Source organism: Schistocerca nitens, chromosome 9, assembly GCF_023898315.1.
Source record: "Schistocerca nitens isolate TAMUIC-IGC-003100 chromosome 9, iqSchNite1.1, whole genome shotgun sequence".
Taxonomy (NCBI): Eukaryota; Metazoa; Arthropoda; class Insecta; order Orthoptera; family Acrididae; genus Schistocerca; species Schistocerca nitens.
The window spans coordinates 430932694-431076872 of record NC_064622.1 but is presented as its reverse complement, the minus strand read 5'-3'; the positions used below and the strand labels follow the sequence as shown (position 1 = coordinate 431076872).

General features: G+C 42.8%; 1 protein-coding gene across 1 annotated transcript; it reads right to left on the bottom strand.

The window, feature by feature from the left end:
• Nucleotides 1-42145: 42145 nt before the first annotated feature.
• Nucleotides 42146-116988, bottom strand: LOC126203761 (uncharacterized). Its single transcript, XM_049938130.1, has 5 exons — nucleotides 116950-116988; nucleotides 92818-92988; nucleotides 67650-67839; nucleotides 50314-50452; nucleotides 42146-42790 (listed from the first exon to the last, which is right to left on the bottom strand). The coding sequence occupies exons 1-5, from the start codon at nucleotides 116986-116988 to the stop codon at nucleotides 42658-42660; spliced, it is 672 nt and encodes a 223-aa protein (XP_049794087.1). The 3' UTR covers nucleotides 42146-42657.
• Between the last annotated feature and the right edge of the window lie 27191 nt (nucleotides 116989-144179).

The window sequence follows — 144179 nt, the reverse complement described above, 5'->3', positions numbered from 1 at the left end:
ATGTCAAAATACATGGAAAGTAATGTGTGCTGTAGTATAGTCTAGTCTCGTGGGCGGACAATTGAAATTTCGATAGGGCCCTGAACTTGGAACCAGACGTCTCTCTTTGAACAGTGGAATTAAGCCCTGAAATCATTCCAAACGAAATATTGTGCCAAGGTGCGCTTGCATAGCCACAGCGTCACAATAATTGGAAATAAAAACAAACAGCGTCCTCGAGTCATCCAAGAAAAGCTTGAACATCGCGCAACACCACAATCACAAGGAAAGAACAGAATGCCAGTTCAAAAAAGCATACTTTCATTTAACTCTGCCATGCTGACCCGTTTTTAGTCTATCATCTACACTTGAAGATATACCAGACTGTATTATGCTTAGCACTCGAGAACGGGGGTACAGAATGAATAATTCACAAATGCGCCTTTTACCGAACGGCTGTGAAAAGTATCTCGTTTCCAGTAACTTGTAACTAGAAAACTGTTTCGTTGATATGGTCTCGTACTGCAATGTCTTCCACATGTCTTCGTCACTTTCACACATTTCAAGACATAACGTTTCGTAGTCTCTGCTTGTACAGGTGGGATTACTGGTTAAAACATCAAGTTCCACGATATGTAATACTGAGTATACAGTGGTGTCTAGTTATCTGGATGTGAAAATGAAACTGACTGCATATTTCCGCCAAAGATGCTCTTACCTTTGGTTTTCTCATTAGCTGGTGACGACCAACGAGTATCACTAGAATGCCAATGAAAATGCTTTCAATTCTGCGTCCATATGCACAACTGGACAAGACACGTAATTCAGTGACATGCAGAAATAAACATAAAAACGTATTACATAAATAAAGAAATTTCTTTATGACTGTTGGCCAATGACATGCTGTCAAAATGGTAAAAAGTCATAACAAGAAGCCATTTTCATAAATAAAATTCAGGTGAGCAATGGAAACACATTAAATAAAATGCACCCGTTGTAGTCTTTAGGTCTACAATACAAAAAAAGAACTATGAACTTTGTATGATATTTTACAGTAACAAATCGAGACCGACAAGAAAGATACGTAGGTGTCGAAACATGCATGGGGGAATACCAAAGTAAATATATTATGTTATTCATCAGGCGGAGTTTAAAAACCCACATTTAATTCGCAGACACGGAATGAAAAGTCAACAGGATCTTCCAAACCGAGCAATACGATTCGCGAATATACATTTTAATGTGGTCAGGGGCACAGAGAATACATCACCGCAAGGAAATATACGGCACGGCTGTACAGTAAACGGAAGCCGTAGTTCTTATGTGATGGCTTTCTGACCGCGGGAGGCACATGTATCAGGGACTGAGTGATATTACGCCCTTGAACTAATGTTTTCTGGCAGCAACGCTACTTGGACTCTTACCAGAGCAATTCTCAAGTCCACAGTTAGAATGCGCTGTTTTGTAGCTGTTTCGCGATGCTTCTCAGAACCCGTTAAAAGCATCTAATGGAACCGCTGCATGGAAGCATAGCAGCTTACGTATTTCAAAGACTACATTCACTGGCTTCCGAGAAGCATTACACTGAGGTCGGAGTAGAGCGTAATGTTGTACACACAGTAAATCACCACTTCATAATGGACCATGTTGTTTCTGGGGAATAGAAACAACGACTGCGGTAATTGCAGCACATTTCTCATTCCATCTGAAGATGGCTTTGTTTCACGTGACAGCTGACTGCAAAACCCATGCGGTTGTGAGAAACAAAAAGTGGGTAGAGGGGGTCAGATGATATCTGCTGTGATCATTTCGTGTACATAACTCACAATGCTGACTGAAATCGGTAATTAAAATACATATTTTCTGCGATAGCATAGAACGTTAACGTAATTTTCATTCAGTTCTTCTCTACATTATGAACACTTAAATCTCCGTCTGTATCTATAATGTACGAATTACTGTGAAATGCGTGGTGGAGGGTATATTTTATTTTTCTATGTACTATGCCTCTTTTCCGTTCCATTCAGTGATGGAGAATAGCGCGACTGTCTAAATCTACTTGCGTGATATCTACGAGGTAGATGCGACTATGGATTTGGAATATAGGTAGTTTCCACAAGAAAAGAGCTATTTTTCATTTTTTTATTTGTAGGCTCTGTAAGGAAACTCTTACAGTCAGCTCCGTTTATTCTTTTTTTTATTGGGTCCACAGCTGCTATAAATGTCTTAAACGTAGTAATTTTCCTGCGTATTAAAAAAAAAAAAAGCCCTAAAAGTAAATTCCGTCCACAGACTCTGATGAAACCCGTCCTTACCGACCGACCGCCGTGTCATCCTCTGTCAGTGGTGTTATTGGATGTGGTATGGAGAGGCGTAGGGTCATTATACAGCTCTGCCGGCCGTCATCAGCTGTCGTGACATACAGGGTGTTTCCGTAAAAGCGTGCAAAAATGTAACAGGACACGGAAAATGTTCCACTGAACGATTGTTATTTACAACTAACACGTGTACAAGTTTACATGTACTGTGCTGTTTATTTACTTGTACTTTATTTCCTACGAGGAAACAAGGAGGACGAGCCTGATTACTAGTAAGCATTTCCTGGTCGCTGGACTGGAAGCGGATGTTCTGTTCCACGGCCTGCAAGGTCACCTGACCTGAATCCCGTTGATTATTTCCTACGGAGATGTCTAAAGTCACTTGTGCATAGGACCCCAGTGGATACAGACATGCAATTAGTTGCCAGAATTGTAGTTGAACATGATGTGATTCAAAACACACCGGGGATATTTGTCAGGGTGCGTCAGAATCTTGTCCGCCAATGTCATGCTTGCATTGATGTTGATGGTTGTTAGTTTCAGCACGCTTTGTAAGATACAGTACAAATTGTACGTTTATTGTGTCAGTGACGGTACTTGCGCTTAAGTGGAACTAATGTAAATAAAAAAAGCACTCAGTAATGTGATTTTATTCCTATTATCTCCTTAAGCTGGCTTCTCCGACCCCAGGTTCACTACCTCAAATTGGTAGTCTCGATAGCTGAGTGGTCAACGCAGTGGTCTGTCACGCTAATAGGCCCGGGTTCGATTCCCGGCTGGGTCGGAGATTTGTCCTCATTATAATTTCATCATCATCAGTGGAAGGCAACGGGAAACCACCACTGGAATCAATTCCCTAGACGCTCATACGGTTGACCTCTCTGCTGTAACTCCTGTTAAATTTTGCCCGCTCTTACGGAAAGACCCTGTAGATCCGCTACTGCACGGCGAAGTAGCTCCTCTGCTGGTATCACGAGACTGAGTGCGCCCTTTTCCAGTACTCTCACCAAAGAAAAATCCCTCAGACTGTCGGGAATAGAACCTAGGTCCCTTGCATGGCAATCAGTAACACTGACTGGTCAACTCAGGAGGCAGTGGCTGTTATTTTGGAAAAAACACTTAATCAATTAGGAATTAGGTAACGTCCTCGGGCATTATCAAGCACGTCACTATAAAACTTGTAATACGAACAGCATATTATCCTCCACACATCGATATGTAGGAGACAAGACATGATTGTGTTCCTAATAAGATTTTCGCACAACTGTCTCTCACATGAAGTCCAAATGCAAAATGAAACAAGTGCAATCCTTATTTATTCAAATTGAAATGGCTCTGAGCATTATGGGACTTAACATCTGAGGTCATCAGTCTCCTAGACTTAGAACTACTTAAACCTTACTAACCTAAGGACATCACACACATCCATGCCCGAGGCAGGATTCGAACCTGCGACCGTAGCAGCAGCGCGGTTTGGGACTGAAGTGCCTAGAACCGCTGGGCCACCACAGCCGGCAATCCTTATTTATTGCATTACAATATTACAATATTCCGTACTGTGGATTTCATACAAGGGCCCCTCCCCCCCCCCCTCTCTCTCTCTCTCTCTCTCTCTCTCTCTCTCTCTCACACACACACACACACACACACACATACACACACACACATACACACAAACACACACACACACACACACACACACACACACACGAGCGCGCATGTGCGTGCGCGTTAGAAAACTTATTACTTGTGGACTGTAGACTCTCTTGAAACAAAGTATTTCTTTAAAATTGTCGGAATTCAGTCCCCAAATCTCTTTGCATCCAATGATTTGGGAACAGTTCGTGAACGCGTGTTGTAGTATTTCGTGCACTATGGGCTGGACAAACGTCATGTTGGTACCACAGGTTCTTCCCAGTCCCCAGAGGAACGTGTCCTAGCATCCGTGGGAAGGAGGTCTGTTAGGAGGCTACGATATTTGTACGCGTTCAGTGTTCTGTTTTTGAAAAGCGGGTTCACTATCCCACACCACACTTTTATTCTCCATGGACGCTGACGTTCCACCTGAGGAAGCCAACAGGGATTGTCAACAGACCAATAGTGCATGTTTCCGCTGCTTACGTGGCCATGCTTGGAAAATTTAGTTGCATCAATAAACAAGATATATGATACATCTGAAGTATCCTGTCTGAATGCCCATGTACAAAAGTTAACACGATTATCATAATCTTTCCCATGCATCTCTTGATGGAGAGAGGTAGGACAGGGATGGAACCTTTAACAATGGATAATACATCCGTGACTCATGCCACTTCCTCTTGCGATTGCGTGGGAGCTAACGTGCAGATCATCTGCAGCAGCAGCAAGAAAGATAATTTTTCCCTCTTCTGTCGTCACTCGTTTCCTTCTGTTACGTTTCCTACGTGTTACGCGACCACTATCACGTAAACAGTTGAAGAAGTTGATAAATAACGTAGGCGTAGGCTTCCGCGGCCGTTGTCTTCTTCAATAAAATTCTTCAGGGTATCAGACCGCATCGTCATAATTTAAAATGCGCCAACGTTTCGGCCAGCGTTGCAGCTAGCCTTCATCAGGGCCTTACGTAAGGCCCTGATGAAGGCTAGCTGCAACGCTGGCCGAAACATTGGCGCATTTTAAATTATGACGATGCGGTCTGATACCCTGAAGAATTTTATTGAAGTTGATAAATAACGTCTATTGGGATATCTTGGCGCATACACCGTACAAGAACGGACTGCAAACGTCCTACACTCTCCATAGACCATGAGAATTTCGGCTTTTTCTGCGTTGATAATGCCGTCGCCCACTTAAAACCTACTGCCTAGAATGTCACACACTAACTGACCATCAACTCCCAATGCACTCAGGGACCAGAAAAGCACACTGTAAGCAAGCATAAAAATAGCTATGCAGGGTGAACGGCGCGAATAAGCGTCGGTGTGGAAATTTTTCAAAATACGATCTCTCGTTAATGACTCGCTCTAGAAACCTGCTACAAACACAACTGACATTCTGATTTACAATACTTTTAGTTCGTTAAACATATACTTTCTATGCATTGTTAAAATATGTTTATTAGCTAACAATATGAGCCCCTGGCTACCAATCCATTCTGTGGAAACAGTACATCCATAGCATTTTCCATTTCCGCAATATTTTCGGTGCAAATGTTTAGATGATTCATCCTATGTATTTCACAAGTTACTCTGTAACTGTAACAAATGATCTAAAGGTGGGAAGCTGGCCCGAAACCGGTCATGTGACAATAAAGAAAAGCGATCTGGAGACTGAATTTGTGCTGATTTGTTTAAATGATGATTGTAAACAATGGTTGTTAACGAATACGTCTAGTTTTGACGTGCTATTTGTTGTTTAGGATTCATCTTAATTTGTGGGGGTATACAATACCTTCTAACGAGACTATCAGATAACATAATCATCGTTTCCCTACTCCAGTTTCCTGGGTGTGGTGTACAAGCGCTTGCGATCACCTTCTCACATCTTCTGTTCCAGGACAGACTCCCATTTGCGTCCTTTCTCTTACACATCTGATTTTACAGTCTGTATCCAGCTTTTTCTTGGTATTCCCAGTGGTCTTTTTTCTACGAGGTTCCGGTTGAAATACCTTCAGGCAGGTCTTTGGCTGTACATTCGCATTATGCGCCCATACCACTGCCAAGGGGAAGGTTACCATGAGAAAAAGACTGAATCATCAATGAAATAATAACATTCTACGAGTCGGGGCGTGGAACGTCAGAAGCTAGAACGTGCTATGGAAACTAGACAATCTGAAAAGGGAAACGCAGAAGCTGAATCTAGATATAGTAGGAATCAGTGAAGCGGAAAGAAGACAAGGATTTCTGGTCAGATGACTACAGGGTAATATCAACAACGGCAGAAAAGGTTATAACGGGAATAAGATTCGTTATGAATATGAAGGTAGGGTAGAGAGTGTGTTACTGTGAACAGTTCAGTGATAGTGTTGTTGTTCTCAGAATCGACAGCAGACCAACACCGACAACGATAGTTCAGGTATGTATGCCGACGTCGCAAGTTGAATATGAAGAGACGGAGAAAGTGTATGAGGATGTTGAAAGGGTAACACAGTATGTAAAGGGATATGAAAATCTAATAGTCATGGGAGACTGAAATTCAGTTGTAGGAGTAGGAGAATATGGGCTTGGGACAAGGAATGAGAGAGTAGAAAGACCAATTGAGATCATTAACAAGTTTCAGCTGGTAATAGCGAATCCTGCGTTCAAGCATCACAAAAGGGGGCGGTTTACTTGGAAAAGGCCGGATGAGACGGCAAGAATTCAATTAAACTACACCATGGTCAGACAGAAGTCCCGAAATCAGATATTGGATTGTAAGGCGTACCCAGGAGCAGATATAGACTCAGATCACAATATAGTAGTGATGAAGAGTAGGCTGAAGTTTAAGGCATTAGTCAGGAAGAATCAATACGCAAAGAATGGGGATACGGAAGTACTTAGGAATGACGAGATACAGTTGAAGAGGAATGGACATCTCTAAAAAGGACCATCACAGAAGTTGGGGAGGAAAGCATAGCTACAAACAAGGTAACTGCGAAGAAACCATGGGTAACAGAAAAAAATACTTCAACTGAACGATGTAAGGAAGAAGTACAAAAATGTCCCGGGACTCTGGAATAGAGAAATACTAGTCGCTGAGGAATGAAATAGCCGGCGCGGTGACCGTGCGGTTCTAGGCGCTTCAATCCGGAACTTCGGGACTGCTACCGTGGCAGGTTCGAATCCTGCCTCGGGCATGGATGTGTGTGATGCCCTTAGATTAGTTAGGTTTAAGTAGTTCTAAGTTCTAGGGGACTGATGACCTAAGACGTTAAGTCCCATAGTGCTCAGAGCCATTTGAACCATTTGAATGAAATAAATAGGAACTGCAGGGAAGCTAAGGCGAAATGACTGCAGGAAAAAATGTGAAGATATAGAAAAAGAAATGATTGTCGGAAGACAGACTGAGCATACAGGAAAGTCAAAACAACCTACGGTAACATTAAAAACAAGGGCGATATCATTAAGAGTGCAACGGGAGTTCCACTGTTGGTGCAGAGGAGAAGGCGGATAGTTGGAAAGAATACATTGAAAGGCTCCATGAGGGGGAAGATTTGTCTGATGTGACAGAAGAAGAAACAGGAGTCTATCTAGAAGAGATAATAATAGCACGACTAAGAACGAAGTGCTCGTATTAAAAAGGACGTAAGGCAAGGACGTAACCTTTCGCCCCTATCGTTAAATCTGTACATCGCGGAAGCAGTGATGGAAATAAAAGAAAGTTTCAGTAGTGGATTTAAAATTCAAGGTGACAGGATATCAATGATATGATTCGCTGATGACATTGCTATCCTGGGTGAAAGTGAAGAAAAATTACGTGATCTGCTGAAGGGAATGAACAGTGTAATGAGTACACAGTATGGATCGAGAGTAAATCGAAGAAAGACCAAGGTATTGAGAAGTAGTAGAGATGAGAACTGCGAGAAACTTACCAGAATTGATGGTCACGAATTAGAACAAGTTAAGGAATTCTGCTACCTAGGCAGTAAAATAACCAATGACGGACGGAGCAAGAGGACATCAAAAGCAGAATAGCAGTGGCAAAAAGGGTATTCCTGGCCAAGAGGTCTTCTAGTACTAAAGAAAGTCCTTAACCTGCGGAAGAAATTCCTGAGAATGTACGTCTTTAGTACAGCATTGTATGATAGTGAAACATGGACTGTGGGAAAACCGGAACAGAAATAAATCGAAGCATTTGAGATATGGTGCTACAGACGAATGTTGAAAATTAGGTGGGCTGATAAGGTATGGAATGAGGAGAGTCTGCGTTGAATCGGAGAGGAAAGGAATATGTGGGAAACACTGATAATGAGAAGGGACAGGATGATAGGAAATCTGTTAAGACATGAGGGAATGACTTCCATGGTACTAGAGGGAGCTGTAGAGGGGTAAAGCTGTAGAGGAAGACAGAGATTGGAGTACATCAAGCAATTAATTGAGGACGTAGGTGGCAAGTGGTACTCTGAGATGAAGAGGTTAGCACAGGAGAGGAATTCTTTGCGGGCTGCATCAAACCAGTGAGAAGACTGATGACAAAGCGAAAAGTTACTGAAACCTGAGTTTCTTAATGCTACTGGTAACAGGAACCTCAATACCCACTAATTTTCTATTTACTCCATTCCTGATTTTGTCCTTTGTAGAGTCGTTTGGTTCATTGTTGTAAGGAATCTCATTTATGTTGCCTGAATTCTCCTGAGTTATTAGTTTAGTATGGTACATGTTTCTAAACTATACGTAAGGGTTGGTACGAAATAAGTTTGGTATATGATCGCTTTTGCTTTTCGTTGCATTTTATCATCCCAAAGAAGATTTCTGATTTGACTGTAAAAATTGGACGCTGTTTCCTGATGTGTATTTCCGCTTACTGGTGCTGTCTTTCGAGATCATGCTTCCTACTAACCTGAAATGTGAAACAGATTCTGCTTTGACTCCTTCTAGAATCATATTTGAGACTGTTCCTTGCCTGTTGATGGTCATTTCTGTTGTCTTTGTTTTACTTATTTTTAATCCAAAATTTTTGATTGTGTTGTTCCAGTCATTAAGTGTTTCAACTTCTATCTCACCCCATACCATGAAAAGCATTTGGATCACTGTATATTTTCTTGATGGATTATATGATATTGCCTATTACTATTACAAACAGGTGTGGTGATAGGGCACTTCCTTGTTGGACACCTCTCTTTGTTTCAAACCATTTTGATCGTCCGTTGCCTATCTAGACACAGCTGCAACACTTTTGATTCAGCATTGACTTTATCAGTTAGGTACTTCGGTACCTTTAGGTCTTCCAGACATTCCCGTATCTTGTTTCGAGGAACATTGTCATACGCTTTTTCAGTGTCTCACAAATTCATTCACAAGATTTTTTGCATAGTCCCAGCACTTTCCTGTCAGCGTTCTTACGGCAAAAATAAGATACATAGTACCTCGGTCTTCCCTAGATCCAAGTTGTTCTTCCTCATGCAAAGGTTCTACTATCTTTCTAATTCTCATTTCTATGATCTTTTCTAAATGATTCAGGGCGTTTGTCAGCAGCGTGATGCCTCTCTAATATCCACATCTTCGTCGATTGGCCTTTTTGAACAGAGGGATGATGACTCCCTTACTCCAATATTCTGGAATTTTGTTTTTTCCCAAACTACTGATAACACTCAAAATAGCATATTTATGCCTAATGTTCCAGCTGTCTTTATCAAAACCTGTCGAATTTCCATTAAACATGTTCTAAATGTCGTTGCTACTTCACGCCATGTGAATGCGTGTCCGATGCTTTGGACTTCATTAATGACTCTACAGTCGTTGCTGGTTGTGTTGTCCCCATCGCCATTTAGCAGAATGTTGAAGTACTTTCTCATTTCAGCCATGATTTCTTCCTCTGTTCGTATTAATTTACCGTCATTTGTTTCCAGGGCAAGGATATATATAAATTCATTTCGTTTACTCTTCAATTATCTTTATAGTTATTTCCTACTTCCCTGACAGTCTTGCTATGTACTTGAAGTACATTCTTCCCAGCACTTTTCCTTTTATTGGTGGATCAGTCTTCTTACAACTAGTTTCTTTATCCAGTATTCCTGAGCTAGATGTTCAATTACTAATTTATCTCGTCTATCACTTGTTTTTAATGGTCCCATTTTATTTTCAGTACGTTCCTGTCATTTACTGCTGTCTTTAACCGCTCATTCCACCAAAGTATTTCCTTCTCTTACGTTGTGACACTCGTTTTCCGGCAGATGTCCGTGGCTTATCTAACAAGGGTTTCTTTGAATGACACCCACTCTTCTTCTACTCCCCCTAGGTTGAGGCATCATACATAACCATTAACCCGGTTCAAAGGAGACAGGACAGCTTCTCTATCAATCACTTGAGTAATTTTTGCCCGCCTCATCCAGGCTGCGCGGATGGGCATCGTTCACATCAGTAGGCCGGTGTGAAAGGATGGCTAAGTTCAGGCAGGGACCCAGCTTCACTGGGTATAACGAGGAACCTATGTCCAAGTTTACCGGCTCATCCAGGCTGCGCGGGTGGGCATCGTTCACATCAGTAGGCCGGTGTGAAAGGATGGCTAAGTTCAGGCAGGGACCCAGCTTCACTGGGTATAACGAGGAACTTATGTCCAGGTCTACCGGCTCATCCAGGCTGCGCGGGTGGGCTTCGTTCACATCAGTAGGCCGGTGTGAAAGGATGGCTAAGTTCAGGCAGGGACCCAGCTTCACTGGGTATAACAAGGAACATACGTCCAGGATTACCGGCTCATCCAGGCTGTGCGGGTGGGCATAGTTCACATCAGTAGGCCGGTGTGAAAGGATGGCCAAGTTCAGGCAGGGACCCAGCTTCACTGGGTATAACGAGGAACTTATGTCCAGGTTTACCGGCTCACCCAGGCTGTGCGAGTGGGCATCGTTCACAACAGTAGGCCGGTGTGAAAGGATGGCTAAGTTCAGGCAGGGACCCAGCTTCACTGGGTATAACGAGGAGCTTATGTCCAGGTTTACCAGCTCATCCAGGCTGCGCGGGTGGGCTTCGTTCACATCAGTAGGGTGGTGTGAAAGGATGGCTAAGTTCAGGCAGGGACCCAGCTTCACTGGGTATAACAAGGAACTTATGTCCAGCTTTACCGGCTCATCCAGGCTGCGTGGGAGGGCATCGTTCACATCAGTAGGCCGGTGTGAAAGGATGGCTAAGTTCAGGCAAGGACCCAGCTTCACTGGGTATAACGAGGAACTTATGTCCAGTTTTACCGGCTCATCCAGGCTGCGCGGGTGGCATCGTTCACATCAGTAGGCCGGTGTGAAAGGATGGCTAAGTTCAGGCAGGGACCCAGCTTCACTGGGTCTAACGAGGAACTTATGTCCAGGCTTACCGACTCATCCAGGCTGCGCGGGTGGGCATCGTTCACATCAGTAGGCCGGTGTGAAAGGATGGCTAAGTTCAGGCAGGGACCCAGCTTCACTGGGTATAACGAGGAGCTTATGTCCAGGTTTACCGGCTCATCCAGGCTGCACGTGTGGGCTTCGTTCACATCAGTAGGCCGGTGTGAAAGGATGGCTAAGTTCAGGCAGGGACCCATCTTCACTGGGTATAACAAGGAACTTACGTCCAGGTTTACCGGCTCATCCAGGCTGCGCGGATGGGCATCGTTCACATCAGTAGGCCGGTGTGAAAGGATGGCTAAGTTCAGGCAGGGACCCAGCTTCACTGGGTATAACAAGGAACTTATGTCCAGGTTTACCGGCTCATCCTGGCTGCGTGGGTGGGCACCGTTCACATCAGTAGGCCGGTGTGAAAGGATGGCTAAGTTCAGGCAGGGACCCAGCTTCACTGGGTATAACAAGGAACTTATGTCCAGGTTTACTGGCTCATCCAGGCTGCGCGGGTGGGCATAGTTCACATCAGTAGGCCGGTGTGAAAGGATGGCTAAGTTCAGGCAGGGACCCAGCTTCACTGGGTATAACAAGGAACTTATGTCCAGGTTTACCGGCTCTTCCAGGCTGCGCGGGTGGGCACCGTTCACATCAGGAGGCCGGTGTGAAAGGATGGCTAAGTTCAGGCAGGGACCCAGCTTCACTGGGTATAACAAGGAACTTATGTCCAGGTTTACCGGCTCATCCAGGCTGCGCGGGTGGGCACCGTTCACATCAGTAGGCCGGTGTGAAAGAATGGCTAAGTTCAGGCAGGGACCCAGCTTCACTGGGTGTAACGAGGAACCGGCTCATCCAGGTTGCGCGGGTGGGTATCGTTCACATTGTAAGTAGGCTGTTTGTTTTCTTATTGGTAACGCCACGTAGTGCTCTATATGAACAATCACTGACTGTGCTGTGTGCAGTCTGTGGGTAGTTTGCGTTGTTGTCTGCCATTGTAGTGTTGGGCAGCGGCAGCTGGATGTGAACAGCGCGTAGCGTTGCGCAGTTGGAGGTGAGCCGCCAGCAGTGGTGGATGTGGGGAGAGAGATGGCGGAGTTTGGAAATTTGTAAGATATACAATGATCTGTTATGTATTTTATGAGTTTTCAACATTATTAAGGTAAATACATTGTTTGTTCTCTATTAATATATTTCATTTGCTAACTATCCCTATCAGTAGTTAGTGCCTTCCGTAGTTTGAATCTTTTCTTTAGCTGGCAGTAGTGGCGCACGATGTATTGCAGTAGTTCGAGTAATGAAGATTTTTGTGAGGTAAGTGATTTGTGAAAGGTATAGTTTAATGTTACTCAGGGCCATTCTTTTGCAGGGATCTTTGATAGATTGCGTTGCGCTAAAAATATTGTGTGTCAGTTTTAGCACAGTCATGTGTAATTGTTCTAAGGGGACGTTTCATATGTCGACCCTTAGCCGAGGATACCTCACTGGAATCTTCTGTTTTTTTCTTGTAGTTTGTGTAATTAGTGTAGATTTTGTTTATTGCTGGCGCGTAATTGTAGAGAGAATCTCCTTTGTAGTTGCAGTCTTTCATTGTTGTACAGTAAAACAGGTGTGGCATGCATGTAGATTTGCACCAAGTATTTCGCAGCTGCGCTTGCAATTAAGTAGACATTATATCCATTGCTATGTTATTTTATTTTGCTCTTCAAATTGTGCTTTTCTGTGTTATCGTGTGAAATATTTTGTCAATTATGGCGTGTGAAGAACGTAATACTAGGCTCCAAAGTAAACTGAGAAATGACAGTGAAGACGAAAGCAGTGTGTTAGCGCCACCGAGTAATGAATTAACTGATGTTCAAAGTAGTAATTTGGTGATTGTGCATAGGGAAATGGAGCGGGCTGCAAACAATGGTGTAGACAGTGAAACAGGTAGTGAACAGGGAAGCATTATCGATCGATCGGTCGGCAACAGCTCGCCTCAGGAATTCGAAATGACAGGACACAATTTCGCAAATGCTGTAGATTCAGGTTTTGGGTCATCACCGTTTTCTCAAATAAGTCAAGACACATTTTCTTCTTGTCAAAATGTGAATGTTGCCGGTGCAAATGCACTGCCGAAAATCGTAGAGAAACAGATTCCAGACAGTAATACATTATTATTGCAATTAATGCAACAAATGGAACAAAATCAGAGACAAATGGGACAAAATCTTAAAAAGTTAGACACAGTGGAACAAAATCTTAAAAAGTTAGACACAATGGAACAACACCAGAGACAAACACAGCAACAGTTAGACGCAATGGAACAAAATGTTCACACCACGCTTGAGCAAACACGTGAAGATTTAACTACTGAGTTACATAACATTGAATCGAAATGTCAAAAAGTCTGTAATGACGTAAAAACACAATTTTGTGAGCATTTTCAACCTATTTTTTCGCGGCATGAAAATGCATTACAGAATCACGAAGCAGCCATAAAAGAACTGCAAACTATTGTTCATGAAAGTCATGAGACCTTGCAAGCTAAATTTGACTCAGTTGCATCTACCGATTCGGTTACGCAACTTGCAAAAACTCAGGAAAACTTAAAGGACACAGTAGATACTCTGAAACTTGGTTCAGAAAAACACACTGAGGAAATAAGTACACTATCGGAGAAAGTAGCCGAACTTTCGGATCAGTTCACTAATTTATCTACGAAGGTAGATAATAATCTGAATGACACAAAACCGGTAGTCTTTAATGACACAGAGTGCGAACAAATTAGGAAATTCAATCAAAATCAAATCAATATACAGTACAAAAGAGAAATTCGAGAAGTACAAGATCAGTTGGCACAAGTAATACAAAAATTACAAATTTCAAAGGACGCGCTCCAACACGGGAAGAGGGACTTAGAAATACGGAAAAGCCGCAAAATAATAACACAGGGCATTTCGGAAGCTATGAAAGAAATTGGCAATGTGCACCGAATTTTGAGATGGAACGGTTGACACGACCTAACAATGACCGATATGCGACTCGCCGACATGATGATTTTGACTATAAGCTGTTCATTACTACACGTAAATTCAAAACATTTAAGACTTCTGGCAACGACATTCAGCCACAAGCATGGCTCCATCAATTCTCTCATTGTTTTCCTCCCAACTGGTCGCTAGAACACAGATTAGAATTTATGTGTGGCTACTTGGAGAATGAACCAGCTGTAAGAATGCGATCGGTCATTCACGATTGCCACAGTGAAGGAGAATTTTATCATGCCTTCCTCTCAGCGTATTGGTCTCAAGCTACACAAGACCGAGTAAAACATAGCATCATAATGATGAAACGTTTCGAACAATCTGAATTTTCCAGTCTTATGAAATATTTTGAAGACATGTTGCGTAAGATTCAGTATCTTTCAAACCCATACAGCCCCTCAGAACTCATCCGCATTTGCTTAATCAAATTACCTGAACATTTACGGCGTATTATTTTAGCAGGACGTTGCAAAGACGACATTGAAGCTTTTCAGGGACTGTTACAAGAACTAGAAATTGACACTGATAATCGCGGAACGCGAAAACAAGAACACAACAATTACAGGTCACATCCGTCGCAATTCCACGATGAAAGAAATAATAACTGGACACGACAAGGCTATTCTCACAACACAAATCGTGACCAAAACAGACACCACCCGTATGACAACCGTTGGCAGAGTAGTAATAATTACAGGGAAAGATCACCTCTCCGCGGTAATGAATATCACAGAGACAATCAGAGAAACAGACAATATGGGAACCAAAATAATTATTATCAAGGGAGACAGAATAACTTTAGACGCAACGGTCCAGCGCCCAGTTACGACTCAGGGAGAAATTCTCCACCACGTGACCGACAAGAAAGAAACTGGAATCTACCGACATGACGACAGACGGTATGATCGTAACGACAAACCTGAACTGCATCAGAAGTGGCGGGATTTAAACAGGGCAGGGCCCTCTCGTCACGGTGAATTTGTAGAAGTTAGGTCTCCAAATCCCAATAATGACGCGCGCCAATAAAAGAGACGATAGGCAATGACTCACACCGCTGGCAGCCTTAAAACGTACTTATGAAACTGACGACGCAGCTGCCGTAGCTAGTAATTACGTAAAAATGGAAGACATTAGGGACATCTTACTCCAGGAACACGACGTAAAACATAACAACATTGCATATACTGTGATTCACATTACTGTAAATGACGTAAAATTTACGGCAGTACTTGACTCTGGCAGTCCCATTTCAGTAATTAGTGAAACAGCTTTTAGCAAGGAACTTATCGAACTTATCGAACGATTGCCCCACACTCTTTGGAAAAAGTGTAGATGTACGCCAACAAACCAATTTAGAATTCTTTTGCCAAAGCCACAGCTTCTCTATGAACTTTCTTTTTATATCTCATTATTGTCGACGGAAATTATATTGGGAGTAGACTTTTTGAATGAATACAAAGCAATCTTAAACTTTCACGATGCTGAAATAAGTTTAGAGAAGGAAGGTAAGTCAATAGCTTTGAAATTTGAAGATTGGCTCTCAAACCATGACGAAGAAATTAATCGGTTTTACCTTCTGTTGGACAACAGTTCGGAATTTTCTACGGAACTAGACACTAACAATCACTCCGCAAGTACAGACAGGGATGTTATCGACGGCATATTTGAAATTAATGAGTTAATTCAGAATAAAATTCAAACAATTGAGAATTGTAATGACACTGATAGGCAGGACCTTTTTGAGATTTTACAAGAACATTCCACAGTTTTTACTCACAAAACAGGAACAATCAAGGGATTTCAATACCAATTTCGTGTTCGTGAGCATACTAAATTTTGTGTTATATCATACGTAATTCCAGCACATTATAGGGACCGTGTTAGAACAGAAATACAATCTATGCTTGACGAGGGCATTATTGAGCCTGCAGTAAGCTCATACAACAATCCATTACATGTTGTTGAGAAGAAAAATGGATCGATCAGGCTTGTCTTAGATTCGAGACAAATCAATACTATCATTATTCCTGAAACAGGCCGCAAACGTTGGAAGAACTTCTTCAAAATTTTAATGGTGTAAAAGTGTTGTCTTCCATTGATCTCAGATCCAGCTTTTATCAGATCGAACTTCATCCAGAATGTAGAAAATACACAGCTTTCCTTTGTTTCGGCGTTTGTTATCAGTTTCGGAAACTTCCTTTTGGTTTGAACATTTCTTCGGCAGCATTCATTCGTGGGCTAAATTCCATATTACCTGAGTTCTTAAAACGTCACATCACCTTATATGTGGACGATATTCTAATAGCGGAAGCTTCATGGGAACAACATAATCGCTTCCTCAACAGTTTGTTACGTATTTTTGCAGAATCTGGAATTACAGTTAACTTGGAAAAGTCTGAATTCGGTAGGTCAAACGTGAGGTTTTTGGGACATATTATTTCTTCTGAAGGCATTCAGCCGGATCCTGAAAAGTTAGAAGCAATCAGAGCCATTCCAGTTCCATCCACAAAAAAACAAGTCCGCAGTTTTCTAGGTCGCGTAAAATTTTACCGTCGTTTTCTGAATATGCAAATTCTTGTTACACCAAAACTTTGTTCGCTCACTGGAAAAAATACTATTTGGAACTGGGACGAACAATCACAGTTGGAATTCAATTCTTTGAAAGAAGCGTTACTTAACGCGCCAATACTAGCTCATCCAGATCTGTCACAAGATTTCTGCCTTAGCACGGATTCTTCTAAAGTCGGTCTTGGTGCTCATTTATTTCAAGAAGCCATAGAAAATGACACTACTGTTCAGAAAACCATTGCTTTTGCTAGCCGAGTGCTAACCAAATCTGAAAAAAATTATTCCGTTACTGAATTAGAAGCTTTAGCTATCGTTTGGGCATTTAACAAATTCCGTTTCTTTCTTTCTAGTAAGCACGTAAAAGTATACAGTGATCATCGTGTATTACAATTTCTTATGTCTTCAAAATTAAATCATGACAGGTTAAAACGTTGGGCATTGTTTCTGCAAGATTTCCGCTTCACAAGAGTCTACATTCCCGGCAAGGAGAACATTGTTGCGGACGCACTGTCACGCGCACCGGCTGGGCTTGAGAAAAGTAACACAGAAGGCAACCTCGAGAAAAATTTCAGTATTCTTTACATTCAGAAAGTCGTCTTTGAAAACTTCATCACCACATCTTTAAAGGACATTGCTCATGAACAAGATAAAGATCCGATTTGGAAAGACATCAAGAGCAAATGGCATGAAAGACACACACACAGATTCGGCATTATTACCTGGTTAGAAACAACATACTGTTCAAACGCTGCACTGTTGATGACAAGCTGTGGGTACTTTGCATTCCAGACGATTTTGTTAATAAGCTCATTTGGTACATTCATTTCAGATACGCACATTTTGGTCCACGAAAATGTTATCATACTCTTCGAACGACTTGTTATTTTAACAATATGGAAAAAAGAATTCGAAGAGTCTTGTCTATTTGTAAACTTTGTGAAAAGGCGAAACCATCTACTGTCTCAGATCGTGCTCCGTTGTTTCCTATTATTCCTTCTAAATTAAAAGAATTTGCTGCTGTTGATCTCTTGGGACCGCTTGTCAGAACATCTAATGGATTTTCGTACGTTCTAGTCGCTGTTGAACTTACTTCAAAATTTGTTTCTTTAACTCCGTTACGTAAAGCCACTGGACGGTCTGTATCCAATGCCTTTGTTAAAAATTTCTTATGTGAAGTTGGACACGTTAGTAAAGTCATTTCAGATAACGGACCGCAATTCAGATCTGCTGTTTGGTCACGGACGCCTCGGAATCATAAAATCAAACCTGTTTTTATTTCATTGTACTCACCACATTGTAACCCGTCTGAACGGATTATGAAAGAAATCAATAAGCTTTGCAGACTTTATTGTCACAGAAAGCATCAGCATTGGGACAGATATTTACTCTTACTTCAAAACGTGCTGAACGAAATGCCTCACGACTCCACTGCTTTACCACCTACTCTTGTACTAAAGAATGAAGAACCACCGAACAGAATCAGAGAGCTTGTACCTTTCCCGATTACACGTAAACTTCGACACAAAGACATAATTGATTTGGCTATTAAAAATATAAAATCTGCAGCAGACAAAAGGAGAAAACTACACGGTAAAGCAAATGCAAAGAAATTATACATTGGTCAGAAAGTTCTCATTAAAGCTCATTCATTGTCACATAAGAAGAAACACTTGAGTCACAAATTCTTTCTAGTTTACAATGGACCATACAGAATCCGACGTATACCACATGATAATTGCGTTGAAGTTGAAACTTTGCGTACTAGGAAGAGTAAAGGTTTACACCACACTTCACATGTAAAACCATTTATTGAGAGATAATCTGCTTTTTAACTTTGTCTTTGCCATAAAAATTTCACTTCACATTTCTAGTATGCCTTGTCAGACTTAAGAAACTGTTAACATGCAACAATGTTTGAAGTTAAATATCCAGTCTAGAACCTAGGGAACATTTTTAAACAGAAATTACGATTGCATTGTTATAGTGAACAGACGACACAGTGTTGTATTTGTACATTCTTAGTTGTTAGTTGCACGATTACGTAACAACTATCAGGCTCACATACTCAGAACACATACCGGCACTGCTAATGAGATTTTCATGTAACATTTTGGTTTACTTGAAAAGACATTCTTTATTTGAAGTACTTTCTGTGGGATTAAAGATGACTTAGCACTTGGTTTCTTTGACAGCTACACAATTATATCACGACGCTACTAATGTGTGACACAATATACATTGAAACTTCCTGGCAGATTAAAACTGTGTGCCCGACCGAGACTCGAACTCGGGACCAAGGTCCCGAGTTCGAGTCTCGGTCGGGCACACAGTTTTAATCTGCCAGGAAGTTTCATATCAGCGCACACTCCGCTGCAGAGTGAAAATCTCATTCTGGAAACAATTTACATTTTTGCTTTTGTGCTGTGTCTGCTTTATATCTGCACAGTTTTTTTGAATTCTTCTGGAAAGTAAAATATGTTTTAGTAGTAACTTTTGTGGTATAGCTACAATGAGACTGCCTTTTCCGTAGCACAACAATACGTTACAGCACAGTACTTTCTTCATCATGGCAATAAGCGTAATAGCTAAGATATCTATACGCAAAGCATTTCACTTTTGTTTATCATGAGGTAAGTACATTGACTTCTGCAGAACTTAGCTTTCGGAGGACGACAACTACGACACTTCCACAGAGATTATCTTACAACAAGACGCACAGTTTAGCGCTACAGTACATGTATTTGAGTGATTAATTTTATACTTAAAACATTTATTTTTAAAGGTTTTTGAATCACAAAGAAAGTTTTCCGTGATACATTTTATTCCATTGCAATAATCTGTAACACCTGAGGGTATAATTACATTAATCCTCAGGGGGGTACACGCTTACTTTGTGTACCATGTGTTTGGCAAGCACAAGGAGCCCTAGCTAATATGGTATTTGCTTATACAACTTTACACATCGGTACCATATTTCTCTAACACACAAATTACACAGCTATCTGATCATGTAACTGAGAGATAAACATTTTTTTTACTACATCAGTAACAGATGTTTATGTAATTACGCAATGGATAACTTCACACTTATGAAATTGTATTTTGTCTGTACTTTGTGAAATGCTCATATTTTTTCGGAACCATTGTGATACTATGAGAGCTTTGAATGATGTATTTGGTAAGGGAGCATGATCTTTAAAGTACGTTTCAGGTAGATGACACTTTTGAAATGAGCAGAGAATTTTTTTTAGGTTTTGAAACTATTGGAGGAAGCTACGACGATTTTGAGATTTGGCTGAGGTTTTATGATGTTATTATTATGATGATGATGTGTATTATGCTGTTGTGGTATGTTTATGATCAATAAGCTGATGCTATATGAGTTATTTGATTATGCTACGTATGTCATGATGAAATATTGAAGAAGTGTCGACGAATAAGGTAAGGAATAATGAGTAGTGGTTAGGGACTCTGGTTTGTGAAAAAGGTTGTTGGAAACCAAGAATCATACTTTGAGTTATGAAATGTGTGTAAATGTGTGAATGTATGACAATGCCGGCGAAAACTTTTTGGACACTATTATATTCATAAGATTTTGTTTCTACACATTTGTAACGCAAATTCTCGACCTGTGATATTTTTATATGAGACTGTCACTGTAACGGAAGTTGCTGTCATAAATATTTCAGAAAGAAAGGTAAGTGACCTTGACGTAATGCGTTTTGGGCGCCCAGCTGGGAGGTAGTCGTCTGACAAAAGAAAGCCATTAGGTGGAGAGAAAAAAAAGAAGTGAGGCCATTATCCTCGCTATTGACATTCCTTTGTAGAAAGCATCGCAAAAACGACATGGTCGAACTTGAAAACATATGATTACACTGTGGAGCTCTTAATTTATGATATTTACTGAAATGCATAATGAAATGACGAGAAATATTTTTATGTCTATACACCTGATTATGACTACTGTCTCTCTAGTTGAGAGATTTTTCTACTAACTTATGAAATGCCTCATGACTACTGAATGATGTTCTTATGCTTTCCTTTGTACATAGTTGCTTATTTCATTTGATATCTGGTTTCCAGCTGTGTTGCAGCATTAGTTTTATAAAATAAACGTAGATGCATTTGCTAATGTGAACACTTTCTGTCAATAGATCTATTAAATAATTATTTTATGATCCACATTCTTCGAAAAAGGAGCTCTTGGAATGGAAAGAACAATAAGAAGGGACTGATAACAATAATTGCATATATAATTTTCTTTTCAAGTACTTGGTAATTTTTTGTAGAATTAGTTTTTGTGGTGCACCACTTTAATGATATAGATATTACGATGCGAATAAACATTTCCCTTGTCTGCATTGTTATCTTTAGTGTACTATTTTTTCTGCTTGAGCTTTGTCATGCTTACGTATACGTTATAGCATTTACTGCTGCTGTTTGCCAGGCATAGTGCTACTGAATTTTAATTTGTGTTACTCTGCTAAGCCAGATTTATTTTTCTTGTTTGCTGCGCATTGCCTCATATTAGTTGTAATGTTGAATTGCTTGGTAATTTAGATTTACCGTAGCTTGCTTTGCAAATTTCCATTTTTTTATTGCTGTTTGTGTTAATTGTTCTGTGCTGCTGCAATGCCTCGTCCCTTAGTTTAGCATCTGAGCTCAGTAGATTTAAGTTATCTTAAGAGGGGGTAGACTATAGAAGAGAATGAGTTGCGATGAATTGGAAGAAATGCATTGAGAAGTTATACAAAAAACGTAAAGAAAGCAGGTATAGGTATGATTTTCTTGAAAATAAATAATGAGGTAAGAAATATGTGAACATATAAATACAGAAAGCATGCTTGGATAGGATTTTTTGGGTGGAAACAAATGTTGAAATAAGACGAAAGATCTATGGAATGAAGTTTTGGGTTGGACTGCAGTACCAAATGTTACACTGAAAACAAACCCTGTCCTTTCCTCTTGTGTTATTCTGGTATGTGTTTATGTACCCCTGTGTATTTGTGGTTTCCTGTCTTTATGTGTTTAGCTAATAAGATTTATGTTGTAGAATTCTTCTGAGAATATGTTGTTTACTTTGTAAAGATGTTTAGACATTATTTATTATGTTTTGTCTTAATGCTCATGTGTGAAGTTGATATTCCGAAAGTTATTCTGATCTTTTATCTATGTACTCATGTCATAATTCCTGTAACACTGATGTATATGTTTATTTCTATTATTTTGTAAAGCCTGTATTACTACAAATGTTATCTGTATTATTATGTTTTTAATTATGTATTTTGTACCTTTATTATTGTATTCTTATGTTATAAAATTGTAATTGACAGCAGTTCATCAAATTAAGTAACTTGTAAGTTCCATTTCACTGCACACGTTTCTGTTGGTCATACTATATGGACAATATGTGAGAAGTAGGGACTGTTAGTGTTTGCACGTGTGTTAATAATTCAGCAAGGGACTGGATAACAGCATTGCTGGTTCTAAGGACAATTAAAAAACTTTGTGAGTGCACAAGTGGTAGTTTATGGACTTGCTATATTGTCCGCAAGACTCTTTGATGGTGATTGTGCACCTGCACATTTGCAACAGATGGCTGCTGGCCGTCTCTACAAGGACTGCAGTGGGTCTGCACCTTTGATGACCCACCAATAGCATTATTTCTACAAGGACTGCAGTGGGTCTGCGCCTCTGGTGGCCCACCAATACCGTAATCTCTACTAGGACAACAGTGGGTCTGCGCCTCTGGTGGCCCACCTATACCGTAATCTCTACCAGGACAACAGTGGGTCTGCTCTGTGATGACCTACCTACCAATACTCTTCAAAATTTCGACTGACTCTGCTGTGGGTTTGCTCTGTTGTGGACAAATACCTGTCTGCATGTCAAGAGTCAGCACTGTCTTTCCGTTGCAAGCACAACACTACTTCTTCAAGACAGCATGGAAATCCACTACTTCCATGTGCATTTTCTGTTACTGCTCAGACTTTGAGAAAAACACTGCAATTCAACGATCAAGACTGTCTTTATGGACTGTGAGAAAATTTTAGCTTTTGACCAACACTGTATCAATAAGTGTGTGCATTTGATTTCTTTGTTATTGTAATTATGAAAAATTTTATCAAATCATTATTGGCCACTGCCCAAAACAATTTGTAAATTTTTTTGAGGGGAGCATGGGGGCTATGTAAGTAGGCTGTTTATGTTTTCTTATTGGTAACGCCACGTAGCGCTCTATATGAACAATCACTGGCTGTGCTGTGTGCAGTCTGTGGGTAGTTTGCATTGTTGTCTGCCATTGTAGTGTTGGGCAGCGGCAGCTGGATGTGAACAGCGCGTAGCGTTGCGCAGTTGGAGGTGAGCCGCCAGCAGTGGTGGATGTGGGGAGAGAGATGGCGGAGTTTGGAAATTTGTAAGATATACAATGATCTGTTATGTGTATTATGAGTTTTCAACATTATTAAGGTAAATACATTGTTTGTTCTCTATTAATATCTTTCATTTGCTAACTATCCCTATCAGTAGTTAGTGCCTTCCGTAGTTTGAATCTTTTATTTAGCTGGCAGTAATGGCGCTCGCTGTATTGCAGTAGTTCGAGTAATGAAGATTTTTGTGAGGTAAGTGATTTGTGAAAGGTATTGTTTAATGTTACTCAGGGCCATTCTTTTGCAGGGGTCTTTGATAGTCAGATTGCGTTGCGCTAAAAATATTGTGTGTCAGTTTAAGCACAGTCATGTATAATTGTTTAAAGGGGACGTTTCAACATCAGTAGGCCGGTGTGAAAGGATGGGTAAGTTCAGCCAGGGACCCAGCTTCACTGGGTATAACGAGGAGCTTATGTCCAGGTTTACCGGCTCACCCAGGCTGCGCGGGTGGGCACCGTTCACATCAGTAGGCCGGTGTGAAAGGATGGCTAAGTTCAGGCAGGGACCCAGCTTCACTGGGTATAACGAGGAACTTATGTCCAGGTTTACCGGCTCATCCAGGCTGCGCGGGTGGGCATTGATCACATCAGTAGGCCGGTATGAAAGGATGGCTAAGTTCAGGCAGGGACCCAGATTCATTGGGTATAACTAGGAACATATGTCCATGTTTACCGGCTCATCCAGGCTGCGTGGGAGGGCATCATTCACATCAGTAGGCCGGTGTGAAAGGATGGCTAAGTTCAGGCAGGGACCCAGCTTCACTGGGTATCACGAGGAACTTATGTCCAGGTTTACCGGTGAAGACTAACGGCACCTCTGGCAGAGAAGGAGACCTTCAGAATGGCGGAGATTGCGGACGAGGCAGTCCATCCTCCCTGTGGACAACTGGAAGACACCACTGCCTTGTGGAGAACATTGGTCTTCAAGGCTAAGGGAGTAAACCTTGGAAGGAAATCATCACGTGTGTTAGTCCTAGTAAGCAGCTGAGCTATTATATACTGCTTTCAAACCTAAACCAGGCCTCGGATCGAAGAATGAATTAAACACAATTCTTCTAGTAACACTCTAAGCAATGGTGGACAAATGCCTGATGCTCATCGAAGATACCAGGAAGCACAAAACCGTCTAAAAAAGGAAAGGTTAAAAATTGGTATATTCAATGTACTCAGTCTCACCAACAAATGTGAACTAATAGATCTTATGGGCATGTGTAAGCTCAGGAGACAAAGTGGAAAAGGTGTAGGAACAAATCAGTTAGAAATTGATATGTGCTATGCTGGAGTGGTGACAAAAGTGAATCAAAAAATTCAGTTGGCTTCGTCCTCCAATAAGATATTAACATACAGGCAATACGTGAGTGACAGGATCATGCAGGTGAGACTAAGGCTGGTAGTACACAGCATACTGTTTTGCAAGTATATGCACTACAAACAGGATGCAACATGGTGGTGAAGAGCATTTCCTTAGTAAACAGCGGAGAACACCATCGTCATGGGTGACCTGAATACTCAAGTTGGTAAAGAAAGACTAGCATGTGAAAATGTCATCCGTCCTCATGGTTATAGGAACAGAAACCTGGAAAGAGAGATTTCTCTGTGCGAAACGACTTGGTAATACAGAAAACGTTGTATCAGAAGAGAGATAGTCGTAAAATAACGAGTTACAACTGGGGTGATTAGCTCAAGACTGTGATAGACTTATGAAAGGTTATTTTCTCACAACTATGAACAAAAACAGATGCTGGGAGACAACCGAGGCGACACAACAACAATAATATATAGTATTTCCTCAGTGTCGGTCATCCGATTTTAGTATTTGTCCATTGACGACGGTTCACCAACAGCTGTCGAAAGCTTTTTCTTTTTTTTTTTTTTTTTATTTCACGCAGTAACACCATTCCTCCGAAAAAGGACATGAATATAACTTTTTAAAGTAAAAGCGGTACTGTCTTTTTCCAGTGTTCAGCCATTCAGGAATATCAATGGAATTCTTCAGAAGAGGAATAAGACGTGGCACAGCTCAGAACATTTTATCATCAAGAGCTTGAAATTCGATGGCATCGCTATTTAATTTTAAACAGCAATTGGTCGTGTTTGGCCACTGTACACAACGAAAAGAAGCCACAGCGAGAGCAAGTTAACTAAACAACATGTTATATTTGTTATTTGTGGGTCACTAGCCATGGAAAACTCATAGTGCAATTAACATATCTTGAACTGCAACTCAGGTCTGAACGTAACAGATTTTGATTTGATCTTTATGATGCACACAACACACACAAAACTGACCAAATCTCAATAGAACTCACACGAAATGACTCTAACGCTTTGGGTGTGGAAGATACCGAGTTATATGGAAGAGTGAATGGAGAAACCGTAACAAGGTTTTCTCATTTGCGCAGCTAGTGAAGTCAAAGTTTACAGAAAAAGAGACACCAAAACTTGTAACCAGATAGGCAACACAAGTTGCGTGGCAGAACAACTACTTAGCGATATACTTAAAATAAAAGTCGGTTTCACTATCGTAGTTGTGACACATTTCCCCAGTAAAAAAAAAAAAGCGCATGGAAAGGACTGCTCAATGCTGTTGTTAATGTGACGAACCAGAATGTCGCTAATTTCACTAAAAAGAAAGAAAGGAAACGGGAGAACGCCTCGTAATCTTCCCAGTCTTGGCGTACACAACGCCGATTGACAGAGAAGTCATTGAGACTGGCCTGGTGTAATGTGACACGTATTTGTCAAACTCTTCGCGTCAAGCATCGTTGCGAGACGACTCATTCAAATGGATATACCAAAAAAGTGGACCGAAAGCAGTAGAGTCTCTCACGTTGGTCTGGTGGCGCCACAGCGTCGAGTTCTTTGATATCCATACAGAAAAGGCAAACATGTGACGCTCAGCTGTTCTCTGGAGATGTCTGTGGCAGCACAATAGGCTCTGCCCTCAACGAGGATAGGTGTTGACTCCAGTCAGCAAAAGCACGGAGCTCGCCGCGGCCCCGCTTCCACGAAAGTGACGACTATCTGTGGGCTTGGACTCACTGTCCACCTTCTGCCGGCAACCAAGAACTAAACACCACACCACGAGCACACATTCCCAGAAAGGAAATCGCAAATCTTTTCTTGCAAGAAATCATGCCCAGTACCGTCAATAAAATAACAACGCAATGGTAGCAGAAAAATGAAACAGTATTGAACAGCCAGCGATCTCTGACAATTCTGGATAATTTGGCTATTAGTCGTGCTTCATACTTTCTATTCTTTTCCATGTCCTTCAACAACCAACTCTTAATCTTTGGCGTTATCTTCTATATGAATTTTGACACTTGAACATCTTGTAGGTGGTGGCTATCTAGGCATTCACTGGGTGTGAGTTTAAGCCATGTAACATACTAACCAGCTTTTCTACAGTGTTCAGCCACCCAGGGACGCCAATGGGATTCTGAAGATAATTACAGCTGATGGATCGAAACGTAGGGCAGTATTGAAGTGTGGAAAAGAGTTTAACACGCCCAAGCGACTCAGAATATTTTATTATAAGTGACAACGTCCACGAAAGGCTGCAGTCTTAATAAACAGAACACCCCATTAACCATTAAATTTTGTACTGATAACAATTACCTGTACAATTTCACCAAATCGCAAAACAAAACAAGCAGCAAGGCGAAACAGGAAGGAAAGAGGCCTTTAATATCCTCTTCTCCTTCGCTCGAACGGAGTCAAGAAGTACACCACTAACCATTAAAATTGCTGCACCAACAAGAAATGCAGATGATAAACGGGTATTCATTGGACAAATATATTATACCAGAACTGACATGTGATTACATTTTCACGCAATTTGGGTGGATAGATCCTGAGAAATCTGTACCCAGAACAACGACCTCTGGCCGTAAAAGCGGCCTTCATACGCTTGGGCATTGAGTCAAACAGAGCGTGGATGGCGTGTACAGGTACAGCTACCCATGCACCTTCAACATGATACCACAGTTCATCAAGAGTAGTGACTGATGCATTGTGACGAGCCAGTTGCTCGGCCACCATTGACCAGACGTTTTCAATTGGTGAGAGATCTGGAGAATGTGGTGGCCTGGGCAGCAGTACCTGGATTCATCCGAAAAAATGACGTTTTGCCATTCGTGCACCCAGGTTCGTCGTTGAGAACACCATTGTAGGCGCTTTTGTCTGTGATGCAGCGTCAAGGGTAACCGCAGCCGTGGTCTCCGTGCTGACAGTCCATGCTGCTGCAAACGTCGTCGAACTGTTCGTGCCGATGGTTGTTGTCTTGCTAACGTCCCAATCTGTTGATTCAGGGATCGAGACGTGGCTGCACGATCCGTTACAGCTATGCGGATAAGATGCCTGTCATCTCGATTGCTAGTGATACGAGGCCGTTGGGATTCAGCACGGCGTTCCGTATTACCCTCCTGAACCCACCGATTCCATATTCTGCTAACAGTCATTGGATCTCGACCAGTGCGACCAGCAGTGTCGCGATACGATAAAGCGCAATCGCAATAGCCTACAATCCGACCTTTATCAAAGCCGGAAACGTGATGGTACGCACTTCTCCTTCTTACACGAGGCATCACAACAACGTTTCACCAGGCAACGCCGGTCAACTGCTGTTTGTGTATGAGAAATCGGTTGGAAACTTTCCTCGTGTCAGCACGTTGTGGGTGTCGCCACGGGTGCCAACCTTGTATGAATACTCTGAAAAGGTAATCATTTGCGTATCACAGCATCTTCTTCTTGTTGGTTAAATTTCGCGTCTGTAGCACGTCATCTTCGTTGTGTAGCAATTTTAACGGCCATTAGTGCAGCTGGGCCGGAGCGATATAGTGTGATCCTGAAGAAGATTCAAGCAGATTCATCGAAAAGTCGAGCAAGAGGAGTTAGAAGTACCCATGCTGGAACTTGATCCTTATTATCATCACCCTAAACAATCGTGGGCACTGCTTGTCGACGGCGATTGTTCATCAGAAACAATGGAATCATAAGGTGTGTCCCAGGAAAGTGTAATAGTACCGCTATTATTGATATGCATAAATGATCTAGCATACAGGGTAGGCAGCAATCTGCTGTAGTTTGCTGATGATCTGTGGGAAGGTGTGATTTTACGAGAGTACCAGATGACATAGACGAAATTTATAGTTGGCGTGATGAACTGCAGCTACCTCTAAATGTAGAAAAATTAAGTTGATGTAGATGAGTAGGAAAACCAAACGCGTAGTTTGCTGCTTGATACAATAACATCGATTACATATCTAGGCTTAACGTTCCAAATCGATGCGAAATACAGCGGGCATGTAAGGATTGTAGTAGAAAAGGCGAATGGTCAACTTCAGTTTACTGGTACTTGGAAAACTGTTTTTCATCTGTAAAGCAGACTGCATATAGGACACTGGTGTGACCCATTCTTGAGTACTGCTCGAGTGTTTGGGACCCACAGCAGATCGAATTGAAGGAAGACATGAAGCAATTCAAGGGCAGGCTGCTAGGTATGTTACAGATAGTTCGAACAACATCCAGGTGTGATGGACATGCTTCGGGGACTCAAATAGGAATACATCGAGGAATGGCGACATTCCTTTCGAAGAAGCTGCTGAGAAGATTTAGAGGACCGGCATTTGAAACTGACTGCTGACTTGTTCTCCTGACGCCAACGAACATTTTGTCTAAGGACAACGAAGATAAGAAAAGAGAAATTATGGCTTGTACAGAGGCACATACAATGTGGTCAGAAAAAGTCTGAAAAGCTTGTAAGGTTGTTGCATGGTAAGCTGTGCTGACAAAGAACTGTTGGGAAAAAATAGAACGATACATTGCGGCATTTCCGAGTTAATTAGCATTGAAGTTACACGAGTAGTCCACTGCGCCCGCAAACTCAAACGGCCCGCCAGAGACGGTGTCGCTGAACGTGTTCTTCGTTTGCTTTCCTAAAACCGAACAAGAGAGCGATACGAAAATTAGACTTGGGACGGTATTAAGGGTCAAACCTACGAGAAGAGCTACGCTACGAGAACAACTACGCTATGAGAACAACGCTTGAATTTGCGAGTGCAATGGCTTGCTCTACTAACTTCAGTGCTAATTAGCTCGCAAACTGCGCAGTGTATCGCATTTCTTTATTAACAATGATTTCGCTTTGCAACATACCCGACAATACCCTCACAAGCTTTCCAATTGTTCCTGACCACCCTGAACACAGCCGTTTTCCGTCCGCTCTGTTTGCGAGTGGAACATGAAAGGAAATAGTTAGGAGCGGTATATGCTGCTGTCCACCGCATACCGTACAGTAGCTTGCGATGCATATAGACGAAGAACGTCGCGCTGAAAGAGATTGTCGAAATTTCTGGACACGTTCTCAATAAATGCACGGTGTCATTCTTGCATGTTTGATAGCTTGCTTTTCAACGTTCACTCTGTGAGTGAAACAGGCATGTGATCATTCAGAGGACCCTTACTTGTAAACGCAAAGGGAACTTCGTTATGGCGACCTGATAAGTCTCGTAGAGTTGAGTAGTATCCAAGTGTACTCGTTCAAGACTTTGTACACTGTGTATTTTGTGCCCAAACACCTTTCCCGTGTCTTACCGTTGAATCATAGCCCGACATTTACTTTACACGCAGCTGCGCCTCCAAGGACGTTCCGATTCTTACCTCCATAGGTTGCTGCTCCAAAATACAGGGCGTTTCAAAAAGAAAGAGCAGATTTCAAACATTTATTTCTCAAAAACTACAAATGATAGAAACACAATTCCAACGGTCCTTCACTCAATATGAGTACCAAATGTTACACAACAAATATCAAAACTGTACCTCAATATGAGCACCATTTGTTACACGACAAATATCAAACCGGTATCTCATTTCTTGCCACACACGACGCAACTGGTCTTTAGTTACCGAATTCACGGCCGCAACAATTCGATGTCGTACCTCTTGAAGAGTAGCGGGCATAGGTGGGACATAAACACAGTCCTTTATGTACCCCCACAAATAAAAATCGCAGGGAGTAAGGTCTGGTGACCTGGGAGGCCACAGACGATGACATTGATCTTGTGCTCCTGCTCTTCCAATCCACCGTCCTGGAATGGTGTTATTTAGGTACCGTCGTACAGGTTCAGAGAAGTGTGGTGGGGCGCCATCTTGCATGAAGATGAAGTGATTTGAATCTTCCTGAAGTTGAGGAAATAGCCAGTTTTCTAACATGTCCAGGTAAATGGTTCCTGTGATAGTTTTCTCCATGAAAAAGAAAGGTCCATAAACTTTGTTTACCGAAATTGCACAAAAGACGTTAACCTTTGGTGAGTCTCTTTCATGTTGAATAACGTCCCTCGGAGTTTCACTCGCCCAAATTCGTACGTTATGCCGATTAACTTTACCAGAAATGTGAAACGTTGATTCATCTGAAAAAATTAATCGTTCGGCAAAATTGTCCTCTTCCATGTCCTGTAGAATTGCAGTTGAAAATTCGAACCTTTTGTTGTGGTCGTCAGGACGCAATGCTTGCAATAACTGCAGTTTGTACGGCTTCATGTGCAGACGGTTACTCAGAACGCGCCATACCGTTGTTTTAGACATGTTTAGTTCGTGACTTGCCCGTGCCGTGGATTTTCTAGGGCTCCTTTCGTAAGCTGCACGGACACGCTCGACATTTTCATCCGATGTGCGTGGACGACCCGTGCTTTTTCGCTTGCAGATGCAACCATCTTCTACGAATCTGTGATGCCACTCATAAATTTGCTTATGACGAGGCGGCTGTTTGTTGAATTGACGGCGGAATGCACGTTGCACACCAACAATGGACTCTAACTTTGCAAATTGCAGCACACAAAATGATCGTTCCTGTGGTGTCGTCGCCATTTTCCTACAAACAAACGCCAGCGCCACTGCGGATTTGCATGGAACTTCTGCGCGGACCATTGAAAAACTTTGAACCTTTCTCTGACAAGAAACGTTTGAATTGTGTTTCTATCATTTGTAGTTTTTGAGAAATAAATGTTTGAAATCTGCTCTTTCTTTTTGAAACGCCCTGTATTTGTATCGCGTGGATATTAGTGACTCATTATCGTTGAGTCGATCCAGCCAGGAATGGATGCCAAGGAACAGGTGTGTGCTGAGACAGAGAGGAAAATATTTAGAAGCACACGTAATATGTACGTAACGTCGTTTACTTAACTTTCTTCTGTAAGTCCAAGTAGTGCTCCACACTAATCGATTACACACCCACGTTCGTCATAAACGGTCACAATAACGGAGAGGCAAACTAGTCGCGCTGCGGAGGCTCCAAATGAACTCCCCGGTTACTCTGGCTGGCTTCGATGCGGCGTCTTCTTAAGTCGGCTCATTGGTGGCGCTTCTCGCATGTGGAGCAGAGGGTGTGTCAATGAGCTAGCTGCCGATTGGTGGGGCAGTCACAAGTGTTACTACCACCCTGTAGATGCAGAATGCCTGCTGTGGTGTCTATACTGTACGAAGCCACAATTACTTCAGTAGTTCAAGGGTAAGACACATTTACATTTAGTGAAGAGTACAACTTCGCATACCTTGACATTAACATATTCAGTCTTTATCTTTTTATGCTCAGTGAATAAATCAAACACGTTGTTCTTGATTGTGGCATACACTTTACGCCATGTGCTTTCACCGCGTCACTTGTTATCGTTTTTTCATTACCCTGTAGGTGCCTGGATCCGAAATAAAAGTAGTTTGTCTTCAGTAATTTTGGAGTGCGTTTAGAACACACAATTATATGCTAACATATCATGTGTTATCGAATAATTGATTGTTTATTCCTTCACAATAATATAGCGGTATATTTTTCGATGCCCCACAGGAGTTATTTCAGGCAACTACCTCAACTTCTGTATACCCGTGTCACTGTTTTTGTGATTTTTAGGTGTTTAATATTATTTTGAGCATGACACATATGTCACTAACTTCCTGACATAAATTATTCACTGTGAACATGCTCTAAAATTTTGGTGAATCATACCAGCTTCTTAAGTCTAGTATTTCAATCTTATTTGGTTCCAGAGTCCAAACTTTTCATTCATAAACTCCAAAGCTTATTAGATTCTTATAACGAATGCTTCATTAGTCATGATCACAAAAATTAGCTATCACTTTCTTATTATTAATTACCGTTCTGTTATTCTGAATTATACTGCACAAAAATTATGTGTCATGTAGTGGCATTTTGTCACTTTGAAAAATGAAGATATATTACAGTTACGCTGCTTGCTGTTATCTGCGATATGTCTACTTGTTTAAATACAATTTTTTATAACATTCTGTAAAATCATAAAATATTTGGTACAGTTACCATTTAATGAAACATTCAAGGAAGCAACCAATTATTGAAAAATGAAGAGCGGTTTCTGCCTTTATGCAGGCCGTCTTGAGATCTACTGCACCATGTGGCTGAAGTCGGCGGCGCACACTACGGTCGTTTACTGCGGTAGATCTGAAGATGGCCAGCTTGAAGACCGTAACCGGCCTTAATTTTTAAATAAATGATTATTTGCGAACTTGACAGTTTCGCTCAGTCGTAATTTGCAATAGAGCGCTGGTTTTTCTCCAACCAAGTTACCTAAAATATGGAACAATTATTCTTCTGCTTCAATTGGTATATTGCAAATAGTTGTGCTATAAGTCCCAGCACTTAGCATCAGTCGGTGTTTTGCCTGAATATTACTCTGTTGTTCACTTGTGCTAAGTGAGAGAGATAAATTTGTTCGGTACCCGATACTAGCTGATACAACGCAGTTGTACTATTCTTACCATGATCTAGTATATTTGAGTAAGAAATATGTGTTTTCAGCCTTCGCAACCTTATAATGAAACATTCTGATTCTATGATTTTTTTAGGTGATACTGATATAAATGTTCATCGAGTTGTACATGTACAAAAATGTTGGGCTTTGAATGCTGTTCTGAACACTTATGTCACTTATTGATGACAGTGTGTCTTCTACCGGCCTGGTGACTAGACACAGCAGTGTTTGTCTTATTTGGTATGGGCTGACTTTGCGTAGCCTTTGTCACAATGACAACTTGTGCCATGCTACAATCCCCCAGTGTGTAATTTTCTATAAAATTACAGATATGGTGATGGTTAGCTTTTTTAGCCGAAACTAGTTTCTCAAAGATTATAAATACTTCATGCAATCTTGACTAATAAAGGATTTTATGTATTCGATAAAGTTTAACATCGATAGAGCAATTATCTCCAACGCCACTATGTCAGTAAACAACAGGCTGTCAATCCTTGTTCGAGGATCATATTTTACCGACATGTAACTGTGTGTTACTGCAATATTTATTGTATATAAAGTCTTCATAGATAATGGTACAGTATGTGAAAAGTCTGGAAATACAACTTCTACTATTCACTGAGTCAGTAACATATAACATAAACGGCAACGGTCCTATTACGGAGCCATAAGGACTCCTATTGAAAGGCTGCTGTACCTACCTCGAGATGAAACTGCACGCTTAAAGCTCTGATTTTTACTATATTCGTTCGCAATGTCGTTCACGTTGCCTACACCTAGGCCAAATTGACTTTGCACACAGATCCTGCAGACATTTTAGCCCAGAGACGAAAGGCTTGGCCAGATAAAAAATGTGAAATTATCAGTAATAAATTATTTAACTACGCTACGGGTAAAGCGGATGTTAATGTATACGAATAGTTTCAAGTATGTAAGGCTCGGTGAAAATGACGTGATAAACATGCAAGTTTTTTTCAGCCTTAAAACATATAGGTAATCACTCGTTCCAATAATCTGTACTACATTTTTGTCATCACAAACAGTGCTTTGAAATTGGTTGCAGGGACAACAGGATGGGGAAAGACGTAATTTGGGTTAAATAGTATTTAAACTGTCTTCATTTGATCTGAACTGTTTTATTATTTCAAAGAAACACTAAAGCTGACATGCTACGAGCTTACGTTTTCTGAATTAATTTTCAATACACAAACACTATTTACGATAAACGTTTTCCCGTACGGTGAATTTAAACATTCTAACAAGATTAATTCAGCCTTACACAGTGCTGGTCAAGATGCTGAAACTATAATTATGCCTGCGTTCAAAAACAAGGAAACATACATTTTCTCAAACATCTAGATGTAGATTGGCACTACTGAACTTTAGCATGCACCAGCTTCTGGAGAACAAAAACTGAAGGCGGGAACTGATACTGTTTGTCCTGATGCATGCTTCATACGTAAATTTAACCCCGATGCGGAATATAGACAATAAAATATGGGGAAAGTGATACAAACAGAAAAGTAGCGTACAAGAAGAAAATTATTCGAAAATATGAAAATTAACACGCCAGTTGCGTTTCGTGATGTTAATTATAACACACGGAATCATTTTGTTTTCATTCTACATGACCCCCACCAAAGTGTAGAAATTTCGAGATCGAAACTGAAAAAGCTACGGTGCTTTGTACGAAAACTGAAGAGAGCGCTTGTCGGAGGAAACCTCCACTCTTTAACTTTCCAGCCGCCAGAAACCGAAAGCTCACGCGCCCTTCTATGTTCTAATGTTGCTGCTCAAGCTTTGGGTGGCGGTACCAAATGACTCTCCACAACGCATGCGAAAACAATGGTTCGAAGATGCCATCAGGTTACCCTTTTTGTTCCAAATTTGCCTACGCAGAGGCTTGAGATGGCAGTACCGCGTCAAACCATCCCAAATACTCCTACTATGATGGAGCGAGTTTTGAATTGCTCTCTTTTTCCCCTTTTTTCTCAAGCTGTGGGATGCATGAAGGCCCGCACCTCGTGGTCGTGCGGTAGCGTTCTCGCTTCCCACGCCCGGGTTCCCGGGTTCGATTCCCGGCGGGGTCAGGGATTTTCTCTGCCTCGTGATGGCTGGGTGTTGTGTGCTGTCCTTAGGTTAGTTAGGTTTAAGTAGTTCTAAGTTCTAGGGGACTGATGACCATAGATGTTAAGTCCCATAGTGCTCAGAGCCATTTGAACCATTTTTTTGATGCATGAAGAGAAGTCGGGCTGTTCAAGGACAGAACACCAATTAATAAATCTATGAAGCCTCTTATTCCCCCTCCAGAGGCTCTGCGTCGGACTGACAGATTACTGAATCGAGATATACACCCGCAGCCAGACTAAGATGAACGTCACGCTTGGAGTTCCAACACACCTCTCTGTTGTGTCGCTAGACCACTCTCCGCACAGTATAGCGGGCTTCGTCCTATCGAAATCACTGATCCAGTTTCAAATCCGGTCAGGTACCACATAGTGGCGTAAGTGCATTGAAAAAAACTAGTCATTACCAGGAGACATCACGCTCATACGGTGTAACATTTATCCCTCCCGTATTCATGAGATGTCAATTGGTACGTACCACGTGCAGCTCAAAGTAGTCCCAGATACTGAACTTTAAACGAGATTAAAACTGGTTGAATTCAAGGGCGAACCAAAGCCGAGTAGAGTGCCTGGTAGACCATCAAACCACGAATAAGGCGGTTGTCCTCTTTTAAAAGGGCAATATCCACAGAACTTTATCATGAAGATGTAGAAGGAACTGCAAAATTTATCACCGTGGTTAAAATATTTTTGCGGGACGGTGAAGATGATAGGGTGCCTGGTTGAAAGTCAGAGCACGAATGTACGCATGATGTGAACATGGTGGTTGTTCTTTTGAAATACGATAGTATCCACATAAATTTGTAATGAAGATGTAGAAGGAAGGGAAACATTTATCAACGTGAGTGTTAAAATATAGCAGGCCAGTGTCTGGTTGATTGCCAGACCAAAAGTGTATGTGTGCAGTTTTGAGAACATGACGATTGTCGTCTTGGTAGTGTCCAAAGCAATTCATCTTGAAGAAAAAGAAGAAACGGCAACATTTATCACCGTGAATGTTAAAATTGGCATCTTGGTTCATATTCAAGGTAATCTGGAAGAGTGTGCCCAAGCGATCGTACAAAAAATAACCCGAAAGCCAGCGGAACAAACTTCGATCTCAGCCACAGTTGCACAAACTGTGGCAGAAATGCCTCATCGGAACGACGGTGCACTCTAACTCCTTGCATCATTTGAAAAGGGGAAAAATGATGATTGGTGAGAGTTCTCTACACGCCTCAAGTCCTCTGTTGTCCAATTTCTGCGTTCTCTGGCCCAGTGAAGATTTGCAGTTTTATCTGCTGATTGAGCAGTGGTGTTTCGTGAGGTATCTGAACGCCAGCTGTATCCAGATCTCTTAGTAATAATCGATCAAAAAGTTGTTGCGATCGACCTGCAATCACTTAAAACAGTTATTCACTTCGAACTTGAAACCGACTAGTTCCTGACAAAACTTGGCACTCGTCCCCAGCTATTGTCGTTCAGGATCTGTGTGATGATAGTTCCTCTTACGCCATTTTACACAGCAGCGGGCGGTGCACGATTCCTTGCAGACACCTTGGACAGTCAGTTTTAATAAAAGAACAAATCGGGGAACTTAATTCACGGTGTGGTCGTGGAACCGTCTAAGCATAATAAAGCATAATAGCGTTTTTCTGCCGTTGTGTCTCATCTCCACGTCGACTCATCTAAATGTGATGATTCCATACTCCTTTCTGGCACATGCACTTTAGTCTATCAAGGATAATCAAGAAAACACGATAATGAAAAGAGAACTGATGGACAATCACCCAAAATCACCGTAAATGTTTACCTACGAACCCATCGTGTTCGTTCTGTATAGAAAAGGAGTACTCTGTGCTGTGAACAGCGGTGTAACCGAAAAGTAAACACAAACAGGGCATAAGATTGCTTATGTCTCTGTCTTGTTTGTCCGTTCGTTGCGAGCAGAGTGTAGTCTCCTGTTCAAGTTGACAAGCTAATGTCACCAAAGCGCCTACTGGACGTTGCTTTGCAGGGTAGAGTACTTGGCCGCCTGGAAGCAGGCCAGACACAATCAAAATCTCACTATCCTCGTATATGCCACAAAGTGTCATTTCGAGGCTGCGGCGACACAGGAGATGTTCGTAGTAGGCAAGCACAAGGTTTATCAAGAATAGTCATCCTACAGCAAGACCGGTATCTGTCCGTAACCGCCGATGAAATCGGAGTATCCTATAACACAACTGGCTGCAGAGCTCTCAGCTGCCTCCGAAGTTGCTGCTTGCTGACAAACTGTGTATCGGATGCTGAGAAAAGCAGGGCTATTTGCCAGACGTCCGTCCGTGTGCATTCTGCTCACTCCACTATAGAGACGGGCCCTTGTGGAGTCGGCCACAGCAAAATTGGATCATGGATGTGCTCTTTTCATATTAATCCTGCTTCAATTTCCAAACGATTTTCGTCACCCAGTAGTGTGGAGAGAACCCGGTAGCCGATATCATCCCAGGAACATCGTAGAAAGAGACTGGTTTGTTCGTGAAGGCGTCATGATGTGGGTAGACATCACTTGAATGGCCGTACAGAGCTGCACAGCCGGCCAGGCGGTTCTAGACGCTACAGCCATGCCTCGGGCATGGATGTGTGTGATGTTCTTAGGTTACTTAGGTTTAGGTAGTTTTAAGTTCTAGGGGACTGGTGACCTCAGAAGTCCCATAGTGCTCAGAGCCATTTGAACCAGAGCTGCACATCTTCGTAGGTGCCACATGTTCGCCTTTCCACAGGTGCAGTGGGTCTAGACTTCCTCTTTATGGACGTTAACGCCCGTCTGCATCGAGGTACTCTGGTGGATTAATTTCTTGAAGGTGAAGAGATCCGTCACATAGACAGGCCAACGAGGTTCTGGGTCCTACAAAACATGTCTGGGATGCATTAGGAAGACGAAACGCTTCTCGTCAGCCTCCATCAAGGGTACTTTCAGACCTCCGCACCGCTCTTGCAGAAGGAATGGGATCAACTGCCAAGTGAGCTCCTGAAGCATTTATCAGAGACCATACCACGCCACCGTGCAAAATGTGTGGCTGTTGGTGGTAATCATTTCGCCTATTACCCGTTCTTTTCATTTAGCAGTTGTATTACTTTCTTATAAGTGTGTATGTTAGCTATTAGAACTTTTCTAACATTGTGTTTCGAGCACCGTTGTACACCAAATGACTTGTGATTAACCTGTAGCTTATTCAGTGATCTTACCGACACCCTGGCAAGGTAATATGCTCAATTTTTCGTGATTATGTTTAACTTTTGGACACCAGTGCACATACCACTTTACTGTCATAGCTTACTTCAGTTGTGAAGGATCACGTGGTCCGATCAGCGTATTTAAAAAAAAGTAAAATAAAAAAGGTTTGCTGTTTTTCCAATGGTTCAGGTCTCCTTCCTTTTTTATAGACTGACAAATTATGTTAATTTTTCAATCTCAGCTCACACTATCTGCGGCAAACTGTAATCGACTCTGAACCTGTTTCACTCACAAGTGAACAAAGTACTTGACAGGGATCCATAGGGCTTTGGAATCTTATTGAGTTTTAGAGATTCTAGCTGATTTTCAACATCACTAGTATCGATTAATACATCATTCACCATTGGAACGGCTATTGAGCGATGACATCATACTTTTAACTTTTGGTTGTGAAAGAACATTGAAGTAGAAATTAAGCATTATTGCATTTTGTTTTTCTAGTTTTATTTCTATTTTAATTTCTTTTAATTGTTTCTGGACACTAATTTTCATGCCACTGACAAATTTATAGAGACAATTTTTTTTTAAATTTTTGAGGAAGTTTCACGGATAATACAATCATGCTGTAACGATTCAACGTTTCGCACATTGCTCTTATTGTTAACCAAAGAGTTTCAATTAACGTTTGCATATCAGCAGATCTTTGCTCTTTTATACTTTGTGTACAGTACAGCAGGTGCAATTCTAAAAGGAAAAATCTTGATAATATCTAAGGTCTTGAAGTGTTCTACGGGGACCACGATATTCTAGTGTTTCGTTGAGTATTGTTTTGATCATGAACCACAATTTCTCTGCGTGTTCAACACCCGAACCCATTATTATAATGTATCTGGGAAATTTGGTAACCACCTAATCTGATTTACTAAAGATATACATTTTAATTTCTATTTTTTTTCTTTTGCCCTTTGTCGCTGTGTGGTTAATGTTACTACAATCGGTTAATGTCACTGATTGCTGGCTCATACGTGAAGGGTAGGGTTGATTACCGACAAATAGGTCTAATATACTGCCATCATACATAGAATGCCGAAACGTCTATTATAAGCTAATTTTGGCGGAAGCTTTTGTAAAAATCCTGTAAAGGAGAGTATTTTAATGAATAATAGTCAAAGTATTGTTTTTAACTATTACAGTTAAGGGTATTGCCATTTCCTCTGGCCAACAATACGTTTTTACAATACGTTTCATATGCACTGTGATGCAGCATCTAATACAGCCAACTTCTTAAATTTATGCACACAAGATTATTAAGTAATCATATCTTAATTGAACGCACACTTTTCTAGACTCAAAAATTAGTTCCTGAAACGTGAGCAATCCAAATATGGTAGGACGAAAATTAGCGCAAGAAGGTCGGGAATCAGGCAAGGCCAAGTAAAGACTTTTATGAAGATAGGTTCTTTGTGAAATATTGTTACACTCTTTTTATTAAGAACCACAAGAAATTTTAAAGTACAAATTGAAACCATGATAATTTATGGTACTAAAGCTAAAAACCACGGAGGCAATGGAAACATTTGTTATGACAGCGAAAACGCGTGAAAAACACCTGAATAACTGTGCAGTGTTAACGAAGTCTCAACAAGGACAAATTATATATCATAACTACGGCGCTGCTTTATGATCGATACGGTACCCGAGGTGGTGGTAGACTAATGGCGGAGTTTTCTTGATAGAGGAAGAGCTTTTTGACAGAGTTCACCCTACGCTGTCTTGAAAATCTAACCGTTGTATATGTACGTGGTAGGCCATCAACTCTGTTGTTTATGGTCATAGTTTATCATCATCTCTGATCGGTGTTTGTAGACGTAGCTAGTAATCAACTTCGATCGTTGTTTATGGATGTAGCTTGCCATCACGAGACTGAAATATGATGCCCGTCTCTCAGCGAACTTTCAGACTCATTTGCGGCAGTTTTTACTTTATTCGCTTAGTACTAAACAGTCCGAATGAAATATTTTTCCCTCTTGCGATTTAAATGTAGCGATTTTAACGTTTGTACAGGTCTGGAATATTCTTGTTGAATGCGTATCTGTTTATTCTGACGGACTGTTTTCCGGTACAGGCCTCCTTGGTAGAGGCCGTTATTTTGAGTGGTTGGGGAAGCGTTTTAATACATTGCAATTACGTTTTAGTGATGCAGTTAGTCCAGTTTCGTGAGATGAATTTCTTCTTTACAAAATTTAGCCGTGTTTACTTTAGTCACTATATGATAAATTGTAAGTAGCAAAAGGTATCACATTCTTTTACCTGTATTTTATAATTAAACTCTTGCACGAATCTCAATGGTGTCAGATCATGTTTCTCACTGATTGAATGTGTGCGTTGGAATCCCCACTGATAATCTACGCAACTGGTAGCAAAAAAATAGTTCAGTTTTTCTTCCTGAAACGCGACGTTGTAGAACATTGGCTTTCAATAGACTGAAAGCTAGCATGACAAAGATATTTCGAAAACATATTACTGACATACTTTGTTTCTGAACCACGACGAACAAAAACAAAATTATTTTCTTCAGTCTATAGTCGCCCTTTCATTTTGTTTAATGAGTACCGGCTTCAGTAGCGAGTAGCATCACCGGGCCATCCTGTGGTGCAGTGTATTCAAGCTCGCTTACCGAAATAGATATGTCCTATTGTATGATACACCTCCTTCGATAAGCGATCTTGACGACTGCAAGTCAGGGGTAGGCCTGCTGTTAGAATTTGGAAACGAAATTAAAGGATGTAATTTTCCTCTTTCTTCACATAAGTTCGTCCTTTTGTCAGTGTGATTTCACTCCCTTGATTTCAAAGATATTCCCCACTTAATTTTCTTGTTGCCTCTGTCTTCAATCTTTATTGTTACCGCTTAGTTTCACAGTGAAATGTACGATGACAACAAAGCATAAACTGAAGAGATAAGACTTTAGGACTATTTTCGACTACACAACTGTAAATAGACTATTGCGATGTTCTCCATATATTAATGCGTTTAAATTACAGCGTTCTTCGTGTCGTTGCATCCATTTTGAATATGTTAAAGTCAGTTTACTGAGACGTCACACTGCGAAACCTTACACTAGAACATTTCACTTAATATTTAAAATTCCATCACTCTACGGAACGGAAAGTAATGGTGATGGACGACAAGGACTCTACACAATAAAATTTTGACACTGTAGTTGTGTCATGAGAACTTCTGATCGAGTGTATTTGCTTTCTCCTTTACGATATGATATTGTCTTGTTTATGAAACCCTTGATTAGGTTACTGTGTTTTGTACTTTTGCTGTTTTTTTTATCTCTCTCTGCATTTATTGATAGAGATTGCTTTAATAGTATGAGGAACTAATGTCTTTTCTAAGACACATTGAAGGACAAAGTGATACATTCTATAAGAGAAATGTTATTTAGGTTGTACAATAGATCGAAAAGGACAAGATCTACGTTTCACGTAAAGAAGAATGTGAATTGAAACCTTGGATATTTTCACAGATATTGTTCTATGATGTAGAGGCACAGTGGTTTGGTCACCGCCTACTGATAATGAAATAGCAACTTTTTGAATAATATAACATAATAACGAAAAACGTAAAGTAAAAACGCAAAGTCAAAGCCGAATGATCGGCCCTTTATATATTGTTCTTTTGCATACTTGTAAATATTTTCTGAATCAATTAAAAATTGATGTAAAAGGAACAGTACTTAATATTTATAATATAAGCGCTCTTGAAAACATCTGTTATGAATTAATATTAATAATATAAGCGCTCTTGAAAACATCTGTTATGAATTTCATTTTCGCTCTTAATAACTCCACCTACTACACTTCCAGTTGCTTAATGCTCAATCCCGATTTCTTGTAAGATGAATGGCTCTTCCTAGCCTCACTGCTTTTGTGATTCAATACTACACAGCAGAACGTGATGTTGAGATTTTCTGTCTCGTTTGAACCAGTTGCTATTTTAAGTAACGTCACCAGTTAATGACACGTTATTCAACTGCGTCAGTTGCGAATCAAATCTTGCTGGTCTTGCCGTACTTGAACGAGGTGCTAGGAAAGGCTCAGTCTTTTACCAAAGTGCCTCTTGCTGCTACCGAGAGACCAGTTATTCGATTTGCAGTCCACGAACTCTTGTTACAGGTAGACTGTAGGGGTGGTCACCACTCGATGCTGTATGAGGCTAGGCTAGGACTGGCTGGACTGTGTTTGTTGGGTTACTGCGCCGGCATGGGGGCGCCTGGTCGCCCGCGCTTCGCCACTGCCAGCCGGTAGTGCTGCACGTCACCGCCAGGGCGCACTCCCTTCGCGTCCCTCACCTGCACCGAGTCACCAAAGGTGCCTTCCTTGCTGCAACAGAAGCGAAAACACAAAAAGTGTTTACAAATTTCAAATTAAAATCCACACATATAATAAAATGGGTATACATATGTATGTATTTACAAATGTATCTATGTATGTCCCACACCTCCTCTTAAACTACTGGACCGGTTTCAGACATACAGTCAGACGTACAGTCACCCCTACCCTGCGATACCTTGGCCTCACCCTTGACTGTCACCTCACCTGGACCCCTCACCTCCTGACAATCCAGCAGAAAGCCCATTCCCACCTCTGCCTCCTGAAACTCCTGCCTGGCTGGACATGGGGATTGCATCCTTCCACCATCTTCCACACCTACAAATCCCTCATCGTTCCTACCCTCTGTTATGCCAGTGTTGCCTGGATCTCCATACCCACCTGCTTTTACAAGGACCTCCAAATCCTCAAACGCCATGCGCTGTGCCTTGCCTTCTGTGACTGCCTTCCTTCCCCCACACGGTTCCTGAATGAACTCATCCCCTTCCACCTCCTTCTCCTCCAACATCTCCGCATCCTTTGTCTGCAGGCCTGATCTCCCTCACCCTCTGTTTTCCTCCATCCTCTCCCCCTGAGACCCTGCACCCCATCCTCGCCTTTTTCCATCCCACATCCCTCCCTCCCTGGCCCTCTTCAGCGCATCCCCCGCCCCCCTTCTAATGTATGTTCTATGTCTTTGGGCTGAAGAACAGCGCATATGCTGCTGCCAGCCCACCCCAATGAGGAAATACAATAAAGAAAAAAAAAAACGTACAGTCTGGAGACAATAGCTGTGGGGGTAAGAACCGAGTATCACATACCTATCAACGGGGTGGCCGTGTGTTTGAAAATGTAGTGTAGTTCACTACGTGCAAATTCACAGATTTTATTCACACAGTATTTGGGAAAGACAGCATTTAGTGGCTTGCATCAGGCTTTATACATAATTTCAAATCCAACAGAAGCTTATTGTCGCTGGCAAGTGCCAAGAATGATAAGAGGAAAAAAGTTTAATGCTTGCTACCCTTTCGCTGTTCATGCATAAAAATTGCCGCATCAGATGTAATGTTTCAAATTATTAATTCCTTACTGCTATCTGTAATCGTAACACATTTCTTAGACAAGATAAACATATATCACTGAATATACCTACAAAATTGTATAACTACACAACACATTGATCAGGAGTCATGATGTCATATAGACTGATATGTGAAAACGAAAGACGAAATTCGTTACACACATGTGAAATATGTGTACAAATATGGGTGACAAATGTTAAACACATGTGAAATATATGTGACAAGTGCATACTGTGCCTGGGAAATGGGTAACAAGCTCCTACTAAATCCTTGGATCGAATTCAGCCAAACTTACTATCTGGGATGAAATAGTCTGTGGGTAAAAGCCAGGGGGAGGGGGGGGGGGAGTGATAACGCAGAGAGAGAAGGAGATAGAAAGAGATGAACACCCAGAGAGGGGGGGGGAGAGGACATGGACAGATGTACACATATAAGGAAGGAGGATATGGACACATTGAAGAGGATGGGAAATTGAAAGGGAAGAGGAGGAAACTGCAGAGAGAGGAAAGAAACGGAGACGGTCAGGAAGAGGGACAGGAGGAGAAGAGTGGTGAAAATAGATACGGAGGGGGTGAGAAGGATAGGACAGACGGAGGGGGAAAAAAGATAAACAGTAATGTTAGCGATAGAGAAGAACAAACGGGGAGGGAAGGAGGAAATAGGCTACTGAAGCAAATAATACAAGAGCAAAGTCGGGTACTCAGCTAGTCCAAGAATAAGCTGAATATACGAGAGCATTCAATAAGTAATGGAACAGTTTTTTACTCTGTCGGTTTCTGTTAAAAAAGGAATTTGTTGTGGAATGTCGTGGAATAATCCCGCTTTAGTCACTAAGTTCCGATTAAGAGCTGGGCCGTACATAGCCTTCAAAATGTCGCCTCTAACGGAGGTGCGTTCCAAGGACAGATCTGTCACACAGTAGGAGTTTGCAGAATGTCTACGGAGATCCGGCAGTAAAGAAAAGCACGGTGAGTCGTCGGGGGAGGCGTCTGTCATCACCGCAACAAGGTCCCGCAAACCTGTCCGATCTTGTGTGGGCCGCTCACAGCTGTGACTCCTCCAATGCTGGAACGTGCGGACACTCTCATTCGATGTGATGGACGGGTCACATTGAAACACCTCGCTGCACGAGTGGACGTTTCTGTTAGTAGTGCTGACACACTTGTCCACCAGTTGGGTACTCAAAGGTGTGCGCCCGCTGCGTTCCCCGCGGCGTAACAAAAGACCATAAAGAGCAACGCAGGACCGTCTGGGCGGAATTGTTTGCGTGTTATGAGGCTGATCGAACATATTCAAACGCGATGAAACATGGGTTCATCGCTTCGAACCCGAAACATTCATCCTAAGCCGTTATTTGGCACCTGTCGATTTCCATCTCTTCGCCCCAATGAATGATGCACTCCACAGGAACCAGTACGTGGACGGCGGGGAGGTTATTGATGCAGTAAGACGTAGGCTCCCGTCGCAGTAGGGGGCGTAATGCAGTCTCATTGAACGGAGATAATGTTGAAAATAAGGTTTTGCTATCAAAAGGGTGAGGGATAATGTGGTGTATTGGAATCCTGAAAAAAACGAACCTGCTTTCAGTAAAAAAAATGGTTACATTATTTATTGAACGCTTCCTCTATAAATCTGTTGACTTGTCGGGTAAACTATTGACAGGAACAATTAATTTGCGAAGGCTTTAGGTTAAATGAGAGATCTTATTTACTGTTCACAGTAATTACATATCCTCAGTCGCTGAGTTTATGCACTACGAAACTGTGTTAGCACTGGGGATGGCTATAATGTTTGGTGACTGATGAGCATGATGCTCATAAAGTTTCAATTAACATCTTAGAGGAATCAAGCTCGATCAGGAAACTGATAAGGAAACGTTCTATCTCAAGAACCCCGTCATTTTCATTCTGAAAATGCCTGCCCCGCAATGCTTTCTTCATTCGAGGAAACATGGTCACTGGGTGCCGTGGTAGAAGAATGCAGGGGAGGCACGTGTAGCTGTAATTGTGTTCTGTGCACGGTGGGCTGGGGTGTAGCAGAGTCACGGAATCCAACAGGAGGTGACCTCTGTCACACAGGGTGTTGAATACTGACCCATGACAACTTTTTGATGGTACTGTGGACTGGGTACTTCAGTGTGTTCCAGTGTGTTAAATTGAGGAAGCAATAAAGGAAATCATGGGGAAACTTGGAATGTGAATGAAAACTCAGGGAATAGATACAAAAATCTTGAGGTTTGCTGAACACGCTGTATTTCTCTCAGAAGCAGCAAAGAACATGGAATAGCTCTTCAGCGGAATGAGATTATAGGACGAACATCAATTAAAGCAAGTGTAACGAAGTTGTTATTTCTGATGGAAAAAGGTTAGGAAATGAAGCACTAAAAGTGGTCGATGAGTTTTGTTATTTGGAAGCAAAATAACTACTGATGACTGAAGTAATGAGAATATAAAATACAGAATATCTATAGCAAGAAAAGAATTTCTGGAAAAAAGAAATTTCTTAACGTCGAATAGAAGTGTCAGGTATACTTTTTTGAACGTAATCATCTGAAGCTTAGCCTTGTGCAAAAGTAAAACGTGAACAATAAGCAGTTTACACATTAAGAGGATATGAGGTTTTCAAATGTAGTGCTAGAGAGGATTGCTTTTTTATGTCAAGTGTAATAGTAACTTTTTTCTGTATAAAGCTTTACTCAGTGGTGTTATGTTTACAGAATGTAAATTTAATAAATAAATTTTAGACTCTGGACAGTACCTACAACCGTTTCACTTTGTGTTTTATCATTCTCAATACTGTTTAGTGTTATTGCTGTCATTACTGCTTTTATAACTTACGCTGTATCTAGGATGTCGTCTAAAGGGTTACTTACCTCTCTCGGCCTCAAAGAAGCTACTTCTTACGCTAAAGTCTTTTTTGCTTCATTACGCATCAGTCTACTTTGAGGCCATCACTCCACCTTTTCTTTGGATGTGCCGTATTTCTTTTATCAGCTGGTGATTTATTTCTTACGATTCTGACAACCTCATGTTTATCCACCCTGTCTGTTTTCGTTCCATTCATGCTGATTAGCAGAGTCTCTAATTAATAGTCTTTTTTAACGCTTTCACATCTCTCTCTAGTTCCATGTATTCCCTGCAGTACTCCGCAGAATTTTCATTTCCATGGTTTTGAAAAGACTTCTAGTTTTGATGTTCCAGGTCTTCTCTAAACTGTGTGTGTCATTGTTTTTCTCACAATTGTTTAGCATTTAGCATCTTTTACTAGACATGTATTTTTATTTTTCCAAACTGTATCATTTAAACACCCTGCCACTTTTTTTTTCAACTGCTTCTTGTTTTTAAACTCATTTTAGACTTTTATACTGACGGACAATTCATAACCAAGGTATTCAAGTGTTAACACCTGTTGAATAATTTTTTCATTTACTTCCAGTTTCTAATGGGTTCCACATGTATAGTCATACATTAGATTTTGTGAGTGGATATGATCATGTTTAGATTTTTGTCTGCCACTTTAAATACATGTAAACGTTTCTGCAAATTATCTAAATTGTTTGCAGCATAAACCATGATTTTATTCCTTTGTCCCCCTTTCTATAACGACTTCCAGCAAATACTTTCTTCATCAACTCGTCCAACATTGCATAAAAAGTAGCCGGCTCGAAGAGTGACGTCGTCAATAGCACTATTAACTGATATACAGCTATTCGACCTGGAATCACTTTTCGCCTGGAGGTGTTTGTTGAAATATACGTTTTTTAATTGTTCTTATGAGCTGGGATGAATGCGCCGACTGTAGAGGAGGTTTACCACGTATATGTCCTATCGAAAATCTTCTATAAGCCAGTAGTCGGAAGTATATACTTTATTTCCTGATACTTTTATTAGGAGTTATTTTGATGGTCTGATATTTCTCCTCTTCTTCCTTTTACATGAATAGTACTATTGTTAACTAATCTCATTTATGGTTCAGTTAGTGGACATACTAAATTAGTATTGCATTGGGAACCCTGCCTTCCTATGTTTTATGAGACTTACAGGTTGTTTCATCTCCGGATGTGGAACAGTTACACTGTCTTTTATGCGGATCTCTATTATTTTCCGTTTTCTCGTATTTTTAATATTTAATCAACTGTGTTAAATATTTTACACGTGATTCTTAATGTATGCAGGTCATTTTTTAAATTTCATTAAATTTTCTTCTGTTGTCGTATCGCTCTCCAAATTTCTTACCGAACCCCATTGAAGTCATGTTCTACATTTTTAGAAAAGATTTTCCAGTGTTCCTTCTTAAAACAATTAACTAGTAATTTTGTCTCATGACTTCTTTGGTAATTCTCATAAGACTCTTGTATTAATTGTTTTGCATTTAAAGAAGCCACATCTCTTTCTTTTTTTACTTTTTTACATGCACTATGTGATCAAAAGTATCCGGACACCTGGCTGAAAATAACTTACAAGTTCGTGGCACCCCCCATCGGTAATGCTGGAATTCAACATGGTGTCGGCCCACCCTTAGCCTTGATGACAGCATCCACTCTCCCAGGCATACGTTCAATCAGGTGTTGGAAGGCTTCTTGGGGAATGGCAGGCCAGTCCTCACGTACTGCTGCACTGAAGAGATGTATCGATGTTGGTCGGCGAGACCTGGCACGAAGTCTGAGTTCCGAAACATCGCAGTCCAATAGGATTCAGATCAGGACTCTGTGCAGGACAGTCCATTACAGGGATGTTATTGTCGTGTAACCACTCCGCCACAGGTCGTACGTTATCAACAGCTGCTCGATCGTATTGAAACATGCAATCGCCATCCCCGAATTGCTCTTCAACAGTAGGAAGCAAGTAGATGCTTAAAACATCAATGAAGGCCTGCACTGTGATAGTGCCACGCAAAACAACAAGGGGATCAAGCCCCCTCCATGAAAAACACGACCACATCATAGCACTATCGCCTCCGAATTTTATTGTTGACACTACACACGCTGGCAGATGACGTTCACCGGGCATTCGTCATACCCACATTCTGCCATCAGATAGCCACATTGTGTACTGTCATTCGTCACTGCATACAACGTTTTTCTACTGTTCAATCGTCCAATGTTTATGCTCCTTACACCAATCGAGGCGTCGTTTGGCATTTACCGGTGTGTTGTGTGGCTTATGAGCAGCCGCTCGTCCATGAAATCCAAGTTTTCTCACGTCCCGCCTAACTGTGATAGTACTTGCAGTGGGTCATGATGCCGTTTGGAAGTCCTGTGTGATGGTCTGGATGGATGTCTGCCTACTACACATTACGACCCTCTTCAACTGTCGGCGGTATCTGTCAGTCAACAGACGAGGTCTGCCTGTACGCTTTTCTGCTGTACGTGTCCCTTCATGTTTCCACTTCACTATCGCATGAGAAACAGTGGACCTAGGGATGTTTGGGAGTGTGGAACTCTCGCGTAGAGAGGTATGACACAAGTGACACCCAATCACCTGACCACGTTCGAAATCCTTGAGCTCTGCGGTGCGCCCCACGATGTCTAATGATTACTGAGGTCGCTGATATGGAGTACCTGGCAGTAGGTGGCAGGAAAATGCTCTTAATATGAAAAACATTTGTGTTTGGGGGTGTTCAGATGGTTCAGATGGCACTAAGCACTATGGGACTTAACATCTGAGGTCATCAGTCCCCTAGACTTAGATCTACTTAAACCTAACTAACCTAAGGACATCACACACATCCGTGCCCGAGGCAGGATTCGAACCTGCGACCGTTGCAGCAGCGCGGTTCCTTTTGGCGGTGTCCGAATACCTTTCATGACATAGTGTGTTTCTTCAGTCCAAGGGTCCCCAACCTTTTAGCTTACCTGGGCCACAGTGGAAGAAGCCGCTTATTTGTTTTTTGGCTGCCCATAATATACTTAATAATCACCGCTGAGCAACAAAGGAAAAGGACCAACGAGAGAACAGCATCGCATGGCGGGGGCTTCCAGTTACAGATTAACAATATTTACGAGAACGGAATTCTTGCGACGCTCTGTCACTTACCTTGGGCTGCATGCAGGGGATGGACAGCCCTATTTTAACCTCTTTATGAAATTGTGGTGTTCTGTTTACTTTCCTCTCATGGTTTTTAACTCCTGTACCTAATGCTTATTGAGCCGCCCCTTCAACATTTTCTTTAATTTTTTCCCACTCTTCTCTACATTACTCACTGCTTTCTTTGGTTTTCTCTGTTTATCGTTTCTGATGTGGATTCTTTCTATAGTGACTCTTTATTGGAGCTTTGCAACATGTTAATCTCACTTTGTTAAGAAATGTAACTGACACTGAACACGGTAAAGTTTAGTAGTACTGCTGGTTAAATGTATATATTAACCTGTACAGGTTGTAAACAGAAATAAATTCTACCTGCCTCAGCTCACAGGTGGCAAGTCATAAACGAATTAATAAATAGGTGAATTACCTCTCGTCGGTGTCTGGTTGCGCGTCCCTGGTGTCAGCCGCCTCAGCAGTGCCGTTTTCAGACTTGAAGAAGTTGGTGCGGAACGCGAAGGGGAAGCTGAAGCTGCTGCCAAAGTAGCTGGGGTTGAGCAGCTCGCCTCCTGCAACAACATATGAGTTAACGAGCGTTGCGATCTCAATTAAATATATGGCCGAAAGAGGCAACAAACCCTGTCATCCAGGACCGTGGCAACAAAGGGTACAGGTTCACCACGAGATGGGAAAACTCACAGGCGTCTATTGTCTATTGAGCCCTAAGTGCTGTAGTGTGCGAGTGAGACAGACGAGAACCTACGTCGTAGGGAAACTGAGAGAAGCCGTCTGTGGCCAAGGAGACGTAGCTGTGTTAAATATGGCGGACCTAAGATCGGCCATGAAAGGAAACTTTTATGAAAAACTATTTTATTCTGTAGTAATGCAGGGAATCAAGCCACAGTAATTTTAATCTGCCACCCACCATAAATATTCATGCTGATCCCAATAAAACTTGAATATCGATCGTATCTACAATAGTGTAGGATTTACTGTTAAAGTGAAATTCTCAAGTTTTTTAACAAAGACCTGAGTGCTAAAATCTGAACGCTTTAGTCGCGGGAGCGGTGAACAGCCGCGCGCCAGATGTGAACTCGTAGATAACTTTTATTTTTCGATGAGACTTTGAATGATCGAACTGTGTGGAAAGGATATGCGCCCAAGTCTAACACTAACTCTAAATACGACCACTTTCGCTATTAGTTTGTTTTCGGAATAAACATTATTCTAACTAAATCGCAACTGTGTGGCCTACATTATTTATGGGTCGTTAATTTAGTTCCTGATATTATTATTATTGTTATTGCATGTTATGTTAACTTAGTATTTCGCAAACCTGCCATGAGCCAGACAATTTAACCAAACGGTTACAAGTGTCTGATTTACGGTGTGTAATGTGACAAGTGCGGTTCAACCCCTAGACGAGTTTGAGCCAAGACATTTCGAGGAAGAGAAACCGCATGTGAGCCCGAGCGTCTCTGGGATGTTAGGTCGCAAACAGAAGACGAGACTGCCAGGCCCGCCTCACGTCTGCCGTGTGCAATGCAGGGGGGACGGTGTTTTCTCGGTTTTACTGTTGCAGTCTGGAATCTACTTCTGAACATGATTTAGCGGTCTGTCCAGAACAATCGTGTTGGTGATTTTGAATGAAACGTTTGTTTGCTCGATTTCTTTTTCTTTTTTTTTTGTGAGTAAGATTTACTAGTCCTGTATCTGACAGCTATGTAATAGTGCAATGTGTGCGTTAATATGGACTCTCAATTAAAAATCGTGATACGTCAAGGACAGCTGTTGTAATCTCAATGAAATCACTTCACTGGGAATAGACCCAATGTCTCTACCTAAGAGTTAGTCCTTGGTAAGATCACGTTAATTATGACTCGAAAATACCAAAGAACATGTACAAGCTGACCATGAATAATCATGAAATGTTCGAGACTCCCGACGTAAAAACTACTTCATTGGTTCATGGGTGAACATACGGTGTTGCTGTGGGCAGCTCTTTGTCTTCCGTAAAAGCTAACCTTTCTATAGACGGCTTCAATGATAATGCACTGCAGTGGGAGGTTTCGACGCCTAAATGTTACCAGAGAATTGGAACTTTTCGAGTATGGTCACGTGGGACAGCAACGCTTCCATCGTTTCTGGAACACATCTGAGCATTTGCTTCACCATGGAAGCGGATAAAAAACGGAGACATTTTTAGATGTCTTGGTTCTCAGAAAAGAAGGGTCACAGTGTGTTCCGTAAACCAACGAGTTGCGAGCTGCCATGGCCCATCCCAACGCAGTGGTGTATTGCGGATCCTCGTTCACTAGGCTACGGTTGTCTCAAATCCAGGAATTTTATCAGCAGAGCTTAGCCATCTTCGCTCTTTGTCGGTACACAAAGGGTAGTCTGAGAAGCATATTCGAAAGGCATTTCAACCTGCACGATATAAAACTATGTTGGTAGCCTGTTTTAAGATAGGCAGGCTGTTCACGAATCATCAAATAAGATGTGTCTTCCGCCTGCAAGTGCGAATGCAAACGATTCTGGGTTCTGTTAAAGACACCGTAGCTTTACGGAGACCAGGTATACAAAAATCTCGTGCCAGCATAAGAAAGCATATATTGCCCAGACGTGTCGCACTTTTAAATACAGGTTGAACATAGAAGTCGCATCGGATTTGGCCAGACAGAAAAGTCTGCTGTTGCTGAACAGGGTATTTACACGCGACACAGAGAGATGGAAAGCCTTTAGTCGGCCTACTGGATGTCTATCGTTAAAGAAGCAGTCAGAATACAAATAAGTAACAACATGCTTAATAGAGACACAGGATTTCAGCTCAACAAGGCATGGAAACCAGCATTGACGGTACTTAGCCATCATGGGCCGCAGACAAACGAATCTAACGAGTCAAAGCAGACTGAGAATCACCTGTCCACACACTTAACCTGGGTTCCAATACACTACCTGCGCCCACGAAGTGCCGCGATCTGCGGCAGCGCTTTTCCGACGTTTCGCATGCGAAAACAGTGGCTCTGGATGACGTCCACTATGATTCAGCTACGATGACGTTATATCTCCACTCTTCGACGCCTGCGCTTTCGTAGCGGGTCAGCGCATACATTGGCGAGCCAATTCAACTACACGTCAGTAAGCACCTGAAGATAACGAGGAGTGGCTCTTTGAAGTATTGTGCAGCTTTCACAACGTTATCCGACAGGACGCCCGTCAACTACTGAAGCAGAAATAGGCATCTATGTATATTGTGTATTCTGTATGGAACCGGAGACATAGAAACGACGGAGAGGCTTCGTTCCCATGTTCACGACCCGACAACAAGCCACAGCAGTCCACCCAACCCACCGCCGCCCCACACCGAGCCCAGAGTTATTGTGCGGTTCGGCACCAGTGGACCCTCGTGTGGATGGACGTTTACGGTATGGAGACAACCTCATGATTCCATCGACCCTACGTGTCAGCAGGGCATTGTTCAAGCTGGTGGAGGCTCTGTAACGGTATGGGGCATGTGCAGTTGAAGTGACATGGGACCCCTGATACCTCCAGATACAACAGGTGACACGTATGTAAGCATCCTGTCCGATCACCTGCATCCATTCATGTCCATTGTGCATTCCGACGCACTTGGGCATTTCCAGCAGGACAATGCGACACGCCACACGTCCAGAATTGCTACAGTGTGGCTCCAGGAACGCTCTTCTGAGATTAAACACTGCCTCTGGCTACCAAACTTCCCAGAAATGAATTGAGCATACCTGGGATGGCTTGCAACGTGCTGTTCAGAAGAGATCTTACAGACAGACCTGCGGGATTCATTGCTTCAGTTCCCTCCAGCACGACTTCAGACATTAGTCGAGTCCTTGCTACGTCATGTTGCGGCATTTTTGCGTACTCGCTGGGGTTCTACACGATTTCAGGCAGGCGTACTAGTTCCTTTAAAGTCTTTCGCGACGGAGCCCTTGGATGAAAAGGATTCACTACTACATGGATACAACCCAGAGCTGTTGATGACTGGCGAGATTCATAGTTTTATGGCCAGAAGACAGCATCTGATTGGATGCACTGGGTTATAACGACATGCCCATAGATTATATTTGCGGTTCTCTCTCTAGTCTCACTCGGAGCGCCATCTCTCTCATCGAGAGAAAAAGTACTAAAAGTGACCCTCTATGTAATGGTAGGTGTGCAGGTGGTGTCTGTTAAAATTGATGTCACATTGATTTCAACTGCTCCGTTGATTACAGGGTACAAACAGTTCTATGCGTGAGCAAGAATTCTAGTTTGTTCAAACAAAATCTTGCGCTTATTTAATGGGCTGCGCTTGTCTGCCGCTGTTTCTTAGAGATTCCAATATTTAAGGTAGCGCTGAAGCTAAACGCACCTCAAGATTTGCTACACTCGCAGAGAATAGGGCCTATTACAAATCCCTGGTACCCTCACGCTGAGCTTATTTTTCACTTTTCTGGGTGGCTGGAGGACTGGTCTTATTCTTTGCCTCTTTAGGGCTCTACTTATCTTACTGGTTGGTGCACCACAGAATGAATGTCGGTCCACCTATAGTGGTTGAATGGTATCGCTCCTTGATTTTCTTGTTAGCTTTCTCCTTACATCAAAATTCCTGTTCCTTCTGAACAACGTCGTCAGATGATTGACATGCAGCCGAGATGGTCCTTGTCCGAAATAATCCAGGCTCTTGTTTGAGAGCGTTGAGCATAACTCTGTTCTGAACTGGGTTGAGGTACAGGTCCGTGTGCATCGGTTTTCTGTACACAGAATGGCCGAGTTTTCTATCTCCATTTGACCAACAGACATAAGAAAGTCGCGTACGCTGTAAATCCTTTGTTTGGATATGTGTCATTCATGTGGTCGATGAACTGATGCAGTGTCTCATTACCGTGCGGCCAGATTAAAAATATAACGCCAGTATATGCGAAGAAGCAAGATGGACGTAAGGGATCATTGTTCAACTCTCGTTCTTCGAAATCCTCCATGAAAAATTTAGCTCTGTCTGGTGACGTTGGCGGACCTATGGCTGTTTCATCACTCATTTGACCATAACTTCCTCTATACAAAAAATAAGTGGTCCACAATGAACGCCAAAATAGTTTTAATATTTCAGCGGAGAAATGAGCGGCTAATAGTTTAAATGTATCTTCCACTGGTACCTTCGTAAAAGTGGAGTCCACATCGAAGCTGACCTTTACGTCACTTGGCTCTATCCCTATGATTCATAAAATATTCGCGATTTATTAGTATAGTGTCCACAGTGGTCAACTGTGTCAATACTTTGCCAGCCTGTATGTAGGAGAGTCGATACCACTAACAACTTAGTCTTTGCGTACTTTAGGTGGACCATTCAACCTGGCTGGCCTAGACGCTCTTGGCCTTCAGTTCTTCAAAAGTTCGTCAGAGAGGTTATAGTTCTTTGGTATTTCTCCTGTCTCCTGTAGATGTGGGATCCACTTGAGAATTTGGTATGTACATACAGTCTTCCAATAACAGACCCACTTTTTAAAGATAATCTATAGCGTTAAAGACGGCCGTAGAATTCCCCTTGTCGACTGGCATGACAGTAAACTATTCATTGTTCTCCAAAGATTTCAGCCATTGTTTGTGCACACTGGTAACATCAGACTAAGCAAGCTTGTCTGTCGCTAAAATCCGGGTGGTAGCAAGCCTTACGTCCTCTGATATTGAACTGTTTGTGTTACTGCACTGATAATCACTACCGCTGATAGCGTTTGTGGATCTGGAACGTAGTTCAGTCCTTTTCTTAGCATCCAAATGGCGGCATCTTCAACTTCCTTGTCTGAGAATTCGATGAAGACCTCTTGTCCCAGCAGTTACGTGTTCACGGTTAAGGCGCTCAAATTTATCAGCTTGAAACATGATGGAAGCACGCACTTGACAAAGAAAGAGCACGAATGTACACTTCTAGTAGTTTGCGACTCAGTACGAGTGTTGGGGCTGAAAATGATGCTGGCCAGGCAGCGCAGACATAATCTATGATCATGAAGGGCGCCACCTTAATGCGTGCCATTCAGTGATGTCACTATGACGTAACCCAGCCAACGAGATGCCGCAATCTGGCATAACAATGGAAGTCCCGCCCATTTCACGATTTTCAGTCTTAGCCCTTGACAACAATGATGGAGGTAATCATTTAAAGCTCGGAATTTTACCAGAATATGATGCTGCAGGTAAGCCGACAACTTCTTAGCCTTATATATTCTTCCTTATAAGAAAGTAGAAAGAGCGATATACATACGACGTGTAGGAACAGCTTTCCGGCATAACCCATACGTTCTCCGAAAAGTGGCATGGATTGCGAATGAGTGGCTGCAAGCTAATATGGAAAGTAATCGTGGCATTTATACTGTCGTCTGCCCAATGACAGGATGAAGGCTTTTCAACTACTCGCATAACGAGACACCACCATGTGGTGGAGCCGGCAGTGTGCGACTACAGGTGACCAGACGATGCTGACAGTTCTTCCTTCAAGACGCAGAGACAGTTGTGGCTTCCACGACAGCCTTGATCTCAGTGGAAGCTATTCCGATGTCACATCAGGTGGCCACTCGCGCAGACAAAGCGAAACGGAACGCGCACTTATGACAACGGAAACACTATCTTGGCCCATTCAGTTACATTCTTGCTTTGAAAAGATCGATGTTAAAGGAATCAAAGATCTGACTAGACGAACACATCGAAGTGCCAAATTCGCAAGAACACCAATGTGTTCATATATATATATATATATGTTGCCACTCATATGCTTCTGGGCAAGCTTTAGAAAGATGAAAAATTGTGAACATACAGTCACCTTTCGACACAGAAATGCGACGAAAATGGAAGCCAAGTGGACCACCAAAATGTTATATTGACTACAGGATTCGCCCACAAATATATCAAGCAGTAGAGAATGTTGTAGGTGTACTGTGATTCGTCATGAGTTTATTTAGTAAAGGCGAAAGAGTACAGAAGAGCCCAATAACTTCAGTGGAAGACGCTGCATGAAGGATTGTGTCTCGGGAAAAGCCTCAGAATTCTAAGAGCTCTTTATCAAATACAAATCAAGGAAAATGTAATTCGTTCTTACATACATTTTGCGTAAAAGTCATGGAAATAAAATTACACAAATTCTGGTTTACTTTTGATTCTTTTCACACACCATTGACGAATTGAATAGGAAGGAGTGAAATGTGTTTTGTTACGTTCTGCGCTTTTCGCAACATGGCGGTAAAATGGACAGCACAAACAAATTGATATCAGAATGACATCTTATACTTCCTATCATGATTTTCACCAGAATGCGATAGTGTAAAACATCTGGTGTATAATCTCAATAAAATTTGTATAGTAATTTAACAAAAATTCTTGTAGTTGACTCCGAAACTATGCAACTCACTTCTGTTTGTTTTATGGAAACTATTACCTGCTGACCGATCGTTTTTGTTTCCCTAACAATGCTTCCAGTAGATTGGTGAAGCAAAATAAAGAATAAAAAGCGTCCATCACCCAGAATTGTGTGTTGAAACTAGCGGTAAATTTACTTAACTGAAATATTGACATTTTTGTCTATAACTCTCATGTTTTAAAGACATACATGCCAACATTCGCAATGAAAAACGTGAGAAATTCCACTCTGTCTTTGGCGGAAAATGCTCTCGTTCCTATTTTTCCCAACTGAATCTCTGCCACGCATGACATAAATAGCAAAACCCTGGAGAGAAGCAGGAACGCTGGAGAGAAATACCATCACGCAGGGTGCATTTTTTGAAAGTGTAACAAATATCAGATACGAGCACGAAGTATGAAATGTATAACTGAAAATTATGCAGCCAACACGAACGTAAAACGGAGCAACTAAAGGGCGATAAATTGTATTCAACGAAGTAGTATATGCTTTGACATTAAACAGTGTATTACTATAGTCAGGAGATATCATACATAGAAATCTGAACTGTAGAGAGAAAATGGTCTAGCTAGCCACGAGGCAGGGATTACTGTTTCACGGAGGAGTGTGGTGCTGCGTTCATTCCAAACCAATCTGGTGCTCTGTGTACAGAACTCCCGTTGTGTGGACACGAACGGGATTGGCACGGATTAATATTTACGAAGCAGGCACCGAAGGACCAGCCGGAAAACAGAAAGTATTTGATTCACTATCGCAGTACATAGAAGAAATTCCTGAGGTTGAGATTCGGGGAAAGAATTCAAAACAAGTTGACAGAAGAGATCATAGGGTTGAAATTAGAAAACGTCATTCAAATTTTGTTTTCTAATAAATAAAATTTTATTCAGCTCCTCACAAAGAAACCGAGTTTCTTGAGAGAAGTCGGAGGTAGTTAAAATATACACGCTCATCAGAGCAATCGATTTAACCTTCGGCGATTGTGGTGACCGAGAAGACTGTTGGTTTTTCTTTGTTTTCATGAAATATGTCAAGATCTCGCATGGGAATAATGCTTGTTCCGGTTTACTGAATCTGGGGATGTAAATTACTTTCCTACCTGGTTCCAGCTGCGTCTCCTCCCACTGTTGCCATTAGATTTATTGCAAACTACGATAAGATCTCCCAAACCATTACGCACCCACAAAAATTAAAAATTCGTACTGTCGTAGGAATAATTGAAAACCAGATAAGACCCGCTAAATCAGAGTTATTACCAGTTACATATCCTTCCACTATAAGCTTGGGCTTTCAAAGGAGACTTTCTGATTTCGAAAAGAAGTTTAGTTTTCGGGACTATTTTAGTGAATTACTTGCGACCGTATAAGCCACCCGACGGACGACAATTACGGCGTATCCTCGTTTTACATAACGTAGGGGGATTCAGCTGCCACTACAGTGACGTTTTATGCAATCCATAGTGTTATATCTAGCTTTCAGAAACCATGTGCGAAGTTTTCACATTCTCTCGCTAGCTAGACGCGAACTCTTAGTCCTATACAAAAATTACACAGTACCTTTTTGTAGGAAATTCAATATTGTCCAATTTTGTATTTGAATACGTTTTCTTTGGAGGCTGTTCAAGAAAAAGGAGTAAAAATGACCTTCAAACGCCCCATCAGCCTCACACTCATCCTCACCAATCAAGGTATCTAGTATGTTGTTCGTGGAACTCCCTCCTACACCGCACAAAAGGATCACACCACATGAACAATATTCGACATTTTTTGGTCTGTATTAATTAGGCTATTACGCCACAAGCATAGTAGGCTACTTCATTGACATTACTGATTTAAATGAGCCTGTGGAGATAAAGAAAAACGAGTTTTTTAATGGTTACGCTAAAACTAAATACGTTGACACTTCGATCCAAACTTAAGTCCAGTAGTTTCGTAATGGAGAGGCTTGACGAATACAGTGCTGCAATTGTTTATTTTATGCTGTTGAAATTCACAAAACTGTTAGGTAAAATTGACGCAAACTTCAGTTCTACAATTCTTAAGGTAGTGGCTTAATAATGCTATTCGACGAAGACCAAAAAAAGTCGATTGTAGGAAATAATTTATGCGATCACAAATGTTTGAAAGTTGTAGGAGAAAGTATTATGAACAACACACTAGAAATGCTGACCTGTGGGGCTGAGTGTGGGGTTGAGTCTGAAGGTCACTTTTGTAAATATTTATTGAATAACTCTAAAACTATGGCCTCTATCGAAAACGCATCTCAGTACAAATTTAACTACATTAAATTTCCTAAAAAAATGCCCTGTTCATTTCTCTGTAGACCTAATAATATTCGCTTAGCGAGCGAGAGAATACGAAAATCTCTAGCGTGGTTTTTGAAGGCCAAATATGACATTGCGTGTTGCATTGAACAACACCAATAGGGGCAGCGGAATCACCCAACATTTCCTCCGTTGTCGATGTATCTGTTACCACTTTCAGGTATACGGTTCATGTAAATATAAAAAATAATTCATTTAACATCATTGCACAACATAATTATGTAATCATATATCACCATTGTACTGTTTGGTACATGTGCCTTATTATCAGCCGGCCGGTGTGGCCACGCGGTTAAAGGCGCTACAGTCTGGAACCGCGCGACCGCTACGGTCGCAGGTTCGAATCCTGCCTCGGGCATGGATGTGTGTGATGTCCTTAGGTTAGTTAGGTTTAAGTAGTTCTAAGTTCTAGGGGACTGATGACCACAGATGTTAAGTCCCATAGTGCTCAGAGCCATTTGAACCATTTTGAACCTTATTATCAAACATAGCCTTAAACTTAGAAGGAAATACTTCAGATCTTACGTTGGGAGAACAACATTGTACGGCACTGAATCACGGACTGTGGGAAAAGCGAAACAGAAGAGAACTGAAACATTTGAGACGAGGTGCTACAGAAGAATGTTGAAAATTAGGTAGACTGATAACGTAATCAATGAGGAGGTTCTCCTCTGAATCGAGCAGGTGGGAACCACTGGCAAGGAGAAGAGACAGGATAGGACGCCTATTAAGGCACCAGGGAATAACTTTCATGGTACCAGATGGAGGGGGAGTGGGTAACAACTGTAGAGGACGTCGGAGATTGGAATACATTGGAATACAAATAACTGAAGACAGAGATTGCTAGTGCTACTCTGATGAGATCGGCACAGGAGAGGTACGTTTCTGACGGCGCCTTTCTGACTTGTATACGAGCATAACCACTTATAAAGGAATACATTAAACACATGTAGAAATAAGGCAATCATACAGTTTATTAAGCATAGTAGCTCGTCTTGATTCCAGTAACTGGTATTCCACGCTATTAACTTTTCTCAGGTGAAAATTCCCTTACCATGAGCATCTAGCTTATGTGCATATATCAGTATCTTTTGATATTTCGGTGCACTTTTAGAATAAATGTCACCCGGTTTTAACACAAGAATTTGACTTTGTTCTTAATACCATAAATGACTCATGATAGCAGCGTGTGATATACACAATCCTATTGTAAACAGCTCTTAATTCAATGATAACCACGTTGCCCACATTGTATGACGACATTTAACGTCTATACGATAAAAAATATTACTGCGTTGACGATTTTGCCCATAACTAAGAGCAACTGCAATTTCACGTACAACTTGACTTGAGCACATGAGCGTTAATCTGATATGACGACAAGCAGAGCTCTAATAACAAGTGGCACAGTGTACTGTTTGATGCATTTTCTAAGAAAAAAAAGAGATGTGAACAGACGTATCTGAAGATGTGGCTTGTAGACCAGAAACAGATAGTGCAACAAAGACTCTGAAGATCATCCTTGGACCCAAAAACTAATTTATTTATAATTTGAAATTTTAGCGAATTTCTTGAGAAAATATTTTACTTTGATATGTGCTGACACCTACGACACGATTGTGTCGGGAGTGAGGGGGGCTAGCGAGGAAGGGCGGAGGAAAATCGGCTAGCAGCTGAGGCCGTTCCTTATGATGAGCACAAGATTTGGTTTCGAATCTCAGTATTCAAAAGTTTCATTGGTCACGACATATTATCAAGTTGTAAGTTCAACGTTAGTGTATGGATATGTCATATCACTGCCACATGTATTTCATTTTAGTATATGCTGTGATCATTCCTGGCACTTCACATGACTTACGTAAAACTGCTCGGTAAATGATAAGTCATCCGGAATAATTAACTATCACGCCTCGAAAAGAATATGTTATAATCATAGTTCCTAGGCAGGAAAATAATTTTAAAAAATGTTAAAAAACAAAATAGTTGTAATTCATATTTATTATCGTAATCTTCAGTCCTATTACTGGTTTGTTGCATGCTTGTTCATCTTGTGCCAGTATTTCTAAACCTGCAAAACCACTGCAACCTGTGTGGTTTTGTACCTGTTTAGCCTTCCCCATACAATTTGTAACTTCCACTCGATCACCTACAACACAATTTTACTGTGCCTCTGGAGACGTCCTAGCAATCTATACGTTCTTTTACTCAGGTTCTGTCGTAATAGTCTTTTCTCTCCAATTTCATGCAGTGGCCTTCACCCCATTGCTACCAGATGTGGCCAACTAACCTTCAGTACTCTTCAGTAATATGTTCCAAAAGTTTCTAAATTCTTCTTGGACTCACAGCGTTCTCGCCATCATCTAACTACACGATGTTCGAAGGCGTTCTCTCAGCCAATTCCTACTTTTCCTGAAGTTATGCCATCTACATCTACATCTACATCTACATGGCTACTCTGCAATTCACATTTAAGTGCTTGGCAGAGGGTTCGTCGAACCACAATCATACTACACTCCTGGAAATTGAAATAAGAACACCGTGAATTCATTGTCCCAGGAAGGGGAAACTTTATTGACACATTCCTGGGGTCAGATACATCACATGATCACACCGACAGAACCACAGGCACATAGACACAGGCAACAGAGCATGCACAATGTCGGCACTAGTACAGTGTATATCCACCTTTCGCAGCAATGCAGGCTGCTATTCTCCCATGGAGACGATCGTAGAGATGCTGGATGTAGTCCTGTGGAACGGCTTGCCATGCCATTTCCACCTGGCGCCTCAGTTGGACCAGCGTTCGTGCTGGACGTGCAGACCGCGTGAGACGACGCTTCATCCAGTCCCAAACATGCTCAATGGGGGACAGATCCGGAGATCTTGCTGGCCAGGGTAGTTGACTTACACCTTCTAGAGCACGTTGGGTGGCACGGGATACATGCGGACGTGCATTGTCCTGTTGGAACAGCAAGTTCCCTTGCCGGTCTAGGAATGGTAGAACGATGGGTTCGATGACGGTTTGGATGTACCGTGCACTATTCAGTGTCCCCTCGACGATCACCAGTGGTGTACGGCCAGTGTAGGAGATCGCTCCCCACACCATGATGCCGGGTGTTGGCCCTGTGTGCCTCGGTCGTATGCAGTCCTGATTGTGGCGCTCACCTGCACGGTGCCAAACACGCATACGACCATCATTGGCACCAAGGCAGAAGCGACTCTCATCGCTGGACACGTCTCCATTCGTCCCTCCATTCACGCCTGTCGCCACACCACTGGAGGCGGGCTGCACGATGTTGGGGCGTGAGCGGAAGACGGCCTAACGGTGTGCGGGACCGTAGCCCAGCTTCATGGAGACGGTTGCGAATGGTCCTCGCCGATACCCCAGGAGCAACAGTGTCCCTAATTTGCTGGGAAGTGGCGGTGCGGTCCCCTACGGCACTGCGTAGGATCCTACGGTCTTGGCGTGCATCCGTGCGTCGCTGCGGTCCGGTCCCAGGTCGACGGGCACGTGCACCTTCCGCCGACCACTGGCGACAACATCGATGTACTGTGGAGACCCCACGCCCCACGTGTTGAGCAACTCGGCGGTACGTCCACCCGGCCTCCCGCATGCCCACTATACGCCCTCGCTCAAAGTCCGTCAACTGCACATTCGGTTCACGTCCACGCTGTCGCGGCATGCTACCAGTGTTAAAGGCTGCGATGGAGCTCCGTATGCCACGGCAAACTGGCTGACACTGACGGCGGCGGTGCACAAATGCTGCGCAGCTAGCGCCATTCGACGGCCAACACCGCGGTTCCTGGTGTGTCCGCTGTGCCGTGCGTGTGATCATTGCTTGTACAGCCCTCTCGCAGTGTCCGGAGCAAGTATGGTGGGTCTGACACACCGGTGTCAATGTGTTCTTTTTTCCATTTCCAGGAGTGTATCTCTCTACCATTCCACTCCCGAACAGCGCGCGGAAAAAACGAACACCTAAACCTTTCTGTTCGAGCTCTGATTTCTCTTATTTTATTTTGATGATCATTCCTACCTATGTAGGTTGGGCTCAACAAAATATTTTCGCATTCGGAAGAGAAAGGTGGTGACTGAAATTTCGTAAATATATCTCGCCGCGACGAAAAACGTCTTTGCTTTAATGACTTCCATCCCAACTCGCGTATTATATCTGCCACACTCTCTCCCCTATTACGTGATAATACAAAACGAGCTGCCCTTTTTTGTACCCTTTCGCTGTCCTCCGTGAATCCCACCCGGTAAGGATCCCACACCGCACAGCAATATTCTGAGGACGAACGAGTGTAGTGTAAGCTGTCTTTTTAGTGGACTTGTTGCATCTTCTAAGTGTCCTGCCAATGAAACACCTTTGGCTCGCCCTCCTCACAATATTATCTATGTGGTCTTTCCAACTGAAGTTGTTCGTAATTGTAACACCCAGGTACTTAGTTGAATTGACAGTGTTGAAAATTGTACTATTTATCGAGTAATCGAATTCCAACGGATTTCTTTTGGAACTCATGTGGATCACCTCACACTTTTCGTTATTTAGCGTCAACTGCCACCTGCCACACCATACAGCAATCTTAATAAATCGCTTTGCAACTGATATTGGTCTTGGGATGACCTTACTAGACGGTAAATTACAGCATCATCTGCGAAAAACCTAAGAGAACTGCTGAATTTGTCATCCAGGTCGTTTGTATAGATCATGAACAGCAGAGGTCCCAGGACGCTTCCCTGGGGAACACCTGATATCACTTCAGTTTTACTCGATGATTTTCCGTCTATTACTACGAACTGCTACCTTCCTGACAGGAAATCACGAATCCAGTCGCACAATTGAGAAGATACCCCATAGGCCCGCTGCTTGATTAGAAGTCGCTTGTGAGGAACGGTGTCAAAAGCTTTCCGGAAATCTAGAAATACGGAATCAACTTGAGATCCCCTGTCGATAGTGGCCATTACTTCGTGCGAATAAAGAGCTAGCTCCGTTGCGCAAGAATGATCTTTTCTGAAACCATGCTGATTACGTATCAATAGATCGTTCCCTTCGAGGTGATTCATAATGTTTGAATACAGTATATGCTCCAAAACCCTACTGCAAACCGACGTCAATGATATCGGTCTGTAATTCGATGGATTACTCTTACTACCCATCTTAAACACTGGTGCGACCTGCGCAATTTTCCAATCTGTAGGTACAGATCTATCGGTGAGCGAGCGGTTGTATATGATTGCTAAGTAGGGAGCTATTGTATCAGCGTAATCTGAAAGGAACCTAATCGGTATACAATCTGGACCTGAAGACTTGCCCGTATCAAGCGATTTCAGTTGCTTCGCAACCCCTAAGGTATCTACTTCTAAGGAACTCATGCTAGCAGCTGTTCGTGTTTCAAATTCTGGAATATTCCATTCGTCTTCCCTGGTGAAGGAATTTCGGAAAACTGCGCTCAATAACTCCGCTTTAGCGGCATAGTAGTCGGTAACAGTACCATCAGTACTGCGCAGCGAAGGTATTGACTGCGTCTTGCCGCTTGTGTACTTTACATACGACCAGAATTTCTTCGGATTTTCTACCAAATTTCGAGACAATGTTTCGTTGTGAAACCTATTAAAGGCATCTCACACTGAAGTCCGTGCCAAATTTCGCGTGTCTGTAAATTTTCGGGATTTCGCGTTCTTCTGAACTTCGCATGCTTTTTCCGTTGCCTCTGCTGTTTTCTCCCCAATTTGTTGCAGTACTTCCTTCATTGGCAACCAACTCTACCAATCTGATATTCAGTGTACTTCGGCAACAGCTCGTTTAAAAATCTATATTTGTTTTCATCTGAACATTTTACAGTCCGCGTTTCACTTCCATACAATGCCTCATAACATTAAATTGACGTTCATTGCTAAGTTGTAACGAAACAGATGATTGACTAACCCTAGATGAAGTTCAATACGTTGTCAAAATTTCTAAAAGTTGCGGGAGTTATGGCCCAGGTTGAATAAATGATGAATTAATTAAGTTTGGAAGGATCCTGAGCGAACCAAGACTGCTTCATTTGTTTGATGACTGCTGACAACGTTATACAATCCCTGATGATCGCAAAACCGCCAATGTAATTTCTATTTTTAAGAAGAGCTGAAGAAAAGCCTGTGACAGTAAAATACATGTCTCACTAATACAGCTTATCAAGCTTACTAAAAATAATAAACAATCGCTTGAAAGTAAATCACATTGACTCGGACGCTGGAAACAGACTATGGACAGTAATGGACAAGGGAGGATACATCATGCCTTTTATGCAGGTAATCAGAAGTATGTACGAAGACACAAAAATGATCACAAAAATGGGCACTTCAGAAACGGATACGGTAATAATAAACCAGGGTGTCAACAAGGATGTAGTATATCACAGACAATTTCTAAATGTATGCTGAAGACCACGTAAGAAACTGAGAGACGGAATGCTATACAATATGCAGATGATGTATTACAAAACTTAGAGGTAGATTTATAACGCTCTGTATATAATTTACATGATTTTGGAAGAACAAAAACTATGGCCCACTAAAGAAAGTTACTAGATCAAAATTTTTTATCGAAAACAAGGTACCTGAGCAAGTTTTCAATTTCAGTTATTTAGGCGTTGGCGTAGGTCTGGACACAGAAAAATACGTTGGGGAGAATCCAATAAATTTCAACATATATGTTGAACTATAAACAAAACTTTAAAAAGTAAAGTTAGGAAAACCACAACGTTGTAATCGTATAAAACAATGGCGTTAGTACCTTTGCGACTTTACGGCTGTGAAACCAGGATTTAGAGAAAGAGAGACAATAATAATACAGTATCAGCAGAAATGAGATTTTCTGTAACTACAAAACATTGCTCAAGGAACGACCACTTAAAGATGATAACCGGGCAGAATCTGTAATTTGCAATTTAAATGAGAAGAATGCGAAATGCAGGAACGAATTCTGAAAATATCTCAGTTGAATGGATAAAGACAGCATTCCAATCGTTGTAAACATTATTATCTTTCAGAAACAAGTGACGTAGGAAACCGTGAAGAAGATGGAATTAATTCTACATCTACAAGATTATACTGCTATTCACGATAAAGTGCCTGGCAGGCGGTTCAAGTCGGAACAGGCATGATGCCAAATCCTTGAAGCGCAGAAAAAGCATAAGAAGAAGAGTAAATTTTTCTCTTTTCGAAAAAAAAAGCTTTTCTTTGTGTTGCTTTTCTATATTTAACTCCTCTTGCTACCGTCAATTATTTTTCTGCCCAAATTGCGGAGCTTTTCAATTACTATTAATTTTTACCAATGTGAGTTTACAATCTCGACGTAATTTATGAATGCTAAAACCATTTCGTCCACTATAGACTGTCAGAATTTTTTAAATACATAAAGCAATAAACATCGTATGTATAAAAAACTCTAGACAGCCTATTGTGGAAATTTAAGATGGTTTTAGCATTCTTCAATAACTTTTAGAAATTGTTCAAATGGCTCTGAGGACTATGCGACTTAACTTTTGAGGTCATCAGTCGCCTAGAACTTAGAACTAATTAAAGCTAACTAACCTAAGGACATAACACACAGCCATGCCCGAAGCAGGATTCCAACCTGCGACCCTAGCGGTCGCTCGGTTCCAGACTGTAGCGCCTAGAACCGCACTGCCACTCCGACCGGCAATAACTTTTAGAGTCATATTCAAGTACTCAAGCATCATCTGAAATACTTCGACTACTCTGTGTTTTACTTTCATTGATGGTCATCTGATCACCAGGTTTCAAAAGCTATCCGTGCCATTTAATTGATCTTTTAAGTCCTTTTGACATTGCAGACAGAATCACTTTGTCATCTGGTAACCTGAACTTCTTTTATAAAGCTTTTCCTTAGTTGTTTTACTTATATTTCTAAATTCATCAAAAACAAATCTTCTTCAGACAGAATAGGAAAACGTATAGGACATCACCAGAGACATCAGACAGCATCATCCTCTTCCCAGTTTGAACGTCACGCACCTGTTCCGTCGACGCCACTGTTGGTGCCGCTGACGTAGTCGACGATGGGCCGAATGATCTTGGCGATGAGGGGGTGTTCCAGCAGCTTCTGGGCCAAGGCCAGCTTGGTGCCCGTCAGTGTGTCCGTAATTCCGGACACTCCGAGACTCGCCTCTGGCAGTGGGGCCGTCTGCTTCAACCGAGGCTCCACCTGCTACCACATATGTTTGTATTTATTTGCCATTGCCCAAGGCACAAATGATAGTGGATGCTTGAAATCTCAAGAAAATATTGCATAGGGAAAGACGAGTGAGACACAATATGGAGAAGAATCAAGAGAGGTAGATAAGAGCAGAAGATCAAACTACGTAGGCAGTGATGACCTTGCATAGGGTCATTTACTTAATATTTTGGAAGAGTTACAAATGATAAAATTATTAAAAACAAATCCGGAATCCACCCTCAATGGGCAATTAGAATTACGCCACCGTGTTCTGTTGCCCAACTTCGACTATCTGAAAGAGAGACAAGTGAATGATGTCTGACCACCACATGCAGTGTAGAATTTTTAGAGGTGCTAGTATTCATCGAAACAAGAAAAATAAACCCAGTAGACATGGGCCCGGAAATGTATACTTTCTGAGATAAAGATGGGTCCAGAAACGCATATTCTTCGCTACAAACACTTTTTTACAGGAGGTGTTCAACATGACGTCCATTCATGACAATCGACCCCCTCTGCTCCCGTGTCAGATGTTCGCGCAGATAGTAACGAAAGTGTGCTGGTGCGCCATCATGCATGAGCCATGTGGTGTCACCGCTAGACACCACACTTGCTAGGTGGTAACTTAAATCGGCCGCGGTCCTGTAGTACATGTCGGACCCGCGTGTCGCCACTGTGTAATAGCAAACCTAGCGCCACCACATGGCAGGTCACAAGACACGGACTAGACCTCGCCCCAGTTGTACGGACGACATTGCTTGCGACCAGAAGTACGACGCCTTCCTCTCATTTGCCGAGAGACAGATAGAATAGCCTTCAGCTTAGTCCATAGCTACTACCTAGCAAGGCGCCATTTGTATCAGTGCTTATAGCTTACTAATATTCAAGAGAGATGTATTCCAACAAGAGAATAAAGATAAGTATATTATTCCAGCTACGTACTTTTCTTCTTATTCATTAATAAGTCTCATGTTCCAGAACTTCAAGCCCGTCTGCGTTAGTTTAGCGTGCACCTAGCTACCTCATTGTGTCTATGCTGTATGAAATAGACACAACAAGCCACATTTGTATTCGTTGCTGCAATGGCACAGCCCCCATCAACGTAGGCAATACATTTATGAGAAAGTCCAGATAACGCGCCCCAGTTAACCCTTTGTGGTAGCAGGTATGACGCTATTAATCTGCTGCCGATGACGCCAGCCCATACGCTGATAGAGAATCAGTGTTGTTCTCATCTTTTCTGAACTGACTGGGGATTTACATCTGCCCATACATGCAGGTTATGGAAATTCACAACACCAACTCTTGTGAACCCTGACGCACCGATAAATAAAATCTTGAATGAGAATAGTGGATCAACGGCACACTTTTGCTACAATCCTTGACAGAACTGCCGCCTGCCATGATGTTACTGTTGCTGTAGGGCCAGAACGCGCTGTGGATGATATGGGTATAGCAGTTGTTCAAGACGGTTTGAATGACACGAAGAATCTTATAAGTGTACTGAACACAAAACCTGGACTGAGAGTAAGTCGAAGAAAGACGGAAGTAATGAGGAACAGCGGAAATGAGAATAGAAAGATACCGAACTTTCACATAGGGGAGTTAGCAGCAGCGAGATTACGCAAAATACTGGATGAATATTTTGTCAAGGGACGGCTTTATGAGAACTGCTACTTTTGATAAATGCAAATAAAACAGTTTCTGTTTCAGTCACTTCTTTAGTTTACCTCTACGCGTTTTATCTTCATGTGGAGAGTTGTTTATTTACCTGGTAGGTGTTGCCCTTGGTCTCCGACTGCGAAAAGACGTCTGTACTGTTCACCAACATCAACCATGTAAATAAAAGGCTCTCGACCTGAAGATGATGGTATGAACCATATAAACGCGTAGTGGTCAAATAAACAAGTGACTGATACAGAAACTGTTTTATTCGAAAATGTGGGATGAGACGAAGCTAATTATGGAAATTATGTTGGTTGAAAAAATTAGTAACAACCTTGACCGGTTTCAGCGGCTAAGCAGTCGTCAATAGCTTTCTACAGAATAACGTGTCACAATAATCAAGACAATTTCATTAAATACACTTGCGATAATTAGATCACATGCTCCATAGACATTGTCAGTTTCATGAGGACATAAGGAGTAGCAGTGGCAAAGAGGGCATTCCTAGCCAGAAGAAGTCTACTTGTATCATAACAATTTGAAGAAGATATTTCTGAGAATGTACGTTCTGAGTACAGCACTGCACTGAAGTGAATCATGGACTACACAAAAACACGATAGGAAGAAAATCTAAGAGTCTGTATGAGAGGGACGCTGAAAATCAAGTGGGCCGATATCTAAGGAAGGACCCGCCCGGATAGCCGAGCGCAATAACGCGCCGCTTACGAGATTCAGGAGATCGAATACGCCTCGCGAGTTAACGATGATGGCTTGTGAGCCGACCTACTTTATTTGGCTGTTAGTCGTTGTCCCACATCCAGTTAGGCGAATACTGCCCCAGATAAAAGCTTCGCAAACTTCCAGCTAGGCGAATACCGCCCCAGATAAAAGCTACGCAAACATCTCGAAAACTTCCTCACACTTGAGCATAGATTTACTGTAGACGCAGACAGATGGGCACACAGATTGCAGGGTGGGGGGAGCGAGGCGGGTGGGCGAAGTGGCGTGGCATCAGGGAGGGCATCTGGGTATCAAAAGTCACTGAGCCAAAAATCATGCAACCTCGCTGAACCCTTAGACGAAACGGGAAAAGGCAATAGACACGAAGATGTGAAATGAGGAGGGTGTTTGCAGATGGCGAGAAACGGAGTGTATAGAAACATTGACCAGGAGAAGGGGCAAAATGAGACGACGTTTAAAGCAGTAGATGGCAATAGGGTGCAGGGACTACCCTCAGATGAAGAGGAACAGGGAAGGAAATCTCGGTTGGTCGCAATTCTACATTGGGAAGACTTATGAGCAAAGTGATTTTTTTAAAAAAAGAAGAAATAATTCCTACTGTCTATGGAGAAGCTACTCAGACATTCTACATACTTTGGAACAATCTCGTTATGAAGTCACACAGTGTTGGAAGAATGGTCATTTCAAAATATGACATCTCAGTACAGTTCTACTTGCGAGGTCAGATGCCTGGGACGTTTCACATACCGAGTGTTGTTAGCAATACGAGTTGTGCTATATCGACAAGTAGTGGCGTCAACGCCCCTGAAGCGATGGAGACGGCGTGGCTGGTAGTACTGTCGGGCGGATCACGAGATTGGTGACGCCAATTTGCATATAAATTTGTATCAGTCGATGCTCGGATAATTTTTATTTACTGGCTATACCGGTTTCAGTTTTTCACTCAGTATCTCTTAATGTTTATTGAATGATGGTTGCCCCAGCGTATGGTGAAAGTGGAAATTTTCACAAGATTCCCACTGGACGTCTCTCAAAGACGTGGGTCACATCTCTCGCTACCGAGCTCTCTTCACCCCGGTGTGCTGAGCCCAGACGTCCATTCTATGTCAGACAGTCAACAAAGTGGTTACCTCTGCTATTGTTATGGACATTGTTTCGACTTTGATTCCGCCCTGTAGTCTAACGAGACAGTAATGTATTTTGTGTATTCTTAGAATAAACTGCGCCGTGAATAATACACGTTGCACTAGCTTTATTGTAAGAGACTACCACCAGTGCATCCATCAGCATAAAACCGGGGTCAGAGAGTAATGTATTATTGCCAGGTATGTGTGCACGACAGATGAAAACCTTCAAATGCTTGGAGCATACAGGATTGCGCAAACGCAGCAGTACAGGACTCTGTTTATAAGTGTATAACCGAGAGTTTTACCCAAAATCCAGATAATTAAGTTGGGGACAACGATGAAACATCACTGACAGCATGTTTGTTTCCATTACAGTACGTAATTTGGGGCATATATGTATGCAGTCCTCCAGAACCCACTTTCTATCTAATAAATTTACTAACACACGCTATACACCACCTTAGAAAAAAGTATATTGAGTCAAATTGGTATATGAGCCCACTTATCAATATGACGTTGCACGCAGTGTGGCCTAGATGAATCCACTGATGAAACTGAGAAGGATGTCAAAAGCCGTCGTGTCCTCTTCTGAGGCAGGCTAACACACGGCTGTTGTAGCTCGTCCTGGATACTGAAAATGGGAGAGAGCTAGACAGAACTGGTCGCACACATATCATGTGAGGGACAGAATTGGTGATCTTGCTGTTCACCCTAGTATCTCAAAGTCAAGCATGCAGTCGATAGAGACACGTATTGACAAGTATGATGCGTGCATGCGTGGATAAGGTAGCATATGAGGACGCAGGATGTTCGTGACGTGTCGTTGCGCCGTCAGAGTTCCATCAGTCACTACCAGCCGTGACCTGATGTCATACCCGATCAATGCCTACAGCATGACACCAGGAGTACCAACGCTGTGCCTCTCCAAAACAGTGTAGAATGACACCTCTCCGCACTTCGCCGCCATCTCGCCAACGATATTCATCCGCTGTAATGCAGAACCATTGTTCATGACTGAACACAGTGCGACATTCGTCAGCAGCCTTTGATTTCCGGTCAAGGCACAACTTCAAACACAACCACCTGTGCTAATGACAGTCTACACCTGGTATGGTAATTCCCTAGTCCGACTGTTCATAGTCTCTGAGCAATGATGTGGGACGACCCAGAATGTTGCTGTGAGCCCTTGTTCTTGGTTTGCGATGTGCTGGGCGCACCATATAACGCTCCTCCGTCGTGGTGGTCAGACATGCTCGACGACTAGTATACCCGTCCACAATAAGGTCCCTTACGAGCTCTGGAAGGTGCTGATAACTGCGTGTGACACGAATACATGGCATCCACTTTTTCTTCAGAGCGATCATTCAACATCTGACGCTATTCATGCTCTTTATATTGCCTACCTGGCATGGTAACAGCGCTAAACGTGAAAAACACGAATACACTCTACTGGTCGTTCTACATGTCACAAAGAACTGCATTTTTTACATACCGGCCTATGGTGTGTACATCCGACCATGTCTTCTGGGTGCATCACTGTTTCTATCCGAAGATTTAATTTCTATAGCCTCTCTGAGTCCCAGTACTCTGTGAGTCAAAATTCGTTTCTGATCAAACAAAGTCTTGTGCTTATTGAAGAAGCTGTGTTCAGGAACAGTAATTTTTTCTTCGTAGACTCCTGTTCATTCCTGTACTTAATGTACTGCTGATCTGACGTACGGCTCTAGGAAACTATTAGACTGGCTCAGGTAGCAGTTTACACATTCACATCGACTACTGTATACACATGGACTGACCGTTCCTCACACGAATAAACATCTCTTTGGGAATGAAATTTTCACTCTGCAGCGGAGTGTGCACTGATATGAAGCTTACTGGCAGATTAAAACTATGTGTCGGACCGAGACTCGAACTCGGTACCTTTGCCTTTCGCAATCAAGTGCTGTACCGACTGAGTTACGCAAGCACGACCAACGACCCTTCACCACAGCATCAAAATTTTCACAGCAAAGTGAAAATTTCATTCCGGATACATCCCGTAGGCTGTGACTAAGTCATGTCTTCGCAATATTCTTTCTTCCCGGAATGCTGGAAGATTCACAGAAGAGCTTCTCTGAAGTTTGGAAGATAAGAAATGAGGTAGTGTCAGAATCGAAGCTGTAAGGACGGATCGTAAGTCGTGCGTGAGTACCTCAGTTGGTAGAGCAATTGCCCGCTACGCTCGTAGACTGTGCGACTGATTCCGGCGGAGGTTCGAGTCCTCCCTCGGGCATGAGTGTGTGCGTTTGTCCTTAGGATAATTTATGCTAAGCAATGTGTAAGCTTAGGGACTGATGACCTTAGCAGTTAAGTCCCATAAGATTTCACACACATTTGAACATCTGAACAATTGCCCGCGAAAGACAAAGGTTCCGAGTCTCGGTCCGGCAAACAGTTTTAATCTACCACGAAGTTTAAAACATCTGCCGGCCGCGGTGGTCTAACGGTTCTAGGCGCGCAGTCCGGAACCGCGCGACTGCTACGGTAGCAGGTTCGAATCCTGTCTCGGGCATGGATGTGTGTGATGTCCTTAGGTTAGTTAGGTTTAAGTAGTTCTAAGTTCTAGGGGACTGATAACCACAGATGTTAAGTCCCATAGTGCTCAGAACCATTTGAACAATTTTTTTAAAACATCTCTATGATTTTCTTAATAGAGTAAAATGCGGTTTTCATCTTCTGTCCATTTCTCATTCGTCCACGCAACGGAAGATGTTTTATTGCTGACTGTGTTGTGTTGGAATGGTTTAATTTCAAATGGTTCAAATGGCTCTAAGCACTATGAGACCTAACATCTGAGGTCATCAGTCCCCTAGACTTAGAACTACTGAAACCTAACTAACCTAAGGACATCACACACATCCATGCTTGACGCAGGATTCGAACCTGCGACCGTAGCAGCAGCGCGGTTCCACCCTAAGCACCTAGAACTGCTCGGCCACAGCATGGTTCAAATGGCTCTGAGCACTATGTGACACAACTTCTGAGGTCATCAGTCCCCTAGAACCTAGAACTACTTAAACCTAACTAACCTAGGGATATCACACACATCCATGCCCGAGGCAGGATTCGAACCTGCGACCGTAGCGGTCTCGCGGGCCACAGCATGGTTCAAGTTTACATTATCAAGAGAAAGCCGATATAACTTCAGATGTCTGACAGCTATTTTGTCTGAACAAATAGACTGTATAGCTCATTTCGGTACCAAGTTCATTCTTGTTGTATGCTATTTGCTCTGTGCATAAGAATGGGATGATGGAAATACTGACGGTTCAGATACAGATCTGGGTGAGACGGTTTACGACACACGGAGTAGCGAAACCGACCGTCTATTTTCCACTCAACTTTAACATCTAACAAAGTTACTTATCCTTCTTTCACCATTTTCTTAGTAAATTTTATATTGCGATGTATACTCTTCATATGTTCAATACATTGCTTAATTATTGATTGTGCCATGAGGATGAATCGAAAAGGTAAAATTAGTATAACGATAAAAACAGGACGGAGGCAGAAGAACACAATTTATGGCACAATTCAAAATTTAAAATTCTCCAGAAAGAAATTGGCCATAGCCGATGAAAACGGGTTACCTCGTGGCCATTCGAACTGCCATTTCATAATATTTCACACGAATCAAACGGTTAGAGGTGGTCGAAATAATCTGATATCTGGAGAGAAATGGCTGTTGAGCAAACGGAACGTATCTTTTAAATTAGCCGGCCGTGGTGGTGGTCTGGAACCGCCCGACCACTACGGTCGTAGGTTCGAATCCTGCCTCGGGCATGGATGTGTGTGATGTCCTTAGGTTAGTTAGTTTTAAGTACTTTTAAGTTCTAGGGGACTGATGACCCCAGAAGTTAAGTCCCATAGTGCTCAGATCCATTTGAACCATTTTTAAATGTCTCGGAACACATCACCGAATATTCAGGTAACGTAATGTTAACAGAAAATTCCTAACAATTGCTGCTTTTTACATCGATGAAGTGCTGCGCACCATTTTCTGAATTTTCAGGCACGAATAGCAGCTCTGCTCAAGGTATGGCACCTGTAGTTTATTCAGTGCTATGCTGTAGCACGGGTTAGGACAAGAAAGCGTGGCGGGCTGCATCAAACCATTCAAAAGACAGATGACGAAAAAAATAAAAATAAAAAAAGTTGTATCTGTGTCAGTATGTGGAGAGAATTCGTGTGTACCTGCAGTCTCAATGTGTGCTACAGGAAGGAATTACATCGAGAGAAATTAGGCGATCTCGGAACGCAGGAGGTTTTCCCGCCTTTGCTGATGTATACTGACTTCACAGATTAACATCTTCTACATCTTCCTCCATATCTTCGTACACACTCTACAAACCACCGCACGGTGCAAGGCGGAGGGTATTTTGTACGATTAATAGTCACTTCCTCTCGTATACCACTGACAAACAGCGTGAGGGAAAAAGAGTGTATAAAGGTCTCTATTTCTCGTATGTTACCGTCACGGTCTCTACACGAAATATACATGGAGGGCAGTAGAATCGTTCTGCAGTCGGCCTCAAATTCTTATTCCAAAATCAGATTTTCTAAATTAGCGCAATAGTGTCTTGCGGAAAGAGTGTCGTCTTCGCTCCAGGGATACCCATGCGAGTTCACGAAGCATCTTCGTGATATCGAACCAACCGGTAACAAATCTAGCAGCCCGCCTCTGAATTGTTTCGATGTTTTCCCTTAATCCCATCTGATGAACCTAGACACTCGAAATCAAGAACTGATCACACTAGCATTCTATACGATGTCTCCTTGATGTATGGCTACGCTTTCCCAAAACTGTGCCAATAAAACGAAGTCGAGCGCTCGCCTTCCTTACTTCGAACATGACTTCTTCATTCCATTTTATATCTCTTCAGGAAACTATTCCCAGGTATTTAATCGAGGTGATTGCGTCAACCTGCAGCCTACTAATGCCATAGTCGAATGTTACAAGATTGTTTGTCTTTCTCCATTAACTTACATTTTTCTAAGATTAGAACAAGCTGCCATTCATCACACCAAATTGAAATTTTCGTGTCATATTTTATATCCCGACTGTCACAAGATACCTTACCGTACACCATAGACCTGCCAGCAAATAGCCGTAACTTTCTGCTCGCCCTGTCCGTCGCGTCATTTATATATAGAGCGAATAAGAGTGGTCCTATCACCCTTCCCTGCAGCACACATGAAGTTCCCCTTGCTTCTAATGAACACTCGTCGTCGAGAGAACGGTCCTAATATTTAAAAAATCTTCAAGCCACCCACATATGTGGTAACCTATTCCGTATGCTCAGACCTTCGTCGACAATCTGCAGTGGGGTACCACGTCAAACGCTTTGCTGAAATCTATGAATATGGAATCTGCCTGTTCCCCTCCATCCGTAGTTATTAGGGTACCCTATGAGAAAAATGCAAGCTGAGAGTCGCACGAGGGAAGCTTTCTAAATTCGTGCTGATTTGTGGGCAGAAGCTTTTGTGTCTCAAGGAGATTTATTATATTCGAACTCAGAAGTTTTTCAGAAAGTCTACAGAAAACCGATGTGTAGGATATTTGTCTGTGACTATGCGGGTCAGATTTTTACTATCCTTATATGCAGTCGGTTGGGACTCCGCGCTTAGCGAGGCATGAGTGATAAATATATGCAAAGTAAGGTGCCAGCGCCGCAGAGTACTCTGTTTACAACCGAAGTGTGGGATTCCAGCTGGTGCTGGTGCCGGTGGCTCATGCTCGACTGCACCAATTATGCTACCAGCAACACATTAGCGTATGGTGTTTTACCTAGCAGTCAGGCGCAACAAACAGCTGTGAATACAATTTTGGGTGACACTTCAAGAGAGCTTTCTTAACAAATGGGATGCGACACAATTTGTGGTTAATTTAGTGTAAAATTATTCTATGTGATCTCTCTTTGTTCTCAAAGAACGGACTTACGCAAATTTCAAAATAATAGGTTAACATATTAAAACAGTAGGCTAGGGCATTTCAATGCAATTGCCACCCCATGGCATTAAGAGAAAAAATAGCCCCGCCACATGACGGGATGTATGAGTGCGCGCGTAGCCCCACGTCAAGAAACAGTTTCCAGCGTCGGGGTGAAAGCGTTAAGTCAGCTATACTTGTTGACACTCATTCTCATTGCTAGTCTTTACCACAACTCTCTTTTATTTCGGGATAAGCCACGTCAGTGACTAGTAATTTGTAAAATGATCAGGTCCTAGTCCGCTTTTACGCCTTTGACGAAATTTAAAACTTAATTGTCTAGTTTTTAGTTCCGTAATTACTTCTGCTTGTGTGCATGTCTTTAGAAAAATATTATTTCCCATAATTCATCAATTATTTCTATTACCACTCACGTTAAATGCTAAAATTAGTAAGAAAAGACGAGTCCTGCCGGATATGTTGCGAGAAACCAAAACTGAATACGAAGACAAAAAAGACTTTAATTTTTGGGTGAGGAGGGAAAATAATTATGTGACGTTAAACATAGCTGATAATTTCGTATGTTATGTAATAAACAAACCAACTTGAATGGGAACGAACAGACGAAGATATTAACACGAAAGTCTTCAGTATGTATGTTATTGACACCCTACTATCAATTTATAACAGACCGTGCAGTGTAATTACGTGCTATACCTATATGCACCGAATCCTTAGCAACAGAACAATTCTTTGTGGAGCCACTATCGGAAAAGATTTCAGACTACAGAAAAAGTGCCATAAGAATAATATCAAAAATTGTCATCAGCTTAACTGTAAATATTTGCTTAAACAGCTTAGGACTGTAACCACAGCATATCAGTACGTGTACAACTTGGTTACGCACATTGGGACTAACATCAATAATTATTACCCAGTCACAACCATGAAACAGAAGCCAGATAAAGGAACACATATGTTAACATTTAGAGCAAGGAATAAATTTTTGCAATAGATTGACCAAAGAGATTGCAGAGTTAAAAATTTCGATTTCATTCCATTAAAAAGTCACTTAAAATCCAAACGGTTAATACATCACTGGAAAAGCGCCTTTAAAGATTAAGTACTATGGACTGAAAAACTATTTTTAGAATGCTGTAGGTGGGGATAAAATGTTGATACAACATATTAATAAACACATGTGGTACTGTGCCGTATACGGTCAAACTAAACAAGTTAACGTAAAATGAGATCTGTACAGGATTATGCACTAAAATCCCTTCCAGTCTCCCGAGCATCAAATGTGGACATATGATGACTCAGATTTTCAGACATACGGAAATAACAATACTAACAAAAAACAAAGCCAGAAGTTTTGGCCGTTCATTACAAATAGTTTGTGTGTGTGTGTGTGTGTGTGTGTGTGTGTGTGTGTGTGTGTGTGTGTGTGTGTGTGTGTTTGTGTGTGTGTGAAAGAGAGAGAGAGAGAGAGAGAGAGAGAGAGGGAGAGAGAGAGAGAGAGAGCGAGAGAGAGAGAATTTATGAACTAACGACTGCAATAATATGGCTTTATGCAAGAATGTTCAAATGTACCAAAGGGACCAAACTGTTGAGCTCATCTGTCCCTAGACTTACACACTACTTAAACCAACTTACGCTAAGAACAACACAAAAGCCCATGCCAGAGGGAGGAATCGAACCTCCGGCGGGAGGGGACGCGCAATCCGTGACATAGTGCCTCTAACCGCTCGGCCACTCCGCACGGCTATATACGAATGAAATAGCTCTTGAAGCACGTCTGCAATAAGACGACACGTTAATTATCATTATTTTAATTATACCTCTTTGCAGATTAAAACTATGTGTCCAAAAGCGATTGCAAGCCATTAGTTTTACCTTTCACGGGAAAATGATTTACCGACTGAGGTATTCTGTCGTAATGGGTTAGTTGCATTCACATTTTTATTTCCGACAGCTCATCTCCCCTACTGTCCATACTGCACACAAATTCTCCTACGTACTTTTTAGTTTGCGGAGTACGCAATATGGATTGTGACTAAACGGAAGACACATGGAATAGAAATAGACGACGATAAGGAATTCTTCTAACACTAAAGTAAAATAACACATCGAGGCTACAAAAAGCAGATTGCCACAGGCAAGGAAGGTACCCATGGGTAAGAAAAGTCTGCTAGTATCTGAGGAAGAAATTTCTGGGAACGTAGCTTTGCATCACAGCGTTTTATGATAACGACTCACGGACTGCGGGGAACCCCGGAAAGAAAAGAATGGAAGGGTTTGAGATGTGGTGCTACAGAAAAATGTTGAAAATTAGGTGGACTGAGAAGGATGGACTGATAAGGAACAAGGTAGTCTTCCGCAGAATCGGTGAAGAAAAGAACATATGGAAAACACTGACGAGAAGAGCGGACTATGTAGTAGTATATATGTTAAGAGGCCAGGGAATAACTTCCATGACACTAGAGAGAGCCGTTGAGGGCGAAGCAGTGTGAAAAGACAGTTTAGAATGGAGCCAACCGACGATTGGCGACGTGGAGCATAAGTGCTACTCTGTGGTGAAGAGGACGGCACAAAAGAGGACCTCATCAAACCGTCAGAAGACAGATGACTCCCCTTCCTTCACAAAAAGAAAGAAAAAATGACCTAGTATTTGTGGAAGAAGTTTATTGTGGACTTTGTAAATAATTTGTGGACGAACAAACTCATAAATCCCAAAGGTGAGTTCGAAGCGTTGAGCTGAAGAAGCACTAAAGTGACCTGGCGTAACAACACAGAAGACCGACTGCAGACAAACAATTTTATCACTTTTTTATAATGCCTTGTTGATTCTTTCGTGTGTTATTTTTCTGAAGAAACGGCAGAAGTCCAGGGTTCGCGTTTAAAGTTTCACGTGCCAGGGTGGACCAGTGAACCACAGCCGTCGGGTCGGCTTTTACTGAAAAGCCGGGACCAGCGCACGCTGCGCGCGTTCCGCTGTTCTGCTCAATAATGCAGGGACCTCCACTCTGGCGGCGCATGGCGCCCGCCGAGAGTCGTTAGTGGGGAGCATCTCTCTTCTGCAGCTGGCGGTCTGCCTGTAGCGAGGGGAGCAGATAGAAAATGCAGACAATCCCCTACTTACTCATTAGCTCGTTTGCGTGAGTCACGTGAGATATTACGGTCCTTCACTCATCTCACCTGATTCCTACTCCTTCTTCTTCTTCTTCAATATATTTCAGTCCTCTACTGGATATAGGCCACTTCCATATTTTTCCACTGTTTTCAATTTTTAGCTACGACCTCATACCTGTGTGTTCCAGCGACGAGCGTCACCTCATCAAGCCGTCTCTCCCTGGGTTTTTAATGCCTCTCTTGTGAACATATGGTCTCCAGAACAATTCTAGAGATCCACATGCTCTGATCTTTTCGAGCTACTGTCCGACTCGCCGCCCCTTCAGGCTTGGAGTTCTCTCAAGGACATCTTTTACCTTCTTCTTCTTCTTATTCTTCTTCCTATAATGTCCTCTGATCAAATCCTTTCCCTGAGGCTGACTCCTGTTATATACCTCTCCACATCCCATTGTGAGATCTTTAGTTTAAAAGCACTTAGAATCATCGTTACCAGATCGTAGATTTAGACTGGTAGTATGCCCTTGTTATAGACTTCAGCCTTCCGGTCATTTGGGACACCACTGTTGCTCGGTATATATCTTTGTGGAAAGCTACCCACATCACTCCTATTCTGCGATGAATTCCTACATTCTAATTGTTTTTCCATAGCTTGAGGTCTAGCTTGTTTAGTTTGGTTTCCAAATGTCATTGGTTGGTTGTCTGGGCGTAGTATTTATGTTTTATTCATCTTCATTTCCAAACCCATCTTTTCAGAGGAAAGTTATAGGCCTCGGAAAATACTCTATCTTTCTTAAAAATCTTCACTTATGAACACAACATCGTCAGAAAAGAGCAGTTGGTTCAGTTGTGAGTCACTGATTTTTATTCCTTTGTTATTCCAATCTAGTTATTTGAATACATGTTCTAATGGAAGGGAGCACGGTTTCAGAGAGGTTGTATCACCTCAAGAGCTTTATATACTGTAGGTTCATACACACAGCAAAGCGCAACACAATTAAAGGATCACTTTTTCTAAAGCTCCTAATTATCTTCCACTGCGATGTGTATGTTTGAAATTTGGCTTCAATGTGACTACAGCCTTCCTTTCTAATGGTGCAAAAGTTTAGTGGCCTACAACGTCACCCTCGAGCTTGGCGACACTTGTAAGAGCAAGGTGTCGGGACATGGTTGGTTAATGACATTGGCACTAAATTTGCCCAAAATCCTGCCTACGCCACCACACGACGGAAAGGTATTTACAAACGCTCTTATTCGCATTTCACCCTTTTTCTTGAAGCTTCTGCGTTGGAGGTAAGGACCGCGACGCACAGCGTAATGGATGAAGACCTTTTCGCCAATAAGATCCCTTAGGCAAATCAAAGAAACTGAGACGGAATGGCTGCAGGAAAAATGGGAAGACATCGAAAAAGAAATGATTGTCGGAAGGAGGGACTCAGCGTACAGGAAATTTAAAACAACCTTCGGTGACATTAAAAGCAAGGCCGATGGCATTAAGAGTGCCACGGGTATACCACTATTAAATGCAGACGAGAGATCAGATAGGTCGAAAGAATACATTGAAAGCCACTATGAGCTGGACGATTTCTTTGAAGTGATGGAAGAAGAAACAGAAGTCAATGTAGAGAGCTTTGGAGGACTTAACATCAAATAAGGGAGAAGGGATTGATAACATTCCATCACAATTTCTAAAATCTTTGGGGGAAGTAGCAACAAACCGACTATTTACGTTGGTGTGCAGAATGTATGAATCAGGTGACATACCATCTGACTTTCTGAAAAATATCATCCACACAGTTCCGAAGACAGCAAGAGCTGACAAGTGCGAGAACTATCGCAAAATCAGATTAAGAGCTCGTGCATCCAAGCTGCTGACAAGAATGATATACAGAAGAATGGAAAACAAAATAGACGATATGCTAGATGACGATCAGTTTGGCTTTAGAAAAGGTAAAGGCACAAGAGAGCAAATTCTGACGTTGCGGTTGATAATGAAAGGCAGACTACAGAAAAATCAAGACCCGTTCATAGAAGTTCTCGCCCTGGAAAAAGCGTTCGACATTGTAAAATGTTCGAAATTCTGAGAAAAATAGGGAAAAGCTATGAGGAGAGACGGGTAATATACCGGGGTGATCAAAAAGTCAGTATAAATTTGAAAACTGAATAAACCACGGAATAATGTAGATAGAGAGGTACAAATTGACACACATACTTGGAATGACATGGGGTTTTATTAGAACCGAAGGATACAAAAGTTCACAAAATGTCAGACAGATGGCGCTTCATCTGATAAGAATAGCAATAATTAGCATAACAAAGTAAGACAAAGCGAAGATGATGTTCTTTACATGAAATGCTCTCAATATGTCCACCATCATTCCTCAACAATAGCTGTAGTCTAGGAATAATGTTTTGAACAGCACTGTAAAGCATGTCCGGAGTTATGGTGAGGCGTTGGCGTCGGATGTTGTCTTTCAGCACCCCTAGAGATATCGGTCGATCACGATACACTTGCGACTTCAGGTAACCCCAAAGCCAATAATCGCACGCACTGAGGTCTGGGGACCTGGGAAGCCAAGCATGACGAAAGTGGTGGCTGAGCAAACGATCATCACCAAACGACGCGCGCAAGAGATCTTTCACGCGTCTAGCAATATGGGGTGGCGCGCGTGGTTCTAATAAAACCCCATGTCATTCCAAGCATGTGTGTCAATTTTTACCTCTCTATCTACATTCTTCCGTGGTTTATTAAGTTTTCAAATTTATACTGACTTTTTGATCACCCGGTAAAATAAGAGCCAAGAGGGTATAATAAGATGGACGACTGAGAATGAATTGCTCAGATTAAAAAGGCTGTAAGATAGGGATGTAGTCTTTCGCCCATACTGTTCAATCTGTACATCGAAGAAGCAATGGCCGGCCGGTGTGGCCGAGCGGCTATAGAGCCATTTGAACCATTTGAAGAAGTAATGATGGAAATAAAAGAAAGGTTCAAGAATGGAATTAAAATTCAAGGTGATATCACTGTTAAGTTTCGCTGATGACATTGCTATCCTGAGTGGAAGTGAGGAAGAATTACGTGATCTACTGAATGGAATGAACAATCTAATAAGTACAGAATATGGTTTGAGAGTAAATCGAAGGAAGACGAAATTAATAAGAAGTAGCAGAAATGAGAACGGCGAGAAACTTAACATCATGATTGATGGTCACGAAGTAGATGAAGTTAAGGCTGCAAAATAACTAATGACGGACGGAACACGGAGGACATCAAAAGCAGAGCAGCAATGGCAGAAAAGGCATTCCTGGCCAAGAGGTCTACTAATATCAAATATCGGCCTTAATTTGAGGAAGAAATTTCTGAGAATGTACGTTTGGAGTACAGCATTGTACGGTAGTGAAACATGGAGTGTGGGAAAACCGGAAAAGAAAAGGATCGGAAGATGAGTAATATGGTGCTACATTCGAATGTTGAAATGTAGGTCGACTGATAAAGTAAGGAATGAGGAGGTTGTGTGCAGAATCGGAGAGAGAAGGAACCTGTGGGAAACACTGACAAGTAGAAGGAACAGGTTATAGGACATCTATTAAGACATGAGGAAATGGAAATGACTTCAATGTTACTAGAGGGAGCTGTAGAGGGAAATTTTGGAAATTTGTGGTAAGGATTATGGGACCAAACGGCTGAGGTCATCGGTCCCTAGGCTTACGCACTACTTAATGCAACTTAAACTAACTTACGTTGAGGACGACACACACACCCATGCCCGAGGGAGGACTCGAACCTCCGGTCGGGGGGGGGGGGGGGGGCGCAAAACGTGACAAGACGCCCTAGACTGCACGGCTACCCCGTGCGGCAGCTATAAACTGCAAAAACTGTAGAGGAAGACAGAGATTGGAATACATGCAGCAAATAATATAGGACGTAGGTAGGAAGTGCTACTCTGGGATGAAGAGGTTGGCGCAGGAGAGGAATCTGTGGTGGACCGCATCAAACCAGTCAGAAGACTGATGACCCAACAAAAACTGAGGATAATGAGCAAGGGCTCTACATTAGCAGTGTGTTGATGAGAATTTGGATCTTACTGTAGGCGTGCAGTTGCCGTGACCACTGCATCCGAATGTCTTACCGTTCAGAGCAGCTGCCTAGTAAGCAGGAGACGTGGGTTGGAATCCCAGTCCGGCACAGATTTTCGTCTTTCCCCATTGACTTTAATCAATGCTCACAGGCACCCAATGTCTATAATTCCTTTGTGTCTTTATTCATACAAGCTGCTGGATCGAAAACGACATCTCTCCATCTCTCCTTTGGGACATGTCCGTAACTGCCTGCTGCACATCCTCCTCCTAAGGGAATCGATGACCCTTCAAGACCTTTTCTAGGAGATCGAAAGCGTCACCATCGCATGAGCAGAGATAGGGTGGTGTGCTCGATTGTCTCCTATTTCAGGGGACGCAGCTTCTTCCAGATCGACCGGTGACTTGTGTCAAAACTCCACCAGCACAGATCTTGACCCAACAACGGTGGTTTTTGTGACTTTATGTCACATACGCATACTTCATTACATTGAATGTATACGAATTTGCGAAAATCGACAAGCATCAGTTATAGAATGGAACGACGCCAGTGATAATTTGTGCCGGACCGGGTATCGAACCCGGTTGTCCAGATAATCGTGAGCATTCTCCGATGCTATCCTTCGGCAGCCAAGAATGGATAACAGCAAGCTGGTCTTGTTTAGAAGCATTTGGTACAAGGTCGCCATAACTCACGTTTCCGCATTTACCGCAAGCACGTCCGAAAGACACCAATGCCACGCTCTTGCCCTGCCTACATGTCGGTACTTATATACCAGCATCAGTCGCGTTATGTATCATATAAGCTGCAGCAATCACCTCAAATATATATATATATATATATATATATATATATATATATATATATATATGTGTGTGTGTGTGTGTGTGTGTGTGTGGGAGTGTGTGTGTTTTGTGCAAGTGTGCGCACAATATACGTGCAATAGAGGTAAAGACGACTAGTAGGCGAATGCATCGTCTTATTGTTAAGTGCATTATGAATGGTGCTGTATATGTTTCCTAACCTGCTATGCTTTATCCCAATTAACAAAATAATATCGATAGGAAGGTTTAACGAAATATGAAAATGACATTTGAAATATGTAAGACTAACTTCTTCTCCTTGGTCTCCTACATTTCCTGCGTTAGGCAAGAGGATGTTCTCTCATCAAAAATGGTCTGTCCATCTCTTCTTAAGTCTTCCAACATGTGCTGTTCCTGCCGTCTCAGAACCTAAGGCTGGTTTGGGAAATCGTTCTTAAAAGGTGTTGCGATATTTGGTTACTATGCTTTCAACTGGCTATACTTTTTGTTCTTGTTGCACTGTTGTGTTTTTGTGTGGTCTGTTATTGAGTAGCTTTCTATTGTTCTTGGGAATATCATTCCTGGAACACGATATTCACTTCATGAAGAAGTATTAAACGAGCTACATATTGACAAAATTTTACTCTCGTTCTCTTTCTGGTCTTATTGTTAAGCGCATTATGAATGGTGCTGTATATAATTCCAAATCTACTGTGCACGACTAATGTGAGTGAATATTGCTGAAAATAGTAACGCATGAAAAATCCAGTAACACACGGAGAATGTTGTTGTTGTTGTGGTCTTCAGTCCTGAGACTGGTTTGATGCAGCTCTCCATGCTACTCTGTCCTGTGCAAGCTTCTTCATCTCCCAGTACTTACTGCAACTTACGTCCTTCTGAATCTGCTTAGTGTATTCATCTCTTGGTCTCCCTCTATGATTTTTACCCTCCACACTGCCCTCCAATGCTAAATTTGTGATCCCTTGATGCCTCAGAACATGTCCTACCAACGGGTCCCTTCTTCTTGTCAAGTTGTGCCACGAACTCCTCTTCTCCCCAATTCTATTCAATACCTCCTCATTAGTTAAGTGATCTACCCATCCAATCTTCAACATTCTTCTGTAGCACCACATTTCGAAAGCTTCTATTCTCTTCTTGTGCAAACTATTTATCATCCATGTTTCACTTCCATACATGGCTACATTCCATACAAATACTTTCAGAAACGAATTCCTCACACTTAAATCTATACTCGAAGTTAACAAATTTCTCTTCTTCAGAAACGCTTTCCTTGCCATTACCAGTCTACATTTTATATCTTCTCTACTTCGACAATCATCAGTTATTTTGCTCCCTAAATAGCAAAACTCCTTTACTACTTTAAGTGTCTCATTTCCTAATCAAATTCCCTCAGTATCACACGACTTAATTCGACTACATTCCATTATCCTCGTTTTGCTTTTGTTGATGTTCATCTTATATCCTCCTTCCAAGACACTACCCATTCTGTTCAACTGCTCTTCTTAGACCTTTGCTGTCTCTGACAGAATTACAATGTCATCGGCGAACCTCAAAGTTTTTATTTCATCTCCATGGATTTTAATACCTACTCCGAATTTTTCTTTTGTTTCCTTTACTGCTTGCTCAATATACAGATTGAATAACATCGGGGAGAGGCTACAACCCTGTCTCACTTCCTTCCCAACCGCTGCTTCCCTCTCATATTCCACGACTCTTATAACTGCCATCTGGTTTCTGCACAAATTGTAAATAGCCTTTCGCTCCCTGTATTTTACCCCTGCTACCTTTAGAATTTGAAAGAGATTATTCCAGTCAACATTGTCAAAAGCGTTCTCTAAGTCTACAAATGCTAGAAATGCAGGTTTGCCTTTCCTTAATCTTTCTTCTAAGATAAGTCGTAAGGTCAGTATTACCTCACGTGTTCCAACATTTCTACGGAATCCAAACTGATCTTCCCAAAGGTTGGCTTCTACTAGTTCTTCCATTCGTCTGTAAAGAACTCGCGTCAGTATTTTGCAGCTGTGGCTTATTGAACTGATTGTACGGTAGTTCTCACATATGTCTACACCTGCTTTCTCTGGGATTGGAATTATTACACTCCTGGAAATTGAAATAAGAACACCGTGAATTCATTGTCCCAGGAAGGGGAAACTTTATTGACACATTCCTGGGGTCAGATACATCACATGATCACACTGACAGAACCACAGGCACATAGACACAGGCAACAGAGCATGCACAATGTCGGCACTAGTACAGTGTATATCCACCTTTCGCAGCAATGCAGGCTGCTATTCTCCCATGGAGACGATCGTAGAGATGCTGGATGTAGTCCTGTGGAACGGCTTGCCATGCCATTTCCACCTGGCGCCTCAGTTGGACTAGCGTTCGTGCTGGACGTGCAGACCGCGTGAGACGACGTTTCATCCAGTCCCAAACATGCTCAATGGGGGACAGATCCGGAGATCTTGCTGGCCAGGGTAGTTGCCTTACACCTTCTAGAGCACGTTGGGTGGCACGGGATACATGCGGACGTGCATTGTCCTGTTGGAACAGCAAGTTCCCTTGCCGGTCTAGGAATGGTAGAACGATGGGTTCGATGACGGTTTGGATGTACCGTGCACTATTCAGTGTCCCCTCGACGATCACCAGTGGTGTACGGCCAGTGTAGGAGATCGCTCCCCACACCATGATGCCGGGTGTTGGCCCTGTGTGCCTCGGTCGTATGCAGTCCTGATTGTGGCGCTCACCTGCACGGCGCCAAACACGCATACGACCATCATTGGCACCAAGGCAGAAGCGACTCTCATCGCTGAAGACGACACGTCTCCATTCGTCCCTCCATTCACGCCTGTCGCGACACCACTGGAGGCGGGCTGCACGATGTTGGGGCGTGAGCGGAAGACGGCCTAACGGTGTGCGGGACCGTAGCCCAGCTTCATGGAGACGGTTGCGAATGGTCCTCGCCGATACCCCAGGAGCAACAGTGTCCCTAATTTGCTGGGAAGTGGCGGTGCGGTCCCCTACGGCACTGCGTAGGATCCTACGGTCTTGGCGTGCATCCGTGCGTCGCTGCGGTCCGGTCCCAGGTCTACGGGCACGTGCACCTTCCGCCGACCACCGGCGACAACATCGATGTACTGTGGAGACCTCACGCCCCACGTGTTGAGCAATTCGGCGGTACGTCCACCCGGCCTCCCGCATGCCCACTATACGCCCTCGCTCAAAGTCCGTCAACTGCACATACGGTTCACGTCCACGCTGTCGCTGCATGCTACCAGTGTTAAAGACTGCGATGGAGTTCCGTATGCCACGGCAAACTGGCTGACACTGACGGCGGCGGTGCACAAATGCTGCGCAGCTAGCGCCATTCGACGGCCAACACCGCGGTTCCTGGTGTGTCCGCTGTGCCGTGCGTGTGATCATTGCTTGTACAGCCCTCTCGCAGTGTCCGGAGCAAGTATGGTGGGTCTGACACACCGGTGTCAATGTGTTCTTTTTTCCATTTCCAGGAGTGTATATTCTTCTTGAAGTCTGAGGGTATTTCGCCTGTCTCATACATCTTGCTCACCAGATACTAGAGTTTTGTCAGGACTGGCTCTCCCAAGGCCGTCAGTAGTTCTAATGGAATGTTGTCTACTACCGGGGCCTTGTTTCGACCCAAGTCTTTCAGTGCTCTGTCAAACACTTCACGCAGTATTGTATCTCCCATTTCGTCTTCATCTACATTCTCTTCCATTTCCATAACATTGTCCTCAAGTACATCGCCCTTGTATAGACCTTTATATACTCCTTCCACCTTACTGCTTTCCCTTCTTTGCTTAGAACTAGGTTTCCATCTGAGCTCTTGATATTCATACAAGTGGTTCTCTTCTCTCCAAAGGTCTCTTTAATTTTCCTGTAGGCAGTATCTACCTTACCCCTAGTGAGATAAGCCTCTACATCCTTACATTTGTCGAGACGTTTGTATCCCTTTTTGCCTGCTTCATTTACTGCATTTTTATATTTTCTCCTTTCATCAATTAAATTCAATATTTCTTCTGTTACCCAAGGATTTCTTCTAGCCCTCTTCTTTTTACCTACTTGATCCTCTGCTGCCTCCACTACTTCATCCCTCAGAGCAACCCATTCTTCTTATACTTTATTTCCTTCCCCCATTCCTGTCAACTGTTCTCTTATGCTCTCCCTGAAACACTCTACAACCTCTGGTTTAGTCAGTTTATCCAGGTCCCATCTCCTTAAATTAGCTCCTTTTTGTAGTTTCTTCAGTTTTAACCTACAGTTCATAACCAATAGATTGTGGTCAGAGTCCACACCTGCCCATGGAAATGTCTTGCTATTTAAAACCTGGTTCCTAAATCTCTTTCTTACCGTTATATAATCTATCTGATACCTTCTAGTATCTCCAGGGTTCTTCCAGGTATACAACCTTCTTTTATGATTCTTGAACCAAGTGTTAGCTATGATTAAGTTATGCTCTGTGAAAAATTCTACCAGACGGCTTCCTCTTTCATTTCCTTCCCCCAATCCATATTCACCTACTATGTTTCCTTCTCTCCCTTTTCCTACTCTCGAATTCAAGTCTCCCATGACTATTAAATTTTCATCTCCCTTCACTATCTGAATAATTTCTTTTATCTCATCATAGATTTCATCAATTTCTTCATCATCTGCAGAGCTAGTTGGCATATAAACTTGTACTATTGTAGTAGGTGTGGGCTTCGTGTCTATCTTGGCCACAATAATACGTTCACTATGCTGTTAGTAGTACCTTACCATCACTCCTATTTTTTTATTCATTATTAAACCTACTCCTGCATTACCCCTATTTGATTTTGTATTTATAACCCTTCATTCACCTGACCAAAAGTCTTGTTCCTCCTGCCACCGAACTTCACTAATTCCCACTATATCTAACTTTAACCTATCCATTTCCTTTTTTAAGATTCCTAACCTACCTGCCCGGTTAAGGGATCTGACATTCCACGCTCCGATCCGCAGAATGACAGTTTTCTTTCTCCTGATAACGTCGTGCTCTTGAGGAATCACCGCGGGACTGCTACGGTCGCAGGTTCGAATCCTGCCTCGGGCATGGGTGTGTGAGATGTCCTTAGGTTAGTTAGGTTTAAGTAGTTCTAAGTTCTAGGGGACTTATGACCTAAGATGTTGAGTCCCATAGTGCTCAGAGCCTAAATTCAAATTCAATTCTTGAGTAGTCCCCGCCCGGAGATCCGGATGGGGGACTATTTTACCTCCGGAGTATTTTACCCAAGAGGACGCCATCATCATTTAATCATACAGTAAAGCTGCATGCCCTCGGAAAAAATTATGGTTGTTATTCCCCCTTGCTTTGAGCCGTTCGCAGTACCAGCACAGCAAGGCCGTTTTGGTTAGGGTTACAAGGCCAGATCAGTCAATCATCCAGACTGGTGCCCCTGCAACTACTGAAAATGCTGCTGCCGCTCTTCAGGAACCACACGTTTGTCTGGCCTCTCAACAGATACCCATCCGTTGTGGTTGCACCTACGGTACGGCCGTCTGTATCGTTGTCACGCTAGCCTCCTCACCAACGGCAAGGTCCATGGTTCATGGGGGGAGAATACTGGAGGTGAATTCATTGTAGCAGTGGGTATCGAGAGTGACCACTATTGATGACGATTGTGATGGCATCTTCGGATGGTGTATGTCAATCGAACACCGTTTATTCGGACAGTCAAAAGTTCTGCCTCATGATAATTCTGTCACCTGCCTATGAAATGCAAAATAATGTGCAAATTCACAGAAACAACAAAGAAACCGGTCGCGGTCGTGTTACATCTCCCCTTTTCATGTGTGGGGGCGCACTTCTGCGTAATGATATCATTTGATTCGCTTATGTCCGCAGAAATTAATAAATCTTTGGTAATATTTATGTTTACAAGGTCGCTATGATCGTCAGTCATGCGAAATGAAAAAGAATTCACTTATTTCAACATACGAGATTCAATATCTTGATGTCTGAATTTGGTGGTATGTGCAGTGTTTGCGTTTAAACTACGACCAAACGGGCCTAAGGAGGCTCAGCGGTACCGACCGACCACCGTGCCATCCTCAGCCGATAGGTGTTACTGGATACGAATGTGAAGGCTCAGCACACCTCTATCTCTGCAGTTTGTCAGTTTTCGTGACTGCAGCCGCTACTTGCGCCATGTAGCTCCTCAATTGGACAGTGTTTGCGTACCATTATTAAATGTGTGGCATACGTTTCTCAATCTTCACAACAGTCGCTGATCTCGCTATTTGTTTAAGTTCAGTGTCCGATAATTAATTTTTGTAAGCAGCTTCAGTTGCTGCTTCCAGAGATCAGTCGCATTACATCCGGACAGCAGATGGGATCACTGAAAAGCAGTTTTTTGAATAGGTAAGCTTTTTACTTTCAGAATAACAGAACGGCTCCGTAAGCAATAGTAACGATTAAGTTGAGACAGTGGACACATATTCAAGACGAGAATTATGTATTCATCCGGGAGCACAGATTGTTCTTCCGTGTTAGCAATACATCACCACGTGCGAAACCTGGGAAAGTTTCGTCAAAGGGACCGCAGACTTTCTCTGCCCCACCCTTCTCCAGTTGACTAGATTGTTGCTAACAACTTCGACATGGGTGCAACTTTAGCCATTTTTCCTAATATTCTTGACAACCAGGCCAGCTATGGTCTAGAACCTATTCCAAAGACCTGTAATGTCCTTCTAGAAGTGAACATACTCTAGCGTGCTGTAAACAAACTTTTCACAGCGACACTCGCTCTACAGCTGAAGAATGTATTTATCTTTTTGCCATGACGGAAATAAATATAAATGTGAAACCTATCATCTGTTTTTATGGAGTCGTTTCTCGCTTGTTTGGCTCGTCGTCTGACTTGGAGAAGTCGGTTCGTTGCTGCAAGCGGCGGAGTGAAAATGAAGTTCCGCCACGACGGGTGGGAGCTATTGCGGGCTGACAGAAACGTGGACTGTCAGTAGTGTGTATGTATGCACAGTTTTGAAGGAAGTAATATACAGTATTTCACAGTTCGTTTAAGAAGGTCGCTACACTACTGCCGGCCGCTGTGACAGAACGGATCTAGGCGTTTGAGTCCGGAGCCGCGCTGCTGCTACTGTCGTAGGTTCGAATCCTGCCTCGGGCATGGATGTGCGTGATGTCCTTAGGTTAGTTAGGTTTAAGTAGTTCTAAATCTAGGGTACTGATGACCTCAGATTCTAAGTCCCATAGTGCTTAGAGTCATTTGAACCATTTTTTGATGTAGAATACTGTCACGCATGGAACCTATGCGTCCTGGTGTAATTTGGAGAAGTGTGATAATCAAACGTTAGACATGTATTATCTTTAAAAGAATCATCGGCTTTTTCAAGGGGGATTACGAGATAGCGAAACTGGGAAAGATGATGACGCACCTTCCCGTCCGTCGGCGATCGGTTCGCCGCGTTCCCTGGGCTGAGACGCCACCTGCTTATCGTCAGGCCGCGTGCCGGCGCCGCCGTCGATGTCGGGGTTGTTGACGCCACAGTCGTCGCTGCTGCAGCATCCGCTGTGGTCGAGTCCCTGCTCCCCACGAGAGCTGCCACCTGCGATGAAAGTGGATGCTGTGTCTGAGCCTCAAGATTAGAGATCATGAACGATGTTTGTGCTCATATGAAGACTTTAACCGCTCGCTGACGGAGCTGTTACTTTGCAAAGACACCGGAAAATCATGACGCTACAGTACAGAAAGACTGTGCTACCGGTTTGTTTCTTTCAGCGTTTTTATTATTTATTGCGTAACTGCTTTCATGATTTTTAAAAGACGATGACAGAAGGTTGCGCTAGTCAGGTACATCACAGTCAAAATTCAAGCGCGAATGCGTTCTCAGCAGTGATATGTTAGTGCATTATATGCTTATCGAGATAATTACATATGAAAATTCTGTTTGCTGGGATCTGATGAACAACTGATTTTATCTAAATTATAATACAAACGTATTTTTTGACACAATCTGGAACTGAACGAGAAAGGGTAATGAATTCGGCAGAGGTCTATTCAGAATAACCAAAAATTGAATCGTCACACTCATATACTATATATTGTAGCATTACTACACTGCGGAGGATGTGCTGGAAACCAGTTATCAAAAGCAAAGCGAAATTTATGCTTTTAACATCAGTGCTAACAGTCGTCCTCTCCAGTATTATCACTATCAAGTGGAAGAAACGATCACCTTCTGATACTAGATGAGTGCTTTCTGTTCTGAACTATTTAGACACCAGAGGATGTTAATCACTTGGATGCGCACAGCGTGCGCGAATCACTCCATAGCAGCTAGTAGAAGGTCATGTTCTGCTGGGGGAAAGAGACTTAATAGCATTAAGGGAAACCAGCTGATAGATGTTTTGAATAAGAAGCTCACTCGCAAAGGAGAAATTAGGTATTGCTACCTATTTTGTATAGCTTTAGCCAGGGAAGTGTGGAAAAAAGAATGGCAGGATTCATAAACAAGTAGAAGAAAGGGCTTACGTTTACTACCGTAGCATCACTCGTATGACAACTGCCGACGGGAGAATCAGAAAGGCTATTAAACATCTGAACATCAATTACGGTTGTTTCCAGAAGCAGGTGTATCGCACTGTTCATGACTCTGGTGCTTCGTGTGATAAAGAACACTCCTTTCTGTGGCTGCATCAATTTGCGCGATTCTACGAATTTTCTGTTACAGCTTATGTGTTGCAGCTAAATTCAATAATGGTATTATCAAATAACAATTCAAGGTGTACAGACTCTTATGCAGACTTTTAGTCAACAAATAATGTTTAAAATCTTGAAACAAATAAATTCGTCCAGAATGAAATTTTCATTCTGCAGCTGTGTGCTGATACAAAAGTGTGTACCTGACCGAGACTCGAACTTGGGAACTTTGCCTTTCATTGGCAAGCGCTCTACCGGCAGTTTTATTAACAGGAACAGATATCCTGCCCACATTTTTTTTTCTTTTTTAAGAATTTACTTGGATCGGCCTGGCAGATTACAACTGTGTGCCGGACTGAAACCCCAAATCGGGATCCGACACAGCTACCCAAGCACTGTCTCCAGTAGACAGTTTTAATCTGTTAGGAGGCTTCGTATTAGCGCACCCTCCGCTGCAGAGTGAAAATTTGATTCTGGGAACATCCCTGAGGCTGTGGCTAAGCCATGTCTCCGTAATATCGTTTTTTCCAGCAGTGCTAGTCTTACTAGTTTTGCAAGAGAGCGTCAGTGAAATCTGGAAGGCAGCAGTCGAGGTACTGGCGGAAGTACAGTTGTAAGGAAGGCTGCTCAGTCGTGGTTGGGTAGCTAAGTCGCTAGAACACTTGCCTGTGAAAGTCAGAGTACCCGATTTCGAATCTCAGTCCGGCACACTCAGTTTTAATCTGGCAGGAAGTTCGAAGTAAATTCTTATATAATAGTACAAATATGTAATATTCTGTGAAATTGTCAACAAACAAATTGTTTATTTGTTGACATTGTGTTGTTCGTCATGTTTGTCATCAGTATAATACCGTCGCCTGTAGGAGATCGTCTCTGATGCCAGTTAACGGAAAGCGACCATCCCAGTCGTTTAGGGGAACAGTTGAAATGTACAGACGTCAATGAGAACCCAGCTACTGTGGAACACCAGTTCAGTGCATTAACCATAGTGCTGTATGGCTCGCTCAGTTTTCATGGATACAGAACAACTATATCCTGTACGAGTTTCAAAGGGTCTCGATAAAGTTAGTAATGTTAAGCAGGAAGCTGGGATAAGAATCCAGTCTATGCACTACATAGACGGCTAATTACCGTATGAAAATTAATGGAGGTGGAATGATGTGTCTCTGAGTATTTTAATACAATCTATTTCCTATTGTGAACATATGGAATGAATAAAGAATTCGCAGGAGATCTTCTGTGAAGCGTGGAAAGTAGGTGACGAGGTACTGGCGGAAGTAAAGCTGTGAGGAGGGGGCGTAAGTCGTGCTTGGGTAGCTCAGTTGGTAAAGCACTTGCCCGCGAAAGGCAACGGTCCCGAGTTCGAGTCTCGGTGTGGCACACAGTTCTAATCTGTCAGGAAGTTTCAATTCCAAAATTATTTATTAATATGGACCGGTATGATACCATCTGAGAAAATGTCGTCTTCGTGTCCTACAGTAAGAAATTCTGATTCCAACGTATATTTAAATTAAGCAATGTGGTCACATCATAAGAGACAGCGACATATGTTATAACTTGTGACAGTGACTTAATTAAAACTACTGTCACACCATTGATATTAGCGAACAAGGTGATTATCCTTTTGACGTCGTTGTACTTACGTTAATAGATGTCCTATTGGTTCACCGAAAATGTACAAGTGAAAATAATTGTTGTGCCATGTTTCGTTGGATTTATTTGGTTTACTGTTTCTGTGGAACAAAAATATTATTTATTATATGTGGTCATAACGTTGTTACATTGTAGGACATGTAACGTACTTTTATTTTTGATCATTACTTAATAGTTTGAATATCATACGTGATAGATTTTAGGCGTTTGCATCTGATTAACTGCTGCAAGATCAAAATGGCTCTACACTTCTAACTTCTCAATAGAGAGATATAAGTAAAATCTGTCATTAGTATTTCTACAGTCTTCGTCCGACAACATTCTAATGCCAATAGAGAGATATAAATAAACGATGTCTACAGTAACTGTACAGTCATTGTAGAAAAGCAGTGTAATTAAAAGCATACTGTAGTAATCCCGGCACCATCTCTTTGGAAAGACACACTATGCCTCCTTATTAGGATATTGAGACCCAGTGATTCGTTGGTCGCCACCACCTTACCTTTCTTTTTCTACAAGAGGGGAATCGCATTTTGTTTGTGCAGAAGAATAGTAACCCTCAAGAGAGTATTTTAAGAGTTACAGTCACCAGATACTAGTGCTGTAGAAAAGAAGGAATATACAAAATTTTCATTATTTCGAGACGACATTATACTATGTGAAAGTAACAAGTCGATTATACTCTGGCCCGTCGACGCTGGCATTCAACGCCGGTGGTACCAGTGATTGAGGAATTTCTGCAGTTATACTCCAGCAACTGGATGGCATCAGCTTGCTGCGGAGTATCTGTTAAGCAACACAGCGTGTGCTTATTGCAATAATTGGCACGTGGTGACACAGGCAGTTGATGCGGGCAGTAGTTTCAGAGAGGTCTCGGGTATGCGGGTGCTACGCAGAGTTGCCTAACTGGCATGTCGGAGCGGAGATGCCTTTCATTCCACGAACCGAGCGTATTCCAATTCTGCACTTGCATCTGCACTCCCCGATTCAACTTCAGAATGTGGAAGAGGATACACCGAACGAGAAACAGTTCCCCCTTATCCCTGTTGTACATGGGAAGAACGAATGTTGGTATCTCTCTGTAAATCTAGATTATTCTCTTTCATTGACCGTACAAGGTGAGGTAGTTAAGGCATGCCAACCAAAATATATACAGAATAAGAAAAAAATATTTAGGTGTCGTTTGAGTTAAGTCACAGCGAACAATGTGACGAATTTTCTGACATACAAAAGTAATTTTTAACGTGTATGGCACCAACTAATTTTGTAACTACATTCGAAATAGCTTTTTCAGACTTCTTCACGTTCACAGCAAATGTGAAACATGATCGGATACTAACGTGATAACAACGCCGCGAACTGTACCAAACGTAAAGGAAACTACTAAAAAGGTATGGTGAAACCTGTAATTTAGCGCTGTGCTAATGTAGCAATCAGACAACTTCCCCGTGAAACTGTTCAGAGTTCTACAATGTATACGATGTTCGAAAAACTGAATAGGGCTTTCTTTCGTTGCGAATATTGCTGGACAGTTAGTTTTATATGAATGGTACCCTGATCGCCCCAGGTCCACACGACCAGTCTTTGAAAATATTACAAAAAATATTAATAAATTGGCCGTGTAAGGAATAGAATACGCCTGTGAAAAAGAACAGCAGCTGTTGAAATACATGCAAATAATACATAAGCAGCAGTAATACATAATGTACCTGTCAAAACGAGGGACACTGAAACCGCATATGGGACCAGCCAAAGGTGTGTTCTGCAGATTCTACATTCCAACACATTTCTTCCTTTTGAAATTTCACCCCGTCTGTAGCTTTATGGCAGTGACTTTCAACTCAGTTACAGTTCCTGGAATGCTGTTTACGAAAGCTAAAAAATGAACGACCCTCCGAAAGATTTTGTTTTACGAATGAACAATCGTTTCCAAAGGATCGGAACTTTAATCTTCTCAATCTGCACCACTGTTCATTAAAAACTCAAGCTGGCTGACGTAAGTGGATAAAGAGCGACCGTGGTCTCATAACGCGTGGTGTAGGCTTATCAGGAATCGCGTCGTCGGTTCCTGTTTTGATAGCGAGACCCTAAATAACAAGAAATATATGCTGTTATTAACAGACATTCTGCCGCAGGCAATGAATGTGGTATCAACATGACAGATATCCTACCCAGACAGAACATTTGGAGATTGGACGTTCAGGAACCACAGAATGGGCACCATGTTTTCCAAATTCTTTGGACTCACACTATGATTAAATGTATCGTGACACTTATTACTGGACATTAATATGCGTATGTTCAACCCAGCTGGCGGCTGGCGACACTGTCAATGAGGTTTCTGAAGTTCTGTGGAGGGAGACAGCCCACCATTTGTCGATAGTGGAATCCAGAGATCGCCGAGGTGTTATACGCTGGGGTCTCGAGTGAAGTTGCTGTTTTCACTCATCCCAAAGATGTTTCTGGTAACAGCTGGGACCCTCGGCAGACCAGGAATCCCAGTGCCCAGATTGTTCAGGCATGTCAATGTCCACAAGCCATTGCCTTACAGATGTTGCGTTATCACAAGGTGCTGCGTCAAGCTGATACAGACAATAATTGTCTCCGAACTGCACCTCTAATGCACGCAGTACAAAATTTGTTACAATGTGTTTGTATCCTCTTGAAATTGTAGTTTTCTTTAGCGCAGTAAGCGGACCACAAACTAAATAAGAAAAACATCAACTCTTTGTAACAACCCCAAACCTGTATTTCGGTGTCGGCACTACACGTGATGGCAGTCAACGTTTTTCAAGTATTCACAAAACGCAGACTCTTCCATCGGATTGCCGCGTTATCCATCGCTCCAAAACATCGTCACTCTTTACACCATTTCAAGCCCCACTACGTGTGGCTTATGTGGACTGCTCGACGACTGTACACGATTTTTTTTAACTCCCCGCACACAGGTATTGTGCTAGCTGGATTTGCTGATGGCATTTTGCAACTCACGCGATTTTGCAACTCACGCGATTTTTTACAACTGTCCTCGTAATGCTCAACGATCTCTGTCCATAGGTAGATGAGGTCTGATGTTGATTTAGCTGTGGTCATTCCTTCTCGTTTCTGCTTCAGAGTCAAATCATCAAAAACTGGCTTGAGCAGTGAGCCGTGGAAAAAACTGCTGTTTTGAAGAGCGCGCCTCAGCGCGTAGCGTCGTTTCTGGCGGTGGCGCCGCTGTGGCAATCGTGGCTTTGGTGTCTCCCTCTGGTGGGAAAGGGGAAAGGTTGCCTGTTCACGTGCATTTAAGGGGCGCTATGAGCTCGCTCTGGGCGTGTCTAGTCAGTTGGTCAGCCGGGTCACTGTGGGGCAGTCAGTGTCTGCCTGTCGTCCGGAGTGCTAGTACGTGTTAGGCCGCCAGTCTGCTCGAGTTTGTTCAGGCAATGGTCATTGGCGGTTGGATCGATCGGTTGGTCGGTCGCGCACTGGGACACAAGATGACTGGTCCGTCTTGAGCTCGGCGCATGTGAAGTCGCCACGTCAGTCCAGTGGGCCGCGCCGTATAGCGAGGGGTAGTAGCTTCGCGGCCGACACGAGAGCAACAGGAGTCAACCCACGACATCGGTCTGGCCGCTGGGAGCTGGGACGCCGTGAGACGGAGGATCGGCGCGCCTTCTTGCGTCCGTTGAAGCGGCTGGCAGCGGACGGTTCGGGAGAGCGTTTTGGGGGGTGCTGCGCCAGGTCTTCGCCAGACATCGCAGTTTATTAAAAGTTAAGTGATTCGTAACATGTTGTTTCATTTACTTGTTAAATTCTACTTGTTTCCTTGGTCTGTCTCTCGACCCCATCTTGCTCGTCTGTCTCCCGTCCGCATTTGTTAGGCAGTTAGTGTCTGTCTGTCGGCTTGCCGTACGTTAATAGCTGCCTCTGTCATGTTTGTCGGATTCAGTGTTAATGAATTTATTGCTAAAGGTGTAAAGGCCGAATTCCTGAAATACGTTTTTATCTTGCCTATCATCTTGAGAGGCGGTATATGTGTAATGTAGAGCATGTTTGTTCATTTTATGTAAGATAGCATTACATGGGTTTTTATTTAAATGGTCATTTTACTATATAAAGTTGCCACCCATCCACCGTAAGAGTTTTCTTTTAAAAACAAGTTGCACTTTCGGTGGCAAGTAATTTTTTTAATGTGAGTGCTTTGTACGATTTCCATCCCTCCTGCGGTGTGCATAGCTTATGTGCTTGTGTGAGTTGTTACAATTTTTAGTTTAAAGTAATTTGGTGTGTTGCAGATTTGCACCATTGTAGTCTTTCAGAGGTTGTTGTGAGCGGTCGTGACTACGGCCCTGTTAAAAGGGAGGGCAAGGTTCTCAGTCCGAAAGCTCATACTGTCAATAAAAATAAAAAATAAAAAAAATAAAAAAATTGTTGTTTCTGCCTCTGAATAAATTGTAACTTCCTATTTAGAGGGTGCTTTCTGATTATAATTTTAAAAAAAGGAAAGGGTTTTTAGGAATAAAATTTCCATTTGTTGAAAGAAATTTGTTTTCATCAGTTACCCACTGGCAACCACTTCCACGCTCACATAGTGTGATTAAATGTGTTAATGTTCTTGATGAATCGCTAGTAAACAAAGTAAATTCTTTAAGAAAAGATTTTGAAAGTAAATCCACGGTTCAGGCAGTTTTAGAAGTGTCGATTGTCCCTGGGGGACTTGTTACTCAGGTGACATCCAATGCAGTAATAAATCCACGTTCAAAATCACAGAACGCTCCTGGCATGCCCATTCTACTGTTGGTGCTTCTGGCAATACAATATCTTCTCCTCCTTTCTACTGGCAGGCCGGTATCTCGTGATGTACAGCGCTGAATTTCGCATAACATAGTGGTATCCGGATAGTTTTGATCAGACAGTGTATATCTGTGCAGGATAAGAGGTCAAAAAGAAAATAACGACTACACCCGAAGTTACGAAACGCCATAAACACACCGCTGCACAGTAAAATACTCGTATGGAATTCAGCAAAGTAGTGTAATCCTTTCGGAATCGCCTTATAGCTTGTATCGCTGCTCACAGTCAACAATTTGAGCACTTAATAAGAAATTCATAACGAACCATACATGAGCGACATGCTAGCTTAAATTTGATATAGTACGCATACATTTGTAGGTCCTCTTTTACAGAAGGCAAGACAGTGTTACACAGCACGATTCATTGTTATACTTTGATGAAATTGCACATATCTTATGCCGAAGTGCTCTTGAAGTAGCTTTCCAATATCACAAAAAATATACAGTATTATTTAAAAAAATCCATGTCTTACATCGACGGCTACAAATGTTACTTTCGTACGTCAGACAACAAAGAAAGACACTATCGAGTAAGGGTCCAAATTAGCCAATGTTTCTTTAACCTTAGTCCATTAGGGTAGATACACTATGTAATCAAATGTATCCGGACACCCGGCTGAATATGACTTCTGACTGCTCTGCATCGGTAATACTGGAAATCAATATACTGTTGGCCCACCCTTAGCCTTGATCACAGCTTCCACTCTCGCAGGCGTACGTTCAATCAGGTGCTGAAATTCTTCTTGGGGAATGGCGGCCCATTCTTCGCGAAGTGCTGCACTGAGGAGACGGATCGATGTCGGTCGGTGAGGTCTGGCACGAAGTCGGTGTTCCAAAACATCCCAAAGGTGTTCTATAGGATTCTGGGCAGGACTCTGTGCAGGCCAGTCCATTACAGGGATGTTATTGTCGTATAACCAATCCACCACAGGCTGTGCATTATGAACAGGTGCTCAATCGTGTTGAAAGATACAATCGCCATCCCCAAATTGCTCTTCAACAGTGAGAAACACGAAGGTGCTTAAAATATCAATGTAGGCCTGGGCTGTGATAGTTCCACGTTAAACAACAAGGGGTGAAAGCCTCTCTACGAAAAACACGACCACACCGTAACACCACAGCCTCCGAATTTTACTGTTGGCTCTACACACGCTGGCAGATGACGTTCACCGGGCATTCGCCATACTCACTCCCTGCCATCGCATCGCTACATTCTGTACCGTGATTTGTCACGCCACACAACGTTTTTACACTGTTCAGTCGTCCAAGTATCTACGCTCCTTACACCAAGCGAGGCGTGGTTTGGCATTTACCGACATGATGTGTGGCTTATGAGCAGCCGCTCGCACATAAAATCCAAGTTTTCTCACCTCCCGCCTGTCATAGAACTTACAGTGGGTCCTGATGCAGTCTGGTCTGGATAGATGTCTGCCTATTACACATTACGACCCTCTTCAACTGTCGGCGGTGTCTGTCAGTCTACAGACGAGGTCTCCCGGTACGCTTTTGGGCTGTACGTGTCCTTCCCGTTTCCACTTCACTGTCAGGTATGAAACAGTGGACCTAGGGATGTTTAGGAGTGTGGAAATCTCGCGTAAAGACGTATGACACAAGTGACACCCAATCATCTGACCACGTTCGAAGTCCGTGAGTTCCACGGAGCGCCCCATTCTGCTCTCTCACGATGTCTAATGACTACTGAGGTCACTGATATGGAGTACTTGGCAGTAGGTGGCAACACAATGCACCTAATATGAAAAAGTATGTTTCTGGGGGTGTCAGAATACTTCTGATCACATAGTGCAACTTGCAGATGAATGTACGATGGAATGGTATACTAAACTCTCAGCTGTTTCTTCTCGGTAGGGAATATTTATCATGAGTCACAACTACCGGTATTCATTTCCTGACTTCAGGCGTATGCCAAGGTCAGGAATGTTCGAGTTTTAGCAATAGTTAATTCACATGCGGCAAAGTGCTACCCTTTCTCATAGAACAACGCCTACACATTCTTCACCTCCAGATGTTTCAGCACTATGTATGTCACTGCTGCAAGTGTATCCAACAGCAACCACTGATAGGAAATTTGGAAAATTGTGGTAAGGACTGTGGGACCAAACTGCTGAGGTCATCGTTCCCTAGGTTTACACACGTCTTAATCTAACTTACGTTAAGGACAACACACACACCCATGCCCGAGATGGGACTCGAACCTCCGAAGGGGGGGGGGGGGGGGAGGGGGGCGTTGATAGGTCAAAAATCTTCTTATTTTTCCAAGCCGTTACGTTGGAACGCTTTCTGAAAGTTTGCGAGTCGTGTAACTTAAGTCTGAAGTTGGTAACGGTCTGGTAGCGGTCGTTGGAAACCTGCTGGAAGCCACTACCAGGCTGGTTCGAACACAGGCCCTCGTCGTAATCCCCGGGCAATTGGGTCCGCAGTCTCGAGCCTCACCGCATCCCGGAAGCAGCGTGCTAACAAGCGCGGATATCCAGACGGGTGAGATGTCAAAGAGAATAATTCATAGGAACACGTTTCATTTGATATAGCACTTAATCCCATCAGCCTGAAGATTCTGAATTGGAGACAAAACTATAGATGGAGATTTACAGGACTTTCTAGGCCATCATATTAATTGTACATATTCGAAGAGAAATATAATTTATGTTGGAGGTTCATAAAAAACTATTTACGAAGAACCTTTAGGACCAAAGAGAAAATCTGAATGCATATAGGAGGCCCTAGACATTTTCTCGGAATAATAATACACTGACTAGGCATATTCATGTGACTATCTATCAGAGGCATAAATAACGACCTTTTGCAGCGCTGACCGCTGCGAAACGTGCAGAAGTCAGATTCTGGAAGACACCGACAGGGATGGGGAGCCACGGCTACTTAAGTGCCGTAACCAGCTGCGCTAGATTTCTCGGTAGAAGACACATGGTGCGAACGGCCTGATCGAAATGATCCCATACATTCTCTATTCGTCTGAAATCCGGGGATATTGGTGGCCGAAGAGCACATTAAACTCTTCCTGGTGTTCTTCGAACCACGCAAGCGCACTGCGAATTGTGTGACACGTTGCAGTGACCTGCAGGTAGACGCCGAGAAAATCAAATTGGATATAGGAGTAGACATGGTGCCGAAGGATAGATGCATACTTGTGTTGACCCACTGTGCCTTCCAGAATGTTGAGATCCGCCTGGGAACGCCATTCGGCCTGGACCCTTCTGACGATTGTTGCAGTGTGATTTCAGACTTTTCACGCCGTAACGCCAATGGCCATCTGTCCGATGAAGCGTACAATGCGGCCCGTCTGAAAACGTCACCTGCCACTCAGTAGAAGTCCAGTTGTGTGCAAACTACCAAACTCCATCCTTCGTCATCAATGAACAGCCGTGAGCAAGAATGCGTAAATTAGGCGCCGTTGAGGAGACATTGTTGATAGACCCTTGGTTTATCTGGGCGTTCAGTTGCTCAACAGTCGCACTTCCATTCGTCCCTACACATCTCCGCAACCATCGTTCACCACCTGCCATCTGTGGTCCATGGTGCTCCACTGTTATCTTGACTCCGGTTTTGGATAGCGCCTTTTCACCATGGACGGTTTACTGGAACCACGGCGGCTTGTGAACGGTTTACAAACCTAGCCGTTTCGGATATCCTGCAACACTTGGCCCCAAAGCCAGTGATCATGCACTTCTGGACGTCAGATAAATCGTTGCGCCGGCCGGTGTGGCCGTGCGCTTCTAGGCGCTACAGTCTGGCGCCGGGCGACCGCTACGGTCGCAGATTTGAATCCTGCCTCGGGCATGGATGTGTGTGATGTCCTAAGGTTAGTTAGGTTTAATTAGTTCTAAGTTCTAGGCGACTGATGACCTCAGAAGTTAAGTCGCATAGTTCTCAGAGCCAAATCGTTCCGTTTCCGCATTACGAGAACGGCTGCAGTAGTTTCCGCATCCCTCCTAACATAGAGCTGGTATCAGTTGTCTGTGAGTGATTGTTGCGCTTTGACGTCGAACACAGGCAGTGGATACATTAATGTGATAGGACCGTGCGTTGCCCCGTCGTAACTTCAATATATGACGCAATACGTCTGTTCTAGCTCTACTTGCCTAAAAAACACATCGATCTTCGCACTGCTACCGGTGTTCGAATGTGGAATCTACTACTTCTTAGCTTAATATTTTATGTCTTATCATACTTGAATTCAAACGAATGCTGAAGCACTTTCCTTTGTCAGTCTAACAACAAAGCAGATTTCATTCTTATCGTTACTCTTCTTTCTTCACTGTGTTATCTTTCCAATTTCAGTTACTTAAATCATAACACACTGTTTAACAGATCGTAGCTTGTATGATGTATCATTATTACTGCGGCCAGCGTCCACAGCCTTAGAGATTGTAGAAGGAAATGGTTTGTCACGAATTTCTAGGGAACTATACCGACATTCGCCTTAATTTGTTTATGAAAACTATGGATAACTTACGATAAACTGTTGGAAGGAAATGTTGACCCCTTGCCTCCCAAAAGCATGTCCATGCTTCAACGTGCGTCTCTCAGGCTTCGTTATGCATATGCATAAAACAGAGAGAAAAGTGTGAAATTACCATTGGGATGAACTCAAGGAAATTTTGTGACTTCCTGCGGTACAGAAGCCGTCATGAAACCAGGCAGCTGTAGGTCGCAACTGTAAATCCCTTCAGACTCAGTCTAAATCACCGCACGCCAGGCAACATCGCCATTTCCTATATTGGCTCGTCAGACGACTCAATTCGTTACTTGCGTGTGGCAGATTTTCGCTTTGATCCCTGAAATCGCTCTACTTTGCGTTTCAGCATAAACGATGCGCAGCAGCCTGTCCATATCTTAGCATTGTTTGTGAAATCACACTTCATTCATCTACACTCAGCAAGTGGCACAATGCGCTTTGTATACCAAGCACTGTCAGTATCATCTCTCCTGCCCCCTTTGATGAATATCAACGCCTGCCGGCAGCTTATGGTCTTCATTTAATTATCATTTCAATCTAGAGAGCTGCACGGTCACCGATGGTATCTGTTCTTTCGGACATTTTCGTAAAGGCTAACCGGCCATTGACCTCCTTCTGTGCGGATGCACACGCATTGGCCAAACTCTTACGGGACTCGGTAAGATAGTCTGTAGCGAGTAATGAGTGTAATGGGCAGGGGCACTACGAATGTAATGTGTGGACATTATATTGGGAATGTGGGTCTCACGGGGAGCGTGGAAGGGATAACTCCCTGCAGTGGCACTATCCTCTGTGCCCTCGGTGGCTCAGATGGATAGAGCATCTGCCATGTAAGCTGGAAATCCCGGGTTCGAATGCCGGTCGGGGCACACATTTTCAACCGTCCCCGTTGATGTATATCAACTCCTGTCGGCAGCTTAGGGTCTTGATTTGATCATTATCTCTTTCCTTTCCTGTCACGAATAGTGTGCGACTGTTGGTAAGCCTCTCTGTGAACCCGAAGAGGCGCCGGCGCGATAATTGTCTTGCTCGATACGCCAGCTACTGTTGATGGGACCTCAAGCCATCGGATCGTACCGTCGAACGTGCCGAGTCGAACGTGCTACTGAAAGCTCAAAAGGGAACCTCCCCATCGCACCCCCCTCAGATTTAGTTATAAATTGACACAGTGGATAGGCCTTGAAAAACTGAACACAGATCAATCGAGAAAACAGGAAGAAGTTGTGTGGAACTATGAAAAAATAAGCAAAATATACAAACTGAGTAGTCCAAGTGTAAGATATGCAACACAAGGACGATGTACGCTGAAAAGCGGCGTGGTCCCGTGGTTAGAGTGAGTAACTGCGGGACGAGAGGTCCTTGGTTCGAGTCCCTCCCTCGAGGAAAAATTTTACTTACTTTATTTTCGCAAAGTTACGATCTGACCGTTCATTCATTGACGTCTCTGTTCACTGTAATAATTTTAGTGTCTGTGTTTTGCGACCGCACCGCAAAACCGTGCGATTAGTAGACGAAAGGACGTGCCTCTCCAATAGGAACCGAAAACATTTGATCGCAAATTCATAAGTCAACCGATTCCTCCACAGGAAAACACGTCTGAAATATTCTATACGACACTGGTGACGGCATGTGCGTCACATTACAGGAATATGTTGTCGACCCACCTAACTTGCACACTTGGCGAATGGGTAAAAAGATTCTTCTACCTTGCCCGATTTAGGTTTTCTTGTGGATGTGATAATCACTCCCAAAAAAGTGATGAAAACATAAGAGTTTGTCACATAAACTGCAACAAATGAATGCAACAGTTTCACAGTCGCACAGTTTTCCCTGTGCTCCGTCAAAACATACGTTTTTAACGTTTTCAAGTTTTTCCTTGTGTAGACCGTCAAATCCTGCATGTGTTCAAGCAAATCTGAACATGTCCTGGAATTTTGGAGAGCGAAGTTGATCATGTCTGAGTGCATGAACTTTGATAAATGTCTGAAAATAAAAAATTAAAACTTTTCACTCGAGGGAGGATTGAACCAGGGACCTTCCGTTCCGTAGCTGCTCACGGTAACCACGGGACCACGATGCTCCTCAGTGTACACGTACCTTGATGTGGCTTATCTTGCACACGAACTACTCAGTTTGTATATTTTGCTTATTTTTTCAGAGTTCCATACAACTTCTTCCTGTTTTCTCGATTGATCTGTGTTCAGTTTTTCATGGCCTATCCCTGTGCCAACTTATAACTAAATCTGAGGGGGGTGCGATGGGGAGGTTCCCTTGTCAGAAACGATGCAAGCAGTGCATACGATACGCGCGCCTTAACGTGGCATATGCGGTCGCAACCAATTCTAGCGGCAGTCGTCGGTTGCGCCTCGCTCGCAAATAGAACGGTTTACGAAATGGGCGGGCGAAAAATTCTTGCGTTAACTCTATTAAAACAGACATGTCCTTCGCTGTGCATGTGGTAGTCATGTTGTTCTGCCTGTAGAATTTACCTATAGAAACTTTAACATCAATGAACATGTTATAAGGCGAAAAGGAAAGTACCAATCAGAAATGACATCTACTTTTAAGTAAAACCCTTAGGTCATTCGTAGTTGTTAACTGTTCCTATTCAGTAGCAGAATCATTAGAGCAAGTGAAATACAAGATTTAAACAAGAAAGTGCAAGATATCTTCTATATAACGCCAATCTAACAAACTCGCTCTTCAAAAACAGTATTATAACATGTGTTTCCATGAAACTAATAAGAAAGTATCATAACCTATTAGAAAACGCTGCCGTTATTAATGTATTTTTGGATGCAGTGAAACGTGAACCAACGCCAGATCATCCATTATGTTACACGTCTGCACCTTTACTCATTACGCTACATCGGCCATAAACAACGTATGAACATACTCTACTTCTTATCATTGTATGTTATTAAGCGACAGTTATTTATGACGAACTGTACCAAGAACAATGCGTTTTCTTGACCCTCCACCTGCTGTTTCCTTGAAACAGCATGATTTCATAGTGCAAGAGTTACAATAACTCTTTAACCGACAATATGACGTTTCCCGTTATTTTACACAACAAATGGTACAATAATTAAGGGGTTTTGTAAGAACCTCAAGTTGTTTCTGCTTAGAAATATGAGCGTCGATTGAAAGCTAATATGGGGTCTCACTACTCTACTGAAGCGATATGCCGTCATATGACGATGGTGGTATCCTTCCATCTCCCATCTCCCCGTTGAAACGTACATTGAGAATATGTGATAGTCTGATATTGTTTTGGTCATTACAAAAGACCCCCTTAATGCTTTACCCACTTTATGACGTCAGAAATTTGGCAGATTCGACGTTAACGTTCGATTGCACCGTCCGTGTGCCGCCGGCTTCTCGGCTACTTGTCTATACGCCATGTGAGGTGGAGTGTGGGCCGCCAAGTGCAAGTCTTATTTCATTCGACGTCACATAGGCCGACGTGCGGGCCGGGATGAGGATGAAGTGATGATGAGAACAACTTAGCAGCAGCTTAGCAGCCAGATAAGCAGGCGGACACGCAGTGTGGGATCGTCCCTGTGTGGGGTGCGTCGCAATGAACAGAAGCCTACCGCAGATCGGGAAACTCTTCGCTGCAAGTTGCTGGGGCATATTTCACAGACGACTCACTGGAATTTTATCTACGCAACTGCATTATGTGGAATCTGGTGTGTCTTAATTTTTTGAAGCATGAATGGTTTCGAATCGTTGAGCGTGCATTCTATTTTAATGTATCTGGCTACGCTTTGGAGAGTGTTAGAAGACATCAAGGTGTGTTATATAGAACTGTTTATGTGTTGAGGGTGACTTGTACGTGTTTACTCAATTTTAAGGACAGACATCAATTCTTGGCTCTGGTATCACATGAACTTCTCTTTGTCTCCAGGAACAGGTAATACACCCGACTCACCACGAAGAAACTATGCAAATTGGTCACAAATTGAGGTTTATACAGGTATCGACAGCAAATACAAAATTGTAAACTTCAGCATCCGACGGATGAATGTGTGGCTCTGCAACGTAATTTTAGCATGCAACTACCAAGTATGGTAAACTGCGGGCAAGTCGATACAAGCGCATCCAATTTTTGCGACTTTCATTCCGTGTAATATGCGTCGCAGACTGGCGCGAGAACAGTATACGCAGATGTCACCATGTAAGAGAGGACGTGTAGCTGGGCCCAAAGAGGCCGCTTGGAGTAGCGGCGAGTACCTCGAGATATGAACAGGAGCAATACCAGTATCCAGCGACATTGGCGGAATGGGTGAACCATGGCCGGTCACAGCGTCAAAAACGAACCCATCCATACAGAGAGCCGTCAGAACGAGAGGACCAAGCAGAGAGGCACTGATAGCCCCGGATTCATCAGTATTGTCGATCCGACATTCACCTGGTGTTTCACAAACAAGAAGGGCCATTAATAGGCGACTCATAAACAGGCAGCTGAGCTCCTGGCTCCCCTTACGCCGACTACCGTTGACCACAGTAAACTAAGAACGTTTGCTGTGCTGTCGGGAACCTGTAGTTGCATACACTAAAGTAGACTTGTCTTCAGTAAAGAGTCTCATTTAGAGATGAGCCACGATGACCAGCGACGACTGCGTGGAGACACATCCGACAACAGAGGGACACCAACGTGACTGTCGTCCGTCAAAGGCGCGACAGCCCGCAGTGGTGCTCTTGACTGCCATTTCCTTTCATAGGAGCACCCCTTGGGTTGTTATCCGCGGCACTCTTACAGCACAATGGTACGTCGAAGATATTGTACCTCCCGTTTTGTTGCCCTTCTTGGTAAACCATCCTGGCCCTATATTTCGGCAAGAAAATTCCCGCCTGCGATGCTTTCTGTTGCCTGTCTTCGTGCTTGCCAAACCCTACCTTCGCCAGTAAGGTCACCTGATCTCTCCCCAGTTAGAATGTGTGGAGCGTTATGGGCAGGGCTCTCCAACCATCTCGGGGTTTTGACGATCTAAAGCGCTAAATGGACAGAATTGCCTGCAAAAAGGCGTGGACCTAACCCGCTAGACTTGCTTAATATGTGCAGCTGTTTCACTTTAATCGATAGTCCAGTCTTTCTGTAATTGTAATAATTTGTTTGTCTGTAAATGTACATCACAACATCCTCCCAATTCGTATGATTCATTAGTGGCCCTCGTTCTTTTCTCTTTCTTCGGCTTGGAATGTAATAGTGTATTATGATTTCCATTTCCAGTTTTGTGCAGAGTACTGCTTAGCCGGTAATTACTTTCAGCACTAATTTCATTTACATCATTTTAATGGCTCGTTTTTATTTAATGTCTCTGTTCTCTTTGCGATGCAGTAAAGTGGGCGATTAGCGCGAGTTGCTTGTGTAACTATAAGCCACAAGGTCACCTTCCAGAAGCCGACCTCGATTGGCGTGTTGAATCAGCGTGCTTACAACAGAGAAACAAGTTATAATTCTTTTATTACTTTTAACGATCAACGTTTTTATTCTATCTGTTAATTTTAGAAATTCTAAAGTAAGGTGGTTGTGTCTCTCTTTATTTAACCTCTGTTAAATTTACTTGAAAATTTTATTTGTAAATAATACAAAGTTTCCTTTGTTAACAGCTCTCGGAGTAATAGATGATTGGTAAGACACTATTCTATCTGGCCTGGCCCTCCTGCTCTCTGCTCCATGAATTATTAGCATTTCACTTTTGTTGTATGAAGGTGACGTTAACCCTAATTGTTTTACGCTGGTGTGCTGAAATGAAAATCTTTTGCGTATCTAAGAAAGTAGTTTTCATGCCAATTAGACATTTTCCGCACGTCGTCTTCGAGGTGCTGCAATTTTAAGGGCGGTCATTAAAATATTGCCACTGGAGATGGAGTACTGCCTCAGAGTCGAAATCTTTTGGGTGATTTGACATTGTAATTCCTATTTTTGTGACGAACGGTAGTGTTTAGAGACCTGATCAGAAAGGCTATAGACAGGAATTCTGGCATCTGTGTGCGTGTGCAATGTACACCCAGGTTCACAGCGTCCAGCGGCGCAGTGGATGGATGTCGGGAGGGCCACAGTGCAAGTAAGGAGCCAGAGGGGCGATTTACATTTTATTGGCTCAGTGGCGACGAGGGGACAGGACGGTCTTTGATGGCTCTACCTCAGGGCGGGAGTCCGCTCACCAGGAACTGCGTGAAAGCTATCCAAAGTAGTTGCATGCCGTATCAGGTAAAGAAAGACAGGTTGCGGATTCTGACTTGCAACCCGCGCAACCGCTTATAGCGTCCTAAGCAAAGTCACTGTAGTGACTGTCGAGACACTACAAGGGTCTTGGTCATATCACCTTCTTGTGGCGCTGGCAGTAGTGATACTTTCAATTAGTAAAACTTCCGAAAAAATTTACATCTCTATTTTTGGCTCTGGAATATTGTGGAATACACTACGGGCCATTAAAATTGCTACACCAAGAAGAAATGCAGATGATAAACGGTTATTTATTGGACAAATATATTATACTAGAACTGACATGTGATTACAATTTCACGCAATTTGGGTGCATAGATCCTGAGAAATCAGTAGCCAGAACAACCACCTCTGGCCGTAATAACGGCCTTGATACGCCTGGGCATTGAGTCAAACAGAGCTTGGATGGCGTGTACTGGTACAGCTGGCCATACAGCTTCAACACGATACCACAGTTCATCAAGAGTAGTGACTGGCGTATTGCGATGAGCAAGTTGCTCGGCCACCATTGACCAGACGTTTTCAATTGGTGAGAGATCTGGGGAATGTGCTGACCAGGGCAGCAGTCGAACATTTTCTGTATCCAGAAAGGCCCGTACAGGACCTGCAACATGCGGTCGTGCATTTCCCTGCTGAAATGTAGGGTTTCGCAGGGATCGAATGAAGAGTAGAGCCACGGGTCGTAACACATCTGAAATGTAACGTCCACTGTTCAAAGTGCCGTCAGTGCGAACAAGAGGTGACCAAGACATGTAACTCAATGGCTCCCCATACCATCACGCCGGGTGATAGGCCAGTATGGCGATGACGAATACAAGCTTCCAATGTGCGTTCACCGCGATGCTGTAAACTGAACCTGGAGTCATCCGAAAAAATGACGTTTTGCCATCCGTGCACCCAGGTTTGTCGTTGAGTACACCGTCGCAGGCGCTCCTGTCTGTGATGCAGCGTCAAGGGTAACCGCAACCATGGCCTCTGAGCTGACAGTCCATGCTGCTGCAAACGTCGTCGAACTGTTCGTGCAGACGGTTGTTGTCTTGCAAACGTCCCCATCTGTTGACTCAGGGAACGAGATGTGGCTGGACGATCCGTTACAGCCATGTGGAAAAGATGCCTGCCATTTCGCGTGCTAGTGATACGAGGCCGTTGGGATCCAGCACGGCGTTTCGTATTACCCTCCGGAACCCACCGATTCCATATTCTGCTATTGGATCTCGACCAACGCGAGCAGCAATGTCGCGATACGATAAACCGCAATCGCGATAGGCTACAATCTGACCTTTATCAAAGGCGGAAACGTGATGGTACGCATTCTCCTCCTTACAGAGGCATCACAACAACGTCTCACCAGGAAACGCTAAATAACTGATAGGTTTGAAAGTTTCCTCATGTCAGCACGTTGTACGTTTTGCCACCGGCGCCAACCTTGTGTGAATGCTCTGAAAAACTAATCATTTGCATATCACAGCATCTTCCTCCTGTCGGTTAAATTTCTCGTCTGTAGCACGTCATCTTCGTGGTGTAGCAATTTTAATGGCCAGTAGTGTATTTCCCTAAAGGAAATTTTTGCCGTATTTACAGCTAACATGTGTACAAGTTTACTTGTATTGTGCTGTTTATTTGCGTGTACATTCCTTATTTCCTGCAAGGTAACGAGAAGGATGAGCCTGATTATTACGAAGTCATGATGAAGCTTTTTTTTACTGTACTTGTCCATAAGGTGGCTCTGTTGTAGCCGGCCGCGGCGGCCGAGCGCTTCTAGGCGCTTCAGCAACGACAGACCCATTCACTACACATTGCTATTCAGAGACGTACAGTACAATAAGATGGAGCTGTACTGATATAATTTCACAGAACTCACTGACAAGCACCTTGTGTGTGGGAAGTACGTTGCGATGCTCTTGCTGCTAAAACTACTTCGTAACAGGAATCATCCGTCAATGTTTATTTCAGTAGGCGTGTCCGAAACCATGTCAGTGCTGTGACCTTAGTCTCCTTCATTATTTCCCGTGGGGATATCTGAAGTCACTTGTGTATGAGACGTCAGTGGATGCGGAGAAGAACTAATTGCCAGACTTGTAGCTGCCTGTGATGTGATTTGAAACATATCAAAGATATTTGTCAGGGTGCGTCAGGAACTTGTTCGCCGAAGTCATGCTTGCATTGAGATTATTAACCGTCAGTTTCAGCAAATTTTGTAAGGTAGAGTACAAATGGTACATGCATTGTGTCGTTGATGGTATTTGCAGTTGACTCTAAATAACGTAAATAAAAATGTACAAAGTAATGTGATTTTATTCCTATTATCTCACTAAGCTGGCTTCTCCGGCACCAAGTTCCCTACCTCAAATTGTTCAGTGGAGTATCTTGTGTGTCTTCTTAACTTTTTGCACGCTCTTACGGAAACAGCCTGTAGAGCTACCAGAAGAATTACACTCGAGTATAGTCTCATTTTACAGTTCTCGAAACTGCTCCCGTAAACGGAAATATGCGTTTTCCGATGCCTTAATCTCAGTTTCCATTCTATTCTGCTTGCTAAAACGTCTTCTCATGTTTTTGCGAATTTGTACAACATATTATCCCAGACAGATACTCTTTTAAAAGTGAATTCATCTACTGACAATGGGGGATCATAGCTGGGTACCTTTCTCATGACCATGCGCTCATTTTCTCCACGTTAATTTGTAACACCGCTTTCCTTCAATATTTCTGAAAGAACTTATCATGAGCTGGAAATCCTCTTTGCCATCACCTATCAGAACAACGTCGTCCGCAAATATGAGCCGATTTATTGTGTTCCTGCCTAGTATTACGTCAGAATTATAGGGGACTATGGTTGTGGTTTCAGAAGAAACAGATCAACTATTAATCAGCTTTTTATTTCAGTAACAGAGAAGGGTTGGAAACATAACGCTGATATTCACGTGGTTTTCGTTGATTTCGAAAAGCATACATAGCATCATAATCATCAATGTCTAGAAAGAGCTTCAGTTTCCACGGAAGTACTTTTAGTACAGATGTGTTTAGAGGAAATATATTGCAGAGTAAAGATCAGTACATGAATGTCAGAGCGTTTTTAAAGTCAGAGCCTGTCTTACAGAAGGAGATACATTAGGAACAATACTTTTTTAAACGTGATTTTAGAAAAGACAATTGCAGAATACAAGAAATTGAACCCATCTAGAATAAGACTGGGCAGGGACTAAATAAATCGGCTCACATATGTGGACGACGTTGTTCAAAAAATGGTTCAAATGGCTCTGAGCACTATGGGACTCAACTGCTCAGGTCATTAGTCCCCTAGAGCTTAGAATTAGTTAAACCTAACTAACCTAAGGACATCACAAACATCCATGCCCGAGGCAGGATTCGAACCTGCGACCGTAGCGGTCTCGCGGTTCCAGACTGCAACGCCTTTAACCGCACGGCCACTTCGGCCGGCCTGACGACGTTGTTCTGATAGGTGATGGCGAAGAGGATTTCCTGCTCACGATAAGTTCTTTCAGAAATATTGCAAGGAAAGCAGTGTTACGAAGTAACGAGGAGAAAATGAGCGCATGTTCGTGAGAAATGTAACCAGTTATGATCCCCCACTGTCAGTAGATGAATTCACTTTTAAAATAATATCTTGCTGGGATAATACGTCGTAAAAATTCGCAAAAACATGACAAGACATTTTAGCGAGCGGAATGGAATGAAAAATGAGATTAAGACATCGGAATATGAATATTTCTGTTTGCGGGACGTGTTGTGCAATAGAGCAGTTTCGAGAACTGTAAGACGAGACTATACTCGAGTGTAATTCTTCTGGTAGCTCTACAGGCTCATTCTGTAAGGCCGTGAAAAAAGTTAAAAAGACATACAAGATACTCCACTGAACAATTTGAGGTAGGGAACCTGGTGCCGGAAAGCCAACTTAGTGAGATAATAGGAATAAAATCGCATTACTTTGTACTTTTTTACTTACATTATTTACAGTTAACTGCAAATACCATCAACGACAGAATGTACGTACCATTTATACTCTACCTTACAAAATGTGCTGAAACTGACGGCCATTAACCTCAATGCAAGTATGACGACGCCCAACACGTTCCTGACGCACCCTGGCAAATATCCCTGGCGTGTTTCAAAGCACATCACAAGAAGTTACAATTCTGGCAATTAGTTCTTCTCCGCATCCACTAACATCTCATAAACAAGTCACTTTAGAAATCCCCATAGGAAACAATGAAGGAGACGAAGGTCACAGCACTGAGATGGCTGCGAACGTGCACGCGGAAATGTGAGGGATGATACATGTTACGAAAAGTTTCCCGTACAGCCTTTCAGCAGCGAGAGCATTGCGACATACTTCTCCATACACAAGGTACATGTCAGTGAGTTCTGCGAAATTATACCAGTACTGCTCCATCTTACTGTACCGTACGTCTATGAATAGCACTGAGTAGTGAATGGGTCTGTCGTTGATTCGTAGCACGTTTGTCATGGGACAATTTAAATAAAAGAGAGCCACCATATTCAAATGGTTCAAATGGCTCTGAGCACTATGGAACTGCTGAGGTCCTCAGTCCCCTAGAACTTAGTACTTAAACCTAACAAACCTAAGGACATCACACACATCCATGCCCGAGGCAGGATTGGAACCTGCGACCGTAGCGATCGCGTGGTTGCAGACTGAAGCGCCTAGAACCGCTCGGCCACACTGGCCGGCCCACCTTATTGACAAGTAAAGTAAAAGAAAGCTTCACCATGACTACCTAATAATCAGGCTCATCCTCCTTCTTTAGGAAATAAAGAATGTACACGGAAATAAACAGCAAAGTACGCGTAATCCTCTACACATGTTAGTTGTAAATGAGCTGGAAAACTGTAGCGCTAGACAAAGCGGTAGATAAGTGTACTCTCATACTATCTACTTAAGCTGACTTCTCTGACAGGTACCCCGCCTCAAATAGTTGATTGCAGCATTTTCTATGACTGTTACAATTTTGCACGCTCTTACGGAAACATACTTTATATGCGCCTGGAACATTTACATTTAGAAAAAGAGATAAACAAGAACCACATACCCTTCAGAGAAGGATATTAAGGAGAATTTTCGTCTCAAAGATGACACACAGTCATCAGAGAGGGTATTAAACAATCAAGAGCTACAGAACCGTAGTCCTAAGTTGATATTGGCTGAAGTGTGAAGGAAAGGGGACTGATGTAGGCAGACACACCTAATTACCATGGACGAGGACAGATTACTATGAGCAGCATTATATCTGTGGAGAGAAGAAAGGGCTGAGGAAGGCAACGGACAAAATGGAAGTATGATGTCCACAGGGACATGGAGATGTTGGGCCTGAGAGCAGGATAATGGAGCACTAAAACCCAGGAACAGAAATGACTGGTCTCCCAGGTCAAAGGGATAATTAAGGAAAAGAGGAAGTATAGTGTACAACGTAGGCAGAAGAACATTTTTTTATGTAGCAACGGCAATGTTTCACTAGGAACCTGTAGTAGCTTAAAATGAAAGCTGGTAAGGTATTGTGCGGGGCTGTGTGCAGGTTGAAAACATAGTGATGTAGAGTTCTGAAATTAGTGTTGTGTGCTGTGCGGTGGACGACAGGGTTGGGTCGTGATACGGCTGTGGCGCCGGGTACGTACCGCCAGTAGAGACAGCGAAGTGAGTGCTCTGGAGTGCATGGCTGCGACTGCTGGAGTCGGCGGGTTGGCCTCGGCTTTTGTACGGCGCCGCCCCCAGCGTGCTAATCCTATGGGGGCGGAAGCAGCCGCCCCCGCTCGATTACGTAACGCTTTCACTGGTAACGAGCCGCAAGCAGAGGGTTCCGCCTGTGATAAACGCTGTCTCGTTTGCTTTCTCTGTCTCCGTTATAACAATCCGTGCGTTAGCGCGAGCCACTCTGATAAGGCTTTGCTGCTCACTGAAAATCAGTACCACCAATGCTGTACAGAGGCCGTGTCCTGTGCCTGAGAAATGCTGCTCTCTAAACTGAACCCACACTGACATTGCGCAATTTCATTTACGTCTGCCACACTGAAGTGTCAGTTTGTGAGGGTACAAGCAGGCAGACACGCTCTTCATATAATAATTTATTACAACGATCGCTCAAATATATAACAAAAATATTCGCACTACCAGTTTCGGCAAATATCTGCCGTCTTCAGGTGTACGTAAAGCTAAGAATATCGTGCATTTTCTATTTTTCTATAACGCGCATTACCAAGGGTGAAGGTTGCTTTATACGCATCCTAAAGAAATTATTTAAAAATACCAAATTAAATATTTCTTCTTCAGTGATATTAACAACATACTCTTTAAAAGAGGTACAGATGTTGACGTAATATCCAGAAAATACCTTTTAGCATACTTTTAGCAGTAGCAAGACACTTAATAATGTATACTACCGACTTTATGGAAAGAACAAAAATGATTTAAGAAATGCAAATTTCGTACATTGTTGTTAAATTTGACTCTCAAGATAATTTTTAAAGAGATATTGATGTGTACGTAAGGCTCAGAATTTGGAAATGTTCAATGCGACATTCACTGGGTAAAGAGACATCTTCTACAGAGACTTTAAATTTTGGGTTAAGTTTAGCTGAAATATTTAAAACATTTATGGAATCTGGTAGAAGAAATCATTTAAAAAAAAGTTTTTCAAAATATAAAGTAACTGATTACATAATAATATTTTCGAAAGATGGGCGTAAAGAATCCTCCCTCCTGCTTGGTATTGAGAGGTTTAAACCAAAAAGAGCTTCATACACATAAACAAATATAGTTAAGCACTTTTAACATCGAAGACATTTAATAGTTGAGTGAATTTACATCATATCGTCACATGACAAAGATTGTTTTTTACAATGCAATGATATGATTTACATTCATTCAAATTTTGAAATAGAAAGAGCTTGAATTGCAACATTCGCTTTTTATTTAATTGATGACCGCTTTCTGGTTATCTGAACCAATTTTCAAATCATCCAGAGAGAAAAAAATAGTATTTTCCGAAAGAGCACAGAAACCATATCAAGATTTTAGATATACGTCGGGCAAAGTCAAGGTTAGCCATGAATAGCGACAGAACAAACCTCCATGTCAATTTTAAACTTTATCAGTGACAGAACTAACATATATGTTTGTTCTCTCACTGTTCATGTTTAAACTTGTCTCTGTTACACGTATTTGTAAAGTCTTGACATGCTTTATATGCTATGTCGGAAAAAATTGCTTTGTCTCTCTGGATGATATGAAAATGGGTTCAGGTAACCCCAAAGTAGTCATCAGTTAAATAAAAAAGTGATTACTGCAACTTTGGCTGTTTCTATATCGAACTGGTTAACACAAGTTGCTGTTCTGCATTGAATCTGGATATCCTTTCAGACAAACATTAAATGATTTCATGATGTTCAAATTTCCTCACTTCATTTCTTTATCTGTATGAATCACTTTGAGAATCAAACACACCCGAAGATGGCGAATATTTGCCGAAACCGATAATGTGAATAATTTTTTTATATTTGAGCGATCGAATTATTATACAGACATTACAAAGGTCGCACTTTTTCAGTTGGCAACATGTCACTTTTTTTTTAAAAAAAATGACCCTTCTTCCTTTCAGTCCGCCAAATTCTTGTACTTGTTAGTATCACTAGTTTTTAAACTTGCGAGAGTCGATGGGATATCGTAATTCCCATAGATAATGGATGCATGAGTTACTGAGCTTCTCGTATCCAGTGGACTCACAAGCGCGCACTTCACTCTGATGTTGTTACCGTAATTATTGTATAAGCAAAGTTGGTGCTGCTCAGTTCGTAGAAACAGCATATTGTAAGACCATATAGTACCCAATGAACAGTGGTGTACACAAAGCTGTGACATACTGAAATCAATAGTGTCATTTTCATTATTGTTTATGCATTTATCAAATCCTTTGCTTCGTTATTTACAAAGGGAAATATTTTATACAATGTTCTACAAAACGTTTTTGTAAAGTTTACATCAAATTAGCTGTTTCATTATTTCAACCAATTTACAGCTCACGACACTTTTTAACACTTGAAATATTGGTAAAGTACTAACAAATGACAAAAACAACCAACCGAGAACTAAAAATCAAACTTGATCCAAAATAGAACTTAACCTATGAATATAAAAGGAAGCAAGATAACGTTAGCTTGCAGATTCTAGCCACCAGTCCCTTGGTTGCGTACGTATACCGAAAAAGACTTCAGGTCTGCCCACGTGACAGCTGGAGCCTACTCCGGCTGCTAGTAGCAGAGACAACACCTGACGTTAGCGCAAACCATGTCTTCTGCCACTGTTTTCTTCCAGAATATTAGTAGTAATGGGAACAACCGAATGAAAATAATTGAGCCAGTTGGTTTTAGGGAAATAATAGAGTCATTGTTTTGGTGTAATTGCCGATTGAATTATTCGTTCATGATTTTGAGTGAAACGAGTCTGTGGGAGGAACTGAACGAAAACAGTCGACGCAGTCTGGCGCATACAGTTCTGCACTGAAACATTCGATAGTCTTGCAACTGTCATTGCCTGTAATCTGTTATCGCCTGTCGTCATTGTTAGTGCCGTTTTGTTATTTGATTTTTATGGAATGCCAATAAATTTCTTTTAGTTAAGTTTTACGTCCATGTTTATGACAGGCGTTTTCTTAATAGTGCACTTTGATTATGGATTACAATACTGGAAAAACAGTGGCGTGGGAATGGAAGAAATCAAATGAGTGGATAGAAAGTGGTCCTCAACATAAAGTCAATGCAGTCTATAATATCTACAAGGATTATTCATATTACGACGCTATAGTAATTAAAGAAATTAAAAGAAAGTTAACGAACGATGACCAATATTTCTGGCAAATAATTACTTTCGGTAAGTGACAATATATGCCTAAATAGCAAGTGATATGCCGCAAAACAATTAAAAAGAATTGAATCTTACATGCTTTCTGTTCACGTCACCTCATCATTTAGGTAAACAGAACCAGAATGAGTACAAACCAGTGGGAAGAGAGAGACAGGGGTTCAATAAATGTAAATAATAAAGCAACTGTTTCTTTATTTAGACATAAATTTATAATTTAGAACCAATTATTAACCTTTTAAACCAACCAAAAATTCATATTTAATGCCAAAAGTACGAAAAATTCCTATTTAAGTAAATAATTGCATTTTTTAAATATTTCAGTTTCAGGTATACAATCAGCCCTCCTTGAAACAAAACAGTTTATTTGTCCCTAAACAATGTGACAACCCCAGTCATGGTTCACGCATAACTGAAAGGGATGAAAAACCATGTGAATAAAATCACTAAAATCAGAAGAGTGAGTCAAACGTTGGTGCAGCTGCCGCAACTGTTATAGACTTGTCAGTCGGTTGTTTCACATTAACTGAAACCACTCAAATTCGGAGAATACACGAAAACATTAATATACACTACTATTCTGAGAAAGTGGAACACCAAGACTGAGAGATGTGATCGCAGCGAAATTTATTCCAGCGATTAGGGACACGATACTACGCAAATGATTGGTATTGCAGATCTGTATATGCGCTGCGACTGTACAAATTCAGTATAGAGTAGCGCCATAGCATGCTGCAATCACAATAGTTAGGCGTCGTGGCATGGAATCAAAGAACTGAATATGCTTCTGGGAATACTCTGCCACTCGGTCTGTTGTGGCGTCCACCCAGGCCAGGGAAGCAGATGTGACCGTCATTCTTCAAAGAATGCTTGCACATTCCTCTCCACTTGCTGCGGGGCGTTATCCTGGCGAAATATGGCATGTGGGACAGCTCACTAGACGGCAGTGCCTCAGGCTGTAAAACCTGGTGTAGCGCTAGTTGTTCAGATTGCTCTCGAATTGTAAGAGATGAGATTGTGTATTATAGGCAAAGGCGCCCAAAGGCGTTGGTGGTTTCTGGTCGATGGAATGCGTGACACCAGTTCAGCCTGCATAAGATGGCGTCGAACCGTCGACACAGACGTGGCCACCCACTGCAGTGCTCGAACATCGCGCGAACACCGTGGATGAAGCTGTTCTCTCCGTTACGGCGAAGCGGAAAAGATAGCCGTCATCTCGTACTGTGGCCTCCAGTACCGTCGGCGCTGCGTATGGCCGTTTTCTCTCTATTGCTTCCACATACGCCTCACTGTTGAAGCACCGTGCGCTGTACGAGCCGGTATGGCACTGAACGACAGACCCGCATGCCGGAGACCAATTACTCCCCCCCGTTCGAACTCTCTCACATGCCGATATTCCCACCCTGTGATGTCGTCGAGGCAAAGTGGCACTTGGTTCACTTTCCCACTTCGTATGACGGCTCCGCATCGACTGGGAGTTGCGTGACGCTGACCTGTCCAGTCACACAAAAGAGGGCGCCGCTGGGCCTACCAACAAGCCATCTGTCTGCCGTTTAAATCACTTATTATGGTTCCGCTGTTATATACGAGGGTATTTCGGAAAGTAAAGATACACCGTACTCCAGAGGAACAGAAGAGTTTTGGCGAGCAAGTTGACAACACTGGTGTTAACCTCGAACCGTTAGCTTTCTCCTCGCGGTCGTTCGGCAGTTGAACGTTGCTTCTGATTGGAGTAGGTCGTGTTTAAAATGGCTGCGCCGATTCAGAATCCCGCCAGATGCGAAGTGCGAACCGTCATACGTTTACTTCATGCAAAAGGTCAGGGACCAGCGGATATTCACAAAGAAATTCTTTCTGTTTATGGGAACATTATGAATCGACAAAAGTAACGAAATGGTGTCGTCATTTCTCTGAAGGTAGGACCGATATTCATGCAAAGAATAGGCCGGCCATCTGTGATCTCTGATGCCCTTCTTCGGAGAACGGAGGAAGCAATTCGTGCGAACAGACGTCTCACACTGAAAGAATTGCATCAGATCATACCGGACGTGTCAATGAGAACTCTTTACGACGTTGTGACTGTCAAGTTTGGGTACAGGAAATTGTGTACGCGCTGGGTTCCAAAACTGTTAACGGAAGAACACGAAAAGAAAAGGATCGCTTTGCACTCGACTTCCTCACACGCTATGCTGAAGCAGGTGATGAGTTCCTTGATCACATTGTGACAGGTGACGAGACGCGGGTTTATCACCATACATCTGAATCAAAAAAATGGTTCAAATGGCGCTGAGCACTATGGGACTTAACATCTGTGGTCATCAGTCCCCTAGAACTTAGAACTACTTAAACCTAACTAACCTAAGGACATCACACACATCCATGCCCGAGGCAGGATTCGAACCTGCGACCGTAGCTGTCGCGCGGTTCCGGACTGAGCGCCTAGAACCGCATCTGAATCCAAGCAACAATCAATGCAATGGCGCCATTCGAATTCACCAAAAGCCAAGAAATGCAAAACGTCGATTTCAGCGAAGAAAATCATGGCTTCTGTTTTTTTGGGACAGACAAGGCATCCTTCTGTTGGAATTTATGCCTCCTGGAACGACAATTAATGCTGCTGCATATTGCCAGACTTGGCGTGTTTCAGACCATTGCTTCTGAGTCTTTCACCTTTTCCAAACAGCACTGTAGCCGATATGGCTGAACGAAAGAAGATTATTAAAATCTGTCAGTTGTCCAATCGCTATAATTAGAGCGTGCTTCTGTAGCAAATTATGATTATAAATGTCGCAGTTTCTACATTACATATAAAGGATTATCTCAGCAAGTAAATTCAGTACAATTTCTTAAAAACACTAAATTTTAAATCACTGTCTAGCATTTATGTAAACATTAAGTTACATCCTTTATGCTGTCTGTGGCAGTGGACTACGCATCTCATAGGAGATGTCCGGTCTTATTTCGGTGACGCAGGCAAAGGCGACATTTTACTGCGAACAGTTGAGTCTTTCGGTGTTGCTGTAGGTAGCGCTTTACCATTTCTCCTGTCAGTCGCGTTGCACACACTCTCACTCTCACAGACGTTTATAATGCGAGTGTTACGTCCTCGAAACCAACTATGTGGAATTCCCTGCCACCTACAGTTGTATTCAGTTTATACTAGGTGACGTCTACTACGCTATTCACAACTTCATCCTACTCTAGGTCTTTATCCATTAATTATAGTTGATATTGTAGCACATTCTAGAGAACATTGGTGAAATAAATATTCCACATTTCCATACCCCTTAAATTCGCCTTTTGATTCTGAATGCTCAGTTTCCGAGTGAATCACCCCTTGAGTGGGTGGAACGTGAAGTAGCTTCAGACTTTCTCGAATGTTTGGGAAAATTTTGTTGCAACGTCTACCCTTATCAGATGAGTTACAGTCGCTTTTCCAGGCATCTAATCAACAGTTCCTTAGACCAACTGTATTACGAATTCAGCTTGTATTAATACCTGGATATTGTCAGAAGCACTGGACTAATATCTGAATAAGTCAATGCAACAACAAACCCGAAACAGATGTTGTTGTAGGGATGGGTCACATCGAAAGGATACAGACGAACTGCCGTAAGTTGTTTACCACCTATGCCAGAGATGCAACCATACCATAAAGATTCGTTGGCCTCAACTGTTCTAAAGATTTATTCTTGTGGTAGGCCAGTGTTTTAATGCTAAGAGCCACGTAAAATAATGTTTTAAAATGGTACATCAAGCTTTTGTGGAGCTGCAGATCGGCATGAGACAAATTTTAAATAAACCCAATCGCCAGCTGACGTTGAAATGTTCCTGAATCAACCTTAGAAGCAATAAATAAAATAAAATAATGAGTTGGATTGGAGACTACGAGACAGAAAATGAACTAAAAGTGTTGTGGTAGGAATATCACAGCTTTTTAGGGAAAATAGACTACTAGCTATATACACCGTCTAGTACCATTAATGTGACCACTGCCAATGTTCCAGGTCAAAGTGCACTAACCACTCACAAAGCGTACCAGGCAGCAGTAGCAATGGAGAGTATATAAAGCGTGTGTGAGTGGTGAGGGGGAGGGGGTCAGACGCGGAAACCGGAGCGATTTATCTGACGTCCAGACGTCAGATGATCACTAGCTTTCCGGCTACAGGTGGCGAGATTTTCGAAGTGTGCCACCGTGATTAAAGGATGGCAAAGTGGCGCTATCCACAACCGGTTCTGAGACAACTGTGGTGCACCACGGGCCATAGATGAGCAGGAGTGAACAACGCGTGCGCAGGTGTGTGTGGGCGAATAGACGTGCAACTGTTGTGCAGGTGACCGCCCTGATGAATCGATGGGATACCAAGAGTGTCTTTTCGAATGTCATTTAGCAAACATTGCTGCTTCTGGGCGTCCAAGGCTGCAATTTTCACGTAAATACCGCAACTGGACATCCACTGAGTGGTTACAGGAGGTCTTTTCAGACGAATCACGTTTTACGCTCCAGCGGACAGAAACGTATCAGAGAAACACCGTGAAACACCGTGAAACACTCTTGGGAAGGGTCCCGGCCGAAGGAGGAGAGTTATGGTGTGCGACAGATTTTCGTGGCATACTCTCGGTTAAGGTACGTTTTCACTGGGATACATGTATCGCGACATGTATGAGCGACATGTCAATTTGACATGTCGCGATACATCACCTCATACAAAAATTCACGGAACTTGTATGCGGACCCTCGAGCTCATACATGTCGCGTATACATTTTGTATATCGCTTTTTGGCCATATACTCGACATGTATGAGCGACATTTGAAGAACTCGTGCATGCGCAGTACTATCATTTCCTGTCATCTTGTCGACTGCCGCTTATTTCGACGATTAGCGCATGCGTGGTACCAGGCTCTTTGGCGGCTGTTTGAGTTTTGAAGGTGCCGACTGTCGTTTCGACGTTAATGTATCTGCATAGAATATCAAAAAGTGCCATATGCAACATTATTCTTCGTGTTTGCGAGGCCATTGTGCAAGTTTTATCCCAAGAAGTGAAGGTAAAAGTTTTATACATATATCAGAGTATGTAGTACATTATATAATTTTTTCATGCATCTGGCACGTATATCAATGTTTTGCTATTATTCCGACGGCCTCGCGTGATAATGTTGACAACGGATGCCGACAATCGTGTGTGAGACGTTGGCATTAGCAATCGCGCGACAATGTAAATGTTTTGTCATGAAATCTTCGTTTTACGAGGAATCCCCAGTGGCTAAAAAACGGAGTGTTACTGCCAACTGATCCTCTGGTGGAATCGCTTCCCGAAAGTTTGTGTTGGTTTTGGACACAAGAGGAGCCACAAGTGATAACAAACCGCGGAAATCCTCCATAATCAACCTAACATAATTTCTAAAATATGCGCCATCCTCTAGCGTTATTCGCGAGAAACTCTCTGTGCCACCATCTACGCTTCCTCCGCCTTTTCTTCCTATCATCTTACAAAAGAGCAAGTGTATCAGCACATAAAAATGTGAAATCTTCCAAATCGTCGTCGGAAGCTATCGCACAGTGATGCATATCAACCAGTGTAAACGCACGCTCATACATGTATGAGGTTGATACTTGTCAACTCATACAAGTCGCTATACATGTCGCAAAGTCCCATGTACATGTATCTCATACATGTGCCGATACAAATCGCAGTGTAAACGCACCTTACGTCGACATTCTGGAACGCACAACCGATCAATACAACCACGCATCTATCCTCGGGGACTATGTTCCCTCTCCCCCCCCCCTTGTCTTTTCTCGGTACGATGGAATTTACCAGCAGGACAATGAGTGCAATGTATCACGTAGGTTGCAGTGTACGTGCGTAGAAGAGCACCAGTTTATCGTGCTACTCTGGCCACAAAACTCGCCGAATTTCAACGAAGTCGAAAATCTGTGGGCCACCTCCATCTGGCTGTTCGCGCCTTGAATGACCAGTAGAAACAAGTAGCGCACGGGGAAGCGTTATGGCTGCACGTCACTGGCGGCACCTTCTAGAACCTCACTGACTCTCTTCCTGTACGTTCCGCGCTGCAAAAGGAGGTTATTCAGCTTTTGATAGGTGGCGGACTAGTGTAGCTTAAGTACCGTTACCTTACAAGCTGCTCCACACAAATTATCCTCCAGGAACAGGAGTGACTAATAACAACATTTTGAAACTCAAAAGAGTATTATCATACACTGCAGGTATTAAAAATTGATGTGTTTCAGAACCAGCGAAAATATGGGAACAAATAACGCTAAAATGTAACGAACGATGCTACTGACAAATTTAATTGAAATTGCAAACCAAGAAGTGCCGTCACAGCAGGCATTACCAAAAAGTCACTGGCTGAAGCTGGCGGATGGCGCCACAGATTCCTCCTGATCAGTCGGAGAACCGACAGACCCTCGAAACCTTATGTCTCTAGCAGTTACACTTTTTCTCGACTAGACGATCCCATGACGAAACACACCGCTGTTCGTTCCATTTTCTCGATCTCTATCTCTTTTGCCAGATCAACCTAGTAAGAGTCTAACAGTAATGACCAATACTTGAGAAACGGTCGAAGATATTATTTCTAAGTTCTTTCATTGTTCGATGAAATATGTTTCCTTAGTATTGTTAAAATGAACTACATGCTGGTCTAAGCATTTTCTACAATTTTTATTACTGTGTCATTTCACTTTGTCACTCTTATGGTTTACGGTACTTACTATTTCTAGTAATTTGTCTCTAATAGTGTAATCGAACAGTAATGTATTTCTTGTTCTGCTTGTATGAAATATGCGACATTTTTAACGCCTCCTGTTGTACGCCAGTTTAGTATATATAGCTGACCGCTCCATTGCTTTATCCTTGTGACAACCACATTCAGGATTTTTCGTTACAAATGGGGGTCTCCTGTCATCTGTAGTTCATTCTCGGTTCACACTAGTTTGTTATTGTGTCTGATCTCCTTCATTATTCTCCCCAATGCTCCTCCGGTTACTGTTTGTTGACTACTTACCTTTTTATGAGGTTGGATTCTGGCACTACGAACGCTGCGGGTGTCTCTGTCTCCTGATATACGTGACGTTACTAAAAGTACTTTTCAAGTGCGTTTATTTTTATTGGCTATCTTTGATTAATTTTTCTAATGCACTGATCACAAGGATGCTTTCCTTTCTAAGTAGAACCACCTGAAGATACTGCTTGAACGAACAGAAACCAGTCGTGAATACATCGTCAATTAAAAGCCATATGCGGTTTATTCAGGTTCAGTTTACTATAAACTTATTTACGTCCACTGTCAATTGCCAGCCGCTGCATCGATCATTGATACGCTGCAGGTTCCTGTAACTTGGTACAATCTTGTGACATCGCTACCTTTCTCCAGGTACCTGCATCGTCTGCGAACAAGCCTCGAGGAACTACCGACCTCATCCTCTTGATCGTATACACTATCTTACTAAAAGTATTCGGACATCAGTTAGTGCTATTTAATAAGCAGTGTGTACACTCTTCGCCTATATGAGACTTGAGGACACTATCAAAAAGTCTGATTCTTCGGTTTCTGCCGGAGTATTTGTTGATCGAAGACTGCATGGGTGTACTGCCGGCTCATACTGTCCAACGGTCTGAATATTTCGGCGATCAGACATGTCACCATGGTCAGGTGCACTTACGAACTGAGCTCCCGTGCGTGTTTGCATGACTGGGTTTGAGCCGATAGCTACTGAACGTCCCGTGGAGTTATCCTAATGCCTTTTGTGTAAGGTTGGGGGTGCGAAGTGAGGGGTTGTACGTGTGTTTGTGAGTGTGTAATCGTGCTGCGTTTACTATGATAGATGGAGCAGCGTTTTATGCTCTGAAATGGCTAGTGGTTGTGTTCTTCGGGTGTCTGTAGTTCACATGGAGGGGATCGGTACTTAGTGATGAGATGAGGTGGAATGGTGAGATTTTTGAGATTTTTGTTTTGTCATAAAATTATTGTGTTCTGTTCTGAATGATGGTGGTGATTTTTGGCATGTTTGTGTCGTTGTGTGTGTGCTGGGGACGAACCAAGGTGTGTGAGTGATGATTCTTAGAGCTTTGTTTTGTAGGACTTGCAATTTGTGGAGGTGAGTGTCTGCGGCCATGCCCCAGATTTCACAGCTGTAAAGTAAAGCCACAAGTACTACCATCTTCCAGATTAGTAGTTTTGCTTTCGTGGTTAGGCCATTGCCCTTGAGCAGAGGATACAACTGATATATTGGAGCTGAACCCCAATTACATACGTCTGTAATGTGTTGTTTCCATAGTAGTTTATGATTGAATTTCAGTCCTAAGTAGGTTACCTAAATAGGTTAGGCATTACATTTATTGAATTTATATCTCATAAATGTTGCACCATTGAGTGATTTCCTCAAGATGCAGTTGGAGTAGGATGATAATGTAATTAGGATTAGGGTTGCTAGCGTAGAGAGCAGTGTTATCTGCTAAGAGGTCAAGATGAGTGTTGTCTCGCTTTGGTATATCATTAGTGTAGATACTATAGAGTATGGGCCCCAATACTGAGCCTTGTGGGACCCTTGCCTCTATTTGCTTAATACTACTGTTGCTTTCGTCCAGCCTAACATATAAATTCATATTTACTAAGAAAGAACCTATCATCTTAATGATGTAGAGGGGACATTCATACTGGTGGAGCTTGAATAGTATGCTGTCGTGGCAGACCTGGTAAAAAGTCTTCTCGATGTCGAAAAATACTGCACCCATGCTCTGCACTTCTGCCCTGGCCTTACAGACCTGCTCAACCACCCAGGTGGCTTGTATTGTGGTGCCAAGCCCAGCACGAAAGCCGAACTGATCTGGGATGATAATCTATTTGTCGTTGAGGACAGTATGCAGTGAGGTGAGGATTAAGTGTTCCAAGATTTTACCTAGGAAGCTTAGGAGTGATATGTGTCTATGGTTTTCGGGGAATAAGGGATTTTTGTGGGGTTTCGTAATGGTGATAACCTTTGCAGTTTTCCATTGGGTGGGGAAGTGGTTTTGCTCGAGGCAGGAATTATAGATGGAAGTGAGGTATCGTATAGCTGTGGGAGGTGGGTTTGTGAGCTGCAGTGGCCTGACTCTGTCAGGGCCAGGTGATTTCGATGTGCCGAGCCATTTGATGGCTGAGCTGACTGTTTGGGGAGAGACAGGCTGGAACAAAGTCTGGGTGGCCCGTCTCAGTAACTTTGGTATGGTCCTTTCCACGATTATTTCTTGATCACCAGGTCGTCGTCATTGATGTTTTTAGTAGTTCAAGGGAGTTTGCAATGGCCTCAGCCTTGCCTGTGGGATCGTACACTAGGCCATTTTCGCCAACAGTGGCTTTATGGGCCTGGCAGGATTCCTTCGTGTCTTAATGATACTAGAGAACATGTGGGTCGTTCTGAGTTGCGTGGAGAGTTTGTGACCAGCAGGCACTTCTGTGCTCAGGTAGGTGAACCCTGAGTTCCTGGGCTAGACTACTGGCAATCCTCCTGTCAGTGGGATCAAATGGTTCAAATGGCTCTGAGCGCTATGGGACTTAACATCTATGGTCATCAGTCCCCTAGAACGTAGTACTACTTAAACCTAACTAACGTAAGGACATCACACAGCCCTCAGTGGGATCCCTGTAAGCCTGCCACAGTCTACGAAATCGCCTTTTAGAACGTAGGAGCTCTTGAATTTCATCAGGAAGGTATTGCTTCCTGTTCAGATGGCGCGTTGTCGTGGTGGAATTTTCGTAGCATATATTTAAGATATTTGTGAATTGGTCGACCTTGTCTTCTAGCTGTCCCCTGTTCCTAAGGGCTGAGACTTCTTCTGTGTGTAGTCCTACCAGACTAGCGTACATTCCCCAGTTTGCACTGTACGTGTGGTAGGTCCTTCTTGGGTCCTCGTGACTGGCACTGACTAGTTCTAGGGTCACAGGGTTGTGGCCAGAGTCGAGTTCATTATGTACTGCAGTACTATTCTTCAACAGAGATTCAGAAACCTTTTTGAAAGTGATGGAAGAGTTGATGGGTATACTGTCAGTTCATAGTGTATTTGGATAGTTCTTTACAGTGAAGACGGCCAGGATGTCTGGTCTGAAGAGTTCGTTGGTGTGGTAGTGTGTAGGCTCTTCGGAGGCTACCACCCTGATGTTATTTAGCGCCTTGGTAAGATTGTGGATATTTATGCCACTGGCTGTGGTGAGTCAACAGTCCCATGCCCTGTGTTTGGATTTCAAGTCTCCACCGATGATGAACCTTCTCCCTAAGCCTAATAGCAAAACTAGTGTAGGAAGAGGATGGTAGGCTGCCACCAGAATGACCGGGGTTTTATTCTAGCTCTACCCCAGTTGCTTATATTCATACCTTCTTGTCTATGTCTAGCCGATTCTTAACTAATACTAGTGTCCCACCCCCAGGATGGTCTAGACTATCTAGTCTATAGCTACAGTAATTCCTTATGTGAAAGTTATGATGACGTTTGAGATGTGTCTCATTTACAAGTGCGTTTTGTGATGCTTGTGGTGTGCCAATCTCTGTCCGGCACATTTTAACAGACTGCATTTTATACCGTGATGTAAGGGCAGAAGCACAAGTTGATGGGGATCTGCCCTGTGTCTTAGCTAACGATGAGACGTGTGTGTCTAGGGTTTTTAAGTTTTGTGATGTGTCTGGACTCTGGCCTCAACTTTTAGGTTGGAGGTTTTAGTGTGTTGCAGAGTGGCTGACTCCTCCCTTTTTTCCTTGCGGTCAGCCAGCCACTTCCATCTGCTACATTGTTTTAGCTCCCTCTACCATTTTCTTCCTGTGTTGTCCATATTTTACTGCTGACGCCCTGCTTCATCCCACGCTTCTGTGTGGGTGAGCACCTATTTTTCAATGATTGTTCCCCGTGTTTTATGTTCCGTTTTATGTCAATGTTCTGAGTTTTTTTTTTTTTTTTTTTTTTCTTGACACCCGTCTCACTATGATACTGAACGGGCGCTGAAGACCTTGCTGTCGTGCGCCCACCAAACACTTCTACTACTACTACTACATTTACAAGTGCAACATCCACCACATTGTCATCTAGGAAAATGTGTAGCGCACGCTTTTGATGGTGGATGCCATCGTAAAAGACATTGCTTATAAAGACGTTCCAACTACACCTGAAGATATGCGAGAGGGAATTGTCAGAGCATGTGCTCGGATAAGTGCCGATGATAAGAAAAAGTTGACCTTAATATCTGTGAAGCGACCCCACCTAGCAAGAAAAAACCAACGTCATATTATGCCCCTCGTTGTCTCATGGAACTTTTGACCCACAAACTTTCCAGTTCCTATCATACTTTCGGAGTTATTCTTGGTGGCAATAAAAATAGTGATTCACCCTGTAGAATGCTAATAAAGTCTTGTTTTACTTTAAAAACAATAAGAGTTTTCACATAAAAATACGGAGACCACTTTTCAGCACGCCCTATAGATCCCACATGCGAAACAAATCCGTCATGGACGTTTCGACCCCTCTAAGGCTATCCACTCGATTGGTGGCGACATGATTATGAAGTAGTAACGCAAAGGAGCAGCCACAATTAAACCAAGATCAAGTAGTTACCACCTACTTATGGACAGGGACCGTCGAGCATTGTGTAGTTTGTTGTAAAGAATCGTGCGAAAACAGCGGAATGAACCACTCTTGAGTTCCAATCCAGCTAGCACAGTACTGTGAGTAGAAAGTTAAACTTGCGGTAGTCCGATGGAGGGGTTTGGATTTCATGAGAGCTGCCATCATGTGTAGTGCCAACTGTAAAGTACAGAGTAAATGGCGTCACTGTATGTGGGTGTTTCTCGTGGTTATTGCTCTTAAGAAAACCCTAGATTCGTAAGTATATACATTTTACACCATTGTGTACAGTAGTGAACAATTCGGAGACATAACAATGCACTGCATGATAAAGCATCATCTGTGAAGCAATAGCTTGTGGACAAAAACATTCCTGAAATGGACTGAATTGCTCACTGTCCCTATCCGAGCCCACAGGAACACTGTGGATGTGAGTTAGAGCGTCGCCGTCGCCCGAGACCCCACCATCCGACATTATTATCCCCTCTGGTTTTAGTTCTGGAGGAAGAATGGGTTGTTATTCTTCCACACCGATTCAGAAACCTTTCTGAAATTTATCGAAGAGTTCATAGGGTGACTGCCGGTTCATTGTGCCCTACGGTCGCAATATTTCGGCGATCAGACATGTCGCCATGATCAGGTGCGCTGACGAACTGAGCTCCAGAGGGCAGATTTTTACTGTTCAGGTTCTTCAGCGTTCCTGTGAGTCTCTGCCACGTGCTGGCCTTCGCTGTATACGTACAATATTCCCTGCTAGTCCTATTGGTATGGATCCCAAACTCCCGTGCAATATATACCCTCCCCCCACGGACCCGTTCCCTCTGGAAGCACAGATCATGGAGGGAAGAAATCCAGAGACGTCAAGCCTGGCGATCGAGTCGACCAAGACACATCTCGTCCGTGTCCAATCCAACGATTTGGGAATTGCCTCTGCAACTCATTTCTAGCTACCAGCGAAAAATGTGCCGCACACCCTTCGTGTTGATATCACATTCTGTTCCTTGTTCCAAAACACACATAATGTTTCTTGTTGGAGTGGGGTGTACTTCCTACAAGTAAGATTTCCTTCGATGAAATAGGGACTCGTAATTCTGTTCTCCAGAATCCCACACCATACATTCACCACCACGGTTTTTGGTGTTCTCAGGTGATCAGCAGAAGCAGCATTCTCGTGAAGATGGCAACCAGTTGGACGGCCGAAATATTGAATCGAGTTAATTTTACGATCTGGCAGCAAATCCGAAGAGACTTTCAAGACTTATTACGCCGGGGAAGCCTACTAAGTCACACTGAATATGGCTATTTATAGCCGAAATATAGAAATGTGAGAGCAGTAAAGACTAATGGGATTGTGACTGACTGCTGTGTGTCGCTCCTTCCTGTCGGAGACGTTACTTTGCAGCACGCCCTCGTATTTACTTGTATACGTTCGAAGTCACTAAGGGGTCCCGTTCCACTGTTGGTGCTTCTCTATTGACAACACTCCCCGTCTCTTTTGATACTGGCGAGTACTTGTAAACATCAATGGGCCTTTCTCAGTTCCTTCGGGTACACCTGAAATTACTTTCAAAACTGTCGATTTTCTCCGGTTTATAATTCTATACGCAAATAAGTCGTGAGTCCAGTTCAAATCTAGTCCGACTCGATAAGCTCGTATGTTATCTGCAATGGACAGTGCTGGGCTGTACCGAATCACTTCCTGTAGTCGAGGAACAACGATCTGACCTCGATATGATAGCGAAATACATCTTGAAAGTCGGTGGTAGGCATAAAACGAAGTGTTTATGTTAGTGAAAATATACTTGACATCTCAGCAACAAGTAATCTTTAGCAAATAGGGACCACCATGTCGGATACAGGATGAATGACCACAAGGGCTTTGTAGCAAGATTGAATAGCGTAAATCCAAACCCACGAAAAATAAGATATATTTTCTTAAAAAATGGTAAAAATACATTTGACATCTTCCAAAGTGACAGCCTCCACTCCTAATCTGACTATGTAGGATAGTCCAAACGTGGTCTGAATTCAAAGAAATAGTAACGACAGAATTTGCGAGAGTTAGACCTAATAAACTGATGGTAGACGGTACTGAACCCTCGTAATACACAAAACAGATCAGAACAGTGTTATGGACACAGCGCGAAAAGCATGCTAAATAAAAGAAAGCAAAGTCCCCAAGGCTGTCGAAGTTTTACACAAGTTCGACATGCTTTCGATAGTTTCCAGAACGAAACTGTCTCTAACCCTGGCAGAAAACGCAGAGATTCTGATCGTATGTAAAGTACACCAGCGGCACGACGCCGTCAATATCTTCATTGTCCACTGAAAATGGTGGTGTTATTGATGATAGTGCCACTAAAGCAGAGTTACTAAACACGGCTTTCCGAAGTTCCTTTACAAAAGAAGACGTAGTAGCTATTCCAGAGCTCGAAGAAAGAGCAACTGCGAAGTAGGTATCCTCGGTGTAGCGAAGCAGCTTAAATCTCTTTATGAAGCGAAGGCCTCCGGTGCAGATAGTATAGCAGTTAAATTCCTTTCAGAATCTGCTGATACAACAGCCCCTCACTGGCCAATCAATCCAAAAGCTCGTTCGTTGAAAGAGCCGTGCCTAGAGACCGGAAACAGGCATGAGTCACATTAATACTCAAGAAAGATAATCGGAGTATTACGCTATATTACAGACCCATATCAGTAACATAAATTTGGAGTAAGATTTTTCAACATACACTGTCTTCGGACATTATTAACTTCCTCGTATAAAACAATTTATTGACAAACAGCTATTCCACATTTTTGGATTCCCAGAAGGCTATGAACACCGTTCCTGACAATTGACTTCTAATCAAATCGCGTGCTTATGGAGTATCGTCTCATTTGTGCGACTGGATTCGTGGGTTTCTGTGAGAAAGGTCACAGTTTGTAGTAGTTGACACAGTCATCGAGTAAGGTTCAAATGGCTCTGAGCACTATGGGACTCAACTGCTGAGGTCATTAGTCCCCTAGAACTTAGAACTAGTTAAACCTAACTAACGTAAGGACATCACAAACATCCATGCCCGAGGCAGGATTCGAACCTGCGACCGTAGCGGTCTTGCGGTTCCAGGCTGCAGCGCCTTTAACCGCACGGCCACTTCGGCCGGCCTATCGAGTAAGGCAGAAGTAGTATTTGGAGTTCGTCAAGGAAATGTTACACGCTCTTTGCTGTTCCTGATCTACATAAACGATTTTGGAGACAATCTGAACAGCCTGAAAAGATAGTTTATAGATGGTCGTATCATCGAATGATCCAAACCAATTGTAAAATGATTTATGCAAGGTATCTGTATGATGCGAATAGTGGCAACTGGCTATAAATAACGAAAAGCCATCAAGATGAGTACCAAAAGAATTCGCTCAATTTCACTTACACGATGAATCATACAAATGTACAGGTTGTGAATTCAACCAAATACTTAGGGGCTAGAATTACGGCCGGCCAGTGTGGCCGAGCGGCTCTAGGCGCTTCAGTCTGGAACCGCGCTGCTGCTACTGTCGCTGGTTCGAATCCTGCCTCGGGCATGGATGTGTGTGATGCCTTTAGGTTAGTTAGGTTTAAGTAGTTCTAAGTTCTAGGGGACTTATGACCTCAGATGTTATGTCCCATGGTGCTCAGAGCCATTTGAAACATTTCATTAGAATTACGAATAATATAAACTGGAACGACCACAAAGATAATGTTGTGCGGATGTTAGCTAAAGATTGTGATTTACTGGCAGAACACATAGGAAATGAAGACACTGCCTACACTACGCTTGTTCGTCCTTCGCTACAGTATTTCTGGGCTTTGTAGGATCCTTATCAGACAGTATTTGCGAAGGACATCGAAAAAGTTCAAAGACGGGCAGCTCGTTTTGTATTATCGTGAAATAGGGGAAAGGGTGCCTCGGATATGATACACGAATTGGGGACGCAATGATGAAAAGAAAGTATTTTTTCGTTGAAGCAGGATCTTCTCATGAAATTTTCATTAGCAAGTCTCCTCCGAGTGCGAACATACTTTGTTGGCGACCACCTAGATAGGGAGAAACGATCATCATAATAAAATAAGAGAAATAGACGTCGCACGGAAAAACGTAAGTGTTAGTTTTACCCGCGTGCTGTTTGAGAATGGCACGGTAGAGAAATTGCTTGAATGTGGTTCTATGAAACCTCTGCGAAGCACTTAATTTGCGAATTTAGGAGTAATCACGTAGATGTAGATGTACAGGGTAGGACACATAAAAGGGGCCCGAACGAGTGGGTATGATTGGACGTGACTGTATGCATATAACCGCACCCCGTGACGTGCATACCACGTGTACGACCGGCATGTTATCCACACAAGTTCAGAGCGTAGTGCGGGCTGTGAGTGGAGCGGTGCAAAGGGCACGATAGTACTCACATTGCAGCAGCGGGTGTTCGTTGTGGGAAGTTACGTAACAACGAAGTCGTGGAAACGATGTTGTTAATGATTTGCTCAGAAGTTAAACAGTGTCAAGTTGCTAGTGAAGAGTGCCATGCAGCTCTTAATCCGACAATGGTGTCATTCGGGATCCGTTTTGAACAAGCCAAACATTCCGAAATGTGCCCTCACATCAAAAAATGTGGCTGTAGTTCACCAGAAAACATCTGCTATACTCAGGTTAGTATTATACACTCCTGGAAATTGAAATAAGAACACCGTGAATTCATTGTCCCAGGAAGGGGAAACTTTATTGACACATTCCTGGGGTCAGATACATCACATGATCACACTGACAGAACCACAGGCACATAGACACAGGCAACAGAGCATGCACAATGTCGGCACTAGTACAGTGTATATCCACCTTTCGCAGCAATGCAGGCTGCTATTCTCCCATGGAGACGATCGTAGAGATGCTGGATGTAGTCCTGTGGAACGGCTTGCCATGCCATTTCCACCTGGCGCCTCAGTTGGACCAGCGTTCGTGCCGGACGTGCAGACCGCGTGAGACGACGCTTCATCCAGTCCCAAACATGCTCAATGGGGGACAGATCCGGAGATCTTGCTGGCCAGGGTAGTTGACTTACACCTTCTAGAGCACGTTGGGTGGCACGGGATACATGCGGACGTGCATTGTCCTGTTGGAACAGCAAGTTCCCTTGCCGGTCTAGGAATGGTAGAACGATGGGTTCGATGACGGTTTGGATGTACCGTGCACTATTCAGTGTCCCCTCGACGATCACCAGTGGTGTACGGCCAGTGTAGGAGATCGCTCCCCACACCATGATGCCGGGTGTTGGCCCTGTGTGCCTCGGTCGTATGCAGTCCTGATTGTGGCGCTCACCTGCACGGCGCCAAACACGCATACGACCATCATTGGCACCAAGGCAGAAGCGACTCTCATCGCTGAAGACGACACGTCTCCATTCGTCCCTCCATTCACGCCTGTCGCGACACCACTGGAGGCGGGCTGCACGATGTTGGGGCGTGAGCGGAAGACGGCCTAACGGTGTGCGGGACCGTAGCCCAGCTTCATGGAGACGGTTGCGAATGGTCCTCGCCGATACCCCAGGAGCAACAGTGTCCCTAATTTGCTGGGAAGTGGCGGTGCGGTCCCCTACGGCACTGCGTAGGATCCTACGGTCTTGGCGTGCATCCGTGCGTCGCTGCGGTCCGGTCCCAGGTCGACGGGCACGTGCACCTTCCGCCGACCACTGGCGACAATATCGATGTACTGTGGAGACCTCACGCCCCACGTGTTGAGCAATTCGGCGGTACGTCCACCCGGCCTCCCGCATGCCCACTATACGCCCTCGCTCAAAGTCCGTCAACTGCACATACGGTTCACGTCCACGCTGTCGCGGCATGCTACCAGTGTTAAAGACTGCGATGGAGCTCCGTATGCCACGGCAAACTGGCTGACACTGACGGCGGCGGTGCACAAATGCTGCGCAGCTAGCGCCATTCGACGGCCAACACCGCGGTTCCTGGTGTGTCCGCTGTGCCGTGCGTGTGATCATTGCTTGTACAGCCCTCTCGCAGTGTCCGGAGCAAGTATGGTGGGTCTGACACACCGGTGTCAATGTGTTCTTTTTTCCATTTCCAGGAGTGTATTTCGTTGTCTCTATAGTGTTTTTTTTGTACCCTGGAGGTCTATTCTACGGGCCACTTTTACTTGTCCCACACTGTAGGTCCCATCTATTCCAGCGCCGTTGCATGTGTGTGACGGTATCTAACGTTCACTGTTGTGCAGCTGGTCTGCTAAACAGCGTTTATACTAGTAAACTATCTGCGTCTTTATCTGCGGTTACTTGTAATTTAGATACTGAGGCTGTACATGGCTATGCTTGAAAAGAATAGCTCGATAAAGTCATACGATCGAGGTGCACACGTTTGCTTTCACGTCCCACAGCTGATTCACTGCAATTAAAAACCTTGTCGCTGTGATGCTGGAGTCAAACACTCTATGTACTGGCTAGAACTGCGAGTTAATACAATAAAGAGAAATATAAAAAATAAATGAATGACTTAATTAAATTGTTCTATTCGAACACCTGTATTTGAGGTAAACGACAAAGAATTATACTGAATAATGTTTATTGAAGAAAGCACATACCAGATAAACGAAAAGTGGTTCTACGACAGTCAAGTATAATGCAGACAGAAATACCATTATCTAATGAAGTTAAGTTACGTCGAGTGCTTTACGAGAATGACAGCAAAATCCCCAGTGAAAGAGTTATAAAATACACGCGTAAACCTAGTCCATTTCGTGATCACAGTACACGAAATACTCATCAGCCCAGAACAGTTCAGAGTTTAACACGATGATTCACAAATTAACACACTCGATACAATGAATAGTAACTCATACTCCATCTTCGGTTCCATGATATCAGTGGAAAAAGTCCTACACTGGGAGCAAATGGAGACCTTTCGAAATAGAAAGTCCCTTCAGAAGTAAGATAGCGCACGTTCACCTACAAAAGATCTCCACAATCGAATCAAATACGTTACCGCAGGCAGGCCTGCCTTCTTTAAGAACTCGACATGAACTGCTCGGAATCGCTCCCTTAACTCGAGAAATCCGAGTCTCCATTTGATTTCCGTAGTGTTGCGCTACTAGCTGCTTTTCCATTGGCTGAAGACCATCCCCAACAAAAATACATAATACATAATACATACTCATTAAGATCTACAGAGAAATGTTGGAACACGTGAGGCAATACTGACCTTACGACTTATCTTAGCAGAAAGATTAAGGAAACGTAAACCTACGTTTCTAGCGTTTGTAGACTTAGAGAAAGCTTTTGACAATGTTGACTGGAACACTCTCTTTCAAATTTGGAAGGTGGCAGGTGTAAAATACAGGGAGCGAATGGCTATTTACAATTTGTACAGATACCAGATGGCAGTTATAAGATTTGAGGGACAGGAAAGGGAAGCAGTGGTTGGGAAGGGAGCGAGACAGGGTTGTAGCCTCTCCCCGATGCTATTCAATCTGTATATTGAGCAAGCAGTAAAGGAAACAAAAGAAAAATTTGGAGTAGGTATTAAAATCCATGGAGAAGAAATAAAAACTTTGAGGTTTGCCGATGACATTGTAATTCTATCAGAGACATCAAAGGACTTGGAAGAGCAGTTGAACAGAATGGACAGCGTCTTGAAAGGAGGATATAAAATGAATATCAATAAAAGCAAAACGAGGATAATGGAATGTGGTCGAATTAAGTCAGGTGATACTGAGGGAATTAGATTAGGAAATGAGACACTCAAAGTAGTAAAGGAGTTTCGCTATTTGGGGAGCAAAATAACTGATGATGGTCGAAGTAGAGAGGATATAAAATGTAGACTGGCAATGGCAAGGAAAGCATTTCTGAAGAAGAGAAATTTGTTAAAATCGAGTATAGGTTTAAGTGTCAGGAAGTCGTTTCTGAAAGTATTTGTATGGAGTGTAGCCATGTATGTAAGTGAAACATGGACGATAAATAGTTTGGACAAGAAGAGAATGGAAGCTTTCGAAATGTGGTGCTACAGAAGAATGCTGAAGATTAGATGGGTAGATCACATAACTAAGGATGAAGTATTGAATAGAATTGGGGAGAAGAGGAGTTTGTGGCACAACTTGACAAAAAGAAGAGACCGGTTGGTAGGACATGTTCTTAGGCATCAAGGGATCACAAATTTAGCATTGGAGGGCAGCGTGGAGGGTAAAAATCGTAGAGGGAGACCAAGAGATGAATACACTAAGCAGATTCAGAGGGATGTGGGTTGCAGTAAGTACTGGGAGATGAAGAAGCTTGCACAGGATACGGTAGCATGGAGAGCTGCATCAAACCAGTCTCAGGACTGAAGACCACAACAACAACAAACACGCTCTACAGACATCATTTGATAGCGGCGTGGGGTAGCCGTGCGGTCTCAGGTGCCTTGTTACGGTCCGAGCGGGTCCCCCCGTCGGAGGTTTGAGTCCTCCCTCAGGTATGCGTGTCTGTGTTGTCCTTAGCGTAAGTTAGTTTAAGTTACATTAAGTAGTGCGTAAGGTTAAGGACTGATGACCTCAGCAGTTTGGTCCTGTAAGATCTTACCAGAAATTTCCAAAATTTTGCATGATTTGATTCAAGTTGACTAATATACTACAACAATATTTAAAGAAGCAAATGTCATAAATATCCTGTCACTCGCAGACCGTTTACGATAAATGTAAGCAATAGTTTATAGATAAATAAGTCAGAATTCTTCCGCAAATGTGCTCACGATATATGACAACAGATTGTCCTTAATGTGGTTTAAACAATTATTTATGCCTTCTTAACAGAAGCGTCGTTTGCTTTTCTGTTCAATTGTCCGCTAAAACGTGCGATTGGCCATTTTTAAATCAACACATTTCTTTAATAACAGTTGCAGTCAACATTTAAATGAAGTTACTGGAAAGGTAGCATACTGTTCGTTTAATAATCACGCAAGTATGACAAAATGTGTGGTATTCGTGCTGTGTTCATTTTCTGAGTAAATGCGCAGAATACGGTGTTATGACCAACATTTGCATAAGGAAACGGATAAAAAGACGTCGTGAATCAATCAGTAAATTACAGATAAGTAGTTTTCAGGGATGATGTATACAGTGCAATGCCATCAACTGATATATCGCATGCTGAAATCGCATGAAGCGATTAAACGTTGATATCTTCGTACATCGAAAGTAGAAATGGAGGACCGTGGGATGTCAGCTATTATAAATTTATATTAAAAATGAAGAAATTCCTCCAGCTGTATTTAAGGTGTGGATTTTATTTTGGTAACTAGTTTCAACGTTGTAACAAAATCACCTTCAGGTCCAACACTTGTTGACGTCAATTGCGTGCGGCTGATACTAGAAGTCAGCGGTGAGATACACTTAAAATACAGCTGGAGGAATTTCTACATTTTTAATATAAAAGTTGATAGTTCAGAGTTTATTCGCTGTTCTTCTATAGTTTTAAATATATTGAAATATTGTTGTGTCGTTGGAACGTGCGTCACTTTTCTGAGATCGCAGATGTATTCCGATTTGCATTAATATTTGATGTTACTTATCGTCTAATCTCAAAGGTGTAAGTAGCCATCTCTGAGTTAGTCTGAAAGCGCGCCGTTGTTGCTATAACAGCCGGTCCTCTTAAGCGACCATCGCGTAGTCTAAATTCTCGGCGATGGGATTTACCCGTTTCTGGTGACGGTGCTAAGCAGTCTTTGTATCTGGACTCGACTGTAACGGTAACGTAGCAGGAAGCTGGAACTGCCGCGGCGCACCCTAAGACGTGGGCCCATTAGCGTTGACCCTTACAACAAACTCATCTTACCTCGTACCAACACTGGGTGGACGATTAGATCGCCTAAATACGTATAACGTTACATGAGGCGCTGTGGATCTCGTTGATGAGTAAAGCGAACCAAGTTTCGGAATATTTCTGTTTGCGGAATGAATGACGATTTTTGAAGAGAACCCGTTGTACCATATCACTGATGTGATGTTTGATTCCGTTGTGCAGAGATGCCGAGTGTCGACGACACACAACTACGTCCATACTCCGCAAGCTACCTGACGGTGTGTGGCGGAGAGTACTTCGAGTACCTCTATCGGTTCTCCCTTCTATTCCAGTCTCGTACTGTTCGTGGAAAGATAGATTGTCGGCATGCCTCTGTGTGGGCTCTAATCTCTCGGATGTTATCCTCATGGTCTCTTCGCGAGATATACGTAGGAGGGAGCAATATACTCCTTGACCCCTCGGTGAAGGTTTGTTCTCGAAACTTCAACAAAAGCCCGTACCGAGCTACTGAGCGTCTCTCCTGCAAAGTCTTCCACTGGAGTTTATGTATCATCTCCGCAACGCTTTCGCGATTACTAAATGATCCTGTAACGAAGTGCGCTACTCTCCGTTGGATCTTCTGTACCTCTTCTATCAACCATACCTGGTCCGGATACCACACTGGTGAGCAATATTCAAGCAGTGGGCGAACAAGTGTACTGTAACCTACTTCCTATGTTTTCGGGCTGCATTTCCTTAGGATTCTTCCAATGAATCTCAGTCTGGCATCTGCTTTACCAACGATTAATTTTATATGGTGATTTCATTTTAAATCACTCCTAATGCCTACTCCCAGATGATTTATGTAATCAACTGCTTCCAGTTGCTGACCTGAAATATTGTAGTTAAATGATAAATGATCTTTCTTTCTATGTATTCGCACCACATTACACTTGTCTACATTGAGATTCAATTGCCATTCCCTGCACCATGCGTCAATTCGTTGCAGATCCTCCTGCATTGAAGTACAATTTTCCATTGTTACAACCTCTCGATATACTGCTGAATCATCCGCAAAAAGCCTCAATGAACTTCCGGTGTTATCCACAATGTCATTTATGTATATTAAGAGTAGCAACGGTCCTACGACACTCCCCTGCGGCACACCTGAAATCACTCTTACTTCGGAAGACTTCTCTCCATTGAGAATGACATGCTGCGTTGTGTTATCTAGGAACTCTTCACTCCAATCACGCAGTTGGTCTGATAGTCCATATGCTCTTACTTTGTTCATTAAGCGACCGTGGGGAACTGTATCGAACGCCTTGCGGAAGTCAAGAAATCTAACTGGGAACCCGTGTCTATGGCCCTCTGAGTCTCGTGGACGAATAGCGCGAGCTGGGTTTCACGCGATTGTCTTTTTCTAAACCCATGCTGATTCCTACAGAGTAGATTTCTAGTCTCCAGAAAAGTGATTATACTCGAACATAATACGTGTTTAGTACACGACGCAACAGACAGCAATACATCGAACAGTTGCGGCCGAAGGAAACGTGAGCGGGCGCTGCTGAATACATTCGTCTCCGCAACTGTACCGCCGCCACCTGTGGGTCTTCTCTTGCCGTTCCGTGAGGGCGACGAAGGCGACGCAGGGTTGGAGCCGCAGTGTGCGGAGAACGGGCACCGCGGCCGCCTGCCTGCCTTCCGTCCGTCCATCTCAGCTGCCGGGCTCCGCCAAAGGTGCGTGGCTCGCCGCTTCCGCATCAGACACTAAAGGCAGCGCCTTCTCCGCATTGCTCTTTGTCTCTCGTCGTATTCACCACGTCGTCGTAGTTGCTGCAGTTCATTCCAAAGATAACGCATCGTAATACGGACATTCTGGGCCTGCTTCTGTTTTTTCTCCTCAGCATGTTTTCTTCCAAGATACGTCCAGTACTGTAGTTTGGCTTCTCTTTGTCATCTTCATGTACTTTGCCCCATAACTTCTTTTAGTATATATGCAGACTGGAGTGACGAATGAAAATATTCACTAGGGCCGGGTTTGAAACCAGTACAGCTGCTCACCAAGCAGGTGCACATTGGCACAGTGGCTTTGCTCAACTTCACGGACTACCGTAGCATGCCTCCCTCCTCAATTCAAATTCCCATTGTTGCCCCCTTCTCTCAATAATTTTTCGTTGCACTTTTTTTCAGTCCAGGATGATTTTCTCAGCAACTTTTGCATTTTTGAGCGTGTCGTTCATATGTTGCCTCAATTGTCATCACTGCCTGACCATAGAGCCCTGCGACACACGACGAGCACTGCATTACTGAACGATGCCACAACAGCGGTTGATGTTGCTTTATCTGTAGGCCTTTTGGAGGTCTATGTTTCAAATTATCTACGACAGAGCATTTCCATAAAACTTCGCGAGTAGTTTCATGTTGTGGGTAACAAATGGCCTGCATGGATTACATTAGTTGAAATTTTCCGCGATAATATAGCTGATGATCTCTCCAGTTAACGAGACGATCTCAGTGCATCGGCTTGTGTTAACGCCATCAACTTTCAAGCCACATGTAAAGAGCAAACATCAGTCGTAACTCGAGAATTACTCTTCTTAT

Excerpts from the sequence above, each read along its gene's own strand:
- LOC126203761 (XM_049938130.1), bottom strand. The coding sequence starts at position 116,988 with ATGCACTCCAGAGCACTCACTTCGCTGTCTCTACTGGCG. Across the intron at positions 92,989-116,949 it reads CTTCGCTGTCTCTACTGGCG|GTGGCAGCTCTCGTGGGGAG; the intron begins GTACGTACCCGG and ends CTTTCATCGCAG. Across the intron at positions 50,453-67,649 it reads CAGTGGCGTCGACGGAACAG|GAGGCGAGCTGCTCAACCCC; the intron begins GTGCGTGACGTT and ends ATGTTGTTGCAG.